Raw genomic sequence first — 110,130 nt, forward strand, 5'->3', positions numbered from 1 at the left:
AAGCGGGTTTAGCAATAATGAAATATCCAGTTCAATGGTGGGGTGGGGGGGGGGGAATATTGTCGTCCGCGATTTCATTTAAGGTTGGTAGGGGAGAATCAATAAATCAATGTACGGATGTGGTTAAAGGAAATTATATATTTCAGAGTTACCTTAAGTTGTTGCATTATATGTCTAATAACTTTATACAAATTTTCAAAAGTTTACAGTTCATATCCTTTCCAATCCAATTCCCGGGGTCCGTTGAAACTTTTTCTGATCGTCCTCCATCCGTTCGCAAAAGCTGGATTTCTATGTCAATTTTTATTAGTTTCCCACCTTAACCCTAGTAAAACCAGCCATTCAAATCTATTTCGGGTAATTTGTGCCAAATTCAATAGTAAGTTGCACCCAATCAAGATCGGTTCTCCGTTGTATGATTATTGACACCAGTCCCTAACTTATCCTCCAGTGGGTTTGGCCAGAATTCCCATATGGAGATGTGGTTATTAGAAACTTCCGAAAGCAACATATATTTGCTTGTATGCATGTCAAGAATAACTATTTGATTGTTATTTAGACTACGAGCCGTGTGTAATAGACAACAGAATTAATCTTTCATGAGAGATCAGTACTTCTGAGAACTTTCTGTAATTTCAGTCTTATGTCGTGTCCTATTAATTTTTCATTTAAAGTAGCATGCGTAATGACCCAACAGAAGAAAAAAATGTGGCTTAAATTAAAAGAAGCTTGCACCCTTTTCTTTGCAAACTTTGTGCCTTTGGTATACAGGACCCATCCGCTTTAACTTAGACGTCAATAATCGGGGAAGTGGTGTAAAATCTGATTCTGCAGCCGGGACGCAGGGCGGAGAGGCCATTGTTGGGTGTCTTCAGTGGGAGGTAGGTAGGCAGGGTTCTTTGTGCAGGTGAACGTGAAAAGGTTTTGACTCCTCGGGCTAATTTCCTGCTTTTGTGTGCGGCTGTAGCACGCCTGCGCGCCGCCAGCAGTTGTTGCTGGTAAGATGAGTAAGGAGCAGGTGGGGGAAGAGGCTGTGTCATTGAAATAGCTGGCAGGAGCAGGCAACAAGCGCCAACATCTATGTCAAGACTGTCTACCTGCAAGGTGTGTAATCATGATGGCTATGAACGGGAAGCAACAGTTCAGTATGCACCCAATTCTCCAGGAGCCCAAGTACCCGAGCTTGCACACCAGCTCAGATGCCATGAGGAGGGTTTGTCTACCAACCCCACCGGTACGTATCTGTATGATTACCGCTTTAAGGCACGGTTTTGACAGGCGCGGCTTAATGTTTTTTTCATGTCACCAGAACAATCGCGTAGCTCTTGTACCTCTTCACATGTCTATTCAGCCAAGTCTCTTGACTTCAGATTAATTTTTATGACCTGTGCTTTGAGGGAAGTTTTTTTTAACGAAAATGTTTTTTAATACGGAGTTGACAGAATTCCCCACTGACTGCATGTGTGTGCATTCTTGCCTGCAGCTTCAGAGCAATATATTCGGCGGCTTTGACGAGTCTCTGTTAGCCCGCGCTGAAGCTTTGGCAGCTGTGGATGTGGTAGCTCACAGCAAGAGTCACCACCACTTCAAGCCGGACATCACCTACCATACCATGAGCAGCGTCCCCTGCAGCTCCAGCTCATCGACCCTCGCCATCTCTCATCCGTCGACGCTGTCGTCTCACCATGTCCACCCCGGCCACCAGATACTGGACACCGAGCTGCTGGACATCTCCCCGAGTTTGACGGGTATGGCAGGACCAGACCCATCGTCGATGCTCTCCACGCAAGCCCACTCTCACAACCTCAACACCATGGGGAATCTACACCAAGCGATGTCCATGAGCCACCCTCACTCCTTCGCCACCCACAACGGTATGCCGTGCCTAAACGACGTAGAAGCCGACCCCAGGGAGCTGGAAGCTTTTGCCGAGAGGTTTAAGCAGAGGAGAATCAAACTGGGAGTGACACAGGCTGATGTCGGCTCTGCCTTGGCCAATTTGAAGATTCCCGGGGTGGGCTCCCTCAGTCAGAGTACCATCTGCAGGTTCGAATCCTTGACTCTTTCGCACAATAACATGATCGCACTTAAGCCGGTGCTTCAGACGTGGCTGGAAGAGGCGGAAAACGCTTACAGAGAGAAGGCAAACAAGCCGGAGATGTTCAGCTCCAGTGAGAGAAAGCGCAAGCGGACCTCCATCGCCGCTCCGGAGAAGCGCTCTCTGGAAGCTTACTTTGCCATCCAGCCCCGTCCCTCCTCAGAGAAAATCGCAGCGATCGCAGAGAAGTTAGACCTTAAGAAAAATGTGGTAAGGGTCTGGTTTTGCAATCAAAGACAGAAGCAGAAGCGGATGAAATACTCAGCAAATCACTGACCGGCTGGCGTAGGGAGATAGCAAACAGACTGGAATGTTCAATGTCTTCGCTAAGGACTTAAGCCATGGACCTTAGATCAAACTAACTTCCTACACTCCTAAAACAACAAACTCCGAGAAAGCCCCGGTGTGTGTCGAGGGTCACTTTGGAAGGATGTGCGACAGATAACTCTGTTTAGCGGTTCTCTGCTCCCCGCCCGCCTCTCCTTGGGAAAACAACGATCTTCGCTCCGTCCGTCCACGAGTTCGATCCAAGATCCCAGATTTCCTCATTTCCTTCCAGATTTCCAAAAAAAAACACGATCAAACTTAAATCCCCAGTGTTGTCACGGATACTCGAGTGAAAATGAGTTTCAGCACTTCGGTTTTAATAGTATCCTTTATCTATTTTTCCTGAGGTAATTGCACTGCTAAATTAATATTTAATGTTATTTGTTTCCTGGGTTATTAAAACAAAACGAGAGCTGCCACTGCGAGACTAACACGCCGTGTCTGTCACTCTGAATAACCGGGGACGGGCCTCTACCTACATGTATCCTCAATGTGATTTCAGCTTCTCCTTTCGCCGCTAGTTTGGCAGCCTCTCTTCCTTGTTTTAATGAGTTGCTGACAAGCGAACATGAATATTGTATAGCAAAGCGTCTGCAACCCCATCTGTCCGAAGCTCGCCCGGCTGCATTTTTTTTTACGAAATTCTCTCTGCCAAGGGTGTGTGCGGAAGATAGTAATCGAGTACCTGGAGCTCTCGCTGCCTTTGCACGTGTTGGTGTGATGGAGGCACAGATCGGTCTCCATTGGAACGGTACTTATTCCTTGGTTTCTGGGCAGCCTGCAAAAGATTCTCAGAATTGAGTTGAAGAGCGTGCATACCATAAGACATAACAGCAGAATTTTTCCCTTCGGCCCATCGAGTCTGCTGATTTATTATCCCAATGACTTGGCCTCCACAGCCGTCTGTGGCAATGAATTCCTCTGAAACCTACGGAGAACCTAACAGCGGAAAGTACAAGATACCCGGAAAAGGGTATGAAGGAACAGACTGGAAATTATGCATTTAATATCGGACTCGATTCCTCTCACATTTCCAGATCCTTCCAACTTTGTGTGTGGAAACGAGTTGACTTGAGAGGTCCATGAGATTCCTGATCTGCCTTAATAAACAGACGATCTTTGCACAGCTGAAAAATCAGCTGTCTCCATTACATTGCAATACACGACAAGAAAGTTAAGGAGATCTTTATGAGGGATACACGTCATATTTTATATTATCAGTAGAGGCTCCAGGCCGTTTCTCTGCAGACGTGTGTTTTCGCCTGTAGAAGTACTTTGGTTGCATCCTATATCCTATAAATGAAGAGATCCCAGTAAGAAATGATGATAACATTGGCAGTTGGCAATTTAATAATTAAAAACTCACCGGTTACAATGCTCGTCGCCGGCATCGAATGAGTAAAAGTATCTTTGAAACTATATAGTAAAATGTTATATTTTTAAGAGAATCACCCGCGACTATTATATTGTCTTGTTACATACAATCCCATTCCCCCCTCATTCTTATTGGTCTGATTTGCGAAGAAACCATTAAGTCAGAGTAATGGTATTCAAGGGCGTTGGGCAGTATATTGGTCTTTCAAAGTGTGGTCCTTTACAAAAAAAAATCCGGAGGCGTGTATGTTATTCAGACAATCTATATATTGTATATAAATAATTTATTGCAAATTATACCGAGGTTAGCAATAACATCTTCAACTTCGAACACCTTATAATAATCTTTATTTTTTTCTTGTTTGAGCGTGTGCGGTCTTTGTTCTGGAGAATATTTCTTAAAATAAAAGCTTTATAATTTAAATTATTAAAAAGATGTTCTTGTTAATGCGTGTTATTTTCTACGTGGATGTCAATGCACTTGTTCACTCACCAATATTATTTATCTTCAAATATTAAAAACAAACGTGAAGGACTGCTGTAGATTACTGATTTTAAATAAAGCTAAATTAAGTGAACTAGTTTCTGTTTTGGGTGTGATCGAGAAGCTGGGCGCAAAATGGAGCGAGGTTACATTTTAAGTTTCCCTTCACTGAATATAAGTAAGCTTTCTTGAAAATTGATTGAAATTAAGTCTTCCGTAAGTACAAGAGATTCTGAAGATGCAGAAAATCCAAAGCAACACACATAAAATTCTGGAGGAACTCAGCAGGTCAGGCAGCATCCATGGAAATGAACAGTCAACGTTTCGGGCCGAGACCCTTCTCCATGGCGTAGTGGTTGATTGTTATCAGAACCTTGACGCAAAATGGAGCGGGGTTACTTTTCAAGTTTCCTTTCAGCTGAGTATAAGCTTTCTAGAAAATTAATTGAACTGAAGCTTCCTGTGTCTATTGGTTAATTGTCGTCACGCACTAGCAAATGATTCGCTCTCTACAGGTTACATTCAAAAGCTCAGATAGCTCGCTCACATATCCACCAGGATTTCTATTTGCACTTGTCCCATCCGTCATCCGAGCCCCGTCCTTGCATCTTTTCCCGCACAGGCTCCATAACGGTTCGGGTGTCTCTGGGCCAATAACCACATGCCTTAGGTTCTAGTTCCTCGTCTCCCTGAAGCGTGAGGTCAACGCGGCACAACACACACAATAAAATCAAATCTTACCTCATCGTTTGCCATCGCCAAAAGAAAATATAATATTTTTTCTCAGTTACTCAAAAAGAATCTTTTACAAATGAAATCTTTGCGAAGTTTCATTTCAATGGCGGCTTGTGTTGGCCGGAATTCACACCACTCAGTGATTTTTTTTCTATCTCCGATGACATTGTTGATATTCATTTCCTTACCTTGCATTTAAAAAAAAACAGATTAACCGTAGGCAGTATTGAAAGGCACAAACAGAGCCGAAATTTAGAAGCACACTGTGCTTGATTTGGTCAGGTAGCATTTTCAGGAAATGAAAAAAATATTACCCATTGAATGGGTTAGTTTGAGTTACACGTCTTCAATAACCAGGGGACATGAAATTTAAAACACCTCATTCAATCAGAAAGATGTCCCAAGATTCCTAAACAATAATCTGTTAGAGTTTTCACTCATCCTTTGGAGACACCCATTCAGGCCCGGGTGAGACGAGAGATCAGAAATTCAATAACACCAGTGGAAGGATAGCCTGGGAAATCTGTTGGTTCTGTCACGCGACTCACAAAGACGGACAAAGTGTCAAATACACGGGGAAATGAAATTCAATTACGGTAGTGGTTAAATGCCTGCAAAAAAATAGATCTCAGGGTAGTATATGCTGTTATATACGTACTTTGTTAATACATTTACTTTGAACTTTGAAATAAGTTCCGGAGTTAATTAGGTTCAGGTAACTAAACTCCAGCGTGGTTTAAGATTCCCTTAACCGCACATGCGGCAGCGTCAACAGACCTCTAGCGTCCATTTCAATCCTGTTTGGCTAGGGTTCATCTTTGTCTTGGACCTTCCCCAAGTGTACATTCTGTGCATTTAGTATTCTGGCCCATAGATTAATTTTCCAAAGACACTGTTCCCCTTCCATCCCTGTTTCGCAAGCGCATTTCTAATAAAGAAATACTATGAGTCTAGTAAGGGCCAGTTAGAATTTCATGCCCCAGGACCCCATTACAAATTGAAATTTTGCCTATTACTTTATCTCCTTGTTAGTCCTGAACTTTCTTACACGTTCTGAAATGTTCTTGTAAATGTAAAACGTGTGTTGCAAGTCTCATGCGTGCTTGCCAACTGATGAAAATCCTTGAAATACACACACTCATATCCAACTTCACGGGAGAAGCCTGTGTGCTGTCCACACTTCCGATTCCCTTCAGCTTTCCATTTCCAAAGCAAATGCCTACGCGTACTTTGATAATACATTTGCTAAGGTCAAACTATTTCACATATTGACACGCAGAAGTGGAACGAAGAGGCTAATTGGAATTTGGCGGCTTTTTGATGGGTTAGAGACAAAGTAGGGCGAGGCGACACGGTAATGTCGTGGTGGTGGCTATCCCTCAAGGTCGAGGGTGATGGTCTTCGTTCCGTTTCCACAGAGCGAGGACGCCTGTGCGTGTATTTGTTTAACGTGTACTTGATGTTGCACTCCAAGAAGCACACGATACTTCACAAGTCAACCAATTTGTGTTGAGTTCGCAGTAACTTCGTCCGCCTGTTCCACCGTTGCGGTCTTGGTTGGATTGTTCTTTGTCAGGGAGCTCACCCTCGACCTTACCACCATGGGTACCAGGAGCATAGCTCCAGACGGCATCGCCCTCGGGATCTCAGGACCACACAAGGTTCTCCATCACGACAGGACTATTACTGTGCCAGCGACCCGGTAAGGATTTTCCCCGTTTCCCCTGAGTTTATAGGGTCTCCCCTTGCGACTTGCGCTGGTTTCCTCCGGAAGCTTCGATTTCCGCCCACATAGGGTGTAATTGGGCGGCGCGGACTCGTTAGGCTGGAAGGGCCTGTTACAGAGCTTATCATTAAATAAAATAGCGTCTTTAATAAACAGTTTCCTCATTTTAAGCTGTATGTCATTCTCTGGATGAGAACTCACTGGCGCGAGTTTCTCATCCAGCTGAGAGCATCATTCTGGATGACGAGGAGAAGACGCTTTGGCATGGCCTCTCCTCACTGATACCGAGTAACGACCGGGGAGGGAGGCCTTGATGGCTAAAGAAAGGCCGTGAAGAAACAAAGGCCGAAAAACCGAACACGGTCATTTATCTGAACATTGACTGCGGGTCGGGAGCATTGATATAATATTCACGCATAATCACAGCGCGGGCATTATTTGTCAAAATAATCTATTATCGGGTAAGATTAAACATAACCCGTAATAGTTACTACTATAAAAGACAGCAAAATTAGAGATTTTCTTTTATTATTTTAGAACATACGTCTTGTGTGCGTTTCCTTTCATCTGGGATCTGAGTTTTGATTTTATACTTATTTTCTTTTGCACTTTACATTGTGGAAGTAAAGTAGATGTGTAAGAAACAAACTGTTTTAATGAACTACTGTCTTGTAATATCGAGGGAAAGAGAGGCCTCCTATTAAAAGAGGCCAAAATGGTTCTATTCTCGAATCCCCAAAGCATTGTAATGATAAAAAATTAATGTAACAGGCCGAGTATCTTGTGAATATTTTACTGAGAATTTCAATGCGGAGGCATCGAAGTCGGAATAAAAATGATATGAGCTTATTGTAGGGCAGATGTTGCCAGTTTCTGCTATTTTCCTTTTCCTGTGAATCCGCGCGCTTTCCCCTCTCTCTCTCCCCCAAACAGGAATCCTGCCACAGATATTTGTTCCTAATCAAACTGTTGTTAATAATAAATGGATGCACATTATATTGCTCGTTTTGAAAATGTTGAAGACGGTTAATGCAATATTAATCGGCCAGGTTGATATAAAACAGAGAGAAAGCGTGTTGGGCATTGAAGGCACAGTCACTTCCAACAGGACTTCGGCGCGGAGAGGCAGTAGGTCCTACAGCCGTGGTAAGCCCTTCTTACTATTCTTGAACTGAACGGGTCAATGTGCAAGGAGGCTGTGCGTCTAGCGGAGGATATGTATTGAGTAGTGTGTGTGTGATTTGCAGATGATAACCGACTTTTAAAAAATCTTAAGTTTAACTATTGTTATTCAGTTTTCAGTGGAATTGTGATTTCAACTGGACCTGCAGCTCCGCTGAGTTGTTTCCATTGTTCTGTTTGCGCCACTGGTTTGTGTGGAAACGACATGGCGAAGAGATCAACAGGTCTCCAAATAGCATCGTTTATTCGTTTCACAGCGGTTAACATTTCCCCGAAACCGATTCGGTTTAAATCGGAGCTATTTGTTTCTCGCTAATAATTATGTTGAAAGATTACCTCAGTACGAGGAGAATGAAAAGATTTTTTTTTTTCAGTCGGGTGTTTAGATTCTGTTTTATGTGCAACTGAGGTCTGAGAGAAAAAGATCTAAGAAAACGAGTCAGATTATGGCAGCTTTCTCAAGTCTTCGTCAAACTGATTGGAGAAGAGAATCCTGATCTGGATAGATTTCACTTAACAATTATTAGAAAAATTAGCTTGGAGTGCTTCAGGGTACAGAGAGCGCAAAAGTTTCCATCTTCTTTAGAAACATTGGAAGCCATTCGCGTCAAACACAGATGGGGAGAAGAGCCCGTTCTCTCAACACATATTTGCTTCCTACTCCCCTTCACCTCCTCAATACGGCTTGCATGGGTAACTCCAGTCATTGCGCACAAGTAATTCGTGTACGTAAGAATTACCAAGGAAGTAACAATTAATGGAGAAGATTAATACCTATCGATGATAGGGTTTTTTTTTCTATAGACGATGAGTCCCCAGAATACTACATCTTCAGCCGGAGGCTGATTTTTCTTTATTCATTTGTTTGAGTAAGGTAGATAATTTAAGGGGCGAGAATAAGTGCAGGAAAGGGAAATAAGTAAGAAGAAAACCGGGAGGAGTTTCCTGCGGTCCAGAGGCACCAGTCCAGAGCAGCTGGGTTGGAAGAGCTGGCTTTGTGTTGTAAACTCAATGCCATTTCCTGCACAACATCACAGTGACTATTCTGTCTATGTATTCACAATCTATGTGGCCAATTTATCAGGTACACCTGGACACCTGCTCAATTATGCAGATATCTAAATGCCAATCATGTGCCAGAACCTCAATGCATAGAAACATGCAGACATGTTCTGTTGTGTTCTGTTCTGTTGCTAACCCTGATTTAACCCTAACCTCATGAACAAGCTTGTCTCCAAACATCAGAATGGGGGGAAATGTGATTTAATTGACTTTAACGTGGAATGGTTGTTGGTGCCAGACAGGGGTGGGTTGAGTATCTCAGGAACTGCTGATCTCCTGGAATTTTCATGCACAACAGACTCCAGAGTTCAATGGTGCGAAAAAATAAAACAAAAAATGCAATGAGTGGCATTTCTGTGGGGGGGGGGGGAATGATAGAGATTAGAGGAAAATGGTCAGACTGGTTCAAGGTGAGAGGAAGGCGACAATATCTCAAATAAGCATGTGTTACAGCAGTGGTGTGTGGATGAGCATCTCTAAATGCTCAACACATCAAATCTTGAAGTGGATGGGCTACAGCAGCAGAAGACCAAACCATGCTCAGTGGCCACTTTATTAGGTACACGAGGTACCTAATAAAGTGGCCACTGAATGTATATTCTCTGATGCATTCAATATTCTTTTTACAAGACTATAAATATTCTCCTTCAATAGGATATTCAATATTTTTAGTTCCAAAGGCATTCAGTATTCACCGTGTTTCTAAAATATTCAACACTTTCCATAAAACATTCAGTATGCTCCCTCTCTCTTTATAAAACATTCAATACTCTTTCATTTTATAAAACATTTAGCATTCACACTCCCTCTTTCTCCAACACATTCATCATTCGCTCTTTGTCTCTCCCCCATCTCCATTGCATTCTGGTTCCTGTCTGCTATCTTGAGTCCGTCATAATCTATCCCATGCATTTAATGTCTGTGGATCATAAATCAACACTAGAAGTAGCTCTTTTTTATTCACAGTCCATTTATATAAAAGGCAGCTAATTGCACAGAGTCCTCCAGACAGATACCTTCCAGAGCCCCTGCTGGAATCAAATTGAAATTTGTCATTATATGGTCTATTAGAAAGGTTTTTAACTGACTAATAAAAGTGTGATGTATCTGTGTTTAAGTGATATGAGGAACTAATTAGCCACTTAGTAGTAGGCAGCTCTAACATCTTTCAGGATCTATATAGGTATTCAATACAAATTCATTTCTATCTTTAATGAACATTGTAAAAAGGTAGAATGTGGCAAAAACTTTAAGAGGTCATTCCATAATTTTTATATTAAATTCTCTTTAAAGCTTAGTTCATAGGAATGATTGAGTCTTCAAACTATTTTCATAGCTTTAGGGAATTTGAGCTGTCAGTGTAATCTAACAGAACATCCTATAGAACATATAGAACAAGAATAGCAGAGTACTATAAGGCCTTTCAGCCCACAATGTTGTGCTGATCCTTTAACCTACTCCAAGATCAATGTAACCTTTCACTTCCACATAGCCCAACAGAACAAGAACTAATGATGCTAGAAAGTGATTATGAATAAACACATAATCTTTGTTGGAGGACAAAGTCTTGTGTGTAAGATATTATTATTGTGAATGTGCAGCAATATTCAAGATTCAAGATTGTTTATGGCTATGCCTCAGTACGTGAGTGTAAAGTAGAATGAAATGATTGTTACGCTGGATCTGATGCAGCGTTAAAAACACAATAAGCATAAAGAACACAATAAACAAATAAAAAACACAATAAATGTAAATATACTGTCACAATAAATGTAAATATACTGTAAAAGCAACCCTATAGAACAGAAAGTAATTATAACTTCCATAAAGTGTCTGTACATAGAGTGATGCTGGATGATGTGTAAGCAGGGATGGAGGAAGGGTGGTGGTATGCGTTAATGGGCAGAGGTGTTGTTCCCCCTGACAGCTGGAAGGAAATAATTGTTTCTGGGTCTGATGGTCCTGGCGTGGATTCGGTGTAGCCTCCTCCCTGATGGGAACGGGACAAACAATCCATGAGAAGGGTGTGTGGGACCCTTGATCTTTTTTCCCAATGAAATATGACCAGAAACAATAGCATCCTACTATTGTGTGAAATAATATTGGCAATCAATGGACTACTGTAAAAATGAAATAAATACAGAAAGTACAGGAAATGGCAGCGTCCGTGGAAAGAGGATCCACGTTAGTGTTTCAAGCTAAAGATCCTTCATGGGAACTCTGAAGAACTTAATAAAAAGCCTTTGACCTGAAATGTTAATGCTTCTTCTCTTCCCACAGATGCTGCCTGACTTAATGAATATTTCAAGCATTTCCTGTTTTTATTTCCAGAATCAAACTTGTATAGGCCTATATTTCAGAGGTGGTCTTCCATCATTTTCCTCATGTAATCACAAAATATGACCTCCCTGCTATGTGAGTCAATATGAGACAAGAGAAAACTGAGCTATGGTAGCTATGAATGGTCTGGTGAAGGACCTTGGCTCAAAACAGCAACCTTTATGACTCTCCATAGATGCTGCCTGACCTGTTGAACTCCTCCAGAACGTTATGTGTTACTCTGGATTCCCAGCATCCTCAAAATCTCTTCTTTCTATGAATAGACTGAACAGGTTGTAAGCTGCTAGATCAGTGCAGAGTAGTTTCCACATTGATGCAAGATGTGATGTAACAGATATATAGAAGAGAAAATGTCATTCACATAACTAACTTTTTAATTACATGAAAAAGAATTGATGTTCCATAACATTTTTTAATGGCTACTTGGTGGGCATTGTGGATTCTGTGGGCTGAATGAACTTTTACCAAGCTGTATGATTCAATTATTCTATAAAACTTACACTCTCTGGTTAAATTAATGGATAAATTATGGATAAATTTCTGTTCAGGAAACTATTTTTCTTTCCACAAGCAACAGTGGGCAGTGATGCATGGAACAGCATAAGGCAGTTGTTTTCAACATCACCATTTATTATAAATATTATAAAGCTGAATGTAGTAATTTAATTCTAAGTGTGAATTTGCTCTATTAGTTTTGATGATCACTTAAATTGGCAGACGGGACACTTACGAGTTAATGCAGACTGCAGGCATAGGATATCCCCTGTTGTGATGCATTAATCCTAGTCAGATAGAACAGACATTGCTGGAACTGTTGCAGTAATGTTTAATGGAACTGTGGATGCTAATATACTGAAGCATAAACAAACCCAGAGGAACTCGGCTTGTGAAGAAATGATGTATAAATTCTGTATAATGTGTTAAACAATAGTTAAAGCACGATGGAAGATTGTGTAGGGGGGAATTATGTTCATAGCAACAGAACTATCAGTGGGACCCCTTGAATTGACAACTGTGGTTACGTTGAATAATGGGACACCACAACTTACCTTGAAGCAGAGTAAGCTAAGAGTACAAGTTCAAGTTTATTGTCATTCAACCATAAACATGTATGCAGCTAAATGAAACAGCATTCCTCTGGGACAAGGGGTCAAAACACAGTACATACTGTAGGATACAAAACAGAGCAGTTGGATCGGAATTTGAATCTGAGTACATCTGAGTATGTTTAAAAAATCTTACACAGATACAGATATAATGAGCCAAGTGTCCCCCATCCAAGGTCTGTGATCTATTCTACATATCTGGTGCAATATTGTATACAGCGCAGTTATTGCATTCAGGGCAAACAAGAACAGCAAATGCTGTTTCTGATGTTAAATACAATGAAGTATTTTCTTTTGCACACTGGTTGCTTGTGTGTGCGAGTTTTCACTGATTCTATTGTATTTCTTTGTATTTTTGGGTGGCAGGGTGGAGATGCATCTCCCAATAGAGTTGTAAGGTGCTCCTTCCCTTTGCAGTCACCCTTGGGCAAGGTGCAGCAGTTGCTTAGCCGCCCCCCCCAGTCAGGGTCAAGTGAAGCCATGGGAGCAGGTGGTGGATGGCCGTATGAGCAGCTGGTGCATACCACAAGTCCTGGTTATGTGACTACTGATGCCAGACAATCTCTGAAGAGTTTTGATAATAGCTGTGGTTGCCTTTCTTTTAAAGACCCTGCCCAAAAGGAAGCAATGGCAAGCGACTTCTGTAGAAAAATTTGCCATGGTCGTGGATAGATCATGATCATTTACGTCATACGACATGGCACATAATGATGATGATGAATCTTTGTACATACTGTGAATACCTGCAAGAAAATCTATCTTAGGGTAGTACTTTGATAATAAATTTACTTTGAACTTTGAAGGCTTCCCATAAGTTATACCATTAAGCTTTGCTACTTCATGTTACAATAGGTATCTCTTGTCAGCACAGCAATTTGTTATACATCGTCAAGGGAGTTATAATTTAGCAAGGAACCACTGGCAGCACTCTGCTAATTCCTTCAGGATGTTGTTGGCACAGTATTTCTTACTACCTTGGAATTTTCAGCAGCAATCAAAATTGGTGCCATACTCAGTTTATATGGGTCATTGTCAGTGTGGGCATGCTATGTTGGCACTGGAATGTGTGGTGACCATTCCAGAAAAAAGCTTTCACCAGTCTGGATGTCAGAAGTTTTGAGAGAGGGGTCCTCAATCAGGTCCACTGCCAGAGTACAGAATGCAGCAGCCGGTCGCTACTGTGAAAAAGAGCTTTGAGCAGCGACCAATCAGTGTTTGGGATTGATTAGCAAGAGCAAATTAATGGAGGGCAAGGCCAAGCGCAGCAGCCATTGTCAGTGTGGATAGGCACAGGGCAGTGATCCTGAGGCTTTAGCTACTTGAGGTTTCAGCAAAGAGAGGCTTCAAGCAGAGAAAGTAAAGGAAAGAAAAGATCAAAATTATTTTTTTTCCTTCCCTTCTTTATATCTGCTCAGCTCGGACAGTAGAGATGCCAGGCAGGTTAGTTGAATGCTCCTCTTGTGGGATGTGGGAAGGCAAAGAGAGGGCATTCATTAGAGCAAAAATTAGTGGGCAGTTAAAGATTGGGAAGCTTTTAAAAACCAACTGAAAGCAACTAAAAAAGTAATTTAGAAGGTAAAAATGGAATACAAAAGTAAGCTAACCAATAATATTAACGGGAATACCAAAAGTTTCTTCGGATACATTAAGTGTAAATGAGAGGCAAGAGTGGATATTGGATTGCTGGACAACGATGCTGGAGAGGTAGTTATGGGGAACAAGAAAATGGCAGATGAACTGAATAAGTATTGTGCATCAGTCGTGGGCAAAGTACTGGAGAGTTTAACATCGGTAGCTGAGCGAAGGGCGCTGAGTAGGCTACGGTCAATTATGGATAACTCTGAACATCCTCTACATAGCACCATCCAGAGACAGAGAAGCAGTTTCAGCGACAGGTTACTATCGATGCAATGCTCCTCAGACAGGATGACGAGGTCAATACTCCCCAATGCCATTAGGCTTTACAATTCTACCGCCAGGACTTAATAACTTTTTTAAAAGCTATTATTAATGCTTTTTGAGATAGTGATTTAGATGCATATCATATTTTTTTACTGAGTTAAGTATTGTATGTAATTAGTTTTGCTACAACAAGTGTATGGGACATTGGAAAAAAAGTTGAATTTCCCCATGGGGATGAATAAAGTATCTATCTATCTATCTATCTATCTATCTATCTATCTATCTATCTATCTATCTATCTATCTATCTATCAGTCTTCACTGTGGAAGGCACTAGCATGGTGGAAGCTCCAGGTGTTAGGGGTCATGAAGTATGCAAAGTTACCATAACTAGAGAGAAGGTTCCTGGGAGCTGAAAGATCTGAAGGTAGATAAGTCACCTGGACAAGAAGATGTACACTCCAGGGTTCTGAAAGTGGTGGTTGAAGAGATTGTGAAGGCATGGGTAATGATCTTTTAAGAATTACTAAATTCTGGAATAGTTTTGGAAGGTTGGAGAATTGCAATTGTCACTCCACACTTTAAGAAGGAAAAGAGACACAAGAAAGTAAACTATAGGTCAGTTAGTCTGACCTCAGGGGTTGGAAAGATGTTGGAGTCGATTATTAAGGATGAGTTCTCAGTGTACTTGGAGTTACATGATTAATTATGTTATAGCCAGCATGGATTCCTCAACGGAAAATCTTGCCTGACAAATCTGTTGGCATTCTTTGAAAAAATAACAAGCAGGATAGACTAAGGAGAATTGGATGATGTTATGTACTTGGATTTTTAGAAGACTTTTGACAAGGTGCCATACATGAGGCTGCTTAGCAAACCATGAGTGCATGGTATTACAGAAAAGATCCTAGCATGGATAAAGCAGGAGGCCAAGCGTGGGACTAAAGGGAGCCTTCTTTGGCTGGCTGCCATGACCTAGTGGTGTTCCTCAGGGGTCTGTGTTGGAACTGATTCTTTTTACTTTGTATGTCAATAATTTGGATGATGGAATTGATGAGTTTGTCACAAAGTTTGCAGACAGTATGTAGATAAGTGAATGGGGCAGGTAGTTTTGAGGAAATAGAGAGGCTACAGAAGGATTTAGACAGATTAGGAGAATGGGCAAAGAAATGGCAGATGGAATACAGTGTCAGGAAGTGTATGGTCATGCAATTTTGTCAAAGAAATGGAACCGCAAATTATTTTCTAAATGGAGAGAAAATATAAACATCTGAGGCAGAAAGTGTCTTGGGAGTCATTGTGCAGGATTTCCTAAAGGTTAGTTTGCAGGTTGAGTCTGTGGTGAGGCAAGCAAATGTTAGTTTTCATTTCAAAAAAATGAGAATATAAAAGCAAGGATGTAATGTTGAGGCTTTATAAAGCACATTTGGAGTATTGTCATCAATTTTGGTTTCTTATCTTGGAAAGGATGTGCTGAAACTTGAAAAGATTCAGAGGAGATTCACAAAATTGTTTCCAGGATTGAATGGCTTGTCATATGAAGAGAGTTTGTCGCCTATGGGTCTGTATTCACTGGAATTCATAAGAATGAGGGGTGACCTCATTGGAACCTATTGAATGATGAAAGAGTTTGTTAGAATGGATGTGGAGAGGATGTTTCCTATGGTGGAGAGTCTAAGAACAGTGGACGCAGTCTCAGTATAAAGGGGCGTCCTTTTAGAATAGAGATGGGGAGGAATTTCTTTATCCAGAGCATGGTGAGTCTGTGGAATTTTTTGGCCCAGGCAGCTGTGGAGGCCAAGTCTTAACGTATATTTAAGGCAGAGGTTGATAGATTCCTGACTGTTTCGGGCAATTCCTGATAGGGGGAGAGGGGCTGAGATGAAAATTGGATCAGCCATAATGAAATGGCGGAGCAGACTCGATGGGCCAAATGTCCTAATTCTGCTCTTATATATTATGGTCTATGGTCCTTTGACACTTGAGGGCTATGCCCAGCACACCCTTAGGTTTTGTTGGTTGTTGGTTGTTTCCCTCTATGTTTTGATGTACATGTGATCAATACATGAATGTGAATGTGAACCTGAATCTGTAGGTCATGTTAGTATGGAATATGTTGGCCATGTTAGACCATTTGTCACACACAAGACCAAGTTAAAGGCCCATATCTATGTGACACAATTTGTTCCTTCTTCTCACCAACTGCCAGCAGTTGGGGTAGGTTGAACTCAAATATCTGGAAAACTGGTTCCTTTCTACCCAGAGTTACAGAGCTATTGACCACATATGCTGTCAAAGCAGCACCCACCCTAAGGCACCCCCACCATCCAGGCCATGCTCTCTTCTTGCTGCTGCTATCATAAAGGAGGTACAGGAGCCTCGGGACTTCACCACATGGTTCAGGAACAGTTATTACTGCTCAGCCACCAGACTCCTGAACTAGATGGGATAACTTTTCACTCAACTTCACTTACCCCATCACTGAACTGCTCCCACAACCTGTAGACTCTTCATGCCATGTTCTCAATATTTATTGCTTATTATTAAGTTGCTTATTTTTTTCCTTTGTATTTACTGTGAATGCCCAAAAGAAAATCAATTTCAGGGTTGTATATGTATATGGTGACATATAGGTACTTTAATAATACATTTACTTTGAACTTAGAACTTTCGACTTTGATTTAGATCTTCTCCAAGGATCAACACCTTGTTGTGGTGGAGAGGCTTATGAGTTTCCAGGAGCAATGTTGCTGGAGCTTAGCTCTTGTTAGTGTCACTATGGCAGTAAGGTCAAGAGGGTGGTAGCAGACAAAGAAGGGTCCAACCAAACCTTCTATGGGGGAGCTGGCATGGTGGACGCATCCAACCAAGACCTCAGTGGTGGAGCCGGCAGAAGATAATGACACAACACAATGGTAGTGAAGGCTGAAGAAGGCTGCAGTAGTGAAGGATCCCCCGTTAGCTTTGCACTCTATGCTACTGGACCTTGATCACAATCCACGTGTGGTGGCTGCCTGTGCATCAGCCTCACCACATTAAACAAAGTCATGTGAAGGTATTGTCAAGGGAGTCCACCCTAACATCACAGTTATGTGGCTCCTGGATTGGCCTCTACAGCCAAATGAGGGCCCATCAAAAGATAGCTCCTTAAGAGAACATCATACCAAACTGAACTAATCGCTCTACCACTATGTTATTACATATAAATTTGTTCCCTTTTTGAACTGAAGTGGATTATTATTGTCTCAATGAACACAAATTATTTAGAAATACAAAGTGCAAAATAAATTCACGCTGGGCCAATGCCTCGTACCACAGTTCCTCTCATAGCATTTCCAAGGTTTTTATGTTTGACCCTTCATTGGTAAGTTAACAAGATACTCATATTATCAGCATATCCTGTTATGAGTATTTCAGATATTACTCTTCATATTACATTTTTAAAAAACTATGAATTATTAGTAACATTTTAATTTATGATTATATATTATAAGATATTTTTTCAGTTGAAGTTTTTGGCAATCAATTGAAGCAATCAGAATCACATAAGTAGTTGAAATAAGGTTGTTCAGCAATTGTCACTTAAAATAGTTGGAAATCAATGAGATAATAAAAGCTTCACTCAGTTCCCATCACTGTTACAGTCCAATACTACAGTAACTTATTCCTAGAGTAATTACTGACAATCACTAACTTCTTAATAGTCAATGGTTGCTTCAAATATGACTGAATTGGCCTTTGGTTATGTGGCCACCAGGATTCCTGAGTACCCAGAGTTCTCTCTCTTTACTTTGTTATATGGCGAACACATCTCGGAACTTTCTTCATTTTTTCCTTTTATATTGCAAGTAACGTCTGGCTGGGATTTTCCATTTACCTTAAAATGAAAATTTCTGACCCTTCTGCATTTTTACAGAGTTAAAATCAAGTCTTGTGTGCTCCAATGCTAATTCATTCTTGCCCAGTTTTCAGAGCTATGGAATTAGAAGCTTATATACCAGGGCAACACAACATACTAAATAGAATTGTATAGAATAGAATAGACTATATCGAATGTTATATTTAATATAAATATTTATCTATATTTAACACAAGCATCAACTCGCCAACAAAAGTATAGTTTTAAATGAAGAAGAGGAAGGGTGACAAGTCAGCTTCTTTTACATACAGAATTTTGAAGATATGAAAATGAATTAACAAATTAAAGATTAAAACACAAACTGAAAATGCTGTATCTACTCAGTAGGACAGACAGCTTCTGTGGGGCAAGAAAAGGATTTATATTTTGAGCTGATGAGCCACGTTCTAAATTCAAAACTGAGAAGATGAGTGGGTAGGCATGGAATGAATGGAAGGACTATTGTGATGAAGTGAAGACCAAAGTTGTCAAGATAACAATTGCTTTACAAATCTGCTTAAATTCTTTGAGGAAGTGACAAAACAAACTGGTGAAGGTAGAGCTGTGGATGTAGTGAATATGGATTTTAGTAAGACATTTGGCAGGGCTCCATATGGTAGGCATGGGATCCAAGGAAATTAGCTGAATGGATTTAGAGCTTGCTTGTCCACAGATAGAAGAGGGTGGTATTAAGATGCAGCACATTCTTTGTGGAGGTCAGTGACCAGAGGTGCTCCACAGGGATCTGTCCTTGGATCCCTACTTTTTCTGATTTTTATAAATGACTTGGATAAGGAAGTGAAAGGATGACATAAAGGTTGATAGTGATGTGAACGTATGGAAGGTTTTCTCAGGTCACTGATAAGGACACTGATAAGATGCAGAGCTGGGCTGAGAGGTGGTATATGGAGTTTGATTCAGGAAAGTGTGAAGTGATACACTTTGGAAGGTCGGACTTGAAGGCTTGAATGTCTGTTTACAGACATTCCCTTCATTCTCTCCACTTCACTCACTGCAATTTAAATGCACTGACTTTTTCCGTGTTTCAGTTCTGATGAAGGGTCCATGACCTGAAGTACTGAATCTATTTAGAGTCTTCAGGCTCAAGGACAGCTTCAAATGTTCAAAGTTCAAAGTCAAATTTTATTATCAGAGTACATACATGTGACCATGAACAACCCTGAGATTATTTTTCTGCGGGCATACTCAGCAAATCTATGGAATAGTAACTGTAAACATCAGGAATTGTAACTATAAGCAAATTGTGCAAATGCAGATACATGGATATGTGGATACAGTAATAAATAATGAGCATGAAATAACGATATAACAGTCCTTAAATGTGTGCAGCTATCCCCTTTGTTCAAGAGCATGATGGTTAAGGGGTAATAACTGTTCTTGAACATGGTGATGTGAGTCCTGAGGCTCCTGTACCTTCTACTTGATGGCAACAGTGAGAATAGAGCATGGCCTGGTTGGTGACAATCTTTGATAATGGATGCTGCTTTTCCACGGCAACATTTCATGTAGAGGGTTGGGAGGGTTTTACTCATGATGCACTAGGCTGAATCCACTACCTTCTGTAGGATTTGTTAGTCAAAGGCATTGGTGTTCCCATACCTGGCCACAATGCAGTCAGTCAGCACACTTTCCACCACACTTCTATAGAGTTTTGCCAAGATTTTTGATGACATGCCAAACCTTTGCAAACTCCTGCAGATGTAGAGGTAGTGTCGTCTTTCCTTCACAATAATATTTATATGATGGGTCCATGACAGGTCTTCGAAGATAGTGATCCCCAGGAATTTAACATTGAATCTCTTCTATCCCACTGTAATTGTAAGTCAGAGGAGCAGAATCTGGCCATTTGGCCCATTAAGTCTACTCTGCCATTCTATCATGGTGATTTATTATCACTGTTAACCACATTCTTCTGTCTTCTCCCTGACACCATTATAAATCATGAACCTATCAATCCCGTTTTTAAATATACCCACCGATGGTCTCCACAGCCATCTGTGACAACGAATTCCACAGATTCATCTCTGTCTGGCTAAAGCAATTCCTATTCATCTAAAGGGACATCCTTGTATTCTGAGTCTGTGCCCTCTGTTCCTAGACTCAACTCCTATAGAAAGCGTCCTTTCCATATCCTTTCTATTTAGGCCTTTCAATGGTTGGCAGTCAGTCTCTAGAGCAGACCTTGTGTACAATGAGATAGACTCTTGGCTCTCGTTATGATTTTGCACTTTATTGTTTACCTGCACTGCGCTTTTTGATAGTTTTTACACTTCATTCTGCATTGCTATTGTTTTCCTTATTCTAATTCAATGCACTGTGTAATGATTTTATCTGTATGAACAGTATGTGAGACAAACTTTTCACTGTGTATTTGTACAGATGTCTATAATGAACTAATACCAATACCAATGCTAATAGCATTAACTATAGCATTACCAATACCAGTACCTGCAGAGCACTACAGATATTCCCCGATGTTGTGTAGGATTTCCAGCCCCTACAGATTTTGCTCAAATCTGAAGACTGATATAGATAAATATCTGGAAAAGTTGGATTAATGATTGTCATCCTCTCTGATGATAGTCACCTTTTCATGGTGGAGAAGCTTGTGGGTTCCAGTGATCCCACCAGTGGAGCTGGTGGAAGATGATGATACATTACAATGGGAGTAAAGGTGAAGGAAGCCTGCAGCAGTGAAGGGTCCACAGTTGTTTTGCATTCCATGCCACTGGACCCCAACCCCAATCTGTCAACAACCCTGAGATTCATTTTCCTTCCGGCATACTATAGAATAGTAACTATAACAGGATCAGTGACAGATCAACCAGATTGCAAAAGACAACAGACTGGCATTCTCCATTAAGAGAGTCCACCCTAACGTCCCAGTTAATGTGAGTCCTGGATGGCCTCTAAAGCCACCTGAGAACCCACCAATAGGCAACCTCTCAGGAGAACATCATACACGATTCAAGAAGAGGGATCTTGGGTCCAAGTTCGTAGCTTCCTGTAAGTGGCTACACAAGGTTGATAGAGTGTTTAAGAAGGTGTCTGGCATGTTTATCTTTATTAGTTGAAGCATTGAGTTCAAGAGTCAGAAAGCTATATTGCAGCATTATAAAACTCTAATTAGGCCGTATTTGGAGCATTACAAACAATTCTGGTCTCCCTGTTATAGGAAGGATGTTAAGGCTTTGTAGAGGGTGTGGAAGACCTTTACCTGAATGAGAAGGCATGTGCTATAATGAGAGTTTAGACAAACTTGAGTTGTTTTTTTCTGGAGTGTTGGAGGCTGAGAGGAGATCGGATAAAGGCTTATAAGATGATGAGAGGCATAGATAGACGTAGACAGACGATATCTTTTTTAAAGGATTGAAATGTCTACAGACTTTTAAGAGACATTTAGATAGGCTAATGAATGTGAGGATATGGATGCTGTGTAGGCAGAAGAAATTAGATTCATTAGCCAATTGATTACTAATTTAATTGGTTCAGCACAACATTGTGGGCCGAAGGGCCTGTTCCTGTGCTGTACTGTTCTATGTTCTATCATACTAGTAATAATTGGTATGGATGTGAAGAGGATGTTTCCTATAGAGGGAGAGTCTAGGACCAGAGGGCACGGCCTCAGAATACAAGGACATCGCTTTAGAACAGAAATGAAGAGGAATTTCTTTAGCCAGAGACTGGTGAATCTGAGGAATTTGTTGCCACATATGGCTGTGGAGGCCAAATCTTTGGGTATATTTAATGCAGAGGGAGTTAGGTTCTTGATTAGCAAAAGCGTCAAAGGTTATGGGGAGAAGAGAATGGGGGTTGAGAGGGATAATAAATCAGCCATGATAGAATAGCGGAGCAGATGCAAAGTTCAAAGTAAATTTTATTATTAAAGTACATACAGTATATGTCACCATATATGACCCTGAGATTCATTTTCCTTCAGGCATACTCAGCAAATCTATAGAATAGTAACTATAACAGGATCATTAAAGGATCAACCAGAGGGCAGATGACAACAAACTGTGCAAATGCAAATATAAATAAATAGCAATAAATAATGAGAACATGAGATAACAAGATAAAGAGTCCTTAAAGTGAACTCATTGGTTGTGGAAACCACTCAATTGGTTGTGGATGGGCAGTGAGTATAGTTATTCTCTTTTTTCAAGATCCTGATGGTTGTAGGGTAGTAATTGTTCTTGAACCTGGTGGTGTGAGGCCTGAGACTTTTGTATCCTCTACCAGTGAGAAAAGAGTTTGACCTGAGTTGTGAGGATCTCTGACGATGGACGCTGCTTTCCTACAACAGCATTTCATGTAGATGTGCTCAATGGCTGTGAAGCTTTACTGATGATATACTGGACTAAATGCATTACCTTTTGTAGGTTTTTCCATTCAAAGGCATTGGTATTTCCATACCAGACCAGTCAATAAACTCTCCATTACACAGCTATAGAAGTTTGTCAAAGTTTTGCTGAATCTCAGCAGACTCCTAAGAAAGTAGAGGCGCTGGTGTGCTTTCTTTACAATTGCATTTACAGAGGACAGATCCTCTGAAATAGTAGCACTCGGGAACTCAATGGGCTGAGTGGCCTAATTCTGCCCCTTTGTTCTATGGTCATATAGCTATATGAGGTTCATAAGATATTATATTCTGTGGGTATTCCTGGTGTTGCTTTGTCAGGATTGTCAGGTTTCCTTTGCTCCTGTTTTTAGCTCCAGGCACTGCCACACTGCACACACATCTCAGAGTCACTGTGCTTTCTCTCTCAAGGTTGCCCAATTTTTATTGAACCTTACAGCCTGCAAATGCAGTCTTGTAGCCTGCCAGTGCACTTCATCTTTGTCGGAATATCTATAGACTACCATAATCAATAATTCATAATTTCCTTACATTTGAAAGTACTTTAAGAGTACTTGAAGAATAACGTTAAGAGTATGTAAACATTCAGACAGCAATAATATTAGCCACAGGTTTTTAACCTTCATGCTTGATTTATTGTCCAGGTTCCTACATGTGCTACTGGCACAGAGAAATCCGCAAATGACACTGTACACTCTAAATGTTATCATAGAGGAAATTCAAAATTACATATTATTATTCTACAGTTCACAAGTACAATGAAGCAGGAGAACGCAATAAAATGCAATAAATATGAATACATAAGATAACTTATATACATAGATTGATTGTATGCACATAAGGTGATCGTAGGCACAGGAGTGTCTGTACATAAGGTGACTCTGACAGGAAATTATAAAGTAGTGGTGGTGGGGATGGTTCGTGGGTGGAGCTGTTGATCAGTCTGATGGCTTAGAAGAAGTAACTGCTTTTGACTCTATTGCTTCTACTGTAGATGCTGCGTAGCCTCTTCCATGATGGGAGTGGGACAAACAGTCCATGAGCAGGGTGGCTGGGATCCTTCATGATATTGTTGGCCTTTTTCTGGTACCTTGATGGCTTGATGTTGAGAGTACTGTGCCTTCTAGCTAAGGGTGAGGTTGGAGAAGGTGGTGGGTGTTGGGCTTGGAATGTAATGGGATCAAAGAGAGACAGGGTGAGAATACTTCAGTGAGGCAAACACACAGACCCCTGACACCCAACCAACAGTAGCTAATGTTTCTAGGAGAGCAGAGCAAGAGAAGCTGACAGAAAGTTTCATTCAGTGGACTCTAATTGGTTTTGAGTGAATCTTGAGCAGGCATTTGACCTTGTCCCCACTTTCATTTAGGGGGTAGTTGTACCTTTGATGTTCTTGGTATGACTAGTACCAGTAGTTTCCCACTAATTCGTCTGTTTCCTGCTTCTCAGTTATTGTGTGTTAATATAACATTGCTTAGAGCAGTACCTTAGGCCTGGATATCTTCATCGGTGATTTTCTTTCCATCATAAAGTCTGATTAAAGATTTGCTTTATTTGTCACATCCAAACATACAGTGGGATGCATTGTTTGGGTCAATGACCAGCACAGTCCAAGGATATGCTGGGGGCAGCCTACAGGTGTCACCATGCTCCCTGCACCAACATTGCACGCCCACAACTCGCTAACCCTAAGCCGTACATCTTTGGCATGTGGGAGGAAACGGGATTACCCACGCGGTCAGAACGAGAACGTTACAGCCAGTGGTGGGAATTGGGTTCCGTTCGCTGACTGCTGGCACTGTAAAGCGTTGTGCTAACTGCTATGCTACTCTGGCACCCACTGGGATAGTTGTTGATGTTTGTAATGGAAGAAATGGCGTCTCAGAGCTCCAGCAACCTGGGTTCAATACCAAGCTCTGCTCTTGACAATCTGTGGTTTACACATTCACACATGACCATGTGAGCTTTTTTTCAGGCGCTCTGGTTCCCTGTCAAACCCCAAAGCTGTGGGCTGGGACATTATTTAGCCAAGGACGTTAAGTTGTTCTGACCAAGAAGGTGGGTGGTGGAATCTGGGGGCTGGAATGCGGGTAGAACAAATAAGTGGATACCAATCGTCAGTGTGGAGCTGGAGGGCCAGAGAACCTATCTCTCCAATGATTGCTGGAAACACTCAGCAGGTCAGGTAGCAGCTATGGAGAGAGAACCAGGAATGTTACTGTAAAGATTAGTTTTAGTTGTAGGGAGAGTGGTGGAGGGATGTATAGGACAAAGGAATGGGCAGGGTAGCAGAAACCGTAGGGGGTGGGGTAGGATAAGGGAGGCCCCCGGAGAGAGGAGCACAACTTCACAGTGGGCTCTCGTGAGAGAGAAATGGCAGTATTTGCAATAGTGATTAAAATCATAGAACTATCAATGATGCGAACACTCAGCAGACCAGACAACATCTTTGGAAAGAGAAACAAGAGTTAATGCTTCAGGACAAAGATCTTTCATCAGAATTAGCCATTGATCTCAAAAGTTAACTCTGTTTCTCTTTCCACAGAAATTTCCTGATCTGCTGAGTGTGTTCAGCATTTTCTGTTTTTATTACCTATACTTCTACTTCACTTTCAGCATTCCAAATGCATTATACTGTATGCAACAAGACTTCCACCACCTCCAACATAGCTTTGGAAGCATAATGAAAGAACAACTTATTGGTATGACTGCTTTCCCCCTCACACAGATCCCCAAGCACATGATCCTGGTGCTCAGTCTCTGTCTCTTTTAAATATTGTACTGTATATTCTGCAACTTTGAAAAGGCAGAGTTCGCACTGCGTGATAGCTTTGTGAATCATTTAAGTTCAGTTTACATGCATGGCATGGAGTTCCTGGTCACTTGCACTTATAATTCTGTTAATGTTTCTGCAGAAGCTTTACAGGGAAGGTACAAAATCCTAAGTGCATGTATCACCAGGCTTATGGACTGCTCTTATCCCACTGTTATCGGACTCTTGAATGGAGCTCCTGCTCGATAAGACATTTCCTCTTCACCTCACCGTCTACTTTGTTTTGATTCTTCACTTTCTCTGTACCTCTTACACTGTATTTTGCATTGCCAGTGTGTAATGATTTGATCTATATGAACAGTGCCAGGCAAGATGTTCACTTTATTTTGGAACATGTTGACAGTAACAAACAATAACCTATAACCATACCAATAGTTTTCTCATCCCAGAATGGGCAGGCACTGATTCAGTGATTTGAAAGTGCATGGATTATATCAGTGGCCACTTTATTAAGTACTTTTTGTACCTAATAATGTGGTTACTTTATTATGCTGATGGTCTTCTGCCACTGTAGCCCATCAGCTTCAAGGTTCATCGTCTTGCTCATTCAGAGATGCTCTCCTGTACATCACTGTTTTCACGTGTGGTTATTAGAGTTACTGTCACCTTCCCGTCAGCGTGAACCGGTCTGGCCATTCTCCTCTGAGCTCTCTCATTAACAAGGCTTTTTCACCCACTGAACTGCTGCTCACTGGGAGTTATTTTTGTTACTTTTTTTTGTTTTTTTCACCATTCTCTGTAAACTCTAGAGATTGTTGCATGTGAAAATCCCAGGAGATCAGCAGTTTCTGAGATACTCAAACCACCCTGTCTGGCACCACCAGTCATTTGATGGTTAAAGTCACTTAGATCACATTTCTTCCCCATTCAGATGTTCGATCTGAATGACAACTGATCCTCTTGACCAGGTCTGCAAGCTTCTATGCATTGAGTTGCTGCCACATGATTGGCCAATTAACGAGCAGGTTTACAGGTGTACCTAATAAAGTGGCCACTGAATGTATTTAAGGTGTAGATGGCTAAATATTCAAAAGATTGAGGAATTGAGGTCTTTGGAGAACTAACATTTTATTGTTCATTTCTAGTTGCCCTTGAGAAAGAGGTGTTGTGCTGCTGTCTTGAACCATCTGTACAAACTCCTCGCTCAAGCTTCAGCTCTTTTCTCATTCAAAGCCAAAATGCAATTTACTGACTTCTCGGTCCTACTACTAGCTTATTAATGTAGATTAATTATGCAACTTCATAAACACAGCTCAATTTGTCTTCCATTGTGATAGATTGACTCAAGTGAGGTTTGTGGTATCTAATAGTGTGTGAGGTTCCCAAACCAGGGCACTGAGATAATGATCGTTTCTTCAATGCCCTGCTCACTTTTCACAACTTTGCAGAAAGCCCAGTCATTCAAAAATGGGACTGGTCAGTCGTGACTTGTTCAGGTCCAAATCTGAAAGTCCACAAGCAGAGCAGGCAAACAAAACCAAGGTCAATAAACTACCAGAAAGAGGAATTTCTTTATAGAAGTTTTCGTTGACTTCTCTTCTGTTGAAAATCGATGTGAATAATCTAAAATAAAGACGTGGAATATGTGGATAAGATAATCTTTCCTTTGCTGCATACACATTGAAACATCATAACATACAGTGAATAGCATCACTTGAGTCAAATCAAGTCAGCAAGAATTGTGCTGGGGGTAGCCCACAAGTGTTGCCATGCTTCTGTTGCCAATATAGAATGCCCACAACTTACTGACCCAGATCGTATGTCTTTCTGGAATGTGGGAGGAAACTGGAGCACCTAGAGGAAACCCATGCAGTCAAAGGGAGATCGTACTAACCCCTTAGAGACAGCGGCGGAAAGTGGAACCGGATTGGTGAGCATTGGTGTCAGAAAGTAATTGCACTAACCACTACACTACTGTGCCGCCCAAGATAAATAAAGGGGTTACGGGGGATAATAAAGCATCTGGATGTCTTTCCTTAAGTCGGTAAAGCTAGATCTTTTTGGAAAGTGATCACGAAACTTTACACCAAATAAATCTTTCCACCTCACAGAAGCTGTTTTTGGGTGTCAGCACCCTAATGCTGTCCAATATTAAGTATTGTCATCAATCAATGATCCAGATTTCTCTCCGCATTCCTTATCATCTCCACTCGGTCCCTGGAGTTGCTTAACATGGAGACGGAAGTAGCAAAACAAAGCAAAGAGACCCGTGGCATTCGTTTGATTGATTTTCATTTTACATAAAATTTGCCTTTGCAGATGATGTTGATGGAAAAATTATCTCATCAATTATTCAGAACCCAAACAAAAGCAGAGAGAAAATCGATAGGGGCACTCTTGGTATCTGAAGCAAATTAAAACAGGCAACAGACCAGAATGATTGCACCAAGCTATTTGATAGCAGGATCATGCTTTCAACGCCTGAAAAGCCTGTGCCCAGTGTCACGCCCAGTTTGAGATGGTCACTGTGGTGTGCACGCACGCACTTGTCTTCCAGGGTTCCAATATCCAGCAGCCATGTGCATGGCTCGTCTAGAACTTTGAGAGCATGTAGCATTTACTGACTGTCAAAGGGAGTGTAGCAAAGATGCCCGTGACAGGATGAATTTATCCTTTGTCTTGTTGATGTAGAAAAGATTAGCTTTATTTGTCACACGTACATCAAAGCATGGAAACATAGAGAAATGTGTTGTTTGTGTCAGCAGCAAACACACTCCGGGGATGTGCTGGGATCGGCCACAAACATAGCATGCCCACAGCTTACTAACCCGTGCGTCTGTTTGCAACGTGGGTGGAACCTGCAGCAACCAGAGGAAACCCACAGGGTCATGGGGAGAATGTACCAACAATGACGAGAATTGAACCCTGATCTTCCACTCACTGCTGCTGTGAAGTATTATGCTAACTGCTATCCTTAATGAATCCTTAATGAACTCCCTTGATGAATATTGTGCAGATAGTTTTTACCACATTAAAATGTTTTATAGAGATCTAGAAAAGAGTGCTGTTCTTTGGGGGCAAAACAATTATTCATGTAGGTTTCCTGTCTAAATGCTTTGGTTATATTAGGAATGTTCTGATCTTATCCTGGCCTTTAGGTTTCAATACCTGAACCATAAGACAACAGGACATGGGAGCAGAATTAGGCCCATCATGTCAGCTCCACCATTTTATCATGGCCGATCCATTTTCTCTCTTAGCCCCAATCTCCTGCCTTCCACCCCCCCATCCCTTCATGCCCTGACTAACGAAGAATCTATCAACCTCTGCCGTGGAGAGCGTTCTAACTGGCTGCATTACTGTATGGTATGCGTGGGTTGGGGTGCTATTGCACAGGATCAAAGTAAGCTGCAGAGAGTTGTAAAATTAGTCATCTCCATCATGGTAGTATCCAGGACATCTTCAAGGAGCGCTGCTTCGGAAGAGCAGCATCCATCATTAAGGACCCACAATACCCAGGACATGCCCTGTTCTCATTGTTACCATCAGGAAGAAGGTACAGAAGCTAGAAAGCACACACTCAACAATCAGGAATATCTTCTTTCCCTCAGCCATCTGATTTCTGAATGTATATTGAACCCATGAACACAACTCACTACTTTTTAATTTTTTTGCACTACTTATTTAATTTAACTATTATATCTATATCTATATATATAACTGTAAGTCAGTTTTTCAACTCTCTCTCTCTGTCTCTCTCTATCTATCATCATGTATTGATTGTACTGCTGCTGCTAAGTTAACAAATTTCACGACATATGCCAATGATATTTAATCTGATTCCAATTCTGAAATATACTGCCTCTGACAAAGAATTCTACAGATTCACCACTCTCTGGCTAAAGAAATTCCTCATCAGGCATTTGAGGCATTGATCGTGTGGATAGCCAGAGGCTTTTTTCCAGGGCTGAAATGGTTGCCACAAGAGGACACAGGTTTAAGGTGCTGGAGAGTAGGTACGGAGGAGATGTCAGGGGTAAGTTTTTATGCAGAGAGTGGTGAGTGCATGGAATGGGCTGTCGGCAACATTGGTGGAGGTGGATACGATAGGTTCTTTTAAGAGACTTTTGGATAGGTACATGGAGCTTAGAAAATTAGGGGGCTATTGGTAAGCCTAGTAATTTCTAAGGTAGGGACATGTTCGGCACAACTTTGAGGGCCGAAGGGCCTGTATTGTGCTGTAGGTTTTCTAGGTGTCTATGTTTCATCATCTCAATTGTAAAAGGATGCCCTCTATTCTGAGGCTGTGTCCTCTGGTCTTAGACTCTCCCACTATAGGAAACATCCTCTCCACATCCACTCTATCAAGGCTTCTCAACATTTGATAGGTTTCGATGAGGTCACCCCTCATTCATCATTTAACTAGACAAGTTAGGAAGCTTTTGCTTTGCTCTCCAATTATGGACATCAGCACTGATCTTATCAATTTGAAGGGAGGCACCTGAGTCTCTTCCTGTCATTGAGAAAGTATTCTTTGATGTAATCATCTACAATGGGTGTAATTAAAAGACAATAAGTAGTAGACATGTATTAATTGGAAGATACCTGTTTCCTCAATTTATTTCCATTATCATTTTATATGATGCTACACAGGAATTAGGTTGGTGTAGAAAGTCACCATAGCAACATTTTAAATATTTTTGCTTTGCTTTTTTTGTTAATTTTCCATTTTGACCTATTAATGCATTGAATGGTTCTCTAAGTCACTAGCTCTGCAAACTGATTGTAAATTTACTGATCTGGTTCTACAGTGAAATAAAATGCTTTACGTTGCTTTTCACAGAATGCTCGATAAGGGTTTATTCATTTGCAGCCCCAGAGTTTTGAAAACGAATGTGACGGCTAAATTGTTCACAGGAAGATTCCATCAACAGTGATGATGCAAATTACTAACTGATCTGTGTTGATTAGGGACTGTATTTTGGTCAAGAAACCATTCTCTTTGAAGAAGTGACTTGAGTTGTATTATCTCCTCCTGAAGAGGTGAAGACAAACTCAATTTAAGATCTGAGTTGGTGCATAGTAGGGTGGAGTTTTCAAAAAGAATTCACAAATCCATTTGGCCAGACTATCAGCCAGGTAGTGGAGAACGAAGTCTACCTCAGCGTCTGCAGTGATGAACCATTCTCATTTCTGTGCTCAGGTTTCTGCTCAGATTATCTGTTCGAGTATCCTGTGTGCGGCTTAAATCCATGACCTTATAACTCAGGGATGTAAATGCTTCTACTAAGCCAGGGTGACTTTATCAAAGGAAATTTATACTGTAGTGGTTTCAACCAGTTAACACATAAGCTAACCGAGTTATTCAGATCAGAGGATGGCAGTCTGGGCTCAGTTAGCTAGTGTGGCTGAGATGCCATTAAAGGCATTGAATTCAATTACATTGAGTTGAGTTAAATACCCATAATCATTCATGCTCCTTAGGTAACTCTTCTCATCCGACTCTGGTGACATGACAGAGGTGGGGGTCACCACCAACAATGATGCAATGACCTACAGAGAGGAGGTGGAAGAGCTCGAGGCCTGGTGCCAGGCAAATATCCTCTTCCTCAATGTCAATGAAGAAAGCTATTGACTTCAGAAAAACTCACTCCATCTCTGCCCCTCTTCAGACTGGAGGCACGGGAGTGGAAGCTGCAAGCAGTTTCAAACTCCAGGAAGTACCCATCTTGCACAACCTCTCATGGTACCGAACACCTTCTGCATAATCAGGAAAGCTACCAGCTTTCTGAGGAGGCCGAAGAGAGCTGGGCTATGCACATTAGTGCTCACATCATCTACAGCATCCTAACAAGCTGCAACATGCATGGTACGGAAACTGCACTGTGGCGGATAGGAAGGCTCTACAGCGGGTAGTCAGAGCTGCCCAGCGTACCACTGGCACCAGCCTACCTGCCATCAAGGATATATATAGAGAAAGGTGCCAGAAAATGACTGCTTATGGACTGTTGTCCCACTCCCATCAGGGAGGAGGCCACGTAGTATCCAAGCCAGGATTACCAGACTCAAAACCATTTACTTTGCCCAAGCAATAAGCAGTTAAACACGTCCACCCTCTAACCACCCCTCCACACCCCCACCAACTCTACTTTATCATTTTCTGTGTCACCTTAACTACAGACACTCTTGTGTCGCTTTGCAGGCATACAATCAGTCTGTATATAAACTATCTTTTATATTTATCTTTATTGTGTTTTTTATTATTGTGTCCTTTATCTTATTGTGCTTTTTTGTGCTGCTTTGGATCCAAAATAACAATTATTTTGTACTCCTTTACACTCGTGTGCTGGAAAGGACATTAAACAATCTTGGGTGTTGAATTTTGAATCTGTGCTGTTAAGCTTTGTCATTTCCTATCAGTGCCTTCTTGTGTACAAGTACTCCTGTACCAAGCATCACTTTATTGTACATCCAATCAAAGATTCAATTACATTTATTATCGAAGTATGTGTATTGAATACAACTCTGAGATTCATCCTTCCACGGGCAGCCATGAAACAAAGAAACAGCATGGAAACTCCGAATGAAATATGTGGAAATGGTTGAGGCAGGTAAAATAGCAATGTGCTGGGTCTACAAGACTTGAGTTATAGGGAAAAACAGACTAGGTTAGGACTTTATTCCATTGAACAAACAAGACTGAAAGGAGATTTGATAAGAAGTATACAAAATTAAGAGGGGTATAGATAGGGTAAACACAAGCAGGCTTTTTCCACTGAGGTTGGGTGGGACCACAACCAGAGGTCATGGGTTAAGGGTGAAAGGTGAAATGTTTAAGGGGAGCAGGAGGGGAAACTTCTTTGCTCCGAGGGTCATGAGAGTGTAGAATGAGCTGCCAGCACAAGTGGTGCATGCAAGCTTGATTTCAGCATTTAAAAGAAGTTAGGATAGGTACGTGGATGGTACGGATATGGAGGGCTGAAGTCTTGGGGACCTGGAGCAGCTCAATGGGAGTAGGCAGTTTAAATGGTTTCAGCATGGACTGGATGGGCCGCAGGGACTGTTTCTGTGCTGTACTTTTCTTTGACTCCATAACCCAATCATGAAAACATCAAACACCCAATGCATGAAAAAAGGACAATTATACCAAAGGCAAAAAACGAGCGAACAACAGATTGAGTATCAAATGTCAAACTAGGAGTCCAGTAGTATTCACTTTAGCGTTCTCTTCATTTCAGTGTAGGGCCTCTAGCCCACTACAGAATCGTTCTTCACCGAAGTGCCCCAGTCTACATCGATTGCCCTGATCAAATCCCAAAAAAGCTGTAAAAAAAAGAGTAGCCAGAATCCAGGAACACATGCAACAAGAACCTCAACACCCCCCCCCCCCCCAAATGAGTCCACTGCCTCACCAATCAATCCTTGCAACATGGATCCCAAGACTCCTGCGATCTCCTCAGATGATCACAGGCAAACTGTCTATGTATATAAGTAAATCCTATGATTTATTTTTGTATTTTTATGTGTTCTTTACACTTATTGAGTATTTTATGGTGCATTGGTTCCAGAGTAGCAATCATTTCACTCTCCTTCATACTTGTATACTGACGTATGACAAATAATCTTGACTCTTCAGCTGTTATCACTCAAAGTGCACATGCATAAGCATCAACAATAACTGACATGGAACCTCACTAACAACCAGAAACTCTGCCATCCTCTCCTCTATCACCTTACCCAATAAATACCTGAATGGCCTACCATAAAGTAACAAATATTATGCAATCAGAGATAGGGTGGACTGACTTCCCTCAATAAGCCTGAGCTTCTCACCAAACATAGGTCAATACAAAACAATTTCTGGGAAATTATTAAATCTCCATATTTCATATATGACTACAGTACTATGCAAAAGTCTTTGGCACATACTATAGCTAGGGCGCCCAATGCTTTTACACAGATTTCTAGGAATTTTATGAATCGTACTGTACTGCTGCCACAAAAAAAAAATTCCATAACATATGTGAGTGATGATAAATCTGATTCTGATATGTGTCTCTATTGTGGACTGAGAGTCGGAATGGAGCAGGAAGAGGGGAATCATGGTTGAGAAAAGGGGAAGGGAGGAGGGAGGGAGCAGGACAAACCATAGGGACATTTAGTAATGATCAATAAACCAATTCTTTGGAATCAAATGACCTTGCCTGATGTCTCAGGGCTGGGTGTGTCTGCACCTGCGTCGCCCCCTGTCCCTGGCTCTCCATCTCTGCCACCTGTCCCGTGGCACTCTATCCTGACTGATACCAACATCCTTTGCTGAGCTAGATTTACAAACTCGCTCTCTGCTCCACGTTGACAAATACAGTACTGTGCAACAGCGTAGACATCCTAGCTACATATGAGTGCCTGAGACTTTTGCACAATACTGTATATAGCATGGGGAGGGGGGGGAGGGTGTCGTGGTAGTGTAAGGGCTAGTGTAATGCTTAACTGCGCCAGTGATCGGGTTCAATTCCTGCTGCTATCCGTAAGGATCCGTTTGTCTGTTCTCCCCATAACCACCTGGTTGTTCCTCCCACATTCCAAAGACATACTGTCTGTATTTAATATTTCAGTAATATTTGAATAGCATTGTAAATATATTGTTTTATTAAGCATTCTTTGCTAGTTTACATAATGCATTATGGGTTATATATTAGAAATATGTGAATGGCATACATCATTAAGCCACCATGTTATATGTGAGCACCTCACTAAAGAAAAGAGGGAAAAGAAATACTAAGTAAGTATCCCTGGCTTGTGTGTTTTTCTTTCAATTAGTTTCTGGAGAGACAAAACATAACGTAGTGGTAATTAATAGCATCACACCTATGTCACTCAGTTAGCCACTCCCACATGGGAGAAGTTCACATAGCATTATGAATAAAGTTCAGTGAATATCCTGCATGCTGGTGTCTTGGTGAACTCTGCACTGTCCTTCAACATTGAACACAACATGATGTCAGAAGGAAATGGTGACATCAGACACTATACTCACACATTAGGACCCACATCATCCAGTGAAGCTTGCCTGTGATGCCTGGCCTTATGCTGTAGGTGCAGTCATGTCACACGTTACGAGTGATGGAAGTGAACATCCCACAGCCTCTGCACGTGTTTTCTTACTGCCGAAGAGAAAAATTACACACTGATTGACATGGTGGCTTTGAGTCTGGTTGGGTTGTACCTGTGTGGGAGAGAGTTTACCTTCATTACTTCATCAACTGCGTGTCCATTTTCAATCCACTGAAGAGTGTTCCTCTAACGGCAGCAGTGCAAACGTAGAGGTGGGCTCTGTTTCTTGGAGGACACAATTGCACAATCAAATTCAAGATGACAACTAATCATGGAAATAGAACATAGAAAATCTACAGCATATTACAGGCCCTTTGGCCCACAATTTTGTGCTGACCACGTAACCTACTCTAGAAGCTGCCTAGAATTTCCCTACCGCGTTACCCTCTATTTTTCGAAAGAAATGCTGGTGGATAGTCCTGTTTACCCTTGGGAAAGGAAATAGCTGAAAAATTTACAAAGGAGTACATTCTTCTTGGTGTGTTCTCCCTAATGCAAATCAACTGTCTCCTTATTACAGCACGGATGATCCAAAGGGAAACCAGAAAAGACCTCACACTGTCTCAGGACTGCATAGCAACCCAAAATGGCTGAAATGTGCAGCAGAGATTCCAGTTCATGTGGATTTTGTCAGACCATGATTGGGTACAAATTTCTTGGTAGTAGTGGTTGCAGCTACAAAGTGGCCAGGGTGTTCCCAAAAGCATTCCCTACAGCTTTGCACAATTTTGATGTGCTGAGAAGCCTGTTCTCAAGGACTGGTGTTCCAGAATTCTTAGTCAGTGAAAATGGTTCACAGTTTGTTGCAGAACAGTTCTAGTAATTCCTGAAAATGAATGGAATAAGACATATCACTACAATATTACTACCATACTACCCAGTTACAAATGGTTTGGCAGTAAGGTTTATACGGAGTCTGAAGAGCACAGTGTCAGCAGAACACACTACTGACACTGAATCAGAAGTTCACCAATTTCCTCCTCACATATTGCAATACAGCACACTCCACAGCCAGCAACACACCGGCTGTGCTGTTTCTGGGTCATCTCTTGCACTCATGCTTGGATCCCCTCAAACCCACCCAGAAGGTGTAAGCGGGGCAAACAGCTGAGACAGACTGAGGGCTCCTCAAACAAGGTTCGATGTTTCACTTCTGGACAAGCAGTCCCAGCGAGGGGCTACAGAGGTGATCAAAAGTGGGGACTGGGAAAGATTAAGGACAGAAATGGACTACTGTCCTACACAGTGGAGATTGCATCTAATAGCAGCTGGAGACGACACGTCGATCAGTTAAGGAGAGCATAGTCAATTGTTAGAGAAGAAAGGAGTCCAGAGTTGTCAGAACCTCTTCCTGCAGTCCCAGAGTCAACTCTTACAGCCACTACGGCTCCAGGACCTGAGACTGTTTCACACCCACAAGTCTCACCTGCTAAGCAGGGTGACACCTTACAACCCCTTGTTAGGAAAGACATTATCCCACAAGAGTAAGAAATCCTCCACAGTGACTAAACCTTTAGGCCTGAGTGGGACAATTTAAAAATGACTATGCTGTGGATATCCATATAGTGCAAAGTTCAAAGTTCAAAGTAAATTTTATTATCAAATACATATACAGCACTGAGATTTATTTTCCTGTGGGCATATTCAGCAAATCTGTAGAATAGTAACTATAACAGGATCAGTACAAGATCAACCAGAGTGCAGAAGGCAACAAACGGTACAAATGTGAATATAAATGAATAGCAATAAATAATGAGAACATGAGAGAACAAGACAGGGAGTTCTTAAAGTGAGATCATTGGTTGTGGGAACATCTCAACGATGGGGCAAGTGTATGTGGTTATCTCCTTTTGTTCAAGAGCCTGATGGTTGAGGAGTAGCAACTGTTCCTGAACCTGGTAGTGTGAGTCCTGAGGCTCTTGTACCTTCTTCCTGATGATAGCAGTGAGAAAGGAGCATGGTCTGGGTGGAGGCGATCTCAAATGATGGATGTTGCTTTCCTACGATAGTATTTCATTTGCTGTAACTGGACTGAAACCAAAATATAGTAGTTATATTATATCATATATTTTGTGTGTGTGTATATATATATATATGCACACACATTAAAAAGCAAAATGTTACATATTTGAGTTGAGATGCATTCTATATTGAGTTGGAGTTCATGGTTAAGCAGGGAGGAGTGTAGTGTATTTAATATTTCAGTAATATTTTTGTAAATATATCATTTCATTAAGCACTCTTTGTTTGTTTACACAATTCCTTCAGGGTGATATGTAAGAAGTAAGTGTATGGCATTCGTCATTTTTGCCACCACATCACTCATTATAAAAAGAGCCCAGCAACCTTCAACTTAACCCTAACCTAATCACTGGATAATTTACAATGACCAATTAACCTACCAACTGATATGTCTTGAGACTGTGGAAGGAAACCCTTGTGGTCAGGTGAAGAATGTACAATCTCCTTACAGAGAGCGAAAGGTACTGTATAGTGTTAACCACTATGCTACTGTGCCACTCCACGGTGACGTATAAATTTACTTTGCCCTTTGTTCCATTAACCAGATACAATACTTTCTCCTGTGGCTTCCTCTTCACTCATTCTGCCTTGAGGACAAACTCTACATAAATGATACCCAGCACCAAAAACCTTATGAAGGAAGTCCTATTCCCAAAACGTGTGCTCTCCTCAACGTAATTCATCATATCTTTAGGCACACTAAGAGAAAGTGCCAGCTCAATAGCGGATTCTGTCCTTGTCTAACCTTTAACCGTGTTCTGCCTAGATTTTCATTCAGCCTATTCTTGAGGGAATAAGCGAATGGAAGAAACTTGAGAAAAGCTTTTTATTGTCATGTTGATTTATTTAATGTTTGGTATAAACTCAGAAAGAGTCCACCTGTCAGTGTAAATCAGAACTTGGTCTTGACAAAAATTGTTCTGAGTGTCTTGTAAACCATGACATTACTTAGAACATTATTGGCATATGTGTATAGCTGCATGTAATCTGAGAACGGCAGTAAGATGGTGAATCAATACTACTCCACGGTGAACACTTGAAATTGCTTTCAATAGCACTTCCACATTAATATTATCCACCATTGTCCCTGTACCAAAAAAGACCAAGTTAACATGTCTGATTGACTGGCTTCCTGTCGCACTTGCCTCAACAATTAGCAAATGCTTTGAGAGGATGGTCAAGGATTACATCTGAAACTTACTACCATCAATCTGGATCCACTACAATTCTCCTACCAACACAACCGATCGATAGATGGCGCAATAGCCGCTGCTCCACATGCCGTCCTTATACATCTGGAGAATGCTGTTCTTGGACTACAGTTCAGCATTCAACACCATAGTTCCATCCAGGCTTGACAGAACTTTCTGCAGGGGCACAATTGGAGCATCCTGACTGGCTGCATCTCTGCCTGGTATGGGGACTGCATCTCCCTAAATCGCAGGACCCTGCAGAGAGTGGTGCGGACAGTCCAGCGCATCTGTAGTTGTGAACTTTCCATGATTCAGGACATTTACAAGGACAGGTGTGTAAAAAGGGCCCGTAGGATCATTGGGGACCCAAGCCATCCCAACCACAATCTATTCCAGCTGCTACCATCCAGGAAATGGTACGGCAGCATAAAAGCCAGGACTTACAGGCTCTGGGACAGCTTCTTCCACCAGGCCATCAGACTGATGAACTCAAGCTGATTTGAGTGTACTGTGTATTACATTAAACACTAAGGGCACTGCAGATGCTGTGGTCAAATCAACATGTACAAACAAGCTGGGTAAACTCAGCAGGTTGGGCAGCATCCGTTGAAACGAGCAGTCAGCCTACCTGGACAAAATGGAGTCCAGGTAGGTTGACTGCTCATTTCGACAGATGCTGCCCGACCTGCTGTGTATTACATTGACTGTTCTATTTATTATAAATTATTATAAATTACTATGATTGCACATGGCACATTTAGATTGAAACATAAAATAGAAGACCTCCTCTAGATGAAGTTCCCTTACCGACGAAAGCTGATTATGATGATCCATGGTGTGTAAGTCATTAAGTTTCATTCAAAGAGATAATATTTTGCCATCTATATTCCTGGTGTATAGTGAGTGCTGGAATCTGGAGGGGAGGAGAAGTTGAGTGGAGTGTGGGGAAATTAAGATCAGAGTAACTCAGTACTGGATAGCTGGCCTGGAAGGTGTTGGCTGAAGGCTCTGGTTCCGTGTTGTATGACTCTGTGATGAATATTTTTACAGAGGCCACACTCAGGTTGGAGAAGCAACACTTCATATCCCATCTGCGTAGACTCCAATCAAATGGCATGAACATTGATTTCTCTAACTTGCGGAAATTTCTTCTCTTCCCCTTTCACTCTTTTTCCATTCTCCATTCTGGCTCTCCTCTTAGCTCTTCTCTCCTCACCCACCCATCACCTCCTCCAGATGCCCCTCCTCCTTCCCTTTCTCCCATGGTCTGATCTCCTTTCCTTTCAGATTCATTCTTCTTCAGCCCTTTTCCCCTTCCACCTCCATCCTCCCAGCTTCTTGCTTCATCTCCCCCCTCTTCCTTCTCACCGGGTCTCACCTATCACCTGCCAACTTGTACTTGTTCACCTCCCCCCCTACACCCCACCCCACTTCTTATCCTGGTTGCTTCCCCTTCCTCTCCAGACCTGATGAAGGGTCTCGGCCTGAAACATTGGCTGTTTATTCCTCTCCATAGATGCTGCCTCACTGCTGAGTTCCTCAAGCATTTTGTCTGTGTTTCTTTTGAAATGTAGTCATGCTTCCAGTGCTGCATGCTCTGTATAAACTGCACAATAGATTTGTAATTGAAAATCAAGCATTGGTCATTGTATCATGTTCCTGCATATCTTTGTCATAGGTGCATATGGAGGCTGTCGGGTGCGTGACAGAGATGTCTGTTTTGATGCAATGCACATTTGATATTAACCATAAAACCATAAGACAGCAAGGCTAGGCCATTTAGCACATTGAGTCTGCTTCACCATTCAATCATGGCTGATTTATTATCCTTCTGAACTCCATTCTCCTGCTTTTTCCCCATAATCTTTGACATCTTTACTAATCAGGAATCTATCAACCCCATCTTTAAATATACCAATGACATTAGTGATGCGAGCTTGTGCAGTTTACAATTTGGTTTGGTCTTGACAGCAAAAACAGACTTCGATGGGAGAGTGAATTCTTCCTATTGAAGTCTGTTATTGCAATTTGAATTTTCTGTAAGTATCTGAGCTGATGTCAGAGTGTCCACCCCTGTAGGTGACCAATGAGTCTACATCACCGTGATGTTCCATCTGACTTGCACCTCACCACATGTGTACATCTGAAAATAAATTTAACTTGACTGGAGACATCGGCTTTGATCTTGATGGTAGGGTTACCCATGCTAAACAAGTCAAAGGCAAGAGCCCAGACTAAGAATGGTCCACCAGTCCTCTAAGTTCAGGGTTTCAGCTCAGGGCTAAAAACCCTGACTGACAAAACAGGACTATTAAGGAAACATCGAAGAAGAGTGCAATGGTATTCCTGAGTCTCCACCTGGGACTTGCATGGCTGGCAATAGTGAAAACCGAGAGGAAGATTCCTGTGTGATGAAGGAAGCCTGAACACCACCAGAGATGGAAGACCTTCAGTGCTACCCTAAAACTGCTGATGGTGTAATGGGCTGCTACGATAAGAGCGAGGACATAAAGTGCGGCTAACTCGTCTTACACCAGGTCTGCTTCTGGTGTATACAGTCTGTTTCAATGTAGATTCCATTTAATTCAGCTATGGAATACGTGAATCTGTTAGAAAATCCAACATACTGCAGAGCACTGACCACAGTTGTTCAAAGCATAACTTCTGGATTTGTTGACAGCTTCATCTTTTACTGTGCTGTGTTTTGAGCATTTGAATAGATGAGTAATTTATAGGCTTGTTTTTAAATATAGGTAGAAAAGTTGGAGTTCCTTTATTTGCGTTATTTTAATTCTTGATTCTCTGGGCAGTGATGGAAAGCATTTAAAAGGCCTAGTAAATGATTTTGCGAATAGTCCACCAGTATTTAAAACTGCGTCATAATTTTCCATAAGGCAAAATGGACACCAAGGAAATGGCATCACTGACATAAAGAATTCCATCACTATTATTCTCATCAAAGTGAACACAATGACTTGATGATTATAGATTGTCTTGATTTCCAACATATTTGTTCTTTGCGAGTAAATGGTTTGATGAGGTATATTGTATGTTGTCAGAGCGCATACTGAATTTGGAACTAAATTTAATTCCATCATTTCAAGCTTTTAAAAAAAAAATCAGTTCCCCTTTCTGTTTCTGAACTGTTCTGGTCTTCACCTTTCATTTCCTTCCCTGAAAACATTGGTGATTTGCAGATGCAACCCTGATGCACAGCGGCTAAGCTCAGGGACTTGTTCAGGTGCCATTCTTTACAAGTGTGAGTTCAGACACAGAGTTACGAAAAAAAACTCTCTGACTAGAAATGCTTTGCAAACTCTCTTCCCACATGGTAATGTCTACCGCTCAAAATCAGCCCTTGTGAATGATTGCTCTCTTGTCGGATCAGGAAGATTTTATTGTTTGTTCAAGGAATCAAAAATAAAGAAGAAAGATTAGCTTTCCAGGCCACACGCAGGTCGATGGAGCAATACCTTATTTCCCTCCTAGGTAACCTCCTACCTGCTGGCATGAATATTCAACTCACAGACCTCTGTTGATACCCCTGCCCCCACCTTACCCCATCCCTGTCTATAATTTTAGTCTGCTTCTCTTTCTCTCTCTTTCCCCCCTCACTATAATCTCCCCCTAGCCCATTTCCCTCCAGCCTATCACTTCCCAGCTCTCTACTTCATCCCTCCCCCCACTTCTTATCCCCCCTCGACCATCCCATGTTACTTCACTCCTGATGAAGGGTTTCAGCCTGAAACGTCGTCACTACCTCCTCCCATAAACGCTGTCTGGCCTGCTGAGTTCTGCCAGCATTTTGTGTTTTTTAAGAAAGATTAGCTTTATTTGTCACAAGTACATCAAAACAGAATGGAAGCAGGCCCTTTGGCCCAACTCATTCATGCTGGTCAAGATGTCGATTCGAGCAGTGAAGGAATAAGGATATAAGTGAGATAACTCATAAAATCACTTCCAGTTGATGTGACATTTATAAGTTTGGGGCATTGAAAAGAGCAAAAATTACTTGCCACCTTTTTAAGTTAACTACAGAAAAGCAGCATCATATATGAGTATTTAAATATCCAGACATTGGTACCACAAATGTTTATGCTTCAAACTATTTGTATTGCTCCAAGTTTCCAGGTTTTGCCCTATTCGTGGTTTAGAACTGTAAAATAAGTCTTAAATAATGGTAATCTCTGGGTTGGATTCCCTGTTCAAGGGTCAGAGAGATATTCAGAATCAGAATCAAGTTTAATGCATATGTTGTGAAATTTTTTTAACTTAGCAGCAACAGTACAATACAGTACATGATAACATAGAACAAAAAAAAGTCAGTTACAGTCAGTGTGTGTATGTATATATATATATATATATATATATATATATATATATATATATGTGTTATAATAGTTAAATTAAAAATAGAAGAAATACAGAAATAACATTTTTTTTAAAAGTGAGACTGTATTCATGGGTTCAATGTCCATTTAGGAATTGGAATGGCAGAGGGGTAGAAGCTGTTCCTAAATTTCTGAGTGTGTGCCATCCTCACAGTAACAGTGAGAAGAGGACACGTCCTGGGTGATGGGATGCTTAATAATGGACACTGCCTTTCTGAGGCACTGCTCCTTGAAGATGTCTTGGATACTGCAGAGGCTAGTACCCAAGATGGAACTGACAAATTTTACAACTTTCTGCAGCTTCTTTTGACCCTGCCCCCTCCCCCAAACCAGACAGTGATGTAGTCTGTCAGAATGCTCTCCACAGTACATCTGTAGAAGTTTTTGAGTGTTTTAGGTGACAAGCCATATCTCCTCACATTCTGAATGAAGTATAGCTGTTGTCTTGCCTTCTTTATAACTGCATAGATATGTTGGGACCAGACTAGATCCTCAGAGATCTTAACACCCAAGAACTTGAAACTGTTCACTCTCTCCACTTCTGATCCCTCTATGAGGATTGGTTCATGTTCCCCTATCTTACCCTTCCTGAAGTCCACAATCAGCTCTTTCATTTTGCTGACACTGAGTGCAAGGTTGTTGCTGTGACACCACTCAACTAGCTGGCATGTTTCGCTCCTGTACACCCTTTCGTTTCCATCTGAAATTCTGCCAACAAAGGTCATATCATCAACAACTTTACAGATGGCATTTGAGTTATACCTAGCCACACAGTCAATGGTACAGAGGGAGTAGAGCACTGGGCTAAGCACACACCCCTGAGGTGTGCCAGTATTGATTGTCAGTGAGGAGGGTATACTATTAGCAATCCGCACAGATTGTGGTCTTCTGCTTAGGAAGTCAAGGATCCAATTGCAGAGGGAGGTACTGAGGCTCATGTTCTGTCACTTATTGATCAGGACTGTGGGAATGATGATGTTAAACACTGAGCTTTAGTCAACAAACAGCATCCTGTCATGGGTGTTTGTATTGTCCTGGTGGTCTAAGGCCATGCGAAGAGCCATTGATATTGCATCTGCCGTAGTCCTATTGTGCTGATAGGCAAAATACAGTGGGTCCAGGTTCTTGCCAAGGCAGGAGTTGATTCTGACCATGACCAACCTCTCAAAGCATTTCATCACCGTAGATGTGAGTGCAACTGAGCGATAGTCATTAAGTCTGCTCACACTACTCTTCTTGGGCACTGGTATAATTGCTGTCCTTTTGAAACAGGTGGGAACATCTGACTGTAGCAGTGAGAGGCTGAAAATATCCTTGAATAAACCCTCCAGTTCTCAGAGCCTTACCAGGTACTCCATTGGGGCCTGCTATCTTGTGAGGGTTCAGCACCCAAACAGGCCCTTCAGCCTATCATGTTCTTGCTAATCATTAATTACCCTTCTGTACTAACCCTACTTATCAGCTCTTAACTTATAGCCTTCGATATCTTTCCAAATCAAGTGGTTGATAGGATAACTTTTTAGAGCTTCTCATACTCCAGACTAAGTTCCTTTCTGATTTTTCTTTAATTGTATCAATTACTAAATCTAAAATGCTGAGCAGTCATTTTCATGCCTTTGATGTTTGAGTGTGCAGAAGCTCTGAGCCGTGTCTGAATTATAATTTTGCCAGTCTCAGATTAGATTAGCTTTATTTGTCACATGTACATCAAAGCAAACAGTGAAATGAGTTATTTCCATCATCATTTAGGATGTGTTGGGGGCAGCCCACAAGTGTCACCACGCTTCCAGTGCCAACAGAGCTGGCCCACAATCACTGACCTGAACTCTACGTCTCTGGAACGTGGGAGGAAACTGGAACACCCTGAGGAAACCCACATGGTTACGGGGCGAGCGTATAAACTCCTTACAGACAGTGGCAGGAATCGAACCACGACCTGGTGCTGTAAAGCAATTATGCTAACCCTGACACTACCATGCCTATCACTGGATATACTTGACAACGTGAATCTTGGTTTGGTCTGGCATAACAAAGCCATACACTACTGAGCTAGTTGTGTTCCATTGAAGATTAATCCAGTTAATTCCCTTGTTCTCATAAACTACAAATTTTTGAACAAGAGTGGTCACAAAGCACTAGAAACTTCGGATTATAAGGAACCTCCTTACATATTGGGGCTATAATGCATGGAGGTGGCATCAATGGTGAAGAACAATTGATGTAAATTCGGTTCCTGGAGACACAAGAGACAGCAGAGGATGAGATCTGGAGTAATGCTGATAAGTGAGGAACTCAGCAGGCCAGGCAGCATCAGTAGAGGGAAATGGACAATTGACGCTGCAGGATGAGGTCTTTCATCTGGTCTTGCTGTTTCGCAGGATCCTATTTTATCCTCCCCCAAATGTCGACTTGCATGGACCCATCTCACACCAATTGTCCCAAAGACTAAACCCTCATCTTTGGATTTCTGCACTTTCCACAATGGCCTACATTCACTCGCTCACATCTCAACTGCACTCCCTTGTGTGACCCTGATTCCCCACATCCTGCAGTCACTAAATTCTGCCTTCCATTTCCACAGTGAGGTTTGATCAGCTACCATTCCTCACTCTGATACAGAGACCTGATCCTCAATGGCCGGACTGAAACAGGGTCTGAGGTCCAACTTCGAGCTCACCTTAGTCCTCATTATTTAGATGAAGGGTAAACACTCTGTGCCTTTGCTTGAATTTCTAGTCACCCACAGTTTAATTTTAATTTCTGAACCCTAAAGAGTTAATGGCTTTGGCCTTCCTTCCAGTGAGCCAGCACCTCCATATTTTGAGGTACTGTTGAGCTTGGATTAAATTGGCTCCATTATTGATGAGGAATATTCAGTCAGCTATTGAATGTCATAACAAAACAGCCAGGAGGTAGAGGGAAGAGTATTGCTGAAAAGCTGGAACATTTGGACGGTGGAAGGCAATAAAATATTAATGATGTATTGTGGGTGTTACATTTTAATTTCAAAGAGAACCCTTCTGTATTCTAAACTAATGTAAAGCAGTCCCACTGGCTAAATGTCTAGTTTTATTTTTGAAATTTTAGTTAACAAATGGACCGTAACTTTATAAGGAACAGTACAGGGAACGCTGATAATTGAAATGGAATGAATTCAGAACCTGGTTCTTAAATAGAAAGGGCTGGATACAGTATCATTTTCTTTTACAATCAATCATGTCTTTTTTAGCTCCTATGACATCAGAAGTCAGTCAGGTATTAAGGATCAGAGCTACCAATCAAATTAAAATAGCAGTGGCCATTCCAGTGGAACTGCTGTACATAACAATTCTGTAATAGGGGACAAAGGCCCAAACAATAGATGATTGCTTTAACCATCAGCTGTACAAGGTGGCTGGAAAGTTGAAGAAAACTTCTAAGGGTCACTTGAATCGTCCTACTTAAATAGACGTTTTAAAGTTGTGCATGCTGAATGAATTACCTTATCATATTACTTCAATAAAACTCTCTATTGGGACAGAGACGGACAACCCAGCACTAACTTCCGGCTAATGCACCTCTTGGTCAACACATGGAAAGCCATGAAAAATAGCCTCATTATGACTGACACACAACATTTCACACACAAAATGCGGGAGGAACTCAACAGGTCAGGCAGCATCTATGGAGAGGAATAAACAGTTGACCGAGACCCTTTTTCAAGGCTGGAAAGGAAGGGTGTAGAGCTCAGTATGAAGGGAGAGGTGAAGGGGAGAAGTGCAAGCTGGCAGACAACAGATGAGGGGGAAGGTAGTTGAGTGGGGGGGGGGGGTTAATGGGAATATTTGGAGAAGCTGGCAGGTGAAAGTTGAGACAAGGTGAGGGGCTAGGTGGGTGGGTGGGTGATGGATGAGAAAATAGGAGGTGGCAGGTAGAAGAGATAAAGGGCTGAAGAACAAAGAATCTGATAGGACAGGACAGAAAACCATGGAATATCGAGAAGATGGTGGGGATCCACAAGGAAATAATGGGTGGATCATGAGGGCTGGGGAGGGGATGGGAAGGGGTAAGAGGGCTACATGAATGAAGGAATATAAAGAGTGAGGAGGGAAAATGGAGAGGAATGGTTACCAAATGTCAGAGAAATTAATGTTCATATTGTCAGGTTGGAGACTACCAAGTTAGAATATGAGGCATTGCTCCTCCAGCCTGTGTCTGATCTCATCATGGAAGGCTGGGGATCGACAAGTCAGTGTGAGAATGGGAAGTGGAATTGAAATGGGTGGCCACCAGGAGATCCTGGCTGTTGTGGTGGACAGAGGCAAGATGCTTGACAAAGTAGTCCTCCAATCAGTGTTGGAACTCACCAATGTAGAGAGGGCCATACTGGGAGTACTGGATATAATAAATAAACCCGACAGGTTTGGATGTGAAGTGTCGCCTCACCTGGAAGGACTGTTTAGGGCCCGGAAAGGCAGTGAGGGAGGAGGTGTAGGAGCAGGTGAAGCACTTGTACCACTTACCGGGATAAGTGCCAGGAGGGAGGTCAGTGGGGAAGGATGAGTAACAAAAGAAGTATGGAGAGAGTGATCTCTTTGGAAAGTGGAGGAGGTGGAGGAAAAAATGAGCCTAGTGGTGGGATCCTGACAGGAAGCCCCATCCTGACAGCAAACGTGGCAGAGGCAGAAAGAGAAGGAAGTAGCACTCTTACAAGTGACAGGGTGGGAAAAGGTCTCGTCAAGATAACTGTGGGAATTAGTGAGTTTGTAAAAGCAAATGAGATGAGATGGAGACGGAGAGATCAAGAAAGAGGAAAGAGGTGTCAAAGATGAAGCAAGTAAATTTGAGGTCAGAGCAGAAGTTGGAGAAAAAGTTGAGACTGTTCCAGCATGATCAAATGGCAGTGCAGAATTAATGGGCCAAATGGCCTAATATTACTCCTATATCTTATACTTATGGTCCTGATGAAATTGATGAGCTCAGCATGGGTGTAGGAAGCAGCACCACTGCAGTCGTCTATGTAGATAGAACGAGTTGAGGACCATTACTGGTGTAACTTGAAAGGAAAATTGTTGAGGGTAATTACCAATTCTGCCAGATGGAGGAGGGTGGCAGTGCAGGAGAGCTGGTTTAGTCTGGTGTCATGAAGGAATCGAGAGCCTTAAGGTCTTTCTGATGGGAGATGGAAATGTAAAGGGACTGGATGTCCATGGTGAAAATAATTCTGCCAGGACCAGGTAACTGAGAGCATCTGCAGAATCTCTAGTGTCTCAGGCATACAGAATTTTCTTTTTCCATTATAATGGTTGATAACCTGGCCAAGTCAAAGGATGGTTTTCTTGGGTAATGAATGCTCAGGCAGACTATGCAAGCGGATTTACCAGAAAAGCTATTCACACTGATGAGAGATTGTTGAAAATCACCTAATTTTAGCTAGTTGTAGGATAAATTATTTATCTTTTCTGTCGCAGTGCCTGCTACAAGTACCTTCTATCTGAACTATAGTTCTTCCTACTCCATCCGAGACATAAGAACTTAATTTATGATTAGTCACTTTGTCAGTGTGAATTTGTCAAAATTCTGTGGCAGGTGATCTTATGCTATATTAGGCCATAAAGACCATAAGACATAAGAGCAGAATTAGGCCATTCAGCCCATTGAGTCTGCTCCTCCATTCCATCGTGGCTGATTTATTATCCTTCGTAACCCGATTCTCCTGTCTTCTCCTCGTAACCTTTGATGCCCTTCCTAATTAAGAACCTATCAACTTCCGGTTTAAATATACCCAATGACTTGTTCTCCATGAATTCCATAGCTTCACTACCCTCTGGATAAAGAAGTTCCTCCTCATCTCTGTTCTAAAGGGATGTCCTTGTATTCTGAGGCTGTGGTCCTTTGACCTAGAATCATTTACTGTAGGAAGCATCCACTCTATCCTGGCCTTTCAATATTTGATAGGTTTCAATGAGATCCCCTTTCATTCTTCTAAACTCCAGCGAGTACTGCCCAGAGCAATGTTCTAATTTTATCCAGATTGTTGGGCCTATTATTGCTGAATATTGACTGGTAGTATTGACTGGGTGGCAGGGTGGAGATACATCTCTAACAGAGGATGTGTAAGGCCTCCTCTAGCCTGCAGATCATCCTTGGGCAGGGTGTAGCACCTGCCTCACACCCCCCCCCCCAACCCCCCAATCAGGGTCACTTGAAGCCATGGGAGCAGGTGGTGGATGGTCGTATGAACGACTGGTGCATATCACAAGTCCTGGATATGCGACCATTGACGCCAGGCAGACAATCACTGAAGAGTATTGATAATGGCTGGGGTCACCCGTCTTGTAAAGACACTGCCCAGAAGAAGGCAATGGCAAACCACTTCTGTAGAAAAATTTGCCCAGTACAATCATGGTCAAGACTATGATTGCCCACATCATACAACATGGAACATGATGAATGAATGAATATTAGGCACGGCAGCTAAATATTGACATGTTCTATGAACTGTTCACTTTCTGTCCATAGAAGATCTACTTCTGTTGAAGAGCACAAATGAATGTGCATTCCATTTGCTGTTACAATTAAGTGAGGGTCAAATTAATGCATGTAACTTCTCCTTCCTGTGCAGGTGTTTGTTCAATATTGACACCTGCAGTAAATTTCCGCAGGCCCAGAAAACCTCTGCAGTCGGCAGTGTAGCGATGAGTTAAGTGAATGGAGTTCTGGGCAAGGGGAAGCAGCAATGACTGCACCAATGCGAGAGGAAGCTGTAGGTAGCAAAGCTACCAAATATCTCCAACTAGCCGGGTTCATTCCTGTCCTCCTGTGGTGTCGGCATGGAGATTGCACATCCTCCCCGTGACTTCAGGTTCATTCCTGTCCTCCTGCGGTGTCGGCATGGAGATTACACATCCTCCCCGTGACTGACTAGACTTCCTTCAGGTGCTTCTCTCTCCTCTTATTTCCAAAGCACTTATATATATATATACACACGGTTTGATTACGTTTTCTCATTCATTTAAATTTAAATAATTAATTACAGGTTTTATGTAAAAACACTCTGATTGTATACATCATCATGCTACCACGTGATACATGTGCGTCTCGCTTAAAGTAAACTCTAAGTTAGACTTGAATTCCTGGACTCCTGTGTCTTCCTTTGAATTAGTTTAATGTTTTGAAGTTGCGAAACATTAACGGCAGGGAAACGCGTAAGGGCCTGGGATTGACGGAAATCCTCTGAGGGCCATCAGAGACTTTCTTCTGGGTCATAAATATGAGAAGGCAAGAAGGTGAAATGTCATTCACAACAGGAAATCTTGAAATTTAAAAAGCGGGCTCCAAGCTGTTTATGATTATATGATGAATTTTGTCATAAAGTGTGCATGTTTTGCCTTAGGGAATACAATGTTGTGCAGCAAACTATTGCATATTTAAAGCAATTTATTCCATAAATCTTCTGGATGTCTTCCATTTTTATGTAACTTCCCAGCCAACTTATGCACTTTTCTTTTAAAGGTCTCATACCCAGTGAAAATAGCAGTACTGATCAAATCAAGGTGATGTAAAATCATTTAAAAATATTCACCGTAGATGTCAGCACAGGAATAACATAGACAAGGGAAGGTATAGTTCAGTGCACCAATTTACACCTCATTCAACTGCAATGTGTATAACAATCAGATTAAATAGTAAGATTGTTGCAGATGAAAGTGTTTGATGTAGCAAGTGTTAATACTTGGCTGTAGCAACATAATATTCCCAATCGATATGGGTGCAACAATTTGGCTAGAATTAGAACGTTGCTTAGGAAAGCATAAAGTCACCTGACCTAGAAGGTTTAGATTTAGATATAGATTTATTTATCATATGTACTTCAAAACATACAGCAAAGTGAGTCATTTATATTAACAACCAACACAATCTGAGGATGTCCCACAAGTGTTGCCATTATAGCATGCCCACCATGTTCAGCAGAGCAACACGCAGCCAATGTACAAAGAATAACAATGGCAAAACAAGTTCCTTCCTCCCCCTCCCCTCCTCCAGCCCACCGACCTCCATATCGTGGTGCCGAGCTCGCAGATGTTGGGCTTCTGACCTCCAGACTCGCCAATTTGGGGGCTTCGACTTCCAGGCACGTGACGTTTGACAAATGCACACTGACAGAATGCCTGATGATTAAATTAAGATATATTGCCTGTCTCAGGTGGAACAGGAAGAACTATAGTTTACATTGAAGGTACTTGAAACTGTGACCAGATATGACTAATATCTTATTCCGCCACTGGCTAATATTGGGTCATTTTTGAAGCATCACATAGCACAGAAATGATGATAATTTAGGAATGTCTAATACCTTGTCTGATAATTATGATACACTGCCAGGGGCTCCCAACATAGGGTTCATGGACCCCTTGGTTAATGGTTGGAGATCATGGCATGAAAAGGGTTGGGAACCCCTGCACTATTCCATGGAAGCTAGGATAAACTACCAATAGTCACCTATCCCTCAGACATAAAATAAACCATCTCAATATCTATTCTACAGATGGGGTTGCTCACCCTCAAACAAGAGATCCTTACTAATGTTACAGTTTGGGAAAGGCAATTACTTTGTTCTTAGCTTTGGTATCACTAGCAATTCCTGCAAACCGATCTTAATTCTTTATAAGGTGGAGGTAAGCTTTAACGCCTGAGTGATTTGTTTAATCCTGGGGCTGGTGAACCAGACACTTGGTTTTGTATATCGGAAACAGTGTGGCCACCACATCTGTCCTTCTGCCTTTTGAAAGGCAGAACGCTGAGCACTTAGTAAGGAAATGCGAAATGTAGAACAGTACTCTGGCTTATTATTGTACGAAGTAAATGAACGAACATAAAATTGTCTTCCTGTGAGGTTCAATCAATTCCCGATTGCTACTCACAGCATCAAAGTAATAAATTATTCAGAGCTGCCTGATGTTGTGAACCTATTTCATGTCAGAAATCTGTGAAATCATTAGTGGTATCTCTTTTATAATCCTCATTTAGGGATATGGCTTCATTGGTAAATCCTGCATATAATACCCATCCAAGTTGCCCTCATGAAGTTGGTGGTGAGCAAGCTTTTTGGGTCTTTTCAGTCCTTCGATTGTACTCTCTCTTATTTTTGGATAAGACATTCTAGGATTAATTTCTAGTGATATTAGAACATAGAACATGACATCACAGTACAGGCCATTCAGCCCACCATGTTGTGTCAATTTTTTACCCTGCTCTAAGATCAATCTAACCCTTCCCTCCTACATAACCCTCCATTTTACAGTCTTCAATGTGCCTATCTAAGAGTCTCTTAAATTAAATTAATCTGCCACTATACAACCCATCCCATGCATCCACCACTCTCTGAATAAAAGTAGGTGCATGGAATGGGTTGTATGACATACCCCCTATACTTACCTCCAATCACCTTAAAATTATGCTCTCTCATAATAGCAGTTTCCACCCTGGGAGAAGAGTCTCTGGCTGTCCGCTTGATCTATGCTTCTTTTCATATTGTACACCCCTATCATGTCACCTCTCATCCTCCTTCATGGCAAAGGGAAATGTCCTAGCTTACTCAACCCATCCTCACGAGCCATGATGTCTAATCTAGGCAGCATCCTGGTAACTCTCCTCTGCACATTCCTATAATGAGGCGACCAGAACTGGAGATATTTCAAAATGCAGTTTTATAGAGCTGCGATATTACCTCACTGCTCTTGAACTCAATCCCTCAACTAATGAGGGCCAACACATCGCACCTGAAATAATACTGAGTACATGAGTTGGAAAGTCCTTGAAAATGAGTCTATAAGTAGTGGAATCAGTTCAGATTAGTAATGTATGAGGTCATATATGCTGATTCAGGAGCCTGTGGTTGTAGGGTAGAAACTGTTCCTGAATTGAGTGGTGTGGGACCTAAGACTCCAGTATCTCCTGCCTGATGGTAGTAGTGAGAAGGGACCTTGGTCTGGATGGTGGGGATCTTTGATGATGGATGCTGTTTTCTTGTGGCAATGCTCCTTGCGGTGTGCTTTGAAGTCTTGAAGGTGCAGGATGGTCACAGCATAGAAACATAGAAACAAAGAAAATAGGGGCAGGAGTAGGCCACTCGGCCCTTTGAGCCTGCACCGCCATTCAGTATGATCATGGCTGATCATCCAACTCAGAACCCTGTACCTGTTTTCTCTCCATACTCCCTGATCCCTTTAGCCACAAGGGCCATATCTAACTTTCTCTTAAATATAGCCAATGAACCGGCCTCAACTGTTTCCTGTGGCAGAGAATTCCACAGATTCACCACTCTCTGTGTGAAGAAGTTTTTCCTCATCTCCGTCCTAAAAGGCTTCCCCTTTATCCTTAAACCGTGACCCCTCATTCTGGACTTCCCCAACATCGGAAACAATCTTCCTGCATCTAGCCTGTCCAATCCCTTTAGAATTTTATATGTTTCAATAAGATCCCCCCTCAATCTTCTAAATTCCAGTGAGTGGCTGGTATGGTCAATTCAAGGTAGTGGGGCCTGGGCCCAAGAGCAAGGAATGAGCCTTTGCTGGAGTGGACTTGGAGTCAAATCAATGCCGCAGAACTGGGGCGAGGCAGAAGCAAGTTGGCAGGGGCTGGGCCCATGCCCAGGCCAAAGAGCAAGGAGCGACCCACTGCTTGGCTGATTTTAGCACCGGGCCAGAATGGAAAGGTTGGATACGGGCCGAATTCAGGCAGTGGGTCCCAGGCACGAGAGCATATTGAAGCGGCAGGGCCCTGGTCCAGGAACAAGAAATGACCACAGGTTTGGGTGATTTAAGCCGGACCAGGTTAAAAAGGTCAGGGTGTCAGAGCCGGAGGAGAGGGACAGGCCAGTGTTCAGCTCGCTGCGCAATGAAGTTTAGTTGTCTCTGCGCTGAAGTGAGGCAGTGGCCTGCAGCTAACAGGCCCCCGGATCAGCTGTGGCAATGGCTGGCTTCATGACTGTGGACTCACTTACGTGAACTTTAGTTTTGAATGTTATAACATGTGTAACACGCTGTAAGGTGTCACTGCTAATATCATGGCCTCTCTGTAACTGCCTGATGTTTTGTGGTTCGGATGTGTAACCTGGCAACAGATCACGCAGCATCCACACAAACGAGATTTCTCAGTTTGGTGACAGTAATGTCTAGTGGTCCTATGAGACAGGCTGGGGAGAAACTGTTAGAAAAAGGGCCCATTTCAAGGAAAAAGTCAAAAGTGCATGTTGGAGCTCACTGATACGGCCATTCATCAACCATCGACCTCCTCTGAGCGTTGCTGAACTTTGGACCCTCGCTCCTGGTCCACTCCGTCCGGTGGTCTACCAGCACTCTCCATACGCATCTTCCTCCTTCTCCTCTCGCTGACAAAGACTGCAAATATCTCTCTTCCAGACCCACAAGAAAGAACAACATCCCTCTCATTGGATAGTCCCTCATTCCAAAGCCCCATTATCTCTAGACATAACCCAGTCATTGCTGCTACAGAGAAACCATTACATTAGTAGTGAAACATTACAGAGAGGCCATTACATTAGTAGTGAAACATTACAGCGTGTTACACGATTTTTCTTTCTGCTCATTGGGTGTTTGGTGGCCTTTTTTAATGGTTTCTATTGTGTTTCTTTGTTTTGTGACTGCCTGTAAGGAGATGGGTACCAAGGTTGTGTATAGTATACATACTTGGCTAATAAATGTACTTTGAACTTTGGTGTTTCCATAACAAGCCATGATACAACCAGTTAGGATACTCTCTACTGTGCATCTATAGTTTGTCAAAGATTTAGATGAATGAATCTGTGCAAATTTGAAATAAACTTATGTGCTGGTCCCTGGACTGATGTGATAATGTCAGGGAATTTAAAGTTACTGACCATCTCAATCTCTGATCCCCTAATGAGGACTGGCTCATGAACCTCAGCCTTCTTCCTCTGTAGTCAACAATCAGAATCTGGTTTAATATCACTGGCATATGTCGTGAAATTTGTTAACTTTATAGCGGCACTACAATGAAATACATGATAAATAAGTATGGAGAGTAGTAGCCGTAGCCGAATGGTGGTAGTGGGGACGGGCTCCCAGTGCTAAACAAATGCTCTTCATGGTTTGTGACTCAAACAGCCTCTGACAACCAAGTCCAACTCCTGGCCTTCACATGTGGCATAGTTCTTATGCCCGGCGGAGCTGTTCTCACTGACAGGAGAAGGGGCAAAGGCGGACCACTGGTGCCTTAAAACCAGCTGCTCCGGGCAGATGGGGCTCATTAACCACGGATGGTAGCTTATCTCGGAGAGGGAAAACTCCAATTTCAATCCTCTGCTGTCTTGCGGCTATACCCGCTCACGGGAAAGGCTTTGGGAGTAAACCCCGAGGAAAAATCCGGATTCAGAGTCCCGAAGGCAGCTGACTGCTGTACCCAGCACTGGCACGGCAACTCCTGCGATGCTGCTGGGACCAAACTGTATCGACTTTTGTCGTTCCTTTGGACCTGTCATCAGCATGGGGGGGGGGGGGGGGGTCCCACTGCATGGACAACAGACGGATCTCCATATCAACTCTGCCCTGGCTTGCGCCCTGAAGAAGCCACTCCTGGTGACTACCAGAGGCGCAGTACCCACGGTCGACCACGACTGATGGAGGCCACAAATATAGAGGAAAAATACTGAGTTACCTTAAGTGTGAGTATATATATATATATGTATACACAGACTTAAGGTAACTCAGTATTTATATATATATATAATAGTTATGTTAAAATAAATAGAGCAAAGTAACAGAAATAAAAAAGTAGTGAGGTAGTGTTCGTGGGTTCAATGTCCATTTAGAAATCAGATGACAGAGGGGAAGAAGCTGTTCCAGAATCACTGAATGTGTGCCTTCCGGCTTCTGTACCTCCTTCCCGATGGTAACAATGTGAAGAGGGCATGTCCTGGGTGGTAGGGATCTTTAATAATGGACCTCACCTTCCTAAGGCACCACTCCATGAAGATGTCTTGGATACTACGAAGACTGGTACCCATAACAGAGCTGACTCATTTTATAAGTTTTTGCAACTTATTTTGATCTTTTGCAGTAGCCCCCACCTCCATAAGATTAGCACTTTCATACAATAGACAGGGTGAACTTCCATAAATCTGAGTTTCCATTATATACGTCCTACTCCCATTCTGACTCATCTGCCTTTGACCTCCTGTATTGATCCAATGTAAGCACGAGGAACAGTACTCCATTGATTGTTTGGAAACATTACAGCATTTCAGATGCAGTACTGAATTCAAGAATTCCAATTAATTCATTTTCTGTGATGTAACAGAACTGGCCAGTTCTGCTATAAGGTAATCCAACTGTAAAATTAATGCATATTAGGTTGAAGGAGGAGTTTAGGAGGATTAATTGTGCCTAACGGTGACTCCATTGCTTGCTTCTTCAGAAACAGCTCTATTTCCATCTTTAATATCTCTATTTTTTCCCTTTCAGGGTTCTTTTGAAGACCCTGATCTGAAGTTACGCGCTGACTACGGTTCTTCATGAGAATGGGACCCACTCTCGGGGTTTCACAACTGGCAGTTGTTTGGCACGCCAAGGGCTTGGCTTAAGAGCTCAGCTCACCTTCGGAGGGCCGAGATCTCGTGGCTCTGGAGAATGGGCAGATCGAAGGTCAGTGTCACAGCAGGAGATCGGTGTGTCATCGTGGGAGTTGGAAGATCTAAGGCTGTGTGCCCAGAGACGGGAGATCTTTGGGCACAGAGCTCAGAAAAAGTGACGCAACGGACTTTTAACATCGGAAACCAGCCAGTTGTTTGTTATGTCTCCCCTCTCGCTGTGAAATGGAAACACCTCTTTCTCCCTTATTAGGGAGAGAGAGAGCCTGTGGTCTGTCGAATACTGGGTGAACAAGTGGTCTGCGGGGTACTGAAACTCTGTGTCTTTACTGTTACCTTGTTCACGCTTGAGTACTCGGGTGCCGATGCTTTTTTTTGCTGGTGGGGGAGGAGGGATTGTTTCTTTCGCACGGGAGGGAGGGGAGATGGGGGGGGACTTTGGGGTTCTAACGTTTAATTGTCATTCATTCTTTGGAGCACAACTCTGTTTTCATGGCTGGTTGTGAAGAAAAAGCATTTCAGGATGTATATTGTATACACTTCTCTGAAGGTAAATGTACATTTAAAACCTTGAAACCTTTGATTTTCTCTTCAAAGATGCTGCCTGATCTTTTGGGCATTTTTAACATTCTTCCTTTGTTTCAGTTCACTGCAACAGTTCTGACCTACATTCACGACTGGTGACTCAGAGGCAACTGAGTCATGCTGTGATCTTCTTCTGAGAACTTACTCTTATTGAATTACACAGTTGGATCCTTTATTGTGTACATGATTGAATCAGAATCAGAATCAGGTTTAATATCACCGACATGCAGTTTGTCTGTTGTTCTGCATTAGCAATACAGTGCAGTAAATTTTAAAAATTACTATTAGAAATATTTTTTTAAAAAGTTGAAAAAGAGCGCAAAGTATTGCCATAGTATTGATGGGTCCATGGACTATTCAGAAATCTGATGGCAGAGGAGAAGGAATTGTTCCTAAAATGTTGAGTGTGCACCTTCAGGCTGCTGTACCTCCTCTTTGATGGTAGTAATGAGAAAAAGGGCATGTCCTGGATGATGAGCGTTCTTAATGATGACTGTATTAGGGTATTGAGGCATGGCCTTAATAGTGAGGAGGCTAGTGCCCATGATGGTGCTAAATGAACTTACCATCTCTGCAGCTCTTTCTGACATAGTGCACTGTCATCTTCATACCATGTGAGATGGCTGTGCTGGTCTGATGCTGAATTGCACATTTTAACCCTAACTTAAATGATTTCCTGAAAGACTCAGGCAAAATAGGAGTCATATATCATCAGATGTAAACTTTGGAAGTTGAATATGTGATAGCAAGGACAAACAAAAGAGACACATCATATCCCTTCAAATCATCAAGGATAAGATTTGTCAATCTCATCTTCTAATTGATGAAAATAAACATAGCATCTAATCAAAAAGTCATAATCCCTCAAAAAAAGTTTGCATTGAATTGCACTACTAGCTTCCTTCTGTGTGTGATTCACTCTGTAACTACTGCTCTGAGATCAAGATGTTACGTGCTCTGTGAAAAAATGGAAAAATTAGCTTGTCAGCCTGTTGATTTTATCATTTAAAATGGGCTGATTTGTTTTGCTATTTCAATGCTGGTATGTAACCGAGACTCATTCCCATTGGCTTCAACAATGTCCTTTTAGCCACTTTAACAGAAGTCTCTTCCAGATCCAAAATATCAGTTTGTCAAACTCTCTTTAACAGACTCGCACAAATACCTTGTCATTCTCAAAGGAATTCAAAATTTTTCTTCTGGAAAAAAGCCAGCGATTTCTGAGTGCAGGATGAAAGGTTTAACAATAAAAAGATATTCTGAAGACGTGAGATTTTATATCCCAAGACAGCCTTATTCATTTTCAAAGCTAAAAATGAAATATCTGTCTGAAAATAATGACTTATTCAAATAGTTTCAGGTTTGTCACTTTGAAGCTTAAAGGACTATTTAACAAGGCTAACACATGGATAAACCCCTTTTGAGAGATAATACACAACCTCCTGAGCATTCATGAAGACATCTCAATATTATGTTAACATCTTGAAAAAGAAAACCTATCAAATTATACAGGCTCTCACACCTAAGCTCACTCACTTGAGAGAGAATTGGTTGGGGATGAGATAAAAGTATATTATATGTAGCACTATGGGAAAAGTCAATTAAATTGATTCCTTTAGACGTGTTGCTGTCATAAACTGATACTTTTCCTCACCACTGATACTTTGCTTATCCTGATGGTGGAGTGGAAATGGTAGTGAGAAAAAAGGTCAAAAAATTTAATAATTGCTCTGGTGTTAACTAGTCATTTCTGAACATCAGGTTTTCCAGAGCATTTTACCTTCATGGAGACGTTTGTGCAAGTTTTTTTTTCGCACCATTCTCTCTAAATTTCAGTAAGTGAAAATCCCAGGATATCAGCAGTTTCTGAGATATTCAAACCACCTTGTCTGGCACCAACAATCATTCCGTGGTCAAAGTCAATAGATCACATCTCTTCCCCATTCTGATGTTTGGTCTGAACAACAACTGAAACCGTCTCTGCATGCTTTTATGCACTGAGTGGCTGATTAGATATTTGCATTAATGTACAGGTGTACCTAAAAAGGTGGCCTCTGAGTGTATTTTGTGCAGAGGTCATGGTTGTTAAAGTTCTACTTATATGAAAGTACATAGGGAATTTGTTGTTAAGCCGTTAGTGTTAACAGACAGCATGGTAGCATATCGATTAGTGTAACACTTTACAGCACCAGTGATCACAGTTAGGGTTCATTTCCCAATGCTGCCTGTAAGGAGTTTGCATGTTCTCCACGTGACCGCATGGGTTTCCTCACAGTGCTCCAATTTCTTTCCACATTCCAAAGGCATTCAGGTCAGTAAGTTGTGGGCATGCTATGTTGGTTGCGTAAGCATTGTGACACTTGTTAGCTCCCCCAGCACAATCTACAAATGACACATTTCGCTATATGTTTTGATGTACACATAACAGATAAAGGGAATCTTTGATGAAGACTGTCTCTTTCTTAGCTTTCATCCTTCTGTTCCTCTTGCTCCTGATGCAGCCCTTGCCTGTGACTCCTGCCTTGAGGCTTTGGGTCACTTTGCTCTTTTTCTACCTCTGTCTTTGATTGCCAAGCCATGCTGCATTATGTTTCTCTTTTTCTTGTCATCCACATCATTGTGCACACTGAGAGGGGAAAAACCTTTCTATTCATTAACATCGTCAACCTTATGGAGATATTATGGGCCTGTGAACACCTGCACTTGTGGGAAGATGGTGATGCTGAAAAGTTTCAGTGCTGGAGATGCTGCCTGTTTCTCACTGAAAGCACAATAGATTAGTTGAAATTTCAAAGTAAGTTTATTATCAATGTATGTGTATGTCACCATATACTAACAAGAGATTCATATTCTTGTGAGCATTCACAATAGAGCAAAGAAATACAATAGAATCAATGAAAAATTGCACACTGACTGACAAGCAGCCAAGATGCAAAAGCAGATAAGTTGCGAAAATACAAAAAAAAACCCAAATAATAATAAATAAATAAATAGTAATTGCATAATACTGAGAACATGAGTTGTAGAGTTCTTGAAAGTGACTCCAATTAAGTTGTGGAATCAGTTTAGTATAGTGGTGAGTGAAGTTATCCACGCTGGTTCAGAGGCTTTTGGAGGATGGTGTAGATGGGAATTAAATCATTCCTTAAGATCTAGAAAGCCTGATTAGCCATTCAGATGCAACAGTGAACAGAAAAACATAGAAACGTAACTGATATCTCCTTCAACCACTCGGAAGGAATCTGTAGTGAAATAGCTGAAAAACAGTATGATCTTGATCCCTACAGAGACAACAAGGCAGGCAGACGAGAGTGATTAGAGAGCTACCCAGTCAGGTGTCCCAGTCTTTTATATGAAGAAATAAAACAAACAACTGCCACAATATGGAACGAGATCTAACTAGGTTATTCAGTGATGACCTAGAGCAGGGGTGTCAAACTCATTTTAGGTCACGGGCCGGATTAAGCAAAATGCAGCTTCATGCGGGCCGGATCAGTCGGACGCGTGCGAACGCAGCTTTCGTTGCCTCCGTTTTTTCAGCCTGCTCTCATGTGTCTCAGTCTCTGCTATAACTACAAAGTGTTTCACTTTACAAATTCCGTTTCTTATGAAGAAGACTGCCGAGCAAGACTGTCGAATAAACACTAAAACCCCTGAAAACCTGGTACCTGAATAAACTCAGCATTAGCCATATCATACGCCATAGGCGCTTCGATTACTGGGGCCAGCTTTAATAGTAATTAGATATTATCTCGCAGGCCAAAGATAATTCCACCGCGGGCCGGATTTGGCCCGCGGGCCTTGAGTTTGACATATATGTTCTAGAGGGACATGGTAGCAAAGTGGCTAGTGTAAAACTCTATAGTGCCAGCTGTAAGATCAGACTTGAATTTCCACTGCTGTCTGTAAGGAGATTGTACGTTCTCCCTGGGATTACATTACTTTCTTCTGGATGCTCCAGTTTCCTCACATGTCATTTCCAATGACATATGGGTTAGGGTAAGTGAGTTGTAGGTGTGCTACACTGATGCTGGAAACATGGCGACACTTGCAGGCTCCCTCAAGCACGCACTGGGACTGTGTTGGCTGTTAACGCAAGCACCACATTTCACTGTAAGTTTTAAATTTCGATGTGCATGTGACAAATGAAGCTGATCTTTAAATCTTTTGAAGCCTTCTGTTGTTGTTTTTGTTAAGTGCCACCGAGTCGCCGTTGACCCATGGTGACTCCATGGATAGTTGCCCTAAATGAGTTTCAATCCTCACAAAGGCAGCTCATTGTAGATAACATTGTGTTCATAGTTGTCCTTACTGTGCCCATCCATCTGATTGGCAGCCTTCATCTTTTCTGTTGTCCTTCCACCGTGCTGAGTATGAGATCCTTTCCCAGGGAGCTGTTTCTTCACATGCTGTTCCCAAAGTACGATAGGCTGAGTCTTGCCATTTGAGCCTCCAGAGAGAGACTATCTTTTGATCTCGTTGAGGACCAATTTGTTTTATCTGTGAGAATCCACAAGATGAATAATATTATTTTCTAGCACCACAGTTCAAAGGTGCTGATACGCTTCCTACCTTTACCATCAAACCTTTGCATCCATATCATGTCAGTGAGAACACCATCACCTGCCCAAGTCAAATCTTTGTATGTAGAGATAGATTCCGGTTACTGAGGATCTTCTCTCAATCCTTCATTCTACTCAATCTAATTAGATGAGAGGAGAAATGGACATGAGAAGTGTAATTGTAACATTAGTTTCTTGCCTAACATTGGAAAAACATGAGACAGGATAACATAGATAGTGTATAGGAGAATGCAATGTAGTGTGATTTTGTGCCTGGTCTCATTTCACCTGGAACTGTTCAACCTGACCTGCACTGACTTACGACTGCTCTAGTTACTGTAATGACGTACTGCTGAGGCCCAAGTTGCAATCTACAACTTGTATAAACCTCCCCTAAATGCTTGAAACCCCAGAATGTTACCTCTTACACAGTGAAACCAAGTGACACAGGTGACAACAAGGATTCGCTCCCAGATGAGCTCAATGCCTTTGATGCTCACTTTGACAATCAAAACATACGGGCACGTTCACAAACCTCCCCAGCCCCCGGTGACCCTGTGATTTCAGTCTCTGAGGCTGACGTGAGAGCGTCTTTCTGGAAGGGTGAACCCTTGGAAAGCATCCAGTTCAGACACAGTAGCTGACCGAGTACTAAAGACCTGTGCTGGTTAACTGGCTGGTCTGTTCACGGATATCTTTAAGCTCTTACTTCAGTAGTCTGAGATACACACCTGCTTTGAGCGGGCTTCAATTATACCAGTCCCTAAGAAGAATGTGGTAATCTGCCTCAGTGACTATCCAATAGCACTTACATCCACTGTGATGAAGTGCTTTGAGAAGTTGGTGATGAAACATATCAACTCTTTCCCGAGGAGTGAGTTGAATCCACTCCAATTTGCCTACCATCACAACAGGTCCACAGCAGATGCAATTTCATTGGCTCTTCACTCAACCCTGGATCATCTGGATAGTGAAAATGCATACATCAGGATGCTCTTTATTGCCTACAGTCTGCAATTCAATACTATCATCCTTCAAGACTGATCAATAAGCTTCAAGATCCAAGCCTCAATATTTCAAATATTTGAAGAACAAGAGTATGAGCCCTGTGAGAGTAGGACTAATCAGGAGCGAGAGTGGAAACGTGTGCGTGGAAATAGAGAATGCAATGCAGGCACTTAATGAATACTTTGCTTCAGTATTCACCAGTGAAAAGGACCTTGGCAATTGTGGGGATGACTTACAGAGGACTGTAAAGCTTGAGTGTATAGACATTAAGAAAGAGGATGAGCTGGAGCTTTTGAAAGGTATTAAGCTAGAGAAGTCGCTGGGACCAGACGAGATATACCCCAGGCCACTGTGGGGATCAAGTGAAGAAATTGCTGAGCCTCTGGTGATGATCTTTGCATCATCAATGGGGACAGGAGAAGTACCAGAGAATTGGAAGGTTGCAAATGTTGTTTCCTTGTTCAAGAAAGGGAGTAGAGAAAACCCAAGAAATTATAGACCACTGAGTCTTTCTTCAGTGGTGGGCAAGTTGTTGGAGAAGATCCTGAGAGGCAGGATTTATGCACATTTGGAGAGACATAACCTGATTAGGGATAATCAGCATGGCTTTGTCAAGGGCAGGTCATGCTTATGAACCAGTTTGAATTCTTTGAGGATGTAACAAAACACATTGATGAAGGTAGTTGATGCACCATCAATAACTCTCGGAGACTGGAAGTGAACGATAGGCTTTTATTAGCAGCAAAAAGGGAGCACGACATCTCGGAGACTGAGGGAGGAGCAGTGCCCCAATCACCTTTATACAGGGGTCTGTGGGAGGAGCCACAGGAGCAGTCAGCAGAGGGGAGTGTCCAGACAGGTATACATAGTTTACCACAGTAGTGTATATGGATTTCAGTAAGGTACTTGATAAGGTTCCCCATGTAAGATTCATTCAGAAAGTAATGAGGCATGGGACCCAACGAGACCTTGCTTTGTAAATCCAGAATTGCCTTGCCAGAAGGCAAAGGGTGGTTGAAGATGGTTTGTATTCTGCATGGAGGTCGGTGACCAATGGTGTCCCGCAGGGATCTGTTCTGGAACCCTCCTCTTTGTGATTTTTATAAATGACCTGGATGAGCAAGTAGAAGGGTGGGTTAGTAAGTTTGCTGATGACTCAAAGTTGGTGGTGTTGTGGATAGCCTGGAGGATTGTCAGAGGTTACTGCTGGTCATCAATCGGATGCAGAACTGGGCAGAGAAGTGGCAGATAGAGTTCAACCTAGATGAGTGTGAAGTGGTTCATTTCAGTAGGTCAAATTTGAAGACAGAACATATTATTGATGATAAGATTCTTAGCAGTGCAGAAGATCAGCAAGATCTAGGGGTCCATGTCCATTGGACACTCAAAGATGCTGCTCAGGTTGACAGTGTTGTTAAGAAGGAGTATGGTATGTTGGCCTTCATCAACCATGGGATTGAGTTCAAGAGCCATTAATGTTACAGCTATATAAGACCTTAGTTAGACCCCACTTGGAGTACTGTGTTCAGTTCTGGTCACCTCATTACAGGAAGGATGTGGATACTATAGAGAGAGTGCAGAGGAGATTTACAAGGATGTTGTCTGGATTGGAGAGCATGCCTTATGAGAATATGTTGAGTGAACTTGGCTTTTTCTCCTTGGAGCAATGGAGGATGAGAGATGACCTGACAGAGGTGTATAAGATGATGAGAGGCATAGATTATGTGGATAGCCAGAGGCTTTTTCCCAGGGCTGAAATGACTAACACAAGGGGATATAGTTTTAAGGTGCTTGGAAGTAGGAACAAGGGGGATGTAAGGGGTATGTCTTTCACACAGAGAATGATGGGTGTGTGGAATTCACTGCCAGTGACAGTGGTAGAGTTGGATATAATAGGGTCTTTCAAGAGAAAGATACATGGAGCTTAGAAAAATAATGGGCTAGGTGGTAGGGAAATTCTAGACAGTTTCTAGAGTAGGTTGTATGGTCGGCACAGCATTGTGGGCTGAAGGGCCTGTAATGTGCTGTAGATTTTTATGTATCTATATTTCTATGTTTCTTTTTCACCAATCAACTTCCCAGCTCTTTACTTCACCACCCCCATCCTGGTTTCACCTAGCACCTTGTGTTTCTCTCTCCACCTTTTAAATCCACTCATCTTTTTTTCTCCAGTCCTGCTGAAGGGTCTCGGCCCGAAACGTTGACATTATTCTTTTCCATAGATGCTGCTGGGCCTGCTGAGTTCCTCCATCATTTTGTGAATGTTGCTTCGATAGATGTGTATTGGAAAGTATACTGACTAGTTGCATCATGACCTGGTATGGATACACCAAAGCCCTGTATGGAAACAAATAGCACCAAATAGTGGATATGACCCAGTCCATCGCAGGTAAAACCCCTCCCACCACTGAGTGCATCTACATGGAGCGCTGTCACAGGAATGCAGCTTCCATCATCAAGGACCTCAACCATCCTGACCATGGTATCTTCTCGCTGCTGCCATCAGGAAGAAGATACAGGAGCTTCTGGACCTGGACCACCAGGATTAGGAACAATTATTACCCCTCAACCATCAGGCTCCAAACCTGAGGGGATAACCTCATTATTCTTCACTCGACACTTCCCTGAGTTGTCTCACAACCAATGGACTCACTTTCAAGGACTCTTCATCTCATGCTCTCGATACTTATTGCTTGTTCGTTCGTTAATTAATTAACTAATTATTTTTTCTCTTTCTGTTTGCGTTTGCACAGTTTGCTGTTTTTTTTGTCCATTGGTTGTTTGTCTGTCTTATCGTATGTGGTCTTTCACAGATTCCATCGTGTTTCTTGTATTTACTGTAATTACCCCCAAAAAAATGAACCTCAGGGTTGTATATGGTGACATATATATATACTTTGATAATAAACTTTGAAACTGCTATGCCAATTATATGCTAAATGATAATGGGTGCAAATTGATGAATGCATGTTTAATCTGTTAAATAAACAAATGGGACTTCAGTGAAGAGATAAACTGGGAGGAATGTAAAATGCTGAAGAGCCATTTATGTTAAAATTATATTTTAAAATGGAAAATGCTAGTTTCCTAATATCCGTCAGACCAAGAAGCAAGAAATTCACTCTAAAAAGACAGATTAATAAGATACAATATGAAACTTACTGATCGCATAGTAATTGTGTTTCTTAATCATTTATATTGTTCAAATTGGAGCTAACATATGAATGCCCTATCAATGTAATGCAGTGTGACTGATGAAAGTGAGTTTTTGTTTGGTAAAATTGGTCCCTGGCCATATCCTGTTGCAATTTCTAGGTAGGATATGATGCAGGAAATTGTAAGGAGGAAACAATTGCAGAGGAGTCACCAACGTGTTAATGATTCATTATCATGCCAGCAGCAACAAGAAGTAAACACTCTACAAAATGCCGTACAATCTTTTAGTGGCCTTTTTCCATTACTGTCAATTGGCTCATAGTGGATTTTCAGAAAACTTTCCAAAGCTGCTTTAGATCCAAACACCATTTTCATTTGACCTGGAATTAATCAAATCATTTTGGTTTCTAATAGGGTTAAATTGTCAGAAATTAAGAATTTTTTCCCTTGTGCCCACGGCTTTGTCTCTTGGGTGATAAGAAAATGATACCTAATGTAAACAATGACAAATTTACTATTTTAAAGGTGGGTCTCATCACAGCTGCAAGAGTTATATTGCAAAACTGGAAAAAACCCAGATGTCCCACTGTGAAGGAATGGACTGAGGAAATGATTAAGATTTCATCATATGAACACACATTGGGAAGAATTAGCAGTGAGGGAAAAGTGCAAGACACGTGGGATCAATTTTGATTGTATGTTAATTTAAACTTAAATTAGAACTTTTTTCTGTTTCTAAGTCTTATTTGTTTTCCTGTCATGGGATGACTGTGTAAGTATGCTGTACAGTATCTGCTCTATGATATGCTGTGTTGCTTTGAATAAATAATAAAAATTTAAATAAAAAAATAAATTAAGATTTTTTTATATTTCCCAAGAAACTGTGTAAGGTTTCTCTCTTTTGAATTAATGCTCCTCTGTTTTGGCAAGATTCCCAGGCAGCAGGAAGGCAGAAATGAAGTTGTGTTAAGTCTGTTCTGACTCAGCCACAATGTGATTTATAAGTGCAAGAAAAGGTGAATCGCCTTACAGCTCTCAAGGAAACTTAGTTTTATTCATCATCTTTCAAATAGTTTCCAGATGAAACTGAGAACTCCCTGCATGAAGAAAAGAACCAATATTGTCCTACTCTATGGTAACTGTATCACTACCTGAACATATCCAGCGTGTATTTTGAGATCTAAAACAGCTCTGTGTTAGATCCTTGTCTGTGATGCCGGTTATCTCTTTTTTATTCTCTGTTTTACCAGATGATTAACTTTGAATAATTAATACTATTGGCAACTGGAGATTGTATTAATGACTCTAGAGTTCAGGATACATGTGTAGATCTATTGTGTTTTTGGTACTGAATAGTTGGAACAGAACCTATGATGCCAATGGCAAAACACACAACATGTTGGAAAAACTCAGCAGATCAGATGGCATCTATGAAGAGGAATAAACAGTCGAGTGTGGGTGGGAGCCCCTTTATCGGGCCAAAAACATTGGCTGCTTATTCCTCTCCAAAGGTGCCTCCAGACTTGCTGAGTTCTTCCAGCTTTTTTGTGTGTTGGATTTCTAGCATCCGCAGAATCACCTATGTCTATGATGCCAGTAGATTGTTCACAATGGAAAGGAACATAGGTTGCATGGTCTGTTAAATTTCATCTTCTAATGTGATTTTGTGTATTAAGGTATTAGAATCAAAGAATCATCATGCAGAATTAGTCCATTCATCCTATTCAGCCTTGTATAGAATGTATATTCGAGGAATGGGCATTTCACTCTAACCAGATAAACAGTCCATCTTCGTGCTTGTGATCCACTTGGGGTTTCTGCTGTTTTTTCCTTGCCTAATGCTAACAACACAAACTTTATTTCTTCCTCCCTTATATATTAGTCTATTTTTCTCTCAAGTACATTTCTACTGTTTGTCTCAAATACTTGTTATACTACAGATTTGCATGTTTGCACCACAGTCTGGATTGCACCAGGTGAACTGTATAATTTTTATGATATATTCAGCTTTTCCACATCATCAAGGCCATGCCTTCTTCTGGCTGCTGCCATCGAGCAGGAGTTACAGGAGCCTTAGTTCCGACACTACCAGCTTCAGGAACAGTTATTGCCCTTCAACCATCAGGCTCCTGAACCAGCAAGGATAAATTTACTCACCTCAAAAATGAACTGATTTCACAACCTATGGACTCATCTTCAAGGACTCTAAAACTTATGTTCTTAATATTATCTGGTACTTTTTTATATATTTTTTGTATTTGCACAGTTGTCATCTTTTTCACATCGGTTGTTTGTCAGTCTTTGTTTATAGCTTTTCATTGACTCTATTGCATTTCTTTGGATCTACTGTGAATGCCTGTAAAGAAATGAATCTCAAGGCGGTATATGGTGACATACAGCATATATACTTTGATAATAAATTTATTTTGAACTTTGAACATTCATTTTCCTCTGTATCTTTCCTACTGTTTTCAAAGTATTTCTAAAATTAATTAACTATTAGATTCCAACCAACACTATCATCACTTTTCCCTCTCTATATATTTTCCAGTTAAGATCTCTCTATAGTCATGCCAAACCACATTTCTATCATTCTTATTCATCAACTCTCTTAAACTCCACTGCTCAATGGAGAAGAAATTTAGATTATCCAGTCTCTCTTCATACAGTCTGCTGCACCCCAGACAATGTCCTAGCGAGTCTCCTCTGCACCCTCTCTGTAGCACTACCACAGTGGTGACTAGAGCTGCATACACTACTCCAGCTGAGGTCTGACCAAGGTTTCATAATCTCGCTATTTCTGAATTCAAGGCCCCAATTGATGAAGGTCAGTATCCAGTACATATTCCTAACTAGCTTGTCTCCAAGCATTACCACCTTTAAGGATCTCTGACTTGTACTCCAGGGTCCCTCTGTTCCTAAGTATTCTCTAAAACCCTGCTATTCATGTCCTAGCCTTATTAATCCTCCCAAAATGAACCACTTCAGATTTGTCTGAAATATCGAAAATGACAATCAATGGTCACTTTATTAGGTGGACCTGTACACCTGCTCATTAATGCAAATATCTAATCAGCCAAGCATGTGGCAACAACTTAATATATCAAAGCCCGCAGACATGGTCAAGAGATTCAGTTTTGTTCAGACCAAACATCAGAATGGGAAAGAAATGTGATCTAAGTGACTTTGATTGTTGAATGATTGTTGATGTTAGACAAATGGTTTAAGTATCTCTGAAACTGATGATCTCCTAAGATTTTCACACACAGTGGTTTCTAAAGTTTACAGCAAATGGTGTGAAAAACATAAATGAAAGCATATCCAGTGAGCAGCAATTCTGTGGGAGAAAATGCTTTGTTAATGAGAGAGGTTGGAGGAGAATGGGCAAACTGGTTCAAACTGACAGGAAAGTGACAGTAACCACATGTTTCAACAGATTTGCATCACTGAACGCACAACAGGTTGAACCTGGAAACAAGTTAGCAAACTAGCATAGCCTCTAATCCTGATGAAGGGTCTTAGTCCGAAATGTCAACAGTACTCTTTTCCATAGATGGTGCCTGGCCTGCTGTGTTTCTCTCGCATTTTGTGTGTGTTGCTTGGATTTCCTCTTGTTTGTGAACAGCCTCTAATCAGCACAGTCTGCAGCATCGACGTCAGTTTTTGATTTCTTTCTCAGTATTTTGCATTCAGTTCATGGTCTATATTTCGCTTTCACCAATCCTTGCACAGTTTCACCTCAGGCTTGTTCTCTCCATTTTCATTAACTTTCTGCAGTCCGTTCTTACACTTTTACTTTTGTCTTCTCATACCCTTCAGGGATTCCCTCTACCTGCCTCCCATCTGTATTTGCCCTTTTATCTCTTTTCTTTTTGAACTTTTTCTCTGTGGGCACTTCACCTGCACATATTGTGCCTGTTCTGCATTCTTTCTTGGAGCCACCCTCTTACTCTGTGATCTTATCCAACTTTATGTTCTTTGTTATTATTGAGCTTCATACTCCCTGTATTGCAGAAGGAAGCACAATAAAATTAAAAAAGAAATTGCACATGCTGGATATCTGAAGTAACAACCGAAAGTGCTGAAAATACCTAATAGGTCAGACAGCATCTATGGAGGGAGAAGCAGAGTCAATGACCTTTCATTAAAGAAGGATTTGGACTTCCCCCAATCAGTGAGTGGGATTCATTAGAAAGAGCAACTAAAAATAAGGCAGTGTCAAGTGGAGTGGCCATCGTTGTGAGTGGACTGGTGTTAGAGTAGGGAGGCTTTGGCTCATTAGGCTTCGGCGAGACCGGGCTTGGGCGAGGTAGGCATCTGATAGGTTTCTTTTCCTTCTTTGTTTTTCACTCTTCATCTGTTAGGCACAGTTACTGCAGTGAGAATTGCTTCAGGGGTATTGTTCTGCTCTCTGTGTGAGATGTGGGAATTCTGGGAGACCTCCAGACAACCCCATCTGCACCAGGAGCACCAAGCTGCAGCTCCTCAGAGCATGTGAGGATGTATCGACATTACAGTGGAGTAAAGGGAATTACAGCAACATGAGAAAGGAGTTGGTCAGAATTGATTGGAAAATAGCACCAGCAGGAATGACAGCAGGTCAGCAATGGCTGGAATTTCTGGAAACAATTTGGAAAACAGAGGATATATACATCCCAAAGAGGAAGAAGTATTCTAAAAGCAAAATGACACCTCATGGCTAACGAGAAGCCAAAGCCAACATAAAAGCCAAGATGAGGACATATAATAGAACAAAAATAAGTGTGAAATTAGAGGATTGCGAGGCTTTTAAGTATCAACAGTAGGCAACTAAAAAGTCATTAAGAAGGTGAAGATGGAATATGAAAGTAAGCAAGACAATAATATTAAACAGGATATCAAAAGTTTCCTCAGATACATGAAGTGTAAAAGAGAGGTGAGAGTGGGTATCGGATCACTGGAGAACAATGCTGGAGAGGTACTAATGTGGGCCCAGGAAATGGCGGATGAACTGAATAAATATTTTGCATTAGTCTTCACTGTGGCAAACAGCAGCAGGATGGTGGAAGTTGTTAGGGGTCATGAAGTGTGTGAAGATACCATTACTAGAGAGAAGGTTCTTGGGAAACTGAAAGGTCTGAAGGTAGATAAGTCACCTGGACCAGATGGTGTACACCCCAGAGTTCTGAATGAGATGGCTGAAGAGAATGCAGAAATTATCTTTCAAGAATCACCAGGTTCTAGAAGGGTTCCAGAGGACTGGAACATTGCAAATGTCACTTCAAGAAGGGAGAGAAGCAGAAGAAAGGAAATTATAGGCTAGTTAGCCTGACCTTAGTGTTCAGAAAATGTTGGAGTCGATTGTTAAGGTTTTAGGGTACTTGGATAAAATAGGCCGTGGTCAGCATGATTTCCTCAAGGGAAAACCTTGCCTGACAAATCTGTTGGAAATCATTGAAGAAATAACAAGCAGGATAAACAAAGAGAATCAGTTGATATTGTGTATTTGGATTTTCAGAGGGCCTTTGACAAGGTGCCACGCATGAAGCTGCTTGACATGCAACGATCCCATAGTATTACAGGGAAGAGTCTAGCATGGATAAAGCAGTGGCTGATTGGCAGGTGGCAAAGAGTGAAGTAAAGGGAACCTTTTCTGGCTGGCTGCTGGTGACTAGTGGTGTTCCACAGGGGTCTATGTTGGGACTGATTAGTTTTACGTTATATGTTAATGATTTGGATGATGGACTTGATGACTTTGTTGCAAAGTTTGCAAACAATATGAAAATAGGTGGAGAGGCAGGTAGTTTTGAAGATGTAGAGAGGCTACTGAAAGACTAGACAGATTAAGAGATTAGGCAAATAGAGGGCAGATAGAATACAGTGTTGGGAAGTATATGGTCATGCGCTTTGGTAGAAGAACTTAAAGGATTGACCATTTTCTAAATGAAGAGAAAATGCAAAAAAAATGAGGTGCAAAGGGACTTAGGAGTCCTTGTGTAGAATTCCTTAAAGTTTAATTTGCAGGTTGAGACTGTGGTGAGAAAGGCAAATGCAATGTTAGCTTACATTTCAAGAGGATTCGAATATAAAAGCAAGGATGTAATGTTGAGACTTTATAAAGCACTGGTGAGGACTCACCGAGTATTGTGAGTAGTTTTAAGCCCCTTATCTTGGAGAGGATGTGCTGAAACTGGAGAGGGTTCGAAGGACTTTCATGAAAATGATTCCAAGTTTGAATGGCTTGCCATATGGAGATGTTTGATGGTTCTGGGCCTGTATTCACCGGAATTCATATGAATGAGGGGTGACCTAATTGAAACCTATCAAATGGCAAAAGGCATTGATCAAGTGGATGTGGAGAGGATGTTTCCTATGGTAGCAGAGTCTAAGACCAGAGAACACAGCCTCAGAATAGAGGAGCATCCTTTTAGAACGGAGATGAGGAGGAATTTCTTTGCCAGAGAGTGGTGAATCTGTGGATTTCTTTGCCACAGGCTGCTGTGGAAGTCAAGTCTTTATATATATTTAAGGCAGAGGTTAATAGATTCTTGACTGGTCAGGGCATGAAGGGATATAGCAGGAGATTGGGGCTGAGAGTGAAAGAAGACTAGACATGATGAAACAGTGGAGCAGTCTCGATACGCCAAATGACCTAATTCTGCTCCTATGTCTTATGGTCTATGCTGTTATGAACCGTAGCTGCAGTTTGATGACCTTAGGCTCATACGGGAGACTATGAAAGTGATAGATAGGAGCTACAGGGAGGTAGTTATCCCCAGGCTTCAGGAGGCAGATAACTGGGTGATTGTCAGGAGAAGGAGGGGAAATGCACAGCCAGTGCGGAGTACACCTGTGGCTGTTCCCCTCAATAATAAGTTTACCAGTCTGGATACTGTTGAGGGGATGACCTACTGGGGGGAAGCTGCAGTGAAGGGGTCACTGACATAGATAAGAACGTTGAGGAGGTCATGAAGAGAGACCTTAGAGAGCTAGGTAGAAAGCTAAAAACAGGACCTCCGGGGTAGTAATCTCTGGATTGCTGCCCATGCCACTGGGCAGTGAGGACAAGAGTAGGATGATTTGGTAGGTGAATACGTGGCTGAAGAACTGGTGCAGGGGGCATGGTTTCAGATTTAAGGTCCATTGGGATTTCTTCTGGGGAAGGTGTGACCTGTACTAAAGGGACAGGTTACACTTGGACCCGAGGGGGACCAATATCCTTGCAGGCAGGCATGCTAGAGCTGCTCGGAAGAGTTTAACCTAATGTGGCAGGGGGGTGGGAGCTGGAGTGATGGTGCTGAGGATGGGTGGGTGGTTTACAAACAAAGGCAGTATGTAGTGAGACACCTAACAAGAAGGGGCAGATGATAGGGCAGAATTGCAGTCAATGGGATACGTTTCAATGTAAAAAGTGGACAAAATCGAAAAGAGTGATGAATACAGGACTGTATGTGTTACAGTATATTTGAATGCACACTATATGGAATAGGGTAGATGAACTTGCAGTACAGTTACAGACTGACATACACAATGCATGACATTGTGAGCATCACTGAATCATGACTGAAAGAAGATTACAGATGGGAGTTTAATGCCCAAGGATACACATTATATTGAAAGGACAGGCAGGGAGACAACGGGGGTGGTGTGGCATTGTTGGTAAAAATTGAAATGAAATTATTAGAAAGAGCTGACATAGATTGGGATGGTGCAGAATTGTTGTGGGTACAGCTTAGAAACTGCAAGGGTAAAAAGACTCTGACAGGAGTTATATACAGACCCCCAAACGGTAGTGAAGATGTGGTCTACAAATTAAAATGAGAGATAGAAAATGCATGTCAAAAGGTCAGAGTTATGATAGTAATGGAGGGGATTTCAATATGCAGGTAGATTGGGAAAATCAGGTTGGCGCTGCATGCCAAGAAGGGGATTTTCAAGAATGCCAATGAGATGGCTTTTTAGAGTATTTCATGGTTGAGTCCACTAGGGCATCAGTTATTCTGGATGGTGAGATGAGCACTACACTGGAATTGATTAGAGAGCCTAAGGTAAATGAACCCTTAGAGGTCAGTGATCAGAATATGATCGAATACACCTTGCAATTTGAAAAAGAGAAGCTAAAGTCAGATGTATCTGTATTAGAGTGGAGTAAAGGGAATCACAAAGGAAGGAGAGAGGAGCTGACTAAAATCGATTGGAAGGGAACACTTGCAGGGATAATGGTGGGAATTTCTGGGAGCAACTTGAAAGGCACAGGATATAAACATCCCAAAGAAAAGGTATTCTAAAGGCCGGATGATGCCACTGTGGTTAAAAAAAAGTCAAAGCGAACATAAAAGCCAAAGAGAAGGCATAAAATAGACCAAAATTTAGTGGGAAGTTAGAGGGTTGTGAAGCTTTCTAAAATTAATAGAAGGCAACTAAAAAAGTTATGAAGAAGGAAGAGATGGAATATGAAGGTAAGCTAACCATTAATATTAAAGAGGATAACAAAAGCTTCTTCAGATATATAAAGTGGAAAAGAGAGGTGAGTGTAGATATTTGACTGCTCGGAAATGATGCTGGAATGGTAGTAATGGGGGACAAGGTAATGATGGGTGCACTGAATAAGTATTCACATAGGGAGGTTCACAAGAATGATTCCGGGAACGAAAGGCTTATCATGTGAGGAGTGTCTGATGTATCTGGGCCTCTACTCACTGGAATTCAGAAGAATGAGGGGTGACCTCATTGAAACCTATCAAATTTTGAAAGGCCTCGGAAGAGTGGATGTGGAGAGGATATTTCTTATGGTGGGGTGTCTAAGACCAGAGGACACATCCTGAGAATAGAGAGACATCCTATTAGAACAGAGCTGACGAAGAATTTCTTTAGCCAGAGAATGGTGCATCTGTGCAATTTATTGCCACAGGCAGCTGTGGAGTCCACGTCATTGGGTACATTTAAGGCAGAGGTTAATAGATTCTGATTGGACAGGGCATGAACCTTGAAATGCTTTCATGAGCTATCTGCAAGAATGCAATTGTCTGTGCTCAAGTTCAAATTTATTGTCATTCAATATACACATGTATAAAACTAAATGAGACATTAATCTCTGGAGCCAAGGTGCAAGACATAGTAAATATAGTCACTCACAGCAGATGTACTCTACGTAGTTATGATAGAGTACATACATTTGTGATAAAGCACATTACAGTCACAGAATAGTATTAGCACCAGTCTCAGAGTGGCAGACGTGAAGATCAATGGGGATGGGATGTTGTCCTGGAGCTATGTGTCTGTAAGAATAAGCATGCACCAGTTCCTCATCTTACACTGGGTCAGATGCAGATGGAAGTAATCCAGTTTGTCTTCCAGGGGGTGAACATTGGAGAGCAGTATTGATGGGAGAGCCAGCCTGCAAGGGTTAATGAGAGTAAGCAGAACATCAAAGTCTAGAAAATGATTTGATCCTTTTATGAAAGTGTGCTACATGGTCAATACATACTGAATCAGTGCATATTTAGTATAGAAGTTTGTTTGCTAAATTCTGTGCCACAATGTGTTCAATGGACTGTGCAGTATCCAACATGATAGATAGATAGATAGATAGATAGATAGATAGATAGATAGATAGATAGATAGATAGATAGATAGATAGATAGATAGATAGATAGATACTTTATTCATCCCCATGGGGAAATTCAACTTTTTTCCAATGTCCCATACACTTGTTGTAGCAAAACTAATTACATACAGTACTTAACTCAGTAAAAAATATGATATGCATCTAAATCACTATCTCAAAAAGCATTAATAATAGCTTTTAAAAAGTTCTTAAGTCCTGGCGGTAGAATTGTAAAGCCTAATGGCATTGGGGAGTATTGACCTCTTCATCCTGTCTGAGGAGCATTGCATCGATAGTAACCTGTCGCTGAAACTGCTTCTCTGTCTCTGGATGGTGCTATGTAGAGGATGTTCAGAGTTATCCATAATTGACCGTAGCCTACTCAGCGCCCTTCGCTCAGCTACCAATGTTAAACCCTCCAGTACTTTGCCCACGACAGAGCCCGCCTTCCTTACCAGCTTATTAAGACGTGAGGCGTCCCTCTTCTTAATACTTCCTCCCCAACACGCCACCACAAAGAAGAGGGCGCTCTCCACAACTGACCTATAGAACATCTTCAGCATCTCACTACAGACATTGAATGACGCCAACCTTCTTAGGATGATCTCTCCTTTATGAACACACATAGCCATATAGCTGAGGACATATAGCCATAGGTCTGAGTCTTGGGCTCAAGGCTGAGAGCTCTGTTCTGATTGGCCATGAGTAATTAGGGGTGATAGTTTTCAGGGAAGAGAAATAAGCTGGTGGTATTTGGATGGAAGATAGTTGGGGTAATGTTGAATCAGTGAGGCTTGAAAGGGAAGGGGAGAATAGGGGATAGTGCTTGAAGAACATTGGTTGGGTGAGTGGGTGCCTTGGAGATACGGACAACATAGATTACGAACATCAAAGTCAGTAGTACTGACTTTGTAAAAGCTGGCAGAATGGGCAAACCAACATCCCAGGTTTTGAGACTCTGATGGTCTGTCTTCAACCACCTTTAATAATTCAAAAACATTGTCCTTATGCCAGGTATGTCACGGCAGACATTGCTCAGGAGGACAGACAAAATACCACAAGGATATCTGTAAACCCTTCTTTAGAAATCTGGCGTTTTCAAAGTGGCAGTGAAGCATCTGAGATGTCACCAAGGACACGGAGACCAAGTGCTTGTAGCAAAAGGGGCAAACAGTAATCAAATCAGCCATTCACCCCACCAAAATCAATCTGTGCCACCTGTGGGTGTGTTTGCACATTATCACCTCAGTAGTCACAGAACAATGGTAGAAGCAAACACCTGAGTCCTCAAAGAACTATCTAGGAAGAAGAAAAAAGAGTTCATACATTAAGATAGGGTAAACTCAAAACAAATGGAATTTAATTCTACCAACACACAAGAATCTGGAGGAATTCAACGGGTTAAGTAGCATTTGTGTAATGGTCCACGTTTTGGATCAACGCCTTCTGTTTGTCCTGATGCAGGGTCTCAAACCAAAAAGTCAACCATGCCTCTTCCTCTGCAGATATAGTCTGACACATTAAGCTCCTTAAGCCATTTGTTTCTGTTCCAAATCGTAACATCAGTATTCTCCTGTGTCCCTAAAGATGAAATACATGCATTTTGTCTGTGTTTGATTATTTATTGAATTCTGATGCTTAGAAAAACTCTGCAGCCCATTTTGCCTTTGCCACATCTTTGAAAGAATTATCCAATTAAATTAATAAATATTTGTTGATTGTTAACTTCTCATTTTATTCATATAAAGGTATTTTCAGTCTCATATGGAACAATGCCAAATGCAAATTTAAATTTGTACATATTTGTGTTGTAATTTAGGGTCAGAGGCAACTCGTATAATTAATATTCAGCCACTGAGTCTTTGTTCATGGTCTCCTACTGTCCACATCAAGGTTTGACATGTTGTGCGTTCAGAGATGTGCTTCTGCACATGTACTCTGGCAAAGACTTTTCATAAAGATAAGATCATCTAAAATGTTACCATACATCTCCGAAATCCCATTCCAATCCTTGTGTACCTAATAAAATGGTAACAGGAGTGGAATCAGGTGTGGTCTTCTGCTGCTGTAGCCCATCTACTTCAAGGTTTGACATGTTGTGTTCAGAGATAATCTTCCGTGTGGTTATTTGAGTTACTGTTACCTTCCTGTCAGCTTGGACCAGGCTGGCCATTCTCCTCTGACCTCCTGCATTAATGAGGTGTTTTCACCAACAGAAATGCCACTGTCTGGATGCTTTTTGTTTCTTCCATCTTTCTTTGTAAACTCTAGAGATTGTTGTGCATGAAAACCCAGGAGATTAGCAGTTCCTGAGATACTCAAACCAACAATCACTCTACGGTCAAAGTCACTTAGATCACATTTCTTTCCTATTCTGATGTTTGGTCTGAACACAACTGAACCTCTTGACCATGTCTGCTTGCTTTCATGCATTGAGTTGCTGCCACTTGATTGGTTGATAAGATATTTACATTTGCAAGCAGGTGTACAAGTGTGCCTAATAAAATGGCCATTGAGTGTAAATCCAATCTCAGATGCTGCAAGCATGAGGACAAAACTATGCTGTTGACATATCAGAACTGGGATTAATTTGACTCATTAAGCACAGATGTGCTGGAACTTCTATATCAATGTAAAATGGTCTCAGGCATTTGTCAAAGTGCACTTGTTAGTATAACTCACAAATGATATTGCCATTCTGACATTCAAGCACACTAAAGTGAAAGATGCAAGACCACCTTGAGTAGGTAAACTCATGCTGGTTTGGCTTCTCTTCAGGCACAGAGAACTGTTCAATGATAAAAATGCGGACATTGCTATGTGTGGTCTTATAGTATGGTGAATTAGCTTCATGCCGTGTGGAACTCTGCTGATGTCCGAGCACGACTCCATTGTCACTTGTAATAGCAGAATTTAACGATTAATGATAAGACTCTGATCTCTCCACTGAGCATTGCACTGTGCAAGTATCGGTCTTAGACCAAGCAACACACACAAAATGCTGGAGAAACTCAGCAAGCTAGGCAGCATCTATGGGGAAAAGAAAACTGTCGATGTTTCAGGCCGAGACCCTTTATAAGTCCTGATGAAGGGCCTCAGCCTGAAACATTGACTGTTTACTCTTTTCCATGTTGAGTTCTTCCAGTATTTTATGTGTGTTGCTTGGATTTCCATCAGCTGCAGATGTTCTCTTGTTTGTGCTTAGATCATTGTCTGCGGTTTAACCATCTCCTCTAAGTTACCTTAACAATGGCTTGGAAAGTACTATTATAGGTATTAATGCTTGAATGTAACAAGTTTGTATGATTTTTCCTAGTCTGTATTTAAAAGAAATGGATTAAGGCAGGAGGCAGATAAGTGTTAAACAAACTCATTAAATGTTACTTTCAGCCACTGATTCTATAAACAGATATGCCCCATTTATATTAGCAAACTTTTGGAACAAATCAAATTCAGGTTCAAGTCATTCAACAATACTCATGTATACAGCTAAGCAAAACTAAGTTCTTCTGGGACCAAGGTGCAAAACACAATACATCACATACAATCATACTTACAGATGATAAAAGAATATTCTGTATATGTACAAATTGACATAAAGTAAATCTATGAAATATCATTAAATATACACCAGTACAATGCTGGTGGTGCTGTTATAAACAATGTGTAGTGAGTGCTAGCAGGGTGTTTAGAACACTCACAGCCGGGGGGAAGAAGCTGTTACCCAGCCTAACAGTTCTTACACTGTGATACCTTCTGCCTGATGGTTGGAAGTCAAGGAGATTGTGGGACAGATGGGAGGAGTCCTTGACAATGTTGAAGGCTCTGTGAACGCAGTGCTTCTGGTACACGTCCTGGATGGGGAGTCTTCACTATCTATTGCAGGGTCCCATACCAATTCCGGTGTTAGCAACACTCATGAACAAACTGAAAAAATGTATTTACTACTTGTTGAAAATAAAGTTTCAGCTGGTTATGGAGCAGCAAAGCAAGAAGTGGTAATTAATGTTGACCGGCATTCTGCCTGCTGACTGGTATTTGAACAGATGTGCTCAGATTCCTAGGAGTCATCAGAGAATAACTCACAGAACTGCCATCTACTTAAAAGAGAGGAGGGATACATGACATACACGAAAGATAAGGCAATTAGACACATGTTGTCACAGAGACACACACAATGTCAGTTTCAGCTCTTCAGAGCATTGACATGGTCTCGAATAGAATGTCTTTTGGACCATTGTGGCAATGGATTTCCCAGGAACATTGATTCCCAGGATTTCCCTGGACCATAGACTTCATTGTTTTTCATTTATGATCACTTCAATGGGGGTCCCTGAATGATTTCCTCTGAATCTACTTATATATCATTTAAGGATTTTATATCTGTGAATCCATTTAATAATAAATTAGATAAGGACATTTGAAAAAATGCAAAACCTTTGCCTATGCAGTTTGAATTTATTCCTCTTGTCTACTGAGGAAGTTTAAAAAAATAGTTTTTGAAGGAGTATTTAGAAGGGTGGGTGTGTGCATGTGTGCGTGTGCGTGTGCGCGCGGGGAAAGAGATGGGGAAGTTCCGGATGAGTCAGGAACATAACAGCAATACATTTTTTTTTACACAAAAGAAAGTGACTATTGAGACATTACAGCCAAACACTAGCTATTGGTTTGGAAAGTCAATGGTGAAAGTCATTGGAGATCCAGAAGGGTAGAAAATATTTCAGAACTTTTGGTGTTAAGGTGAAAGAAATAAGATCAACTGCTGGTGGGGTGGGACGTGTGTGCCGCCAAAGATCATAGAATAGGTGAGGTAGGCTGATGGTGGCAAAATATTTGTATGTAGGACTCCTGACAATCTGGAGAGGGGTGGCAGAACACTTCTCTTCCTTTTCATTTAAAAGTAGTTCTCTTTAGAAATACTTACTTAATGGTTCTTGTTTTTTTCTGCCTTTTTTCAGCTGCACAGTTTTCCAGATTCATCAGCTGCATAGAGAGGGGGAGCTGTTGCAACATTTTGCTTTCCACATCGTACGGCCCTGGCTCGCATATCACGTAGACAGCTAGGACATAATATCCATGGTTAACCCTGGCCATCTGAGTGCCTCATAAGCAAGAAAATGTCATTACAATTTTAACAGTGGGTACTTTCAGAGTGGGACCTGTAACAGTCCCAGATCTCATTAAAATGATCCAGATGTGACTTCTAGTCAGGACAATGAGAAGACAGCAAGTGGGAAGAAAAGGGTGAGTATGGGAGGAATCTGCCTGAGAACATTTCTCTGCAGTTAAGCGGCTGAATTGCTGAAGTCCAGCTGTGACAAGAAGCCTATGAAAGAACAGGTCAATAATTCCTAATAAAGCCTAGAGAAGTTCCCACAAGCAAACCTTGCAAAAATAGTTATTTCTTTAACCGTCCATTAAGCCTTTTCATGCTAGCTTCCCTAAGTGGGATTGGCAACAATAAACCTTACAGTTAACATAAGATTAGAATCATCAAATACCAAATCTTATATCTCAATGAGATCTTAGCCTAAGTGAAGGATTCTGATGCTGTCTAAACTTCTCCAATGAAATTGGTACACAGGATAAAAATGGCAGGTACAAGGTGAGTATCACGAATGCCTCATCATTATTCATCTTTTGCACTTTTAGTTTTGTAGCTTACAGTAACTTTTTTAAAAAATAATCCCCTTACCTTCTTATTGTGGCTTCTTCCCCCTTCCTTTTCAGTTCTGATGAAGGGTCTCGGCTCAAAACATCAAGTGTTTATTCCTCTCTATAGATGCTGCCAGACCTGCTCAGTTCCTCCAGCATTTTGTTTGTGTTGCTCTAGATTTCCAGCATCTGCAGAGTCTCTTGCCACTTACGGGAGCCATCTTTTATGTCAAAGCAACAAACTTCACAACAAACGTGATATTGATTCAGATATCTTAACCTCACATCACACTCACCATTCAGCCTTCCATCCCTTTCCATCCAATCCTTAATACAAAAACAGCCTGTTCTTCCTTGAAGTAGACACAGTTAAAATCAAGTTATTTCTGATCAGTTGTAAGAGTCAGATACTGCAAGAGAGCTTTGTCCAGAACAGAGTTAATCTACTCAATTCATGTAAAGTACTCTTGAAGCAGAATCTGATTGGACATCCCTGAGGTATTTTCTCTGTCCACCTGAGAATACTGAACATAAGACAATGTGGTCCAACTATCAAAGCTGTTTGAACACTATCAGAGCCCCAAAACTAGGATGTTGAATTCAGAGAAGATACAGGCATTGGTTTCTGTATCCTTCCAGTGGGTTTGGAAGGTTTCGCAGAAACTGTACCGGTAGAATTTCTCTAGTGATCTGATATGCCCGCTCTAAGTTGTCCACATTTCCAATGCATACAGGGAGTCATTTCTAATTGGTAGATCACAAGGTGCTAGGATTGAAATCTTTGTCTTTGAACATTCATCAGGAGACCAAAATTTCAAGTTCAAGTTTAACTAATGTTCAACCATACATGAACACCCATGAATACAGCCAAACAAAACTGTGTTACTCCGGGGACAAGGTGCAAAGCACAATACCAACAAGGCACTTAGAGCATGCATCACACAGCAGTAAAATGCAGTCACACAGAAAATATATATAGTCCAAGTTCCTGAGGGCATGAATCTTGCAGCAGGCTGCAGTTGAACACAAAATGGGATGTCTTCTGCTGAGCGAACACTGGAGAGCAGCACAGTTGCCAGCATGGACGCCACACCACAGTGCCTCTGGCATTCTGGTAGAGTGCACCTACTCTGACGCCTCTGGGTCTCGTGGCCGGCTGTAAAAAGGTGATACCATGGCTTGAGGCCTAGTTCTCACTACAACTGAAGCCATGCAACCCCTCATAGCACACCCACAATATATTAACCCTAATCCTAGCCCATATTTCTTTTGGAACATGGGAGGAAACTGGAGCACCCGGAAGAAGCTCACATGATCATAGGGAGAATGTAAAAACTTCTTACAGATGCAGTGGAAACTGAACACCCATTGGTAATCGTTAGCGCTGTAGAGTACTGAGCTAACCATTAGACTACCATGCTGCCCCCTCCACCCCTATATGTTCACTTTAAGAATCATCTCCTTCTCCGTGATCAATGATGGTTCTACAGGGTCAACTAAAGGTGTTACTGTCTTTTTTAAAGATATTTCTGAGGATGACAAGATCCAGCTGGATATTAAGGACGTAAAGTACTGCCGGTCTACCCTATCAGCAAGTAGCTCGTTAAGGTGGAGAAACTGGACTTGGTAGGGATCGTGTCACTGCCTGCGTCAAAGGAGCGACGGAGGAGATGTGCAGTCTGATCATCTCAGTCACTTTTCTTGTGATCGCAAGATCCTGTTGGACATTGTTAATGCAGAACGCTGCAAGTCTGATTCACTGACTTATTGGCCAACGGGAGGGTGAGCTGTGTGGCCTTGGTCAAAGTGAGGACTCGGCTTCAAGCTGTGGTGCTGTATGTTTACAGATGCCCAGGAGAGAGGCATCAGAGCCAGCTCGCTCCATCAAAGGCAAAGTGGCATGATATCCGAGTTGGAGCTGATACGGACTCTTGTAATCGCTTGACAGAAGACAAGCTGTATTGGATTCGATTGCAAATTGTTGCAACATTCATCGATTCAGGGTCTTGGTCTATATAGTTTTTGTGTCATCATATTTTACTTACATGTGCTTGCTACGTTATATGTCTATTTGTGTCTTGTGCTGTGTGTGACTGTTGGTACTGTGGTTCACACCTTGATGAAAGCTGTTCATTTGGCTGTATTCATGGGAATTCATATATGGTTGAACAACAATTAAAATTGAACTTGAACTGTAATGGAAAGAGGGCAGAAGATCTAGCAATCTGCATGAATTCTTCAGCACTGCCATCTTTGGTCCAAATACCTAATGACCCTTCATAATAAAGAGCTTATAAAAGACAGCCAGTGCTCACTAGAACAACAGGGAATATCTCAGACAAGACTGTGTTTGATACAAATACCTTGATTTGATTCCACAGGAGACTATCCACTATTACTACTTGATTCCACAGCAGACTATCCACTATTACTACTCGATTCCAAAGCAGACTGTCACTATTACTACTCGATTCCAAAGCAGACTGTCACTATTACTACTCGATTCCAAAACAGACTGTCACTATTACTACTCGATTCCAAAGCAGACTATCCACTATCACTACTCGATTCCAAAGAGACTATCCACTATTACTACTCAATTCCTACTCTTCAACCAAAGGGCATAACTTATTTGCCCCATCGCTGAAATGTTCCCCCAACCTATGGACTTGCTTTCAGGTCTCTTCATCTCACGTTCTGATATTTATTGCTTATCTATTTATTGTTATTATTTCTTTCTATTTGTATTTGCACAGTTTGCTGTCTTGTGGACACTGGTTGAATGCTAAAGTTGGTGCAGTCTTTCATTGATTCTATTATGTTTATTATTCTATGGATTTACTGAGTGTGTCTGTAGAAAGTGAATGTCAGGTTTGTATATGGTGACATATATGTAGTTTGATATTAAACTTACTTTGAACTTTGAAGTTTGAACCTTACAGATACAGTAAATGTGACCAACTTTAAAAAAGGAAACAAGACGGGTGTTGATAAAATGCCACTGTTGTTTGGAAAAGTCATTTTCAAATAACTTAACTGCATCATCCAATTTCATACAGTTTCCTTCTGCTTATTAAGAAGCCCAGATCATTACTTTGCAACAAAACTGAAGGCAGGATTGAAGGATCCTTCTTAAATTTAGTTGGCCCCAAGAATTTGGCAAATCTTCAGTCTGTCTTTAATGATGTGCAAATCAGCACAGACAGGGCTGTCATTATATCAAACTTCTTCTTAATTTTCAATCAACCTAAATTCAATCATTAAGTTACAGCACTCAGAGTAGTTGTACTTCTGGTGCATACGTATGGCTGATCTTCAAAGAACTGTAGATACCATATAATGACACTCACACTGGGAGCATCTACGCAGAGGAATAAATCGTTGACATTTTGGACTGTGATCCTTCATGAGTCCCAATGAAGGGTCTTTGTCCAAAACGTCAACTGTTTATTCTTCTCCATTGATGCAGCCTGATCCGTTGAGTTCCTCTGGCACATTCATTCAACTTTCTGGTCCAAATGAAGGGTCTTGTCTCAAAATGTCAATTGTTTATTCCTCTCTACAGGTGCTGAATAACCTGCAGAGTTAGTCTCATCAGCAAGAATGACGAGTCAGCTTACAGAGAGGAGGTCCAGTGGCTAACGGACTGGTGCAGAGCCAACAACCTGTCTCTTAATGTGAACAAAACAAAAGAGATGGTTGTTGACTTCAGGAAGGCACGGAGCGACCACTCCCCGCTGAACATCAACGGTTCCTCAGTAGAGATTGTAAAGAGCACCAAGTTTCTTGGTGTTCACCTGACGGAGAATTTCACCTGGTCCCTCAACACTAGCACCATAGCAAAGAAAGCCCAGCAGCGTCTCTAATTTCTGCAGAGGCTGAGGAAAGTCCACCTCCCACCCCCCCCCCCCATCTTCATCACATTCTACAGGGGTAGTATTGAGAGCATCCTGAGCAGCTACATCACTGCCTGGTTTGGAAATTGCACCATCTCAGATCGCAAGACCCTGCAGCGGATAGTGAGGTCAGCTGAGAAGATCATCAGGGTCTCTCTTCCCGCCATCACGGACATTTACACCACACGCAGCATCCGCAAAGGAAACAGCATTATGAAGGACCCCATGCACCCCTCGTACAATCTCTTCTCCCTCCTGCCGTCTGGGAAAAAGGCTCTGAAGCATTCGGGCTCTCACGACCAGACTATGTAACAGTTTCTTCCCCCAAGCTATCAGACTCCTCAAAGCTGAAGCCTGGACTGACATCTTGCTCTGTTGTCCTGTTTATTATTTATTGTAATGCCTGCACTGTTTTTGTGCATTTTATGCAGTCCTGTGTAGGTCTCTAGTCTAGTGTAGCTTTCTCTGTGTTGTTTTTTTTTATGTAGTTCAGTCTAGTTTTTGTACTGTGTCATGTAACACCATGGTCCTGAAAAATGGTGACTCATTTTTACTGTGTACTGTACCAGCAGTTATGGTCGAAATGACAATAAAAGTGACTTGACTTGAGTTCCTCTAGCCTTCTGTGTATGTCAATATGGATTTCCAGCATCTGCAGAATCTCTTGTATTCATGAAAGAATAAGTCATTATCTTTAATTCAAACATGAGAGGATTATGAATTTGGCACTTTGGAACACTTCCATTTTAATGGATCTCTTGTCCAATCATAAATAAACCTTCATCATCTTCTTAGGTGGCCGATTAGGACTGAGGATGATGTGCGCTCTGGTTGTGTGTGCTATGAGATAGCCGATGAAGTCACATGGAAACCACGGATTCTTCCACAGGAGGAGGAGGAGTGCCTGATGGGGCAGGCAGGTGGGTAGTTTGTGGCCTTCATGTGGTGTTTCTCTTTGCTTCTAATGTGAAAATGAGAATCTTAATACCATCCTGAATTCTCTGTAATCAGAATGAAGAACCAGGTTTCTCATAGCAAGAGATTGAGAATATACAGTAGAACAGTACAGCACAGTACATGTTCTGCAATGCATGATGTTGTGCCAACCTTTTAAACTGATCCAAGATCAATCTAAACTTGCATTTTTTTCTTTCATCTACATGCCTATCCAAGAGTGTCTTAAAAATCCTCAATGTATCTACAGTTACCCCAGAAGTTGGCTCCATGCATCCACCAATCTACGTGTAAAAACCTGTGCTATACTTCCCTCCAATCACCCTAAAATTATGCCCTCTCATATTAGTCATTTCCGCCCTAGGAACTTACATTTGTTAAAATATTATTTGTTAAACAATTATTGAAATTGTATAAGACATTGGTGAGGCCTAACTTGGAGTATTGTGTTCAGCTTTGGTCACCTACCTACAGGAAATATGTAAATAGGATTGAAAAAAAATTACAAAGATGTTGCCAGGGCTTGAGGACCTAGGTTACAGGGAAAGGTTGAATAAGTTAGGACTTTTTCTTAAAATGTAGAAGATTGAGGAAAGATTTGATAGAGGTATACAAAATTATGAGGGGTATAGATAGGGTAAATGCAAGCAGGCTTTTTGCACTGAGTTTAGGTGAGACTAGAATGATGAAAGGTGAAATGTTTAAGGGGAACATGAGGGAGAACATCTTCATTCTGTGAGTGTTGAGAATGTGGAATGAGCAGTCAGTGTAAGTGGTGGATTCAGGGTCGATTTCAATATTTGAGAAATTTGGATATGTAGATGGTTGGGAGGGGTAGGGAGGGCTATGGTCCAGATGCACGTGGGGGAGACTAGGCATAGACTAGATGGGCCAGTTAACCTATTTCTGTTCTGTAGTATTCTATGTCTCTATAACTCCATAATGTTTTTATAACAATGAAAATGAATAAATTGTACAACCACTAACAATTATGATTGCCTTTTTGTTAGAAGGAACAAATTTAACAATTCTACAGCAACATAATTTAATAGCAGTTTACACAATTTTCTAATAAAGCCTTATTGTGCATATATTCTGTGCATTAACTTTTTTAAAAATCTGATTTCTTTCTGTTCTGTCAGATTTTACAGGTGCCTGGTATTATGTGACATCTGGTCAACACCACTACATAAAACCTAAAGATACATCCATAAATTGGTACAAGAATCTTGTTTTATTTCTATTCTCTGTAAGTTAATTCAAGCAACTCCCCCTTCCTTCTCAGTCCTGAAGAAGGGTCTCGGCCCAAAACGTTGACTGTTTACTCTTTTCCATAGATGCTGCCTGACCTGCTGAGTTCCTCCAGCATTTTGCGTGTATTGCTTTGGATTTCCTGCATCTGCAGATTTTCTTGTGTAAGTTATTTATTTTCCTTTTAAAGAAATAGCAATTTGCTTCTCACTTTGGCCTGAGTATAAAAAGAATGGATTCAGCTCAAGTGATTACTTCCAGTGTTTACACTCTGCATAAGCCTCTTCCCCTATTCACACCCCTTTAATTAACCATACCAGCATCCATGTATTCTTACTGTATTTCCACAGAACTGTATCTAGTGCTATTGACCTCAACCAGGTTGTCCCAGGTTTCATATTTTACTCCTCTTCTCCTGAACTCCCGCTGAATATATTAGTAAATGTCAAATCTATGTAGGTCTTGAATTTCCCAAAAGTGGAAATCCTTTCTCTGCCATCACTTTATAAGGCTTGTTCTGGATAAAATTCCCTTTCTTCCTCAGTGTTTCTTAATAGAACTTATGTTATCATCCTTAAGAATATATTTAATATAATTTATACAAAGTAGAATCCAAAACTGTACGTGACCCTTCAAGCATTTTCTAACCAAGTTTCAATAACATTTTAACATGGCATCTGCGATGGTTAGTGTGTATTTTAATAATCTTATTGAACTATTTTTATTGAATTATGTATCAGTATCACCATACCTCTAGCTCATTTACACTTATTATCGAAGCAGTATTGTATCTTATATCCTTCCTGTTATTTGGCACTATCCCATACTTGTCAGTTGTTCAACTGGCCTCTGCTTTCCAGCAAAGCTCATCTAGAAGATAGCTTGAAAATGGACATGATGCAGCTGCTGGATATACGTTCATACATCACAGTTTATAGCATTAGTGCCTCAAGTCATTAATCTTTTAAAATGCTTTGATTGAGTTGCTGTGATGCACTGAAAGCCATTCTATTGATACAGTGGTGATAATCTTGGAGAGAATTTATCTGATGATGCAACTCCATTCAAAGCAATAGCTAGGGAAAGATAATGCTAAAGAAAATCTCTCATAGATCTTTTCCATGCTAAAACATATTCATAAATGTTTTCTATGACATTAATCAAAACTTATAAAAACTGTAATACAACATATATGTACACAGATGTACAATAAACTTATACATACTTTGATAATAAATTTTACTTTGCACTTTGAACACTATCACAACAAAGCAGCAGATTGGTACTCTGTATTTCACTTGTCAGCTGATCTTGAACACACACAAAATACTGGAGGAACTCAGAAGGTCAGGCAGCAACTATGGAGAAGAATGAACAGTTGACATTTCAGAGTGAAATCCTTCATCAGGACTGTTTATTCCTCTCCGTAGATGCTGCCTGACCTGCTGAGCTCCTCCATCATTTTGTGTCTGTTATTCAGGATTTCCAGCATCTCTGAAATCTCTTGAGTTCATGTAGCTGATTTCATAGTAATCCTGTAGCTGTCATCCTCAGCCAGTGGTGCCCGGTGGCTGTGTAAAGGCAAACAATGACAGTTAGCTGGGAAGTAAAATATAAGTTATAAAAAGATTATGAAAGTTAAAAGCTTGAAAATAATACGACTTCTCATTTGAATCTTAGTCACAATATGAAGTAGCATTACTGAGTTATGATTATATAATGGCTAATAACATTGAAGTGATTTTCAATTCAAAATCACTATAGGATCATCTTTATCCACCATATGCATTTACATGTATTAGGAAATAGCTATGTGGCACTATATGCATCAAAGAAACAACAATGTTCAACAATGGTACAAAATAAAGAACTATGTAAAAATAAAGTTAGAATACAGATATGGAATGCAATGTGCATAAATACATAAAGAACAGCATTTATTTATACTGTAAACTGCATAATGCAAAGTGATTTACAGTGTTTCCAACACAGTGCAGTGACTGAGGTCATAGATAGAAGGAGTTAGTGGGGGCTAACTAGAATGATTTAACAGTTTAACTGTCGGGGAGGGGATAGAAAAGACAAGCCTTTTTGTTAAATGAAGGAGATATGGTTCTCCCACATGAGATCCTGCAAAATAATGTTGTCCAAATTGCAAAGTTCAAAGTAAATTTTATTTTCAAAGTACATATATGTCACCATATACAACCCTGAGATTCATTTTCTTGTGGGCATTCATAATAAATCAATGGAATAGGAACTATTACATGATCAATGAAAGAATGCCCAACCAGAGCATTCAATCAGAGGGCAGAAGACAACAAACTGTGCAAATGCAAAAAAAAATCAATAATATAAATAAAAAAGCAATAAATATCAAGAACATGAGATGAAGAGTCCTTGAAAGTGAGTCCATTGGTAGAGGGGCCATTTTCTTTCATATTGAACAGAGGATGAATTAAGAGATTTTCTTCTTTCTTAGACTTCCAATAGAGACCCTGAATTCCTATAATATCTGCTCCTTTTTTCTATATATAATAGTAGATGAACTTCACCCTGCACCTAGTTTTTGGGAAAGCAGCAATCATCCTACCTAAATTTTGACCCAGTGCTTATAAACATAAATTACTTCATGATTATAGTCATATAATTAGGAAGAAGATACATTAAAATGCAAATTGTAAATAGCAAAATCATCAGTCTAATGCGTGAAGCTAACATCAATCCATGTAATAATAATACATCATAGGACCAGATTGGAGATCGTCGTTAAAGTAAGCAGCTGTTTGAATGGACCCATTAATTGGTTTGAAAGAATTCCGAGAGAGCTGCAGAAGGAACAAGGAACAGGACGAAATCATTTCCACGCTGACTTTTGTGAATGAAATAATATTTTCAGGAATATCTGGTACAGGATATTGTGTTTGATGTAGTTTTCCATGGCAGCAGAGTTGGAAAAATAATTACAGTGTATCATTTTCCAAGAAAACCTATTTACACTTGTAGTTTGCAATGGGTAATAAGGTTTGATTGAATTTCAAATACAGATACTAAGATTCCTCAGTGCAGAGCACAGAAAAAGTGCTTATTGACTCACACTGTCATTTGATACAAGACATAAATTCAAACAAAGGGTCCTTTCATTGGCATTAGCGAGAAATCAGTAAAAGGCTAATTCAGTGACATTGTTTGCTCACACTTTCTCCAAATCAGTGCATTTTGAGATTTTCTTCAGGACATTACTACTTGGTTAGCTGATGGGATATGTGCCTGGAAAATCAGTTGTGTGAACAGAATGAAGCATATTAACAACATGATTATTTCATTTCATTTTACTCTGGAAGCTCCACTGAGGACAAATGGGCAAGAATCACCTTTGTGTTACAAAGTTAATTTCTGTTCTCACTCAGACGTCCTGGAACAATATAGTCTCCATAATGCAAAGTCATCCTGTGATGTCTGTCAGTTATGTCAATAACTTATTTTCATCATATGGGATCTCCTCCCACACTGCACAGATTTCCCCACCCTCTAACCCCATGATTAAACCTGTTCCAGGCCCTTTCCCAGATCTTCTCAATTTTGAACGGTGACAGGACGGAATTTGCATGTGACAGTGAGGATGTTGCATTTTACCTGGAAGGTTTTAAACGGTCTTGAAGCATCTTCTCTTTCCTCCTGGGAATCCCTTGCTGTAATGAAAATCTGAGTCGAAAGGCTTTTTCTGGACGACTGGTGTCAGGGATGCCATAACACACACAAAATACTGGAGGAACTCATCAGGTTGGACAACATCTATGGAGGGCAATAAACAGTGAATGTTTCAGGCTAAGACCCTTCTGGATCCCTAAAAGGTTTCAGCCCATCACATCGATTGTTTATTCTCCTCTGCAGATACTGCCTGAGTTGATGAGTTCCTCTATCATGTCATGTGCACTGCTCAAGACTTCCAGGATCTGCAGACCCTCTTTTGTTTAAGGAGTGTATATTAGCAGATGCTGACAACACTTCACTCATCCTGCCAATAGATTAAGAAGACTTTCCAGAGACAGCATTGATGGTACCTCTCTAGTACTTTGAAAAGCCCATGTTTCCAAAGCAAAAGCTTTGGAGCCTATCTCTAGTGTCAAAGGTTTGCTTTAGCCATATGAGGAAAAGAATCTTTGAAGATTAAGACATCAGATCTGGCATTAAGATCAGACATTAACATTAATCTATCTGAAGCTGCTTGGGAAGCTGAAAGGTCTGAAGTGTGTCAACTGGACCACATAGACTACAGCCCAGGATTCTGAAAAAGGTAGCTGAAGAGATTGTGGATAGTGATCTTTCAAGAATCATTGGATTCTGGAATGGTTCCACAGGACAGGAACATTGTAAATGTCACTCTACTTTTTAAGAAGGGGTGGAGACAGAAGAAAGAAAATTTTAGGCCAGTTAGTCTGACTTCAGTGGCTGGGTAGATGTTGGAGTCCATTATTAAGAATGAGGTTTTGGGGTATTTGGAGGCACATGATAAAATAGGACAAAATCAGCACGGTTTCCTTAAGGGAAAATCTTGCCTGACAAATCTATGGAATTCTTTGCAGAAATGACAGGTGAGATAGACGAAGAGAGTCAGTGGATTTTATATACTTGGATTTTGGTGAAAGCTTTTGACAAGGTGCCACCCATGAGGCTGCTTAATAAGGTAAGAGCACATGGTATTACAGTAAAGATACTAGCACAGATAAAAGATTGGCTTACTGGCAGGAGGGGAAGAGTGGAAATAAGTAGAACCTTTTCTGGTTGGCTGCTGATGACTAGTGGTGTTCTGCTGGTGTCTGTATTGGGACTATTCCTTTTTGTGTATATGTCAATGATTTGGATGATGGAATTGATGGCTTTGTGGCCAAGTTTGCGGATGATATGAAGATAGATGGATGGGCAGGTAGTGTTGAGGAAGTAGAGAGCAGGCAGAAGGATTTAAACAGATTAGAAGAACAGGCAAAGAAGTAGCAGATGGAATGCAGTGTAGGGAAGTGTATGGTCATGCACTTGGTAGAAGGAATAAAGGTGTAGACTATTTACTAAATATGGAGAAAATTCAAAAATTGGAAAGACTTGGGAACCTTCATGCAAGTAGGGAAGACAAATGCAATGTTAGCATTTATTTTGAGATACTCGAATATAAAAGCAAAGGTGTAATGCTGAGGTTTTATAAGGTATTGGTCAGACTTCACTTGGAGTATTGAAAGCAGTTTTGGGCCCCTAATCTAAGAAAAGATATGCTGGGATTGGAGAGGGTCCAGAGGAGGTTAACAAGAAATAATCCGTGAATGAAAGGCTTGATGTTGTGGTGGTTCAGTCCAAAGTCTGTGGACCGGTCCACGGACTCCGGACTCTGGGTTTTCCTGCAGTCCCTTGCTGTGGTTGGACTTAACTAGAAACACCTGAGGCTCATATTGGAACTGGGAATATAAGTGGCCCTGGTATTGAGTGTGGTTGGGGTTGTTTTGTCAAGATACTCATGGCACAGATGGCTGGTGGAAGGCTAGGATGGACTCTTGCCATCCTTTGGGCTGCATTGGAGAACTGTGGCTTCTGGGAGCCTTGCTGGTAGTAGTTGGAGTGGTCTTGGCTGTCAGCCACTCTGAGCCAGGTAGGGATCTGGTTGCTTCTGTAGCCAGCCAAGGCTGCTGGCTGTAATGGCTACTCAGAGCTACCCTGATGCAGAGGTGGAACTGTCTGTTGTTCCTTGGTGTTTGTCTCTTCCTACCCTTGCCCCTGTGGGGTAAGTCAGGCCATTCTGCTGTTGCCCTGTGGGGGGAATCTGTCTTGTCTTTGCCTCTGTTGGGTAGGTCAGGCTGTTCTGCTGTTACTTGATGGATGGTCCAATCCCACCTTGGTGTGGAGTTATAGATGAGTCCTGGCTTGTTGGAGGATAAGTCCTGGATCTGTCTTGTGTACTGTCCTGTCTCATGTCAGTGCCTTGTTAAAGAGGAGTCCTGGCTTGTCAGGGGAAAAGTCTTGGCTCCATGTTGATGTACAGTTCCTAGTCTGCCCCAAGCTCCAAGCCTGCAGCCTCAAGCCTTGACCCAAGCCTGCAGCTTTGACCCAAGCCTCAAGACCCCAAGTCCCTAGCCAAGCCTCATCATGTCCTTGCCTGGGTTTGGGGGTTTGAGCCCAAGGCAAGACCCAGGTTCTGGGTCCTTGTCCAGTCTCGGGCTTGGAGTCCACCCCAGGCTCCTTGTTCCCAGTCCCTCGTCATGGTCCTGCTTCCCCTGCCTAGACTGCATCCCATCCTGTCCTTGGGTTCCATCTCGTCCTGTTTCTGGGACTCCAGTGTCTGTGTCCTGCAGCTGGGTCCTGATTCAACACCTGACTTATGACAGATGTATGAGGAGAGTTTGATGGCTTTGGGCCTGTAGTTGCTGGAGTTTAGAAAAACGAGTGGGCATGTCATTAAAATCTATCAAATTTTGAAAGGCCTAGATGGAGTGGATGTGGGGAGGATGTTTCCTATAGTGGGGGAGGACTTGACAGTAAGTCCAAGAATAGAGGACACCCATTTAGAATGGAGATAAGGAGGAATTTCTTTAGCCAGAACTTGGTGAATATGTGAAATTCATTGCCTCAGATGGCTGTGGAGGTCAGGTCAATTTGTATATTAAAAGTGGAGGCTGACATATTCAAAGTGGGGGTTGATATATTCCTGATTAGTCAGGGCATCAAATGTTACAGGGAGAAGATGAAGAATGCAGAGAGGAATAATAAGTCAGTCATGATGAAATGGTGGAGCAAACTCAATGGGCTGAATGGCCTTATTCTATTCCTTTGTCTTATGGTCTGCAACCATGGCCAGCTAAAGTTATTCACTAACTTTTCATGATTAGTAAACAATTTTTCATACTGTATCACTTCAGAGTTGAATACTGAGAAAACAGCAAAGCAGAGTAAATGCTGAACAGTTTAAAATGACGTGGAGAAACTGATTTAACATTTCAGTATGATCATCTTTCAAGTGACTATTGAACATGATTAATAAAGTGAATTAGCTTAAGTACAGTTTTTGATTTGAATACTTTCCAGGTGGCAGTGGTTGTAGCAAGGTCTAGGCCTCATGCCATGGGCTTGCCTGTTACAGCTGATCACAAAAGGAGATGTCAGAGGTGGTGTGGAGTGGCATTCATCCTGGATTGGGGCTGGCCCCCTCTGATGTTGATCTCCGGTGTCTGCTCAATGGAAGACATGCTGGATTGAGTGCATGTGCGTGTGTTTGTCTGCAGACTGTTGAGGGCTTGTTCTTGGTGTCAACACCCATGCAGCATCAATTATAAATGTATATTTAACTACTATCTTAGTGTTTTTTACTGACAGGAGAAGGGGCAAAGTTGGGTTGTGGGTGCATTAAAACTAATCACTTTGTGCAGGTGGGACTCATCAGCTGTGGTTGGCAGTTCATCTAGGAGAAGGAAAACTCTGATCTCAAATTTCTGCTGCCTTATGGCCTATACCCACTCATGGGGTGGGCTTCAGGAATAAAGCCCGAGGGGAAAAATCCTCTTAGAGCTGGAGTCTCTAAGGCAGTCCTACTTTGAGTTTAAAGTTGACTGGCAACTCCTGTGATGCTGCTGGTGCCAAACTCTGCTCTTCCTTTGGATTGATCAGCTGCATGGAGAGGGATGCCTGCTACATGGGCAATAGCTTGTTCTCTATTGTGCACTGCCTTGGCTTGCACGTTGGCTTGTGTATCATGTAGATAGCTAGGACGCAACATCCGCGGTTGACCCTGATCAATGTGTTATATGTGCCTTGTGCTGTGTATGAACATTGGGTACCATCACAGGTAAAGCACTCCGCTTAGAGTGTCATAGGAAAGCAACATCTATCATCAAGGGCTGCGGCCATGCTTTCTTCTCACCTCTGCCATTAGGAGGAAGGTACAGGAGTCTCAGGACCTACACTACCAGGTTCAGGAGTAGTTATTACCCCTCAACCATCAGGCTCTTGAACCAGAGGGGATAATTTCACCCAGCTTCACTTGCCTCGTCCCTAAACTGTTCCCACAACCTATGGACTCGGTTTTCAAGGATTCTTCTTCTCACGTTCTTGATATTTATTGCTTGCTTGCTTATTATTATTATTAGTTTTTTGCTTTTGTATTTGTAGTTTGTTTTACACTATTAAGAAATAGGAGTGCAATATACAAATGAAATATATGGTAGACCAACATTTAAATAGTATTCTGAGAGCAGTGTCATAAATTAATTTTGAAATGAAGTTTATTTTATATACATAGCAACTGAAGCAATAAAAACGTACAAAGCAAAATCCCATTAACCACCCAAAAATTGTCTGTTTTCTAGAGGTATTGATTGAAGAATGAATGTTATTTGCCCTTCAAAATAATTTGAGATATATAATGTTCAACTAACAGGATATCCATATTTGACATCCCTAAATAACAGCACTTCTATTAATGCTATTCAGTGTGCATCATTGACCTGAAATGGGATTAAAATATTTCAGCTTTTGAGTCAGACACAAGAACAGTGTCAATGGGGCCAAGCTGATGCCTTTTATTTTAGTCAGCGAGATCTCCAAATTAATTTTACATTATATGATAGCTACTCGACTGAACACTTGAGGATCATGGAGTCATAGAATACCACAGCACAGAAACAGGCCCTTCAGCCCATCTAGTTTCTGCTAAAATATTAATCTGCCTAGTCCCATTAACCTGCACCTGGGCCATAGCCATTCATATCCTTCCCCTCCATGTACCTAACCAAATTTCTCTTAAGTGTTGAAATTGAATTGGAATCCATCACTTCTGCTGGCAGCTTGTTCCACACTCTCACCACCCTCTGAGTGAAGAAGTTCCCCCTCATGTCCCCTTTAAACATTTTACCTTTAATCTATTGTCTCTAGTTGTGGTACATAAGAAATAGGAGCAGGAGTAGGCCAACTGGCCTGTCGAGCCTGCTCCTTGCTGATCATTGCTGATCTGGCCATGGACCCATCTCCACCTACCTGTATTTTCCCCATAACATTTAATTCCCCAACTATGCAAAAATCTATCCAACCTTGTCTTAAATATATTTACTGAGGTAGCCTCCACTGCTTCATTAGGCAGAGAATTCCACAGATTCGCCAGCCTCGGGGAAAAGCAGATCCTCCTCATTTCTGACCTAACTCTACTTCCCCGAATCTTGAGGTTATGTCCCCTACTTCTAGTCTCACCTACCAGTGGAAACAACATTACTTCCTCTATCTTATCTATCCCTTTCATAATTTTATGTTTCTATAAGATCTCCTCTCAACTAACCTCAGTGGAAAAAGCCTACTGGTATTTACCCTATATATACCCCTCATAATGTTGTATACCTCTATCAAATCTACCCTCAATCTTCTATGTTAGACCATAAGACCATAATATATCAGAGCAGAAGTAGGCCATTTGGCCCATTGAATCTGCTCTTCCATTTCAATATGGCTGATCCATTTTCCTCTTAGCCCCAAACCCCTGACTTCCCCCATATCCTTTTAAGCCCTGACCAATTAAGAATCTGTCAGCTTCTGTCTGAAATACTTTTTACTACAAATACATGTAATATTAGATAATTTTTCTCAATAAATAAATGAAAAAAGTATAATGTTTATTGTGTTATTTCATTGGGCTCTCTTTATCTAGTTTTAGGACTTGCGTGAAGATCTGATCACATTTTAGCAGAAATAGAGAAAATTCTACAGGGTTCACAAACTTTCTAGCCCCACTGTAAATCATTGACATATAATGTAAAAAGAATTGGTCCCAACAGAGACTGTTCTGGAATATTACTAGTCACTGGCAAACAAACAGAAAAGCCTCCCTTTATTCCCACCATTTGCCACCTGCGAATCAGCCACTGCTTTATCCATGCTGGAATCTTTCCTGTAATACCATGGGCTCATAGCTTGTTGATCAGCCTCATGTGTGGCACCATGACAAAGGCCTTCTGAAAATCCAAATACACAATGTCAACCAATTCTCTTTTTTTTATCCTGCTTTCTATTTTTTCAAAGAATTCCAACAGATTTGTCAGGCAAGATTTCCCCTTGAGGATTACCCTAGAGGACCTGTTTTTCAGCTTTCTACCTAGCTCCCTAAAATCTCTCTTCACCGACTTCTCACCTTGTCTACCTATGTTATTGGTGCCAATATGTACCAAGACTTCTGGCTGCTCACCCCTTCCCTTGAGAATGGACCAATTCAAGACATCTCTGATCTTGTCACCAGAGAGGCAACAAACCATCCAGGTGTCTCTATTGCACCTGCAGAGCCTTGTCTCTGGTCCTCTGACTAAGAAATCTCCTATCAACACTGTGGTCCTCTTTACCTTTGTTCTCTTCTGAGTGACAGCACCAGCTTCAGTGCCAGAAATCCAGTCATTGTGCCCCTCTCTGGTTGTCTCCCTCAATAGTATCTAGAGTACTTATTATTGAGGGGAACGGACATAGGTATACTATGCACTGGCTGTGTAATTGCCCTCCTTCTCCTGAGTCACCCAGTTACCTGTCTCATGCAAGTCTGGGGTAGCTACCTCTCTGTAGCTCCTGCCTGTCACCTCCTCATTCTCCTGTACGTTGAAGGTCATCCAGCTGCAGCTCCAGTTCCTTAATGCATTCTCTCAGGAGCTGCAGCTTGGTGCACCTGGTGCAGATGTGTTTATCTGGGAGACTGGAGACATCCCACATCCCCCACACAGTACAAAACACTGCCCCTGCAGCCATTCTCACTATACTATGCAGTATTAGATGAGGAATGAACAAATAAGAATAGCGAGAGAGTGACTTACAAGACAATCTACCTCAGCTAAGCGTGAGGAGCCGAAGCCAATCTAAAGACTGGCACACTCACAGCAATGCCTGCTTTACTTGCACTTGAATTATTCTTTTTGGCCCTTTCTGATGAATCCATCTTGCTGATTACTTGCTTCTCATCTCAGAAAACCTGCCGCAAATCTCTGCCGCCAAAATCTTGATCGCAAACCTGATTAAAATGTAGCTCTTTTTACGCACCACTGGTATTGATAGTCCAACTTCGATAAGTCTGGCTCGAAGCTCTGCTTTTTAAATCTTAAACACAGATGTGACTGAAAGATAGCTCTTTTTAATGCACTGCCTCTTGCTGATTGGTCACTTCTCCAATCTGGAAAACCGCCGTAAAACTTTACCTTCAGAATCTTGATCGCCACCCTGATTTAAAAAGTAGCTTTACACCCTGGTATGGATATTCCAATGCCAGGGAACTCTAGGAAATAAAGTCCTAACCTATTCAACCTTTCCCTATATCTCAGCTCCTCAAGGTCTGTGTGGTAAACTATGTATACCTGTCTGGACACGCCCCTCTGCTGACTGCTCCTGTGGCTCCTCCCACAGACCCCTGTATAAAGGCGATTGGGGCACTGCTCCTCTCTCAGTCTCCGAGATGTCGTGCTCCCTTTTGCTGCTAATAAAAGCCTATCGTTCACTTCACGTCTCCGAGAGTTATTGATGGTGCATCAGTCTGACAACATCCTTATAAATTTTCTCTGCCCTCTTGATATCTTTCCTGTAGGTAGGTTTCCAGAAGCATTAGTTGATTGACTTAATATCTGCAATCTTAATTTATTAATTATGACAATTTTTCTCTCTAAAGATTCTGATAGGTTCATATTCATAACAGGACATATTACTGTCATACAGCAAAGTTTACTAATTTAATCAGGAATGGCCATTTTGAACAAGTAACCGCTGAGGTTTTCATTTTACATACCAAAGTGACACCTTGTGGTCAAATCAGTCTGTGCTTTTCTGGATGTTTGGATAAAAAGATTAAGAACATTAAAAGGAAAATTAAACTACAATATAATTCAAAGTTGATCTATGATTTGAATTTCATCCATCACTATAAATGCCTCTATTGCAGTGCCATACCCCGGTGAGATAGGGACATGCCTGTCCTAGCATGCGTATTCAGCTCCGGTGGACTGGGCAGATGACATCCAATGGCCAGCAAGGCAGTTCGGTATTGTTCTTTGGAGAGTGAAGGGCATGACAAGGCAGAGAAGAAATCATGGCCATTCACTGCAATCAAGGAAGACCCCACTTGTGATATCTACTTGTGCCATTGGACCCAGACTTCCAAGGTCGAGAGTGTGGATCTACCCCAGTGCAATGAGTTTCCCACATTGTAAACTCACCCCCACAGGTTTCCTGTCATTATCGGATATGATGGACACACACCATATTGTTAATGTGTAGTGGATTGATTACAATGAGGATTAAAAATTGATTTGGGTACTGACATAATGTAAACACAGCTGGAATGGGCACTGGTGAACTTATTAACTTACAGAGCAACTTAGCAAACAGGAATTAATGCTTCTGAAAATTTGCTATTTTATTATCTGTTATAAAAATAACTTCAATTCCACTTGGGTTTCTGCTGGAAAGAAGAATGTGCCAATGACAGTTATAGGCAATAACAGATTAAATACTCTAGAAATAAAACATGAAGTCCAATATTATATTGCTATTGTCTAATCTTTTACAAATAGAAATGTCAAGTTATTAAAAATAATTTATCTTAATTGAAATGTTTAATTTCTGTTAAATTTGGTTTTTCATTGCATGGTTAATTCCTACAATATTACAATTTTGTAGACTTCTGGGCATTTTAAAGTTGGAACAGAATCAGTTAATTAATGTTAAATTCTCTCCTCAGCATTGCGTTCTACTAAACAGATTTCTTGATTAAAAGCTGATTTTTCACTTTCAGAGATTTTTAATCTCATAACTGAATGAACAAAACTTTTAAAAATAAAACCTTTAATAAATTATTATTTTAAATAAGCAAAAATTTACATTATTTTTTGATATCATGCAACATGCTAAGGAAACACAATAATCAGTAGTGAGTTGAGGATTATTTTAAGAGTTTCTTCAGTTTCTTCATCATTACCTGGCAACTGACATAATCTGAACCAGCTATATAAATACTGTGGCAACAAGAACAGATCAAAGGCAACTATTCAACAATAAGTCAATTAAGTCATCTGATGTTCGCTCCTTAGCTTTACAATGGGCATTGTTATGACTGTGCTCAAGGCCTCGGACAGGCAGATCAGATTGGGAAAGGGAAGAAGCATTGAAGTGGCAGACAACAGGATGCTCAGGGTTACCCCTGCAAGCTAAACACAGGTGCCCCACAAAGGGGCAACCTCATCTGCGTTTCATTTTCCCAATGCATATGAGAATATACTGTGAACACCAAATGCAGTGCACTAGATATTGAAGATGTGCAAGTGATTTGCTGCTTCATCTTCAGGGGTTCTCAACGTGGGGTCCATGGACCACTCGGTTAATGGTAGAGGTTCATGGCATAAAGAAGGTTGGGTACCCCTGATCTAGATTCCAGAAGAACTGTTAGATCCGTTATGTTTTGTAACTCCAAAACTCAATTGAAAGAAAATTATGGGAGCCCCGGGGAGGAACATGCTTACTTTGCGTTTACTTTTAGTGAGGCACGTACATAAGATGTGGTGGCAGAATGACGTATGCCATTCACGTACTTTTACATATAACCCGTAATGAATTATGTAATCAACAAAGAATGCTTAATCTTACAATATATTTACGATATTACGGGAATATTAAACATACAGCAAGATCTCTCTTCATTTTTACCTCATCCATCTGTGATGTTGGTTCTGTATTTATCTCTGCATTAGCACAGCCAGTGTTGCTGGGCATGCACTAAAGCTCTGCATCTTGTAATTTTTACACTCCCTTGTTTACATTCTCACATTGTAATTGCTCCCATTAATTCATCAACTGAAAGAATTTTACAGATTACTCCTGCAGCAACCCTGAACTCACTCTGTCACAGATAAACCCTATCAATTCTTCCTCCATCTTCACTACATCTTAAATCTGAGATATTTTCTCTCTTTCCCAGTTTTGACAAATAGGCTTCAAACTGAAGGTGACTCTGTTTTTCCTTCTAACAATGCAGCCTCATCTGCTGAGTCTTTCCAACATTTTCTGCTGTTATTAAGGATAACATTAATGTACATAGAAACATTAGTGCTCCCCTTTCAAGTCATACAAATCCTAACTTAGAAATACTATATTCTCTTTTCACTGTTTCTTGTAAAAATTCAAAGTTAAAAGTCAAAGTAAATTTATTATCAAATTACATATACGTCATCACAGACTGCTTTATGATTCATTTACTTGCAGGCATTCACATGAAAATAGATAAATACAATAGTAATTATGAAAAAAACTATACATAAACAAAAAATAATAAACAAAGTGCAAAAGAAGTCAATTGTGCAATTAAAAATAAATAAGTAAATTAATAATACTGAGCATATGTGTTGTAGTGGAGGTAAGTCTATAGGTAGTGGAATCATTTCAGACTTGAGGTGAGTGAAGTCATCCATGTTGGTTCCAGGAACAATGTCACGATATCATTTTCATCAGATAGAATGCACTGATATATTAAAAATACTCAGTATCATCTTCTCTAGGAGAAAGCAGTGGTCAGCAAAAATTGGTGATCTTAACACTGATGCACATATTCCCAGGAACAAATGAGGAAAAAGTATATAATTTTCATTACTCTGTCCGTGAGCTGCTGTAGCATATTGTGATGGACTGCTCCATCTTCACTGCAATTATCTCAAAAACAATCAAAACCACAGATTTCTTTAGCTTACTGAAATATTTAATATTATCACATCATATTTATAGCAGACTTTTGATAAACATGTAATTAAACACTTCTTATTTTGTTGCAGTAGTGATCCTCAATCCAAGCTAATTAACCATTTCCTTTTAATTAATTAAACTAATTTTCAAAGGGTTTGTCATTATGATACATATAACTTAATTAGATATAAACATATGTTGTTATCAAAGTCACAAACAAGAGAAAATCTGCAGATGCTGGAAATCCGAGCAACACACTCAAAATGCTGGAGGCGCCTGTGGTCTTGGACAGAAACATCAACCGTACTCTTTTCCACAGAGGAATACAATAGTAATTATGAAAAACTATACATACACAAAGAATAATAAACAATCAATTTGCAAAAGAAGACAAATTGTGCAAAAATAAATAAATGAATAGATAGATAGATAAATAAATAAATAATTACTTGCCTGGCCTGCTGAGTTCCTCCAGCATTTTATGTGTGTTGCTTGTTAGCAAAGTGAAAGGGTTGAGTGAGCTAAGGCCTTTCTCTTTAGAGAGAAGGAAAATAAGTTGATAGAGGTGTACAAAATGATAACAGGCATAGATCGAGTGGACAGCCAGAGACTTTTTCCCAGGACAGAAATGGCTAATACAAGGGGGCATAAATTTAAAGTGTTCGGAGGAAGCTATAGAGGGATGTCAGAGACAGAGTGTTTTTACATAATGAGTGGTAGGTGTATGGACTGTGCTGTCAGGGGTGATAGTGGCAGATACAGAGGGCTATGCAGGAGGGAAGAGCTAAGTTAACCTTGTAGTAGGTTAACTAGTTGGCACAATGGCATTGGTCATAGAGAATGCACTGTGCTGTAATTTTCTGTTTCTGTGTTCCAAGATTTAAAAAAAAACAATTTCTTGTTAAGAAATAACCAAGATATAAGGTTGACATTGATTCCTAAATGTCACTGAAAAACACAAATATTGGATCAATGACTATATGAAATAAACAAAATATTCATAAGACATAGGAACAGAATTAGGCCATTTGGCCCATCAATTCTGCTCTGTGAATCCGTCATTGCTGATTTATGATCCCTCTCAATCACTTTCTCCTGCCTTCACCCCATAACTTTTGACTTCCTGATTAACCAAGAACCTATCAACCTTTGCCTTAAATATACCCAATAATTTTGCCATTGTGCACAAAAGCTTCAATCAAGCTTCTGTGCACAAAGCTTCTAATGTTTTTTTTCTCTCTAGAAATATAGAAGCCTGCTTCATGCTGCCTTAATTTGAGTAAAGTAGTCAAATGTGTTCTGTCACCTTTGTAACACCACTTAGTGCACATCTAGGACTTAATGAATATTGCATGAAATGGTACAGATGAGACCACCTTTAAATTTCTATACTCAGTCAGTCCGGATCGAGAGCAGCATCTCCAACACCATCACACTGAGCACGGGGGCCTCCCCAGGGCTGTGTGCTCAGTCCACTGCTGTTCACTCTGCTGACTCACAACTGTGCTGCAACACACAGCTCGAACCATACCATCAAGTTCACCGATGACACGACCGTCGTGGGTCTCATCAGCAAGAACGATGAGTCAGCTTACAGAGAGGAGGTGCAGTGGCTAACGGACTGGTGCAGAGCCAACAACCTGTCTCTTAATGTGAACAAAACAAAAGAGATGGTTGTTGACTTCAGGAGGGCACGGAGGGACCACTCCCCGCTGAACATTGATGGCTCCTTGGTAGAGATCGTAAAAAGCATCAAGTTTCCTGGTGTTCACCTGATGGAGAATCTCACCTGGTCCCTCAACACCAGCTCCATAGCAAAGAAAGCCCAGCAGCGTCTCTACTTTTTACGAAGACTATGAAAAGTCCATCTCCCACCTCCCATCCTCGTCACATTCTACAGGGGTTGTATTGAGAGCATCCTGAGCAGCTGCATCACTGCCTGGTTCGGAAATTGCACCATCTCGGATCACAAGACCCTGCAGCGGATAGTGAGGTCAGCTGAGAAGATCATCGGGGTCTCTTTTCCCGCCATCACGGACATTTACACTACATGCTGCATCTGCAAAGGAAACAGCATTATGAAGGACCCCACTCACCCCTCATACAATCTCTTCTCCCTCATGCCATCTGGGAAAAGGCTCCAAAGTATTCGGGCTCTCACGACCAGACTATGTAACAGTTTCTTCCCCCAAGTTATCAGACTCCTCAATACCCGAAGCCTGGACTGACACCTTGCCCTACTGTCCTGTTTATTATTTATTGTAATGCCTGCGCTGTTTTTGTGCACTTTATGCAGTCCAGTGTAGGTCTGTAGTCTAGTGTAGCTTTCTCTTTTTTTTTATTACATAGTTCAGTCTAGTTTTTTGTACTGTGTCATATAAACCATGGTCCTGAAAAACTTGTCTCATTTTCACTATGTACTGTACATAGCAGTTATGGTCGAAATGACAATAAAAGTTGACTTGACTTGACTTGACTTGAAGAGATTTTGCAGATGCTGGAAATCCAGAGTAACACACACAAAATGCTAGAGGAACTCAGCAGGTCAAGCAGCATCTATGAAAAGGAACAACATTTTGGTCCGAAAGTCCTGATGAAGGGTCTCGCCCGAAATGTCGACTCTTCCTTTCCGTAGCTGCTGCCTGAACTGCTGTGTTCCTCCAGCATTCTGTGTGTGTTACTTTACATTTCTGCATTTCTGATACATTTGTTCAGAAGTGGCAAGCATCCGATATAAAAGAGAATGCGCCATAATTGTCTCAAGGAATTGCAATATTTTAAGGGCAACAAAGGTTAAGATTTTGAGCTTGATTTAAATTGCATGAAGGGTTAACTACAATAGTGTTAAATATTGTTGTGCTTCAACGAATGTTTCTCTGAAAATTTAATGGTGCCACATAAATCTATTAAGAAGCCCACTACAGGAACTGAGATAATCCAGCACAGGGTTGTGGGTGGGGCAAAGGAGAACAGTGGTTTGGTTTTGCAAGAGAGAAGCTTTGCTACAAAGGATAGAAAAATCTGTAGATTACATCAAAGTCATGTTTGTTGTCATATGTATGAGTATATGTATACACAGGTGCAATGAAAACCTTACTTGTGGCAGCATCACAGGCACAGTTTTAGAGATGATTCATTCACAAGAAAATTAAACAGAAATTACACAAAATTATACAAGACTGAATAGAATTAGAACAAAAAACATGTATTATGGTGTAAATTGGTCATAATATTGCTATGTTGAGGTAATAATTAGGGACATGTAGGTTTGTTCAAGAACTGAGTGTTTGAAGAGGAGTAGCTGTTCTTCAACCTGATGGTGTAGGTCTTCAGGCTTCTGTACTTTCTGCCCAATGGTAGCTATCACAAGGTGGCATGGCCCAGATGGTAGGGATATTTGATAATAGAAGTTGTCTTGAGGCAGTGCCTCATGTAGCTAATACTAATAGTGGGGAGAAATGTGCCCATGATAAGCACATCATGTCACAACTTGTCAGTTCGGGACTCAGCCCCTGCTGCCTCCATGGGTCTGGTCACATGTTGGGTTGGGTCTTGAGACTCCACCCCTTTCCCTCTGTAGTTTGGGCATCTTGAGAACAGACTTGAAATGGGATACCATGTGGCCTTCTTCATTATTACTGATGACTTCAACCAGGGCAGCTTCTAGAGAGTGTTACCAAAATAATACCAAGTCTCTTGTCCCACCAGGAGCCTAGAAGCCCTTGACCATTGCTACACAACCAACAAAAACACCAGATGTGTCTCCCCCCCCCCACCCACACTTTGCCAAATCAGAATATCAGGCTGTACTCTTTCTCTCTGAACAGAAACAGAAGCCAAAATGTGAGAATCCAGTGCAGAAAGTTGTACAGTGCTCTTCTGAGGAAATAGGTGAACTTCTACATGATTGCTTTGAGTTGGTAGACTAGATCATGTTCAAAGACTCAGCAGCCAGCCTAGATGAGTATATCACCACTGACATGGACTTTATCAGCAAGTATATTGAGAACTGTGTATCAAAGAGGACAACCTGAGTGTTCCCAAACTAGAAACCATGGATATACCAGGAGATACACCCTCTACTGAAACTAAGATTGCAGCGTTTAAATCAGGTGACCCTGACCTTTCACAAGAAATCAAGATACAGCCTCAGTAAAGCTATTGGGGACCAAGAGACAATTTCAGTCCAAAATCGAGTCCCAGACCAGCCAACAGTTGCGGCAGGAGTTAAATTCTATAATGGACAAGAAAACAAAGTTAGGGAGCATCTCTTCCCAATGAGCTTAAAGCTTAAAAAGATTGGAATTTTATCACCCAACCCAATAGCCTCCAATACACCTGAAACCATGGTCACTATTGCAATGTAAAAATCAATCTTCTGGAATGCGAACCTACCAAAAGCATCTGGTCCAGATTGTGTCCCTGGATGTGTCTTTAGATCCTGAGTTGGGGCAGGTATTTGCAAACATTTTTAACATCTCCCTAATTCAGTATGAGGTTCTAGCATGATTTAAGAAGGTCCCTATCATCTCAGTATCTAAGAAAAAGAAGGTAACTTGCTTTAACAGCTACCACCTGGTGGCTCTGACATCCACCACCATTAAGTACTTTGAGAGACAAACTCAGCACACAGGAATTTGCTTATCGCCAATACAGGTCTATGACAGACACTATCCCTCTGACCTGGCACTCATCTCTGGAATCAAAATCACAATCAGGTTTAATATCAGCTGCATATGTTGTGAAATTTGTTAATGTTATGGCTGCAGTACAGTAAAATATATGATAAATAAATACAGAGGAAAATAATGAATTACATCAAGTAAAGAACATCTATTAAATAGTTAAGTTAAAACAGATAGGGCAAAAAAAAAGTAGTGGAGTAGTGTTCATGGGTTCAATGTCCATTCATAAATTGGATGGCAAAGGGAAAGAAGCTGTTCCTGAATCACTGAGTTTGCGCCTTCACGCTTCTGTACCTCCTTCCTGAAGGTAACAATGAGAAGTAGACTACAGGTTAGGTTTCAAATCATCTCCAAGCTCCTAGACCTGGGCTCAATGCCTCCCTTTGTAACTGACACACAACCCCACACTCAATGTCAGCAAGACTGAGGAGCTGATTATTGGCTACAGGAGGGGGAAAGCGGAGGTCTATGAACCAGTCCTCAACGGGAGATCAGAGATGGAGAGGGTCAGCAACTTGAAATGATGTTATTATTTCAGAAGATCTGTCCTGGGTCCAGCAAGTACAAAGGAAGCATTGCAGCAACTCTACTTTCTGAGAAGATACGGCACGTCATTGAAAATTTTGATAAACTTTTATAGATTTGTGGTAGAGAGCATACTGATAGGTTCAATTACAGCCCACTGTGCTCTACGGCTTCTTATATTCCTTCATATTTGAATTGTCATATCAGAACATAGAACAGTACAGTGCAGTACAGTCCCTTCGGCCCACAGTGTTGTGCTGGCCCCTTCATCTGCTCGAAGATCAGTCTAACCCTTTCTTTCACATAACCTTCTATTTTTCTTTTATCCATGTACTTGTTTTAAAAGTCTCTTAGATATCCTTATGTATCTGCCTCTGTCACCATCCCTGGCAGCCAGTTCCATGCACTTCTCACCCTCTGTGTAAAAAAACCCACATCTAACATCCTCCCTGTACTTTCCTCCAGGCACCTTGAAGTTTTGCTCCCCTTATCTTAGCCACTTCTGCCTGCAAAAGGTTTTGGCTATCCACTATATCTATGCCTCTTATCATCTTGTACAGCATGATGCAACCAATCAGGATGCTTTCAACAGTACATTGGTAAGTTGGTTTATTATTGTTACATGTGTTGAGATACAGTGAAAACCTTACCTTGCAAACAGTACATACATATAAGTTTGTTAAAGTGTTTTGTGACATCCTAAACCTCTTTGACATTTTAAGAAAAGTAAAGATGCTGGTGTGCCTTCCTTGTGATTCCATCCAAGTGCTGGGTTGAGGATAAATAACCTAATAATATTCATGCCCAGGAATTTAAACCTGATGACCTTCTCCACCACTGATCCATCAATGTAGACTGCTGAATGTTTACCCCTCTTCCCCTTCCTGAAGTTAACAATCAATTTTTTAGGTTTACTGACACTGAGCGAGAAGTTGTTGTGGCACCACTCAACCATATGCTCTACTCACTCCTGTATGCTGATTCATCGCTACCTGTGATTTGTCCAACACCAGTAGTGACATTAGCCGATTTGTACGTGGCATTGGACTTGTGGTTCACCACACACTCCTACGTGTAAGGGCAGTAGAGCAGGAGGCTGAACATGCAGCTTTGAGGTGTGCCTGTATTGATGGTTAGCAAGGAGAAGGTGTTGTTACCTATCGTCTCTGACTGAGGTCTGCCGATGAGGAATTCAAGGATCCAGTTGCAGATAGAGGTATAGAGGCCAAGGTCTTGAAGCATGATGTTAAGCTTTGATGGGATGAATCTGTTGAATGCTGAATGTTGTCAATGAAAGGTAGCTTTACGTATGTGTTGCTGTTGTCCAGATGGTCCAGAGGAGATTGAAGATAAACCATATCTGTTGTTCACCTGTTGTGGCAGTAGGTAAACTGAAGCAGATGCAGGTCACCTCTGAGGAAAGCATTGATTCATTCCAATACCAATCTCTTGAAATATTCATTATGGTTGATGTAAGTGCTATATATCCTAGTTTTAGCAAATACTATGTTATTTTTGAAATAATACCTTTTTTTTTCAAACTCTATCTTCCATATTCAAAGTTTTCTAGGATCGTACCAATTATGGTGAACAATTCTTTGCAGCTCAGACAACAGCAAGGTTTCCATTGGTGATGATTACCTCACACATCTGGCCCTATACTGTTACATATAATCAAAGCACTGCAGATGCTTAATCAACGTGAATTTGGGAAAGAAATGAGCTGGAAGATGTATTACATGACCATCGTTTATACTGTTGCTGCCATCTGTTAAGTATTGTCTTTCTTCTTACAGCTGAATTCTCTTTTGAAGAAGAGAAACATAAAAAGTAAGATTAAGAATTAAGTAAACATTGTAGATTTTAGCAATAATGGAATAGAAAGAAAACACAGAGAGAGTGAGAACTAACTTACTTAAACTTTATAACCTTTGGGATATATATTTGGGATAATATAACAATGTATATTTTAATAATATAATAACATTAAACTAACAAATAATTTGGAATTACTGTGATAAGAACAGATTCATAAGTTAACTGAATTCTATAAAAATATTTGACCAATGAAGTCCTAAGTCATTCAGACATTATGGAATGAAAGAAAAAGCTTATAATATAAAATTGATCATGATATTGGATAATGTCAAAGGTAAAATTCCAAATATTATTTAAATTAAAAGATAATATAATTGGAAAACTATTATGACATTCGTGCTCTTTAATAAATAGAGAAATTATTGATGGCCTCTTGGGGACATATACTAAATGACCACTTTATTAGATACACTTATGCACCTGCTTCTTAATGCAAATATCTGATCAGCCAATCACATGGCTGTAACTCAATGAAAAAAATTATGCATCATGGTCAAGACGTTTAGTTGTTGTTTAGACCAAACATGGGGAAGAATTGTGATTCCAATGTCAATGACTTTGACATTGGAATGATTGCTGCAGCCAGATGGGGTGGTTTGAGTATCTCAGAAACTGGTGATCTCTTGGGATTATCATGCACAACAGTCTCGAGTTTACAGAGAATGTGGCAAAAAAAAGCAAAAGAAAGAAGATAAAAATCCAGATCTGTGAGCAAAAATGCCTTAAGGTCAGAGGAAAATGGCCAAACTGGTTCAAGCTGAAAAGAAGATAACAATAATTCAAATAACCAAGTGTTACAACAGTGGTGTGCAGAACAGCATCTCTGAACATAGAACATTTCAAACCCTGAAGTAGATGGGCTACAGCAGATGAAGACCACGAACCACACACAGTAGCCACTTTATTAGATACGGGAGGTAGCTTACAAAGTGGTCACTGAGTATAAGCAGAGAATGAAGAATAAATTGTCACGCAATGTGTGACTTAGAACGTACAAACAAAGTAGCAACTTTGTAAACTATTAATCAACGAATGCATGGAAGAGAACACATGCTCAATGATTCCCTTTTGCACAATGCATATTTATAGTAATATCACCATGGGAATTCTGGTTTTCATGAGGAAAGAAAAAAGCACCTACACATCCATTGTACCCATTACAAGATGAGATCATGGTATACTTTACAATAAAATGCAGATTGTTTGTTAGTTTAAAATTGTTTCATGATACTGGATACTGGTCATCTAACAAGGGTAGATGCATATGGTTGTCCTATTGGTTTGTGGAGATACTCTTAGTCATTTAGATTTAATGATATTTCAAATACGTATATTTGTGCTCTCTAACAAGTAAGAAATATCACAGGTTTCACCTGTAATACAAAATGTTTGACAGTCTTCATAGGGATAAACTTAAGGTTTCTCCACAGATATCACCTTGTTGAGTTCCGGAGTTCCCTAGAACAATGCAACCTGGAGTTTAGCTTCTGATAGGGTCACCCCATAGTGGTAAGATCTAGGTGGTGTTTCCACTCAAAGAGTGATCCAACCAAGACCTCAATGGTATTGCTGGTGGAATATGGTGACACATCACAATGGTAATGAAGGCGGAGGAAGGCTGCAGCAGTAAGGGTTCCAGTCATCTTGCATTCCATGCTACTGGACGCTGTCCCCAATCTGTCAAGGACATGTGGTTGCTACCTGTGCATCAGTCTCCCTATGTTAAACAAAGTCACTCATACATGTTCTCCATTAAGAGAATTCTCCCAAGATAACCCCACAGGAGAACATTGTATGCAATTTGAGTGATCACACTTACAAACATAGAAACATAGAAAACCTACAGCACAATAGAGGCCCTTCGGCCCATAATGCTGTGCTGAACATGTACTTATTTTAGAAATTACCAAGGGTTACCCATAGCCCTCTATTTTTCTAAGCTCCATGTACCTATC

At 41.1% G+C, this 110,130-nt stretch overlaps 1 protein-coding gene and 1 long non-coding RNA gene across 2 annotated transcripts; both read left to right on the plus strand.

The window, feature by feature from the left end:
* Nucleotides 1–1,026: 1,026 nt before the first annotated feature.
* On the plus strand, nt 1,027–4,276 carry pou4f3 (POU class 4 homeobox 3). The gene is made up of 2 exons (XM_073067964.1): nt 1,027–1,234; nt 1,484–4,276. Exons 1-2 carry the CDS (start codon nt 1,115–1,117, stop codon nt 2,372–2,374), a joined length of 1,011 nt encoding a protein of 336 aa, XP_072924065.1. The 5' UTR covers nt 1,027–1,114; the 3' UTR covers nt 2,375–4,276.
* A 3,488-nt stretch (nt 4,277–7,764) lies between these two features.
* On the plus strand, nt 7,765–84,024 carry LOC140739571 (uncharacterized). The gene is made up of 3 exons (XR_012101674.1): nt 7,765–7,890; nt 55,592–55,771; nt 83,834–84,024. It is a non-coding gene; the product is annotated as an uncharacterized lncRNA (long non-coding RNA).
* Nucleotides 84,025–110,130: the final 26,106 nt, after the last annotated feature.

Source organism: Hemitrygon akajei, chromosome 15, assembly GCF_048418815.1.
Source record: "Hemitrygon akajei chromosome 15, sHemAka1.3, whole genome shotgun sequence".
NCBI lineage: Eukaryota > Metazoa > Chordata > Chondrichthyes > Myliobatiformes > Dasyatidae > Hemitrygon > Hemitrygon akajei.

Coding starts and splice junctions, on each gene's coding strand:
- pou4f3 (XM_073067964.1), top strand. CDS start 1,115: ATGATGGCTATGAACGGGAAGCAACAGTTCAGTATGCACCCAATTCTC. Junction 1,235..1,483: donor TTTGTCTACCAACCCCACCG/GTACGTATCTGT, acceptor TCTTGCCTGCAG/CTTCAGAGCAATATATTCGG.